The sequence below is a fragment of the Lolium rigidum genome, chromosome 1 (assembly GCF_022539505.1).
Source record: "Lolium rigidum isolate FL_2022 chromosome 1, APGP_CSIRO_Lrig_0.1, whole genome shotgun sequence".
NCBI classification, from domain to species: domain Eukaryota; kingdom Viridiplantae; phylum Streptophyta; class Magnoliopsida; order Poales; family Poaceae; genus Lolium; species Lolium rigidum.
Window position 1 is genome coordinate 278,675,812 of NC_061508.1, and position 100,942 is coordinate 278,776,753.

At 44.9% G+C, this 100,942-nt stretch overlaps 1 protein-coding gene and 1 long non-coding RNA gene across 11 annotated transcripts; both read right to left on the reverse strand.

Annotated features, from left to right (window-relative positions):
* Positions 1–18,712: 18,712 nt before the first annotated feature.
* On the reverse strand, positions 18,713–21,692 carry LOC124683756. Of its 6 annotated transcripts, none has more exons than XM_047218208.1 (4): positions 21,576–21,692; positions 21,408–21,450; positions 20,689–20,889; positions 18,713–18,992 (listed from the first exon to the last, which is right to left on the reverse strand). In XM_047218208.1, exons 1-4 carry the CDS (start codon positions 21,601–21,603, stop codon positions 18,932–18,934), a joined length of 333 nt encoding a protein of 110 aa, XP_047074164.1. In that variant the 5' UTR covers positions 21,604–21,692; the 3' UTR covers positions 18,713–18,931. The 6 variants fall into 6 exon arrangements, 2 of the variants coding, with proteins under 2 accessions (XP_047074164.1, XP_047074165.1); XM_047218209.1 differs by having other exon boundaries at positions 18,713–19,580; positions 21,561–21,692; XR_006996806.1 differs by having other exon boundaries at positions 18,713–20,889; positions 20,951–21,450.
* A 4,286-nt stretch (positions 21,693–25,978) lies between these two features.
* On the reverse strand, positions 25,979–64,350 carry LOC124694558. Of its 5 annotated transcripts, none has more exons than XR_007000479.1 (7): positions 63,528–64,350; positions 63,360–63,431; positions 63,216–63,275; positions 28,375–28,591; positions 27,986–28,158; positions 26,627–26,866; positions 25,981–26,483 (listed from the first exon to the last, which is right to left on the reverse strand). It is a non-coding gene; the product is annotated as an uncharacterized LOC124694558 (long non-coding RNA). The 5 variants fall into 5 exon arrangements; XR_007000482.1 differs by lacking the exon at positions 25,981–26,483 and having other exon boundaries at positions 26,551–26,866; positions 63,528–63,684; positions 64,091–64,350; XR_007000480.1 differs by lacking the exon at positions 26,627–26,866 and having other exon boundaries at positions 25,979–26,483.
* Positions 64,351–100,942: the final 36,592 nt, after the last annotated feature.

Consider the following 100,942-nt stretch of genomic DNA (forward strand, 5'->3'; position numbering starts at 1 on the left):
TCATTTTTTTGCAGCACTAGATTAATCTTGAAAAAAAGTTGGACTCCAAACAAAATTGTCAAATTTAATAATGTTTAACTTGTCCAAAAGTTAAATGTACACTTATTTGTTGATGGAGAGAGTAAATGTTAGTTCGGGCAATATATTCACGTTCCAAAATGTATGAAATACCGAAAACATAACTTAATGATATCTGACAGTAGAAATAGTGAAGCAAAAAAAGAAAAGTGTGAATCGTGCATGAAACAAAAACATTTCTCTCACCATCATGGCATGCTCTCACTTTGAACAAATATATTAACAATCACTGAGACTTTGAACGAATATATTGACAAATAACAATCGACTGAGACCTGACTAGCTAAAATAACTATCGACGGAGACCAGTCGTAGCTCCTAACAGCAACTTTGACAGAACTCTAGTATGTGTGAATGGTTCAAACTTGGGAGGTCGTCGAGGTGGTATACTGTATGTATGTAAGAAAGTCAGCGGCAACGTGCATTCCCAGTCAACAAAGGTTACTTTCTGGAGCCTCAGTCAACAAAGCTTTATATCTCAAGAAAATAAAACGTAGTTTACCGTGGGGCATATAAGGTGCAGGTGCTGAAGCATTGTACTCACCGGTACCAGTAGGCCAATTGTACCCGTCGCCACTCCGGAAAGATGCTACCCAACTGTCACCTCTTGCTTGCCCGTCTTCTTGCCATCCTCACATTGCTCCTCTTCGTCAGCGCCACCCTCGGTGGGGCAGCAAGGCTTCCACCTCCTGGCTCTCCACGTCGCTCTTGCTCCGGTCAACGTAAGCGTGCCCCCTTGCATTCCTCACGCGACTTGATCTACTCTTAAAATCTCTCCCTTTTTTACAGTCTTTTGGATTGTTCATGTCGTCATCATGTGTATAATGTAACTCTCACATCTTCACAGAAGACCCAATCGGCAAATGCTCACCTTTGCCCCCTCAAACCTGCAAAGGTTGTGGTCGGCGGTAAGCGCTCCAAACCGTTGAACTCTCAGGATGGCAAGGCTCATTCCGTGAAGCATATGTCAACGACGGTGGAGGTTTTACAAGTATCAAATGGGATGTACCAGTGCTGATTAACGTATGAGTAAATATATGTGTGCCACAATCATTTCATTAACTAGAATGTAAGGACTATAACTGTAGCTTAATAAGTCACAAGAATTTATCAATAAACTTGCATTGTAAATACAGTATTCTTCAATGGAACACCTAACACTGAAATAACTGGAGCACTAGTGCTCCTAACCAACTTGCATTCAGAATACAGTATTCTTCATTGGAACACGTAACACTCAAATCACTGGAGCACTACTAGTTCTAACCAACTGCTTTTGATAAAGAGCATATATTAATATTATGGAGATAATAATTATACTCAGCCTTTGCAACCACGCATTGCTCTAGCGGTATTACGGATGCACACATCCAAGAATAGAAAGATGAATATACAAAAAAAGTAGTCTCACTGCAGTGATCTATTCCTTGAAAACAGCGGTACTGACACCACCAAGACAGTACCAAAAGTCTAGCCTCTCCAAAAGCAACCCCTCCAAAAAGGAAATATTGCATGAGCGTTGTCGTCGACCGATCATTGATCTTAGGTTTTCACCATGAACAAAAGTCTTCACTCTCAAAACAATGCCTTCAACGAGAATGTTGGCACAACCAATTGATGCCAAACCTTAGATTTTCACCTTAAAAGGTAAGACGAACTTCTCCTGTGCAGTCGCCCCACTAGCATGCCACTGCTCCAAGTCACGAATCACCAAGCCAATTCGTTATCGCCGCCCAGACTCGAACCACCATTGCTAGTCCTCGGATCTCGGTTTCCATGACATTTGCCGCCACCACCATGGAATGAAAACCTGCCCCATGATATTGATAGCCGGTAGAGCTTCGAAGCGCTCCCTCTGATACCAAACGGACAAAGAAAAACACGAGTGTGCATGACCGAATCCCTTCCGAACCAGCAAACTCCGAGCATGATGCGCCTAGTGGAGCTCCTAGGCAGAGCCTTTCAGAACACGATAATTTAGCCAGATCAATGGGGACAGGCTTCCGGCCGATCTTCATCTTGGCGCCAGAAGGAACCTACGACCTCCACCTTTATCCAACCGAGCTACTAGAGGAGATATAGCCCTAAGAGTAGCTGCAGAACGTCACCGTTGTGGTCAAGCCACCACCAAATCCCCTGCATCGCATCATGGCTAAGCTCCTACGGCCCAGACCTAGGTCCAAAACCATATCGTGGCCAGAGGCCCAGCAACCCGTCGAGTGTAGCGCATCAACAGATCGTGTGCACCTCCCGGTTTATGTTGAGCCAGGGGCAACCAACTAGGATACCAACCGCACCTCTCCTTAACCCCCCTCCCCTGTGCCGCCTTAGGATGGCGAGCCTAGACGGGGTGCCTCGGGCCGCGATATGCCTCCACCACCGGCGATCCGTTCACCGCCTGAAGATCCAGGGAAGATGCAGCCACCGCCTGGGTAGGGATCATCATCCGTACCACCACCGATGACCAACTTCCTTGACGCCGCCCCAGCCGCCCGTTCGAAGAGAATCACCACGATCTCCACCCCTAGCACCTTAGGTACCGGGGGTCCAATCAGGGAGGAGGAGTTTGATAGCGCCTTCACCCTCCCCCCCCCCCCCCCCGGCGGTGTCCTGGGGAGGGCCACGGGAGGGAGGGTTAAGGGAGCATGGTCCTTATATGATGAGAAGAAAAGACAGATCCCATCGAAAACAAAACCTTCGCTTAGCTATAAATTGGTAAGTCAAATGCGTCCCATATAGCTCTCTCTCCGTAGATAATATGGGGTATTGAGCTTGTCTCATGACCTTAATGACTAAAGGTCCAAGGTTAGAGAAGTTCTGCCACTAGCACCGCTCCCTGTCATCTAGGGTGTATGCTTTGCTTTTGTTTAAGCCAAACCTTTTCAAATTTGACTAGCATTTTACCAAAATGTAGTAATATATGTGATATAAAATTAATAGATTATGAAACTAAATTTCAAGATTAATCTAGTGGTACTATTTTAATGTCATAAATATTGATACGTTCCCAAAAAAAATTGTCAAAATTAATAATGTTTAACTTGTCCAAAAGTTAAATATACACTTATTTGTGGATGGAGAGAGTAAATGTTATTTCGGGCAATATATTCACGTTCCAAAATGTATGAAATACCGAAAACATAACTTAATGATATCTGAGAGTAGAAATAGTGAAACAAAAAAAAAAAAAGTGTGAATCGTGCACGAAAGAAAAACATTTCTCTCGCCATCATGCCATGCTCTCACTTTGAACAAATATATTAACAGTCACTGAGACTTTGAACGAATATATTGACAAATAACAATCGACTGAGACCTTTTTTTTTTTGCAAGAAACTGATATTGATTAACTGCAGATCTTACAGATCAGTCCAGAACAAAGAAGAAAATTACAAGAAAGCCCTTCTGGACCTCGACGAAGGACGACGAACAAGACGCTGCGCCGGCGCGCCGCCGCACCACCTCCCCTCTGGCCTTGGAACAGGAGGCACCCCTGTACGGACGGGAAGTCGACGCTCCTCAGATCCGAAGATCCTCCACCTCGTGTCGCCAGAAGCATCGAAGCAGCAAACCACATCAGCTCGAAACTTCAACTGGGCCGGAACCACCGCTACTCGGTCGCCGGCAACGGGGAACTCGCACCACATCTCTGAAGATCTGCGGCCGAGAGACGAGCGAGCGGCCGGCGACGACGCCCCGCAGAGCATCACCACCGAAGAGGAGAGCCGCCGCTCCAAAAGTCCACTCCGACCGCGCCGCCATCTTCCCGACACCGCCGGCTGGAACCTGCACAATCCTACACTACAAACAGAAGAGAAAACGAGGCTCCCTCGCCCTCCCGCCGCCGGAGCGGCCGGCGGAGGACGAGGGACCCAGCGAAACGTCGGCGTTGAGGTGGATCGGCCGGTGGATTCCAGAAATCGCCCCTGCGGGTACTGTAGCGAGGGGAAAGGTCCAGGCTCCTATACAATCGACTGAGACCTGACTAGCTAAAATAACAATCGATGGAGACCAGTCGTAGCTCCTAACAACAACTTTGACAGAACTCTAGTATGTGTGAATGGTTCAAACTTGGGAGGTCGTCGAGGTGGTATACTGTATGTATGTAAGAAAGTCCGGGGCAACGTGCATTCCCAGTCAACAAAGGTTACTTTCGGGAGCCTCAGTCAATAAAGCTTTTTTTTATAATGGGCGTTTTATTACTCATTGAAAGCAATTACACCCGACCTCTGCATAACTAAGATGCACACAGCCGTTTAAAGAGTCTCAATATTCTGGAGAACTAAAAAAGGCGAATTACATATCAGACATGAGGAAATGTAAAACCCCTAAGGTAAAGGCGGAGACCCAATCCGTAGATTATGCTGTCACTCATGTAGGGAAAAAGTATCCCTCGCCGTGTCCTCCAACCGTGTACAGACCTCCGTAAACAGGTCGCGGTTCTCCACCTTCTGTAGCGCAGACCAGAAACGGAGAGTAGCGGTACATCTGTAGATAATCTGCAAAAGAGAATAATTCTTATCATTAAAACTTTGTCATTTCTACACAACCATAGCGACCATATAATGGCAAGCACCCCCACCCTAATAAACGTTCTAAATCTATGATCGATTCCGTGGAGCCAATTACCGAAGATGTTGGTTACACTAGTCGGGGGATACAGATCAGAAGCTACTTGGATGCATGACCATATAGATCTGGCAAAGCGACATTGGAAGAACAAGTGTTTAATCGTCTCATCGTGTTGACAAAAAACACACCTCGTACTCCCATGCCAGTTGCATTTCACAAGATTATCTTTGATTAGGATTACTCCTCGACGCAAATACCAGCCAAAATTTTTAATTTTGAGCGCTATCTTCATCTTCCAAATCTTCTTGTTTGTATTGACTGGTATTATCGGTTGGATAATGGCATTGTACAAAGAACTTACAGAAGAATTTTCCATTGGATTGTAAGTTCCAACGAAATTCATCTTGCCCTTCAGACAACTGGATGGATTCCAAACGCAATAGTAAGGCGTTCCATGCAAGAAGTCTCGGACCGATTAAATCTCGTCTAAACGTCACAGTCGGAGGTGAGGTTGTCATTACTAATGCAATGGTATCACTTTTGCGACGAACAATGTTGTATAACGCTGGATATTGTTCCGAGAGAGGCCTATTTCCTAGCCATGTATCCTCCTAAAACCGTATTTGCGATCCATCCTTAATAATGAAAGTACCATATTTGAAGAAAAATTTCTTCGCTGCCATTAGGCCAGCCCAAAAATTCGAATCCCCCGGTTTCCAAAGGATCTGGGATAGCGCTTTGTCGCCGATGTACTTTCTTCTAACCATGGTTTGTCATACGCCATCTTCGGTAAGTAGCTTAAAAAACCACTTACCTAATAAGGCTGAGTTCTTAACTTCAAGATCATGAACTCCTAGCCCACCCATATCTTTAGGTCGGCATACGACAGACCACTTGACCAGGCAATATTTCTTTTTTTCGCTATCCCCTTGCCAAAAAAATCTCGATCTATAATAATCGAGCTTATGTAATACACCTTTTGGCAATATGAAGACGGATATCATATACAACACCATATTGGTGAGTACTGAATTAATGAGAACCAATCTTCCCCCAAGGGATAGTATTTTACCTTTCCAACTACTAAGTCTCTTCTGAAGTCTTTGCTCGACTAGTTTTCAATCAGCCATCGTTAATCTCATTTATTCATCTGCAAGAAAAAGTCTCACTGCAGTGATCTATTACTACCACCACCAAGACAGTACCAAAAGTCTAGCTTCTCCAAAAGTGACGCCTCGAAGAACTGAATACTGCATGAGTGCTGTCGTCGACCGATCATAGATCTTAGGTTTTCACCCTGAAGAAAAGTATTCACTCTCAAAACAATGTCTTGAACGAGAATGTTGGCACAACCAATTAATGTCAAACCTTGGATTTTCACCTTAAAAGGTAAGACGAACTTCTCCTATGCAGTTGCCCCCACTAGCATGCCACTGCTCCAAGTCACGAATCACCAAGCCAATTCCTCATCGCCGCCAGACTCGAACCACCATTGATAGTCCTCGGATCTCGGCTTTCATGATATTCTCCGCCAGCACCTTGGAATGAGAACCTGCCCCATGATATTGATAGACAGTAGAGCTTTGAAGCGCTCCCTCTGAAACCAAACGGTCAGAGAAAAACACGGGTATGCATGACCGAATCCCTTCCGAACCAGCAAACTCCGAGCATGGTGCGCCTAGTGGAGCTCCCCGACAGAGCCTTCTAGAACACGATAATTCAGCCAGATCAATGGGGACAGGCTTCTGGCTGATCTTCATCTTGGCGCCAGACGGAACCTACGACCTCCACCTTTATCCAACCGAGCTACTAGAGGAGATATAGCCCTAAGAGCATCTCTAACAGAGCCCGTAAATCTCGTCGGAACCGAACTTTTACGGCGGATTTATGGGTTCGGGCCGAAACGCGTGCAGATCACCGCCCGAATACATGGGCCGGCCCGAATCGGAAGTTCATGGGCCCGAGAAACTCCCCGCATGGCCCCTATTAAAAGGGTTCTCGGAGGGGAGTTCAGTTCGCAAACCCTACTCCCCTCCGCCGCTCCTGTCCCTCCGCCGCCGTTAGTCGGCAATCTGCGACGAGTAATTGCCGCACAACCAGCCACCGATCCCCTCCCCCCCCCTCCCCCGCAGCCACGCTATGGCCTCCCGTGGAGGTTCCGAGGGCCGTGCAGCGGGATTGGGAGGCGGCGACTCGCCGCCGCGTGAGCCCGTCATCCGCACCGAGGCGTGATACGTCTCCGACGTATCGATAATTTCTTATGTTCCATGCCACATTATTGATGTTATCTACATGTTTTATGCACACTTTATGTCATATTCGTGCATTTTCTGGAACTAACCTATTAACAAGATGCCGAAGTGCCGATTGCTTGTTTCTACGCTGTTTTTGGTTTCAGAAATCCTAGTAAGGAAATATTCTCGGAATTGGACGAAATCAAAGCCCGGGGGCCTATTTTCTCACGAAGCTTCCGGAAGTCCGAAGGAGAGACGAAGAGGGGTCACGGAGGGGCCACACCATAGGGCGGCGCGGCCCCCCTTGGCCGCGCCGGCCTGTAGTGTGGGGCCCCCGTGCCGCCTCTTGACCTGCCCTTCCGCCTATAAAAGTCTCCGTGACGAAACCCCCGGTACCGAGAACCACGATACGGAAAACCTTCCGGAGACGCCGCCGCCGCCGATCCCATCTCGGGGGATCCGAGGAGATCGCCTCCGGCACCCTGCCGGAGAGGGGAATCATCTCCGGAGGACTCTACGCCGCCATGGTCGCCTCCGGTGTGATGTGTGAGTAGTCTACCCCTGGACTATGGGTCCATAGCAGTAGCTAGATGGTTGTCTTCTCCCCATTGTGCTATCATTGTCGGATCTTGTGAGCTGCCTAACATGATCAAGATCATCTATCCGTAATTCTATATGTTGCGTTTGTTGGGATCCGATGAATAGAGAATACTTGTTATGTTGATTATCAAAGTTATGTCTATGTGTTGTTTATGATCTTGCATGCTCTCCGTTATTAGTAGATGCTACGGCCAAGTTGATGCTAGTAACTCTAAGAGGGAGTATTTATGCTCGATAGTGGGTTCATGTCTCTGTGAATCTGGAGGAGTGACAAGAACCACTAAGGTTACGGATGTGCTGTTGCCAGTAGGGATAAAACATTGGTGCTATGTTCAAGGATGTAGTCACTGATTACATTACGCGCAATACTTAATGCAATTGTACGTTGTTAGCAACTTAATACTGGAGGGGTTCGGATGATAACTCTGAAGGTGGACTTTTTAGGCATAGATGCGGTTGGATGACGGTCTATGTACTTTGTCGTAATGCCCAATTAAATCTCACAATACTCATCATAATATGTATGTGCATGGTCATGCCCTCTTTATTTGTCAATTGCCCAAGCTGTAATTTGTTCACCCAACATGCTTGTTTATCTTATGGGAGAGACACCTCTAGTGAACTGTGGACCCCGGTCCAATTCTCTTTACTTGAAATACAATCTACTGCAATACTTGTTCTACTGTTTTACTGCAAACAATCATCTTCCACACAATACGGTTAACTCTTTGTTACAGCAAGCCGGTGAGATTGACAACCTCACTTGTTTCGTTGGGGCAAAGTACTTTGGTTGTGTTGTGCGGGTTCCACGTTGGCGCCGGAATCCCTGGTGTTGCGCCGCACTACATCCCGCCGCCATCAACCTTCAACGTGCTTCTTGGCTCCTCCTGGTTCGATAAACCTTGGTTTCTTTACGAGGGAAAACTTGCTGCTGTGCGCATCATACCTTCCTCTTGGGGTTGCCCAACGAACGTGTGAAATACACGCCATCAAGCTAAATTTACGGCGCCGTTGCCGGGAGATCAAGACACGCTTGCAAGGGGAGTCTCCACTTCTCAATCTCTTTACTTTGTTTTTGTCTTGCTTAGTTTTATTTACTACTTTGTTTGCTGCACTAAATCAAAATACAAAAAAATTAGTTGCTAGTTTTACTTTATTTGCTATCTTGTTTGCTATATCTAAAACACAAAAAAAATTAGTTTACTTACATTTACTTTATCTAGTTTGCTTTATTTACTGTTGCTAAAATGGCCAACGCTGAAAATACTAAGTTGTGTGACTTCACAACCACAAATAATAATGATTTCTTATGCACACCTATTGCTCCACCTGCTACTACAGCAGAATTCTTTGAAATTAAACACTGCTTTACTTGAATCTTGTTATGCGAGAGCAATTTTACGGTGTTAGTTCGATGATGCTTGCTGCCCATCTTAATAATTTTGTTGAACTATGTGAAATGCAAAAATATAAAGATGTAGATGGTGATATTATTAAACTAAAATTGTTCCCTTTCTCATTAAGAGGAAGAGCTAAAGATTGGTTGCTATCTATGCCTAAGAATAGTATTGATTCATGGACTAAATGCAAGGATGCTTTTATTGGTAGATATTATCCCCCTGCTAAAATTATATCTTTGAGGAGTAGCATAATGAATTTTAAACAATTAGATACTGAACATGTTGCTCAAGCTTGGGAAAGAATGAAATCTCTGGTTAAAAATTGCCCAACCCATGGATTGACTACTTGGATGATCATCCAAACCTTCTATGCGGGACTAAATTTTTCTTCACGGAATTTATTGGATTCAGGCTGCTGGAGGTACCTTTATGTCCATCACTCTTGGTGAAGCAACAAAGCTTCTTGATAATATGATGATCAACTACTCTGAATGGCACACGGAAAGGGCTCCACAAGGTAAGAAGGTAAATTCTGTCGAAGAAACCTCTTTCTTGAGTGATAAGATTGATGCTATTATGTCTATGCTTGTGAATGATAGGACTAATATTGATCCTAATAATGTTCCGTTAGCTTCATTGGTTGCACAAGAAGAACATGTTGACGTAAACTTCATTAAAAATAATAATTTCAACAACAATGCTTACCGGAACAATTCTAGTAACAACTATAGGCCATATCCTTATAATAATGGCAACGGCTATGGTAATTCTTATGGTAATTCTTACAACAATGATAGGAATTCACCCCCTGGACTTGAAGCCATGCTTAAAGAATTTATTAGTACACAAAGCTGCTTTTAACAAATGCTGTTGAAGAAAAGCTTGGGAAAATTGATATACTTGCTTCTAAAGTCGATAGTCTTGTGCTGCTGATGTTGATCTTTTGAAATAAAAAGTTTTGCCTAATGAGAATCATCATAATAAAATTACTACTACAGCAAATGCCATTCAAGTTAGAATTAATGAGAATATAAGATTAATGGCTGAACTGCGTGCTAGGTGGGATAGAGAAGAAAATGAAAAACTAGCTAAAGAAAAGAATATAGCTAAAGTTTGGACTATTACCACCACTAGTAATGCTAATGCTACACATGTTGCTGCACCTCCTACTAATACTAATAAAAGAATTGGTGTTAGCAATGTTTCCACTTCTAATGCAAAGCGCGAAAAACTGCACTGAAACTGCTAAAACTGCTGAAACTGCACTGTGATAAAGTCTGCTGAAATTTTTTCCAACATTGGGGATGATGATCCCATTGCTTTAGATTATAATGGTTTGAATTTTGATGATTGCCACATCTCTGAAGTTATAAAGTTCTTGCAAAAACTTGCTAAAAGTCCTAATGCTAGTGCTATAAATTTGGCTTTTACACATCATATTACAAATGCTCTTATAAAAGCTAGAGAAGAGAAACTAGAGCGTGAAGCCTCTATTCCTAAAAAGTTAGAGGATGGTTGGGAGCCCATCATTAAGATGAAGATTAAAGATTTTGATTGTAATGCTTTATGTGATCTTGGTGCAAGTATTTCGTTATGCCTAAGAAAATTTATAATATGCTTGACTTGCCACATCTGAAAAATTGTTATTTGGATGTTAATCTTGCTGATCATTCTACAAAGAAACCTTTGGGGAAAGTTGATAATGTTCGCATTACCGTTAACAATAACCTTGTTCCCGTTGATTTTGTTGTCTTGGATATTGAATGCAATGCATCTTGTCCCATTATATTGGGAAGACCTTTTCTTCGAACTTGTTGGTGCTGTTATTGATATGAAGGAAGGTAATATAAAATATCAATTTCCTCTCAAGAAAGGTATGGAACACTTCCCTAGAAAGAGAATGAAGGTACCTTTTGACTCTATTATGAGAACAAATTATGATGTTGACACTTCGTCTCTTGATAATACTTGATACACACTTTCTGCGCCTAGGCTGAAAGGCGTTAAAAAAGCGCTTATGGGAGACAACCCATGTTTTTACCTACAGTACTTTGTTTTTATCTTGTGTCTTGGAAGTTGTTTACTACTGTAGCAACCTCTCCTTATCTTAGTTTTGTGTTTTGTTGGGCCAAGTTAAGCCGTTGATAGAAAAGTAAGTACTAGATTTGGATTACTGCACAGTTCCAGATTTCTTTGCTGTCACGAATCTGGGTCCACCTCCCTGTAGGTAGATCAGAAAATTAAGCCAATTTACGTGCATGATCCTCAGATATGTACGCAACTTTCATTAAATTTGAGCATTTTCATTTGAGCAAGTCTGGTGCCATTTTAAAATTCGTGAATACGAACTGTTCTGTTTTGACAGATTCTGCCTTTTATTTCGCATTGCCTCTTTCGCTATGTTGGATGAATTTCTTTGATTCATTAATGTCCAGTAGCATTATGCAATGTCCAGAAGTGTTAAGAATGATTGTGTCACCTCTGAATATGTCAATTTATATTGTGCACTAACCCTCTAATGAGTTGTTTCGAGTTTGGTGTGGAGGAAGTTTTCAAGGATCAAGAGAGGAGTATGATGCAACATGATCAAGGAGAGTGAAAGCTCTAAGCTTGGGGATGCACCCGGTGGTTCACCCCTGCATATATCAAGAAGACTCAAGCGTCTAAGCTTGGGGATGCCCAAGGCATCCCCTTCTTCATCGACAACATTATCGGGTTCCTCCCCTGAAACTATATTTTTATTCCATCACATCTTATGTGCTTTTTCTTGGAGCGTCGGTTTGTTTTTGTTTTTTGTTTTGTTTGAATAAAATGGATCCTAGCATTCACTTTATGGGAGAGAGACACGCTCCGCTGTAGCATATGGACAAGTATGTCCTTGGTTTCTACTCATAGTATTCATGGCGAAGTTTCTCCTTCGTTAAATTGTTATATGGTTGGAATTGGAAAATGATACATGTAGTAATTGCTATAAATGTCTTGGGTAATGTGATACTTGGCAATTGTTGTGCTCATGTTTAAGCTCTTGCATCATATGCTTTGCACCCATTAATGAAGAAATACATAGAGCATGCTAAAATTTGGTTTGCATATTTGGTCTCTCTAAGGTCTAGATAATTTCTAGTATTGAGTTTGAACAACAAGGAAGACGGTGTAGAGTCTTATAATGTTTTCAATATGTCTTTTATGTGAGTTTTGCTGCACCGGTTCATCCTTGTGTTTGTTTCAAATAAGCCTTGCTAGCCTAAACCTTGTATCGAGAGGGAATACTTCTCATGCATCCAAATCCTTGAGCCAAACAACACTATGCCATTTGTGTCCACCATACCTACCTATACTACATGGTATTTTCCGCCATTCCAAAGTAAATTGCTTGAGTGCTACCTTTAAAATTCCATCATTCACCTTTGCAATATATAGCTCATGGGACAAATAGCTTAAAAACTATTGTGGTATTGAATATGTAATTATGCACTTTATCTCTTATTAAGTTGCTTGTTGTGCGATAACCATGTTCACTTGGGGACGCCATCAACTATTCATTGTTGAATTTCATGTGAGTTGCTATGCATGTCCGTCTTGTCTGAAGTAAGAGAGATCTACCACCATATGGTTAAGCATGCATATGTTAGAGAAGAACATCGGGCCGCTAACTAAAGCCATGCTCCATGGTGGAAGTTTCAGTTTTGGACAACAATCCTCAAATCTCAAATGAGAAAATTATTAATTGTTGTTATATGCTTATGCATAAAAGAGGAGTCCATTATCTGTTGTCTATGTTGTCCCGGTATGGATGTCTAAGTTGAAGAATAATCAATAGCGAGAAATCCAATGCGAGCTTTCTCCTTAGACCTTTGTACGAGGCGGCATAGAGGTACCCCTTTGTGACACTTGGTAAAAACAATGCATTGTGATGACCCGGTAGTCCAAGCTAATTAGGACAAGGTGCGGGCACTATTAGTACACTATGCATGAGGCTTGCAACTTATAAGATATAATTTACATGATGCATATGCTTTATTACTACCGTTGACAAAATTGTTTCATGTTTTCAAAATAAAAGCTCTAGCACAAATATAGCAATCGATGCTTTTCCTCTATGGAGGACTATTCTTTTACTTTCAATGTTGAGTCGGTTCACCTATCTCTCTCCACCTCAAGAAGCAAACACTTGTGTGAAGCTGTGCATTGATTCCTACATACTTGCTTATTGCACTTATTATATTACTCTATGTTGACAATATCCATGAGATATACATGTTACAAGTTGAAAGCAACCGCTGAAACTTAATCTTCTTTTGTGTTGCTTCAATATCTCTACTTTGAATTATTGCTTTATGAGTTAACTCTTATGCAAGACTTATTGATGCTTGTCTTGAAGTGCTATTCATGAAAAGTCTTTGCTATATGATTCACTTGTTTACTCATGTCATATACATTGTTTCGATCGCTGCATTCACTACATATGCTTTACAAATAGTATGATCAAGATTATGATGGCATGTCACTCAAGAAATTATACGTGTTATCGTTTTACCTGCTCGGGACGAGCAGAACTAAGCTTGGGGATGCTGATACGTCTCCGACGTATCGATAATTTCTTATGTTCCATGCCACATTATTGATGTTATCTACATGTTTTATGCACACTTTATGTCATATTCGTGCATTTTACGGAACTAACCTATTAACAAGATGCCGAAGTGCCGATTCTTTGTTTTCTGCTGTTTTTGGTTTCAGAAATCCTAGTAAGGAAATATTCTCGGAATTGGACGAAATCAAAGCCCAGGGGCCTATTTTCTCACGAAGCTTCCAGAAGTCCGAAGGAGAGACGAAGAGGGGTCACGGAGGGGCCACACCATAGGGCGGCGCGGCCCCCCCTTGGCCGCGCCGGCCTGTAGTGTGGGGCCCCCGTGCCGCCTCTTGACCTGCCCTTCCGCCTATAAAAAGTCTCCGTGACGAAACCCCCAGTACCGAGAACCACGATACGGAAAACCTTCCAGAGACGCCGCCGCCGCCGATCCCATCTCGGGGGATCCGAGGAGATCGCCTCCGGCACCCTGCCGGAGAGGGGAATCATCTCCCGGAGGACTCTACGCCGCCATGGTCGCCTCCGGTGTGATGTGTGAGTAGTCTACCCCTGGACTATGGGTCCATAGCAGTAGCTAGATGGTTGTCTTCTCCCCATTGTGCTATCATTGTCGGATCTTGTGAGCTGCCTAACATGATCAAGATCATCTATACGTAATTCTATATGTTGCGTTTGTTGGGATCCGATGAATAGAGAATACTTGTTATGTTGATTATCAAAGTTATGTCTATGTGTTGTTTATGATCTTGCATGCTCTCCGTTATTAGTAGATGCTGCTGGCCAAGTTGATGCTAGTAACTCCAAGAGGGAGTATTTATGCTCGATAGTGGGTTCATGTCTCGTGAATCTGGAGGAGTGACAAGAACCACTAAGGTTACGGATGTGCTTGTTGCCACTAGGGATAAAACATTGGTGCTATGTTCAAGGATGTAGTCACTGATTACATTACGCGCAATACTTAATGCAATTGTCCGTTGTTAGCAACTTAATGCTTGGAGGGGTTCGGATGATAACCTCGAAGGTGGACTTTTTAGGCATAGATGCAGTTGGATGACGGTCTATGTACTTTGTCGTAATGCCCAATTAAATCTCACAATACTCATCATAATATGTATGTGCATGGTCATGCCCTCTTTATTTGTCAATTGCCCAACTGTAATTTGTTCACCCAACATGTTGTTTATCTTATGGGAGAGACACCTCTAGTGAGCTGTGGACCCCGGTCCAATTCTCTTTACTGAAATACAATCTACTTGCAATACTTGTTCTACTTGTTTTCTACGCAAACAATCATCTTCCACACAATACGGTTAACTCTTTGTTACAGCAAGCCGGTGAGATTGACAACCTCACCTGTTTCGTTGGGGCAAAGTACTTTGGTTGTGTTGTGCGGGTTCCACGTTGGCGCCGGAATCCCTGGTGTTGCGCCGCACTACATCCCGCCGCCATCAACCTTCAACGTGCTTCTTGGCTCCTCCTGGTTCGATAAACCTTGGTTTCTTTCTGAGGGAAAACTTGCTGCTGTGCGCATCATACCTTCCTCTTGGGGTTGCCCAACGAACGTGTGAAATACACGCCATCAAGGCGGAGCGACGCAAGTGGAACAGAAGCGAGGGCGCGCGCAAGAGGAGCGCTCGCCGGTGGACGAACTGGGGGCTCACGCCCCCAGGGAAGCTCGCCCGCTTCGGCAACCAAGCCGAGGGCTCCTCCTCCAGGCAGTCTAGCCGCGCACCGCGGCTGCCCGTGGCGGCGATCAGCGATGAGGACTAACTCGTCCCCGCTCGTTCGCCTACCTTCTCCGCCGGGGACTACGTCCATGGTAGCGACGAGGAGGAGGCCGTCATGGCGCAGACCTTCACCATCAGCGCGGCGGAGGCGACTGGGCGCTTCCGCTGGGAGGAGGCCGACGCCGTCCGCCAGGTACGGGAGTACAAGGCGGCCCGCCGGGTTGCCCGCATCCGCAAGGTCAAGCTCGAAATAGTCGAGCTTGACAAGGAGGACGCGTGAAGACTTCACGCCGCCGACCATCTCCGCCAGCACCGGCACCACCGCGCGTGCCATAGCTCAAATTAGGCTGCATTTTGCTTATTGGCTAGGTTAGGTTGCCGGTGTACCAGTTGTAATGTCAATTGCACGCACTATGTAAGTATCGATGCTCAATCGGAGCAACTATTTCGTCTATAAACTATGATCATCGCCTAAAATTATCCGCGCCAATTCGAATTCCTGTTTTCAGTTCCATTTTACGGGTTCTATTCTGTGCCACTGCGAATTTTATCAGAACACGCGTTGTCGGTGAACTAAACTCGCGCTTTTCGGTTTGGGTTTTTCGGGCTCTACTAGAGATGCTCTAAGCATAGCACGGCTGTAGAATCTTTGGTAAAATGTATCATAAATGTATCAATGTATCATAGCTACTAGAGGAGATATATTAATAAAAGTTCGTCTTATCAATAAAATTTATCAATGTATCATAAAATGTATCATAGCTACTAGAGGAGATTTAGCCCTAAGCATAGCTGCAGAACCTACGACCTCCACCTTTATCCAACCGAGCTACATTTTTGGTAAATTATATTATGAAACTATATCTCAAAACCTCTCCCTTTTCTTAACGGTCTCTTGGATTGTTCATGCGTATAATGTAACTCTACATCTTCACACAAGACCTAGTCGGCTGCTCACCTTTGCCCGGTCAAAACTGCCCAGGCTGTAGTGGGCGCTAAGAGAATCCCCACTCGTCTCCCCGACTATACGAGGCCCCCGAGCGACGTATTTTTCCATGTGTATGGCGAAATTCGGTTCAGTCGCGCCCCCGGTTCCTCGTTTTCGTCCGGATTTAGCCCTTAATCCATCCGGCGAGCCCACGCCATCCCCGGCCCCTCGGGGAGCTATCGGGGACTCCGGACGAGTGAAAAGCGGGGAAGTGCCCGATCTGTCGGCGACTCGACACACGAACCGCACCACGACCTCGCTCAAAATCCCCCCACCCCTCGTATATCTCTCGCCGCCGGCACCACCCCGCCGGCTTGTTGCCCAGATTCCGCCGTCCCTCCTTCCCCACCTGCCTATATTCCGCCGTCTTTCGACGACGGCATATCTGCCTGCTCCTCCGCCTGCCTGTTTTCCGACGACGGCCTACTCCTCGTCGTTCGCGGCTCGGCTTGCCTCGACCATGCCCGTCATGTGTTCGTCCATTTGCCTCGCCGGCCATGGACTCGGACGAAGAGGAGGAGCAGATGTTCGTCGAGCTTATGCGAGAAGAGATGACAGCCGCCGCCCAAGACGGGGAGCACATGATGATCCTCGGTTGCTTATCAAGCATGTACGCCGGGGTGGCAACTGGTCGACGTGGTGGGTCGGCACTAGGTCGCCGGAAGTGCAAGCCGAGACAGCGAATGGAGGGCTACTGCATGTTGTACGCTGACTACTTCGCCGACAATCCATTGCACGGTGAGACTGTTTTCAGACGTCGTTTCAGGATGAGCAGAAAGCTATTTCTGCAAATTGTGTATGCCATCCGAGACTTTGACCCCTACTTCAGATGCAAGGCGGATTGCACTGGCTTGGTTGGATTTTCGTCACTGCAGAAGTGCATAGTGGCTATGAGGATGCTGGCGTATGGAGCTCCCGGTGATGGTGCAGATGACTATCTTCGGATGGCGGAGTCCACCGCCCTTGATTGTTTCTACCGGTTCTGCAGGGCCGTCATAGCAGTGTACGGGGACTTTTACTTGAGATCACCCACTGTCGAAGGCACTCAGAGGATCCTTGCAACAAATGAAGCTAGGGGTTTTCCAGGGATGCTTGGAAGCATTGACTGCATGCATTGGAAATGGAAGAATTGTCCGTTTGCGTGGCAGGGAATGTACAAGGATCCCAAAAACGGCTGCATTGTGATACTTGAAGCAGTGGCTACCCATGATCTCTGGATTTGGCACTCTTTCTTTGGTATGCCTGGTTCCAACAATGACATCAACGTCCTAAACTGCTCCCCAATCTTTTCCAAGCTTGTTGAGGGTCATGCTCCCCCGGTGAACTATGTGATCAATGGTCGGCACTACAACAAAGGATACTACCTTGCAGAAGGTATCTATCCAAAGTGGGCAACATTGTACTGATTTTCGCCGAATTTGTTTCAGCAATTTTCTGAATCTTGTTCGCCGAACTTGTTAAATTTTATGTCGAGTTTGTTTGAAATATGTCAAATGAGCGAGGTTGGGGGTGTCCTGCCGGGGGGGACGGCTGGAACTTCGGCACTCCCCAGGCCAAATTTTCCTCCAATCCGGACGAAAATTCCGTCGGATTTAGGCGTGGGGAGCGCCAACGAGTGGGGATGCTCTAAGCGCCTTCTAGAGAATGGGACGTGCATATATTCTCCAAACCTATGAACTCAGGATGGCCAAGGCTCTGTCCGAAGCATATGTTCAGGAGGTTTTCCAACTAACAAAGGGGATGTACCAGTGTTGCTCAACATCTTGTATGAGTAGATATATGTATGCCACAATCAATATTCAGTAATTGTAATGTAAGGACAATAATTGTAGCTGAATAAGACACAAGAATTTATAGACAGACTTGCATTCTGAATACAATATTCTTCACTGGAACACCTAACACTGCAATCTGGAGCCGCAGTACACTCCTAACCACCTACAACATGATCCTCATGTGATGAGAAGAGAAGACGGATCCCCATAAAAGAACGAAACCTTCGCCTAGCTATACATTGCTAAGTCACATGCGCCAGAATGCCATCTCCTCGGAAGCATTACTAACTCGATTACTTGATGCCCAATGGCCTTGATTAATCAACCATCAATTATGTAAAATCACAAATATGACCATCTTGTATTCTGGTGGAGAAACTGTTCTGTCCTGCTTTGTCCAATGGAGTCAGTGGGCTGCACATATGGCATCAGGTTCCTAAGTTAAGATTAGGCGATCTAATGGTTTCTAATGCATTGCTGTAATTTTTGTAATGTATTGGACCTCTCTGGTTCAACCGTCTGTAGCCATCGAACTTGCAATCACCAGAAAAGCAGTTGTGGTTTGAGTCTGATCTTGGACTTCAGAAAAAAAATAGCGGTCAAGGCTAGGCTAGTACGTCTATTCCTGCTTGGCAAATGGTACTTCTACTAGAAGGACCTGGTGCGCCTTGTCGCGCCGTTTTTTGTATTATCGTTTAATTTTTCATGTGTGATATTAGATAGATGGTGTAGGCATAAACTCAGTAATCGATTTATATTTATGTACAAATAAAACCTGTCCCATCGGCAAGTACTATACCCGCCAGAAATAGAGTGGAAACAAAATGGTGAATGTGTATACAAAACTAAACTCTGATAAAAGAAAATGCAAAGCAAACAATAGACCGACTCCTGAAAAGTCATATACATGAAGTTCCTAACAATAATTTGCTAAACACCAATAAGTATAGCATTCTCTCGTACTTTTTAAAAGGAATAATGGTGTGACGAACACGGCATCAAACAAGACCCAAGCAGTCCAAGTAACCTGTTGGATATAGGATGAGAATATCAGATATATCAGTGACGTGCTGTAATATTTGAACCGAGATATTAAGAAATTTTACAAAGCGACATGCTAGGCAGGCAAAATCCACATATTTATTCCAGTAGAAGGGGAAAATGATAACTACCTCATTTCTCACAGCTTCATATTTCAATGGAGCTCAGATCTCCTAGAAGATATCAGAATTCATTTCAGCACTGTATTGTCATTTATCAGCATGAATGTTTGCATGACTTCAGTCTTTGTATAACAATTGTTTTGCTCACCACGTATACCACATGGTATATGACTTCAGTCTAAGTTGCATTCGCATGTACTTGATACTAACCCAGTAAATAACCTACAATGTGACACACAAATTCTGCATCACATTCTTTATTGGGCGTAGCAACTGGTAAGCGTTTATCTCGGAAAAAAAAAACAGAATTCTAATATTGCTGTTGATGATTATACTGGAGATGAGCAAGCAAGGCATCTCTTTTGATATTGGTCTGAAGTACTCGATAATGTTTGCATGACATCAGTCTCAGTTGAATTCACATGTACCTGATACTATCCCCAGTAAATAACCTACAGTGTAACACAAAAATTCTGCATCACATTATGTATTGGGCCGCGCAACAGGTGAGCATTTATTTCGACCGAATATAATTCTAACATTGGTGTTGAACTGTTGATGGATTGTACTGTTGATGAGCCTGCAGTACTCGATTGACAGTTGTAGACGATAACTGAACATGCAGAGTGTTGTATATACCATAGAATACGCCGATGACTTATTAGTTGCGACTGTAGATTAAGAAAAGTTAACATGTACTTGTAACAAGAATATAGTTGCAGTGTGTAAAACCGCACTCCTGTGAGTAATTTCAGCTCAACTATAATATGATGCACTGACACACCAAATCTTTTATAATATGATCACCAACGTGCCAAATGTTTTAACATAATTGATAAATACAGCAACGGGTCGATTTAGGAAAGTGGACAGTCATCAGAGGAAGAAGAGTGAAGGAATTCTTTTCAGTGGTTGATAGTAAACAGTGAAGGAATTCTTTTCATTTGTCTAAACCAGCTAAGATGCAGAATAGGGCATACATTCACGAAAGAATATTACTCACAAAAGGATGGCAACTATGGAATGTTCTATTCAAGTAATTCAAGCTGATCAGTCTAAACTGAATTTTAGTAAGTATGATGAACGACTATTATATCGGGCAAATTAGATGGATCAAACCAGCAACAGTTTTTCAGTCTGTGTGTATTGTCAATGTGGTTCATCAAACCAGCAAGCGTTTTTCAAAATTGCGTTAGGGATGGTAATCTAATTATATAGACTTAAAACATTAACCAAAGAGACAAGATATTTTTTCAGAACATTTAGGATTGTGCACATATATCAGTATTTATGGCGAGACGGCTTTAATAATTCAGTCTGCGAACAGGTAAGCATGTATTTCAATAGGGGCAGAATTTTAACAACAGAAGCTTTGCAGTGTGGTTTACCAATAGCCTCCTAAACCCATGGTTTAAAATGATAGGAGCAGAATGGCATCGCAACCTCGTTAAAAGTGTTATCTAGAAGCAGAAGGATGGCGAAACAGAGAAACGGCTTTAACTGATTTCAGATATAATGGAAAACACAAAAGAACAAAAATCCTGGTAGGAAATTTATTACCCCTCGGGGGAAGATGTGCAAGCATCGCTTGGACCAGATGGCTGCAAAATTATTGGGATGGACTCCATCATATACCGCTGAATGTCGACAATCTGGAATGTCGTGGTTGCATCAACCAGGTTTGTCAGCATATAGGCTGGAGCTGCATTGTCGTTGCTTGACGAATCCATGTTCCCTCTCGGAACATGCCCGCGGCTCCTCCTGCATACTGAAGACGATTAGCTCTATTTCAAGGAGCATATAGTACTACCGGAATGCCTACCATAAGAGCAGACGGAAGCGTGTCAGACAGGGGTCCTCCATTGAAAGCAACGGAGTGAGCACAACATCCTTGAGGACCAGCTTTTAGTGTTCAGATTCGTTTCTACTGGGGTTAGGAGGCACCCCATGATCAACACATCACCTACAGAGCCAGCCGGTTTACCACAGCTGGAAATCACCAGACAATGACCCATGGCGCATGTAGGGAGGCACGGGCAAAATCAATCCCAATAAGGGGAGCCAAGCGAAGAGCCAATTTTGAAGGTTTGGAAAAGAAATCGGACAGGGCAGGAAAACCAGGAACGGGCTCTAATCCAGATCAATCCAACCCACCTAGGTATTAAACGAACGAGGCCTGACTGAAGCTGAGCATTAATAAGTTGTTAACTAACATTGAATAGTGCGAAGTTTAGAAAATTAGATTAACTGAAACACAAATTTTGTTTATTTATCCTCACCTATAGCCTGCTTGAAATTTCATCAACAACTCCGCAACAAAAACTGCAAAATTGCACAAATAGAACTTTCATCGGCATAGATTATTCAATCGATATCCGTGATGTACTTATGCAAGATCAAGTGGAAATAGCCTGTGTTACTGATGGTGTGACCTGAAGAATACCCACCACTGGTAGGGCAAGGGAGCCCTAGCATGACCTGTGTGTCAAGCACGATGGAGCAGGGGGCTCGGTGATGGGAGTTGCTGCAGGGCGGCGACCAACTCGGGAAGCACAATGGCGAAGCGAGCGTTCCGGACCATGCTCACCGGGGTAGGGAGGCGTAGCGGTAGGGGCGAGCTGCCGTATCTGCGGAGGCGCGTGAGGAAGAGCGAGGAGGATGGGGTGGCCGTCGATCTGGTAGCGTGGGAGGATGCGGTGGCCAGTCGCCGGAGAAGTCGCCGTCCCTGGAGAGGTGAGCGCGAGAGAGGGGTGGAGGCGTGGAGCTGCGAAGCGGCCGCGTCTGCCCGAGACTCCGAGGCGCACGGGGAGGCGGTGACGTGCTGGAGTAGGGGCCCTAGCCGCCCTACTGTGGTATGTATCTTGTACAAACGCCGACACGATCAACCAAAAATCGCTGGGACATGACCGTATCCTTCCCTGCTGTGGGGCCCGCGAAAGGGATGGGCAGATCAACCGGGAGTGCTCCGAACCCTGGGAGCTTAGAGCATCTCTAACAGAGCCTGTAAAAACTCGAACTGAAAACTCGGAGTTCAACTCGTGTTTACGGGTTGAAAAATCGCTGGTGCAGAACAGACCCCGTAAAGAAAAACTGTAAAATAGAATATTCCCCAAATATGCTATTAGGCCCACCCATCAGCTATTTTTTTCTTTTTTCCCTATTTTTCCTTCTTCTTTCCCAAGCTCCTCCCGAGCTGTCATGGCCGTCCCGCGTCGCCCTGCCCTGCGCCGCCCCGCGCCGCCGCTCGCCCGCCTGGCTCCGCGTCGACCCACGCCCGCACGGCCCCGCCTAGCCCCGCGCCGCCGCGTGCCCGCCGGGCACCGCGCCGCCGCGCGCCCTCCCGGCCCCGCGCCGTCGCGCGCCCGCCCGGCCCCGACCCGCACCGCCGTACCCTTCCGGTGCCACCCATGCCATGGCCGCTCGAGCCCCGCCAGGGCAGTCCCCCGTCGCGCGCGCGGCCACCGATTCTGGCGACCAGCAGCCAATTCCGGCGAGGATGTGCTTCTCTCTGGCGCCTATAGTTCATCTCCGACGGAAACTAGTCGAAATTTGGAGGAATTTGGTGAATTTGATAGTGGCCTGGCGGGCGGAAGGACGACAATGAAGAGCAACTGCCATGAACTTTCAGCGCGCGTAAAATGTTCGGTTTCGCTTCGGTTCGGCATTTCGCCCCCTACAAATAGGGGCCGAGTTGGGTTTTTCAGTTCGGACTGAACTTTTTTTTCGGTTTTGCCTCGTATTCAGGCTCTGTTCTGCGCCATTTTTCGCACCGAACCCGTAAACTGGCGGTTATTTTTCGGTTTTGGCCTATTTTCACGCTCTGTTAGAGATGCTCTTAGAGCTCTTAGGGATTCCTACTTGGTCTCGTGACATAAGGGCATCTCCAGCTGCTCGACGCAGCGTCCGTTTGTGTCTGGCGTGACCGGAAATGCGTCTGGCACTACCTCCAGCGGGGCGACGCATAGTGATCGGGTCGTCCGTGGAGACGCAAACCTGGCCCAAATATGCGCTAGGTTTGCGTCTCTGCGGATGCTGAGCGGACGCGCAAAGTGTCCGCTCGGTCGTCGCACGGCCTCCCTGGCAGGGACACAACTGCATCGTCTTCCGCGGCATTACTTGCGAGCGGCGCGCTGCAGCCTTTGCAGGGCCGCGTTAATAGCGCGCCTCGGCTTCCGCGAGCGTGCGCAGCAAGGCGGCATTGCAGTGGCAGGCCATAAGGCGAGATGGCGTCCGAACCTCTTAAAGGGACGCTGCCGGTGGCCCCGACCAAACCATTGCCACATCCCACGGTATCCACCCCACCAACGCCATGGGGAAGAAATGCTGGCCGTTCCGCAAGACCAGGAACGACCACGAGTCTAGCGGATCGCGGTCCGGCAAGAAGGCACGGGTCGGCCGGTACGTGCGCGTCGACTTCGCGCGGCAGCTATGGGAGGAAAACCGGCCGGTACCATGGCCGGACGCGAACTTGCCGGGAGGGGGCTAATACCTCAACTCGAGGCGTGTGCCGGTTCCCCCCGTGCCGCGCGAGGGGCGAGAGCGGTGGGACGAGGTGCGCCACCGCCGAGCGATCTTGCCGCCGGATCTGCGGGAGGATCCGGCGTACGCGCTGAACTCCTACAACTGGATTTCATTCGGGTCGTGGGAGTTCGACGCGCGCCGCCACGCTGGCTACCTCGCCGACGTAGACTACTTTGAGCGCGAGATCGCCGCAGAAGAAGAAGAGAACGACCAGGAGGACGCGGACGAGGACGGCGATGAGGACGAGGACGAGGACGTGACCATGGCACTGTACGACCACGACGACGGCGGGCTGGCGTGGGATTCGGAGACCCAGCCGCCGGACATTTCGAGGAGGAGGCCATTGCCATGGCACTGGCCAATAGCGAGCAGGACGAGCTCAACGAGCTCGCTTTGTGGGACGGGCTCGCAATCCAGCTCCGCGAGTCAGCGCTCGCGCAGGGGAGGCCGGCGACTCCTCCGGCCACGCCGACGCATTCCAACGACCGCTCTCCGCTTGCTGCTCCGGCGTGGGATCCCTGGCCACAGCCTCCTGCCCATGCGGCGGTACCTCCTCCGCCGCCGGCGTACGAGCTTCCATGGCCGACGCCGGAGTTGATTGACCTCGTCAGCGACGACGACCAGTAGGCAGCACCTACTTTTACCACGCCTTTATGGCTTTTTTATGTTTTTTATTAAATTATAAATTATGGCTTCATAAATGGAAAAAAAAAATTTATGCGACGTGCCGCTGGAGCCACCCCGACCCTAATCCCAAATCATTCAGCACAAATCTTAGCTAGTATCAGTGTTGTACTTTCTTATTGTTGTCAAATGGCTAGATGCTCCCACAGCGCAAACCTTTATATCGCCCCTGAACGTGACAGGTAGGCATTTACAAGTAAAGAAAAAGAACCTGAATAATTACAACTTTCTCAAAAATGAGAAGAAGAGTACAAGAATCATCATAAGTAGAAGCTTACTTCCGCCCCATGTTTGAGAATGTTATATGTCCGGGGGGTGATGTTTTGGAACATGGGAGCATATGCTCCCTTTAATTTAAAATGCATCTTACACATATTTTGAATTTTAAGAAAATTGAAACGAAAAATTCGCACGTACATCTTCACGTGCTACACGCTTACAACGTTGTTTCATAAAAAATCGACTTGTCATGTGACATGTGTAAAAAAGACAAAACTCAGTGCCAGAAATAATGTTTTTTGCAAGATAAAATTTCTCTTTTTTATATAGTCCATAAAAATGTTGGTTTTTCTTGAAACTTGACGAACGCACATATATTATGAAGATGTACATGTATAATTTTTTGTCAATTTTTTTGACACTCAGAAATAAGATTTTTTGGTAGAGGGAGCATACGCACCCGGAAGCCGAATTGAATTTCTGATATGTCCATGCATTCTGGTGGGAGATCTTCCACATAGGTAACTCAAATCTTCAGAACCGATCGATGAGCCTACTTCCGCCCCATTCCGGTTGATTACGGGTGGAGAGGCACACACATCTCGTCAGTTCAGCAATGGTGTACGTGCATACTATCTACTAGCAGGAATGGGCGCGGCGGCACGCCGCGCTGGTCTTAATAGTTTTAGGATCACATTTGAATTGGATAAAGTAATGAATATTTTGCTGTTTAAACAATGGGTTCTAAGGTGGTTCATAACGAATTTTGTAAAACATACATTAAACTTATGTGCATAAAAAGCTAATCCTAAGGAGTTTGTCGCTGCATCGGTGAGTGTGATAGTTAGGAGGGCAAGTCCACTTATAAGACAGAGGTTAGCCCGTCGTATTAATATATACTCAGAATTCGATTACATAGTTCATGTAATTGTCTTACACAAGTATCATGGATCGTAAGTTCAGTATACATGACAACACTTCTCTAGCGAGAAAAGGTAAGCAGAGATGGTAAAGTAGCACGGTAGGGTGGGTGGCGTCGGGAGTGCTCAGCGATGTCATCTTTAAGACGCCCACGGCAGCACACCACACCCATGATATGACATTGGTATTTGCAAGGCTTTTATAACATTATTGGTTTTGAACTTGGTTTGATTACATGTGTGTAATCACCTTACAGTAAAACTCCGCATGTGTCCTGAACTGTGTTACCAAGCACAATTTTCTAAGGGAAGCCGCCGGTGATGTGCTGACAGCGATGGAGCCTGGCCTCTGGTAAAAATCCACACAACGGACACCTGCCTATCTTTGTGGTACATGGTCTAGGACCCTTAGAGTCCTGCCCAGACTTGTTTTCCCCTTGCACTTGACTGAGCTGCTGATTGTTTTCTTGCAAGTTCTTCAACGGTGGAAGGCTGAAGCGCGACACAACCGTCAATTCAGCATTAAATTGCACAAAAGATATATCATAAGGAAAACAAAGCACAATATTTTTGAAGGGAAGGGAAGACTAACAGTAGATTTGAAATTAGAAAAAAACATAAGCACTCCTCTCTTATAATGTCATAGTAAGAGGGACCAACTCCAAAGATACTTACTACTGCAACGCTCGTCAAAGATTAAGTCAGTACTTCACTTCGCTGCACATATCCATGACCATGAGGGCCGTTGGTATTAGGCTGATAGGACCAACCTATAGAACTCCCTGTATGTACCAACTACACAGGCCACTAATTACACCACAACTTAACAGCGATGGCGCTCCTTCAGATGCATCAGCCATTACAACATGCCACATTGACACAGGGTGCGGAGACATCTAAGCATGGAAAACTATATCAAACATTTGACACAGGAGGCATTTCCATGTGTGGCTTATTGATGACATGACACGGCATATACTGCACAACGAACTCGCTTATTGACTGTATTACCTGTCAGAAGAGAATGTATGTATATTAACAAATCAAATACATAGATAATACAATGCGTAAAAACATAGGAGAGGCAATCAATAAACATTGCAATATAATTCAGTTAGCTGGTGTAGTACAATGGCCTCTGAAGCCATACACACCTAGCTTTTGATGCCAAAGAACCCAATTTATCGAACACCTAACCTGGAAGAACCAACAAAGATGCACCTATCCTCTTCTACTGTCCTCCAGAAGTTGTGGCTAATTACTAAAGCTTACATTGCAAGTTAACCAAAAAAAGAAGTGTCTGCTGCAGAAAAAATTGGTAGGCCAGTCCTAAAAATTTCCACAATGGAAGTGTGGAACACCAAAAAGAGGAAACCCAAACACATCTGACCACCCTGCATTGTTCAAAATAGCTAGATAAGTCAATTACTCAAAAAGGAAAAAAATTGTATTCCTTGAACCAGAGCAAAATTGTAGGTTCAGTTGCGAATGGTGGAGATCATTATGAATAAATAAACCAGAACGAAAAATGGATTCCTTAAACCAGAGCAAAATTGTAGGTTCAGTTCCGAACGGTTGATATCATTTCGAATAATAAACCAAAAAAAGAAAAATGGATTCCTTGAACCAGAGCAACATTGTAGGCTTATTTTCGAATGGTAGTGTTCATTCTGAATAAATGCAATAGTAAATAAGAAAACAGAATAGCATAAGACACATAAAGACTTTAATAACCATGAGTTGAGAGGCATCTAAAACACATAAAAGAGCTGACTGCTGTTTGAAATGTTTTCTAGCCAAGTAAATTTTACCTGATAAACGTATTTCAAGTTTACAACAAAGAAAACTGAAAACTGCACAACTGTTCACGAAACATATTTTGAAAGGCACTATCAGTTCGTTGAACGAAGTGGTATAATAAGACACTACTTGGTAATTATATTAGCTTCCCATTGATAATGTCGGAAGGACTGACTACATCTATACTCCTGAAAATCAATTGACTATGCTCCTAAAAAAAATTAATGATTTCAGGTTTTGAATACAACCCAAGAAATAATAACTTGGTGGGCTTAGAACTTCATTTGACCAGAAAATAGGGGAAATTACCACTTAATATTTGGTTAACCAATATTCTTTTATCCTGCTAATGCAATAGCTTTCTTTTTGACCCAAGAAAAGAGATGTACTGGGGGAAGGTCACATGGATGCTTATTATACCGGGGCTTCAAACGAAGTAAATTCAGAACTCTTTGTGACGTTAGCAGCACACTGGCTCTCTCGATTTTATATGAATTTCTCCCACACTGATCTCTAACATGGCTTCATGACTACTAATTTGTTACATGTTCCTTGGAGGGGAGCCCTAATAAGTTATGTTACTCACACTAATCAACTTAGCTCTTAAGCATACCAATTCAAAAAAATTATACACAAAAGCAATAGAAGCCTAAGAACCCAGGGAGAGGAAAGAGGCATCTGTCGAAGATCACCGTGGAGGAAAAAAAACTCACGCCTTATTGTGCCATTTGGTTCGGCCCAGACACACTCCAAAGCGGGTGGTAAGATGTCAGCGATGGACGCGGCTGATTTGGTCGAGCTGGAGGATATCCTGGGCCTGTATCATACTCCAGGAAGTTGGTCGCGCCTCCTCCCCGCAGCTTTCGATGCAATCTTGTCGTAAGCCCTGACCAAACACAAAACGAAGCAGGAATTATAAAAAACGATCACATAAATTAAGGATGAATGCATGATACAGGTCCGCAAGGAATTTACAGAAAGTGGGAGGAGATAGTGTATATGTTAATTTGCAGCGTACATGTTCGTGTCATTGAGGCCAAGATACACAAACCTCCAAAGATGAGCACAAAGGAGTTTTAATTAAAACTTGTTGTGTTCATACCTGTGGAAAGTTAACGCATTTTTCCCTGACGAATAAAGATTACTTCTTGGCTTCTTGCCCATGACCTAGCCTCCCACCTGCCACACTTGTACAGGGTGATGCCCCGGAACCTGGAGCTGCCCCAGATGAAGTCAGCGGCTGCTGCTGCAGCACCTGCACGAATGCCCCAGATGAAGCCAGCGGCTGCTGCTGCAGCACCTGCACGAACTACTCCTTGCTGAAGCCAGTGTCATGGCAGTCACACTAGTAGAAACAAGGCCTTTGGTTTTTTGCCCCAAATGTCATTTGCACCGGATTTGGCACGAACCGGTGCTAAAAGGGGTCATTAGCACCGGTTCGTGGGGAGCAGCCGGCCGAGGGACCTTTTGCACCAGTTCGTGTTACGAACCGGTGCAAATGATCTATCTTTTGCACCGGTTCGTAACACAAACCGGTGCTAAAGGTCCGTCGCCAGGCACGTGTCAGCCGAGGAACCTTTAGCACCGGTTCGTGTTACGAACCGGTGCAAAAGATAGACCATTTGCACCGGTTCGTAACACGAACCGGTGCTAAAGGTCCCCAGCCCTATTTCAGCTCAGCTACCCGGCCAAACAGCCCACTCACTTCATTTTTGCTAGGAGAAGGTGTGTGTGTTGAGTGCTAAGTTGCTTCTCTTTGGCATGCACATAAGGTGCTCGATGAAATGTGTGAGAGAGTGATGCCGCTTGATTTTACACCCAACAAAAATGAGATGAGGTGCCGGAGTGACACTTAAGCTTTCTCCTCTTTCTTTCCTCCTCGATCAAGGTTTAAGCAACAACTTAACCCTTTCATTTGTACGGTGCTAATTTCCACTATTTATAAATATTATGATGTTTTGTAATTGTTTATTGATAAACTTAATTAATTATTTGATGTAGATGAACCGGCGGCAATGGATGTACGTTGACCGACGTCTACCCGAGTTCAGATCGGGCCTGGAAGAATTTATCCGTGTGGCTCGGGAAAACCCACAGGCGGATGGTTTTATGTGTTGTCCATGTGTTGATTGCCATAACTTGAAGCAATACCCTGAATGGCAAGTCATTCACTCACACCTGCTTTGGAAAGGTTTCATGCCCAGCTATAATTGTTGGACCAAGCATGGAGAAAGAGGGGTTATGATGGAAGACGACGAAGAAGAAGAAGAGGATGATGATATGTACCCTAACTACGGTGATACTCGCAACAGGGCATGATGAAGATGAAGATGCAGGGAGGAGGTGATCAAGATGAAGAGGCATCGGATGAGCCCGTTGATGATGATCTTCGTCGGGCCATCGCCGATGCACACAGAGATGCGTAAACGAGAAAACGAGAAGCGAAAGTTAAAGGGCATGTTAGATGATCACAAAAAGAAGTTATACCCAAATTGCGAAGATGGCAACACAAAGCTCGGTGCCACCCTGGAGTTGCTGCAATGGAAGGCGAGAGGCTGGTATATGTGACAAGCCATTTGAGAAGTTACCGAAAATAATGAAGAGGAGGTTTCCAAAGAATAACGAATTGCCCGACAAGTACGTACGAAGCAAAGAAGGTTCTCTCGCCCTCTAGGATTAGAGGTGCTGAAGATACATGCATGCATTAATGACCGCATCCTCTACCGCGCTGAGTATGAAAATTTGGAAAAATGTCCGGTATGCACCGCACTTCGGTATAAGATCGAGGCGAGATGACCCCGGTGATGTTGAGGGCGAGCCCCCTAGGAAGAGGGTTCCTGCCAAGGTTATGTGGTATGCTCCTATAATACCACGGTTGAAACGTCCGTTCGGAAATAAAGAGCATGCCGGGTTGTTGCGATGGCACAAAGAAGACCGTAAGAAAGACGAGATGCTCGAGACACCCCGCCGATGGGTCGCAGTGGAGGACAATCGATAGAGAGTTCCCGGATTTTGCGGATGACGCGAGGAACTTAAGGTTTGGCCTAAGTACGGATGGAATGAATCCTTTTGGGGAGCAGAGCTGCAGTCATAGCACTTGGCCCGTAACTCTATGTATCTATAACCTTCCGCCTTGGTTGTGCATGAAGCGGAAGTTCATTATGATGCCGAGTGCTCATCCAAGGCCCAAAGCAACCCGGCAACGACATTGATGTGTACCTACAGCCATTATTTGAAGAACTCTTACAGCTTGTGGAGCAAACCAGGTGTACATGCATGGGATGAGTACAAACAGGAGTCATTTAACCTACGAGCGTTGCTTTTCGTGACCATCAATGATTGGCTCTGCTCTTAGTAACCTTTCGGGACGGACAAACAAGGGATACAATGCATGCACGCACTGTTTAGATGAGACCGAAGGTGCCTATTTGCATAAATGTAAGAAGGTTGTGTACCTGGGGCATCGTCGATTTCTTCCAAAGAGGCACCCCGTCAGAAAGAAAGGCAATCATTTCGGAGGTGAGGCAGATCGCCGGGTGAAGCCTGAACTCCGTACCGGTGATGCTTTACTTGATATGGTCAAGGACCTAAAAGTAATCTTTGGAAAGGGTCCTGGTGGCCAATCTGTTCCGAATGACGACGTTACCGGACACGCACCCATGTGGAAGAAAAAATCTATATTTTGGGATCTACCCTATTGGAAAGTCCTAGAGGTCCGCTCTTCAATCGACGTGATGCACGTGACGAAGAATCTTTGCGTGAACCTGCTAGGTTTCTTAGGCGTGTATGGGAAGACAAAAGATACACCGAAGCACGGGAGGACCAGTATCGTATGAAAGTCCCAAAAGACAAGCAAGAACAGGATTACAAGGATACAGGGAGTCGCTTAAGTCCCGCCAGCCTACGCTCTTACCAAAGCGAGAGAAGGATATCTTTTTTGAAGTCCTTTACGGTATCAAGGTCCCGTCCGGCTTCTCCTCCAATATAAAGGGAATTATAAATATGGAGAAGAAAACATTCCGAACCTCGAAGTCGCATGACTGCCACATTATTATGACGCAGCTTGCTTCCGGTTGCACCGAGGGGGCTTACTGGAAAATGTTCGAATACCCATTGTGAAGCTATGTGCATTCCTTAATGCGATATCTCGAAGGTAATCGATCCAGCTAGTCTTCCATGGTTACGGAAGGATGTGGTGCAATGTCTTGTTAGCTTTGAGTTGGTGTTTCCACCATCTTTCTTCAATATTATGACACATCTCCTGGTTCACCTTGTCGAAGAGATTGCCATCCTCGGTCCCGTCTTTCTACACAATATGTTCCCCTTCGAGAGGTTCATGGGGGTCTTAAAGAAATATGTTCATAACCGTGCTAGGCCGAAGGAAGCATCTCCAAGGGCTATGTAACGGAGGAGGTCTTCGAGTTCGCGTTGACTTCATTCCCGACCTTAAGTCGATTGGTGTTCCCGAATCGCGACATGAGGGGCGACTAAGTGGAAAAGGCACGCTAGGAAGGAAATCAATGATATGTAGGGACGGCATTTCTTTCACTCAAGCACACTACACAGTTCTACAAAGTTCCACCTTGGTGGCCCCGTATATCACCGATCACAAGAATATTGTGCGCTCGTAACATCCGGGGCAGTCCGAAGACCGGATTACGCATAAACATATGCGGACATTCGGCGGTTGGCTCCGAGAACATCTCATTAATAACAACAATATTGTAGATCAGTTGTACATGTTGGCTGGGTCACCATCTTCGACTATAGTGACTTTCCGGGGTACGAGATAAATGGAAATACCTTCTACACGTTCGCCCAAGATAAAAAGAGCACCAACCAAAACAAGTGGTGTCCGCATTGATGCAACAAACACTAGCAAGTGGCAAAAAGGACACATATTATGGTTACATAGAGGAGATATGGGAACTTGACTATGGACCTTCTTTTAAGGTCCCTTTATTTCGGTGCAAATGGTTCAAGCTCGGATGGAAAAGGGGTAAAGGTAGACCAGCATGTACGGAATGACAACAGTGGATACCAACAATCTTGGTTACGAGAGACGAACCATTCGTCCTAGCCAATGATGTGGCTCGGGTTTTCTATGTGAAGGACATGTCCTCTAGACCGAAGAAAAGAAAACATAAGGAAACGAGCTCATCCGATGAGCCAAAGCGTCACATAGTTCTTTCGGGGAAAAGAACCATCGTGGGAGTCGAGGACAAGACGGACATGTCAGAAGATTATAATAAGTTTGCTGAAATTCCGCCCTTCACAGTGAACATTGATCCAACCATCGCGTTAAATGCTGAAGATACTCCATGGTTACGGTCGAAGCGATCTCATAATGTACCTTGAGCTCATACTGTGAAGCGTTTGTTGTGATATGTATCAGTAACATTGGTCGTTTGAACTAAATGCAATTATCCAAGTTTATTATTTTTCTAGATACACATGTTTGCAAATTTATCCTCACCTACTGGTTGTTGGGTGTATAGTAGCAGCTTCCGAGCGGGACTTGCGGGAAGAGTTACTCGGGCGGCGCTTCCGAAGATGTCTAAGACGGCCGTCCATCTAAGACATCTTCGAGAAACTCCGCGCTGTGTGCCTCCAGATATATAGCGGTGTGTGCCTCCAGATAATCCCCTCCCCCCAGATGAAACCACCCCAGATAAGGCAAATAACAGATAAAAGGGGTATATAAACTAATCAACCGTCTTTAGCACCGGTTCCAGCCATTAACCGGGATAAAACGACAACGACTTTATTGAAATTTAACAAGATACGGTAACTAAACTTAAACTAAAATAACAACTTCTACTAGTTCTTCCGCGCATCCGCTGCTGCCCTCTTGGATGCCGCCTCCTGCCGCAGCTCCTCCTCACGACGACGCTTATGCATCTCCTCACTATCCAGATCCATCACACGCGGCCGCTTATGCAGTTCCTGGAGACTCTGCCTCTCAAATGCTTCTATGGTAGCCGCTAGCGCTGCCTCCTCCCACTCCTCTATCTCTCGCGAGCTGCGGGTCCACCTCATCCGCTGCTGCCCTCCTGGTTGCCGCCTCTTGCCGCAGCAGCTCCTCCCACTCCTCTATCTCCGCGAGCTGTGGGTCCACTTCCACCGGCGGCGGGTGCGGCTTTGGGGGCATTGTGCAATGGGCTAGGGTTTGGTGATGAGTGAAATGGGAGACACGGGGGCGTACTATTTATAGAGGGCGTTTAGGCGGGAAATCTCCGCGGCTGCGCGTCGTGGCGGGAAAATATCCCGCGCGGCGTCGTGGCGCAGAAAATGTCCCGCGCGGTGTCGTGGCGGGAACATATCCCGCGCGGCGTCGTGGCGGAAACCCGCGCAGCGTCGTGGCGGGAACTCGATCCCGCGCGAATCAGAGAAAAAAGGCGGGAAGAAAGCAAAAAATTTCAGCCGAAATTTGACCCTTTTGCACCGGTTCGTGGCTGGAACCGGTGCAAAAGGGTCTTTTGCACCGGTTCCAGCCACGAACCGGTGCAAAAGGGTCGCAGTATAACTGCCCCCGCGCGCCCCTTCTTCTCCATTTCGCGCGAGGACACAAATCAAGGTGAAACTCTGCCCAAATTTTCCGTCCCCGGCCTGCCGCCGCCGTCGGCCGCGCACCCACGCCGCCCGCGCCGTCGTCGACCGTGCCGCCCGCCTCTTCCTCCTCCGCGCCGTCGCCGCCGCCCGCCGCCCGCCCGCCTCTTCCTCCTCCGCGCCGTCGCCGCCCGTCGCCCGCCTCTTCCTCCTCCGCACCGTCGCCGGCCGCCCGCCCGCGCCGTCGCCGGCCGTCGCTGGCCGCCCGCCCGCGCCGTCGCCGGCCGTCGCCCGCACGCCGCCCGCGCGCCGCCGCCAGCCCGCCCGCGCCGCCCTGCTGCTCTTCCTCCTCCGCGCCGCCGCCGGCCCCACCACTCCGCGCGCCCGCCGCGCCGCCTCTCCGCGCCGCCCGCCGCCCGCGGCCGCCGCCTCCTCTCCGCTGCGCCGCCCTCCGCCGCGCGCGGCAAGGTGAGGCCGCACCCGGCCCTCCTTTTTTTCTTTTTTTAGTTAGATTTTAGTAGATTTTAATTACATTTTTGTTAGAATTAGTTAGATTTTGTTAGATTTTTGTTAGGTTTTGTTAGAATTAGTTAGATTTTAGTTTTGTTAGAATTAGTTAGATTTTGTTAGATTTTAGTAGATTTTGTTAGATTTTAGTAGATTTTGTTAGATTTTAGTACATTTTAGTTAGAATTAGTTAGATTTTAGTTACATTTTTGTTAGGTTTTATTAGAATATTTGTTAGGTTTTGTTAGATTTTAATTAGTTAGGTTTAAATTTGTTAGTTTTAGTTAGAAAATTTAGTTCGAGATTTTAGTTAGGTTATTTAGTTAGAAAATTTAGTTATTTAGTTAGAAAAAAGTAGTAAGTACTTTATTAGTATGTGTTAGAAAAAAGTAGTAAGTACTTTATTAGTATGTGTTAGACAAAATTTAGTTAGTTTCATTCATATTCATAAGTACTTTATTATTATATTTGTTAGTTTGCATACGATGCCGCGGCCTCCGCGTCCTGGAGCTAGGACAGTTTTAGAGGAGATGCAGCAGATGGGGAAGTCCGGGACCGGGCTCCGCCGGGGTGGCACTCGGGAGGTGTTATCTTCCGGGGCGCGCACCTTGGTGCAGAATCCGGGTCCCGTCGTCGACCCGGATATTCTCTGGTGGAGGTCTTATGGGCCACGTTCGTTTCGAGAGGAGCCGGCCCCGCCGGAGGAGGTAGCTCAGCGCATTGAAGCGGAGGACCAGCATGTTCGCCGTTACATGTATGCGTTAGACAACATGTATAGGACCGGATGGAGCGTTATGCAGGGATCTCATGTTAGCTATGCTCCCGTTGTTGTTCCGTGGCTTTGGGGGCACACCTGGCGCGGCTCGGGACCCGGTCGGCGCCCTCTAGGACCCGGTCTGCGCGGTTGAGTGTTTGTAGTAGTGATTGATGTATTATCGATCTATGTATGCATGTAATCTGCACTATCTGCTTTCAGCACTATTATTGATCATGTATTGAGCATTATTCTTAATTACTTGTAAGTCTTTGCAGAAACTTGTAAGTCTTTGCAGAATCTAGCTTCGTTGTGTTTATAGCATTAGAATAACTTTTAAGTCTTTGCAGAAACTATGGAAAGAGACCTAGAACAAGAATACCTCGTCGAGGAGATTATCCGTGATGATGACGATATCACCTCTCTTTACCTAAACCAATCCGGCGAGGGAGACGAGCGAACCCGAGGAGACGGCTCCGATGAGGAAGATGATCAAGACCACCGTGGAGACGGCTCCGGTGAGGGAGAAGGTGACGACTGCGAGGGAGAAGCTCACCACGTCGAGGTGTATATATATTAATTAACCAAGCCTACAGATATGTGCATATACATATATTAACGTTGTTTCTTCTTTTAGACCTCCCAATCAACACACTCTACTGGCAGAACTAAACGAGGCGCTGATACGTCCAATTTGCATCACTATTTTATATCATAATTTGCTGTTATTCATTGATATATTTCATATTGGGACATAATACTTATGTTATTTCATCTATTTTGCATGTTTCATCATTATTGGAGGATCGAACACCGGAGCCAGGATTCTGCTGGAAAAAGCACCGTCGAACGCAATATTTCGGAAGATCAACTCGGAAGGAAATTATACCAAAAATCCTATTTTTCAAGATGACGAAGGAAGCCGTAAGGAGGAGCCGGGAGGAGCCGGGGTGGGCCCACACCCTAGGGCGGCGCGGCCCAGTGCCCCGGCCGCGCCGGCCTATGGTCCGGGGGCCCACGACCCTTTTCGCCTCCTTTTCTTCGCCAAACCCTTCGTCCCGAAGACCTAAGCCACGAGAGGGTACCTCGCGAAGAGTTACGGCCGCCTCGCGGGGCGGAGAACACCGAGAGAGAAAGAGCTCTCCGGCGGGCGGGAATCCGCCGGGAAATTCCCTCCGGGAGGGGGAAATCGACGCCATCGACACCGTCATCGAGCTGGACATCATCGCCATCACCATCATCATCATCTCCACCATCATCACCGCCGTCATCACCGCTGGACACCGTCACCGACGTAGCAATTTGGGTTTGATCTTGATTGTTTGATAGGGGAAACTCTCCCGGTATCGATTCCTACTTGTTGTTGATGCTATTGAGTGAAACCATTGAACCAAGTTTATGTTCAGATTGTTATTCATCATCATATCACCTCTGATCATGTTCCGTATGATGTCTCGTGAGTAGTTCGTTTAGTTCTTGAGGACATGGGTGAAGTCTAAATGTTAGTAGTGAATTATGGTTGAGTAATATTCAATGGTGTGATATTTAAGTTGTGGTGTTATTCTTCTAGTGGTGTCATGTGAACGTCGACTACATGACACTTCACCATTTATGGGCCTAGGGGAATGCATCTTGTACTCGTTTGCCAATTGCGGGGTTGCCGGAGTGACGAAACCTAAACCCCCGTTGGTATATCGATGCGGGAGGGATCGCAGGATCTCGCAGTTTAAGGCTGTGGTTAGATTTAATTCTTAATTACTTTCTTGTAGTTGCGGATGCTTGCAAGGGGTATAATCACAAGTATGTATTAGTCCTAGGAAGGGCGGTACATTAGTATAGGTTCACCCACACAACACTTATCACAACAATGAAGATTATTTAGCCGTATGTAGCGAAAGCACTAGACTAAAATCCCGTGTGTCCTCGAGAACGTTTGGTCATTATAAGTAAACAAACCGGCTTGTCCTTTGTGCTAAAAAGGATTGGGCCACTCGCTGCAATTATTACTCTCGCACTTTACATACTCGTACTTTATTCAACCGTTACATCAAACCCCCCGAATACTTGTCCGTGAGCATTTACGAGTGAATCCTTCATCGAAACTGCTTGTCAACACCTTCTGCTCCTCGTTGGGATCGACATTCTTACTTATCGAAGATACTACGATACACCCCCTATACTTGTGGGTCATCAAGACTATTTTCCGGCGCCGTTGCCGGGGAGTGAAGCGCTATTGGTAAGTGGAATTGGTAAGGAAAACCTTACTCGTTGTGCTGATTTTATTTCTCGCTCGTTGCTATAAGTCATTATGGAGAGATCTTCTCTTCAATTTCTATTTGGGAAATCTACTACTACCGCAACGGTAGTGGATGAGGCGCCAGGTGAGGAAGTGATACCATATAAAATACCTATGAAAATTATTGAACGTGTTATGGATAACCGCTATGAAGGGGATGGAAGCTGTCCATCCCGGTGATCATTTACTGTTTTTGCATGAATTATGCGGGTTATTCAAATGTGCAGGTATTGCTATGGATGAAGTGAGGAAGAAACTATTCTCTTTGTCGCTGTCCGGTAAGGCGGCGCATTGGTATAAATTACTGGATAATGGGGATTCTCTTGAATGGAATGATATTGTGCCCCGGTTTTATTCTAAGTTCTATCCTCCATGTGAAATTCATAAGGATCGGAATCGCATATATAATTTTTGGCCTCATGATGGAGAGAGCATCGCCCAAGCTTGGGGGAGATTGAAGTCTTTAATGCTCAAATGCCCCATTCATGAGCTTCCTGGTAATGTTATTATTGATAATTTCTATGCAAGACTTTCTTTTCAAGACAAGACCTTGCTGGATACTTCTTGTTCTGGATCATTTACACGCAACAAAGAAGAGTTTAAAAGGGACCTTCTTGATCGGATCCAAGAAAATACTCGAAGGATGGGAGAACGACAAGGATAGAGAATCGGTATAATTTATGATTATAAATGCATTGAAGCTTTTATGGATACCGATAAATTTCGTAATATGAGTGCTATATATGGTCTTGATTCTCAAGTTGCTCGTAAATCTTTATAAAGCTTTTGCCTCTCATTATGAATTGCCAAAGAAGAGTTTTGATAAGTATCATGAACCGTATAAAGATAAAATTGATTCATCTATTAATAAATGCGTTGTAGTTGAAACTGCCGATCATGTTATTCCTGAAGTTTATATTGAAAAAACTCCTTTCCTCGCTAAAATGAAGGAGTACTCGTTATAAATAGTGCGGTTCATAAAAGTGAAAAGAAACTCGTAGAACCTGAAGAACAAATAAAAGTTGAACTCTGTCGTTGCAATAGTTAAAGATCTTGTGACCGAAAATGTGGAGGATGGTCATATTATTTTCTCGTGAAGATGCTTCTAATATTGTTTCACATCCTAATAAACCCAAACAAGCTAGTGTTCCTATGATATCTCGTTAAAATTGGTGATCATTGTTATTATGGATTATGTGATATTGGTGCAAGTGTTAGTGCTATTCCGTATGAGCTTTACACGGAGATTATGCACGAAATTGATTCTTGTGAACTTGAAGATATTGATGTGGTTATTCAGCTGGCTAATAGAGAAACTATTTCTCCAATTGGTATTGTTCGAGATGTGGAAGTTTTATGCGGTAAGATTAAATATCCAGCTGACTTTTTGGTACTTGGTTCTGCTGCTAGTGATTATTGTCCTATTATTTTTGGTAGACCTTTTCTAAATACTTGTGGAGCTATTATAGATTGCAAGAAAGAGAAAATTTTGACTAAATTCGCTGGTGAATCTTATGAGTTTAACTTCTCTAAATTTACTAAAACTCCTTATAAAGCTGATTTGCCTAGTAATGATTTTAAAATGGAGCAATGTGCATCTATTGTTCTTGTTCCTAATAATCCTTTGCAGCAACATTTGGAGGATAGCGAGAGCGAAATTTTTAGGAAAGAAAGAGATGAGCTTGAGGAAATTTTTCTTCGCCAACCTATTCTCAAGCATGATTTACCGGTGGAAGATTTGGGTACAACACCGCCACCAAAGGAAGATCCTGTTTTTGATTTAAAGCCTTTACCCGATAATCTTAAATATGCTCATATTGATGATAAGAAAATATATCCCGTTATTATTAGTTCTAAGCTTTCGAGAGATTGAGGAAGAAAGGTTATTGGAAATATTGAAGAAGCATCGAGGCGCTATTGGCTACACTCTTGATGATTTGAAGGGGATTTCTCCGTCTATATGCCAACATGCTATTAATATGGAAGATGATGCAAAGCTCGTTGTTGAACCTCAGCGTCGTCTAATTCCGAAGATGAAGGAAGTGGTAAGGAATGAGGTATTATGACTTCTTGAAGCTGGTATTATATATCCTATTGCTGATAGTAGATGGGTTAGTCCTGTGCATTGTGTTCCCAAGAAAGGAGGTATGACTGTTGTGCCTAATGATAATGATGAGCTCATTCCTCAAAGAGTAGTTGTAGGGTATAGAATGTGCATTGATTTTCGAAAAGTTAATAAAGTTACTAAGAAAGATCATTACCCTTTACCATTTATTGATCAAATGCTAGAAAGATTGTCTAAAAATACTCATTTTTGCTTTCTTGATGGTTATTCGGGTTTTCACAAATTGTCGTTAAAGCTAAAGATCAAGAGAAAACCACCTTTACTTGTCCTTATGGAACTTATGCTTATAGACGCATGCCTTTTGGTTTATGTAATGCTCTCGCTACTTTTCAAAGATGCATGTCTGCTATTTTTCATGGTTTTTGTGAAAGTATTGTAGAGGTATTCGTGGATGATTTTTCCGTCTATGGGAATTCTTTTGATAGTTGCTTGCGAAACCTTGATAAAGTTTTGCAGAGATGTGAAGAAACTAACCTTGTTCTTAATTGGGAGAAATGCCACTTTATGGTTAATGAAGGAATTGTATTGGGACATAAAATTTCCGAGAGAGGTATTGAAGTTGATAGAGCTAAAGTTGAAGCAATTGAGAAGATGCCCTATCCGAGGGATGTTAAAGGTATTCGTAGTGTTCTTGGTCATGCTTGGGTTTTATAGGAGATTTATTAAAGATTTCTCCAAGATTTCAAAGCCTCTTACTAATCTTCTTCAAAAAGATGTACCATTTGTTTTTGATGACGATTGTAAGGAAGCTTTTGAAACTCTTAAGAAAGCCTTAACAATCTGCTCCTATAGTTGAACCTCCCGATTGGAACTTACCCTTTGAAATTATGTGTGATGCTAGTGATTTTGCTTGTAGGCGCTGTTCTTGGACAGCGAGTAGATAAAAAACCGAATGTTATTCATTATGCTAGTAAAACTCTTGATGCTGCTCAAAGAAATTATGCTACAACTGAAAAGGAATTATTAGCCGTAGTCTTTGCTTGTGATAAATTTAGATCTTATATTGTTGATTCAAAAGTTACTATTCATACTGATCATGCTGCAATTAGATACCTAATGATAAAGAAAGATGCTAAGCCGAGGCTTATTAGATGGGTACTTCTTTTGCAAGAATTTGATCTACATATTGTAGATAGGAAAGGTGCTCGATAATCCCGTTGCCGATAATTTGTCTAGATTGGAAAATATTGCTTATGATCCCGTTCCCGTTAATGATAGTTTTCCAAATGAACAATTGGCTGTAATAAAGGTGAGCTTGCGAGACAGATCCTTGGTATGCTGATTATGCTAACTTTATTGTTTCCAAGTACTTGCCTCCAACCTTTTCAGCTCAAGCAAAGGAGGAAATTCTTTTATGACTTGAGGCATTATTTCGGGATGACCCACACTTATATAAAGAAGGAGTGGATGGTATTATGCGAAGATGTGTTCCTGAGTATGAACAACAAGAAATATTGAGTAAATGTCATGGTAGTGCTTATGGAGGACATCACGCTGGAGAAAGAACCGCGCAAAAGGTTTTACAATCAGGTTTTTATTGGCCAACTCTCTTCAAAGATGCGAGAAAGTTTATTTTATCTTGTGATGAATGCCAAAGGGTTGGTAATATCTCCAGACGCAATGAAATGCCTATGAATTATACTCTTGTTATTGAACCGTTTGATTGTTGGGGATTTGACTTCATGGGACCTTTTCCGTCTTCGGAAGGTAACACTCATATACTTGTTGCTGTTGATTATGTTACTAAATGGGTGGAAGCTATACCTACAAAAAGTGTTGATGGTGAGACCTCTTTAAGAATGCTCTTAGATATTATTTTTCCTAGATTTGGAGTACCTAGGTATATTATGACTGATGGAGGTTCTCATTTTATTCATGGAGGTTTTAGAAAAACTCTTGCTAAGTATGGTATTAATCATAGAATTGCTTCCGCTTATCATCCTCAAACTAGTGGTCAAGTAGAATTATCAAATAGAGAGATTAAATCTATTTTGGGAAAGACCGTTAATAAAACTAGAAAGAATTGGGCTAGTAAATTGAAGGATGCACTTTGGGCTTATAGAACTCGCGTATAAAAATCCCATGGGAATGTCACCTTATAAAATGGTTTATGGGAAAGCTTGTCATTTACCTCTAGAACTAGAGCACAAAGCTTATTGGGTCTGTTAGAGAATTAAATAAAGATCCTAAACTTGCCGGTGATAAGAGGTTGTTGCAATTGAGTTCTCTAGATGAATGGAGAAGTGAAGCATATGAAAATGCTAAACTCTTTAAAGAGAAAGTTAAAAAATGGCATGATAGGAGGATTATCAAAAGAGAATTTAATATTGGGGATAAAGTCCTATTGTATCGGTCTCGTCTCAGATTCTTTGCGGGAAATTACTCTCGAAATGGGAAGGACCATATGTTGTCGAGGAGGTGTATCGTTCAGGAGCAATCAAAATTAGCTCTCTCCAAGGCAATGCTACGCAAGTGGTGAATGGACAAAGACTCAAGCATTATATCTCGGGTGATTCTTATAATGTTGATGTTGATATTATTCAAGTGGAAACACCGGAGGCCTACATCAAAGGGCAAATTGACGAATCCGCCGTAACTCGACTTCGAATAGGTAACGATCTGGTAATGAAAAGTACGCAATTTACTTTCCGAACTATATTTTTGCTGTTTTTGGAAAATATGAGAAATTACGAGTTCGAAACGGAGTGGAAAGGACGCACGAGGGGTGCCACCATAGGGCGGCGCGGCCGACCCGGGCCCGCGCCGGCCTATGGTTTGGCCGCCTCGTCGCCCCTTTCCGACTGCGGTTCGATCCGGTACTTTCCGTTTGTCGTGAAAAAATTTTGCTATATAATCCCCGGACCCTCGGAGGTCCGTATATCGTTTTCTCGACGTGTTTTGTTTCGAGCTGTTTCGCCGGGATCTGTTTTTGGTTTAGAAGCACCATGGTCTCCAAGAACAAGGGCAAGGAGTTTCCGGATGAAGATGATCGAGATCTCGGGTGGAAAGAGGAAGACAAGGACGTCAAGGAAGAAGATGAAGAAGAGGTGGAGGAAGACTCGCGCGCACGCCCGCGTGCTACCATCGCAAGCATCAAGGTGGTGGACAACCCTTTTGTGCAAACAAGAGCGCAAGAATTCGCACCTGGAGGAGCAGTCCCACGTCATTACCTAGCTCCGAAAACATCTCCATCGAGCACTCATCACCCCTTCCACAATCTAATTTTCAATAATCAAATTGAAGGGACTCCCAAGGCAGCATTGCCTAGCCAATGGGATATAGATCGCTCTAACACTGCAGGAGAGAAGGAGCTCGAGGCTCGAAGAGTGGGGAAATAACTCCAAGAGCTGGGACTCGCCATCGTACGTGACTCTTTAACCACGTCGAGCACAATTCAGAGATGATTCGCAATCTCATATACAGGATTGACGAGCTTCAGGAGCTTATTGAGAAGCTTGTCAGGAATTCATCACCACCATCACCGAAGGAGTAATTCATCATCGGTATTGGCATCCCCTTGGTTTGTTCCAAGCTTGGGGGAGTGCCGCGGTATCACATTATCACTACCTTTTACTTTTATTGTCAAGTAGTATCATATCATGAGTAGGGAAGTTATCATATAAGATGGGTTGCGTTTGGAAGTATCTCTCCTTTAGTTGGTTGTCTATGTATCCCTTGGTGTGAGTTATCGTTATGGAATATTAATGAGAAGTCTTATCATTTACATATTGCACATCTTATTTTAGTTTGCAATCTCTACTATATGATTCACCTTGTTGTTAGTATTGGTATCACTTTGGGAGCATTGAATAAATCTATTTGGTTTTGGCAAACTTAGCATTGGTCAATAGCAACAACACTTTGAGGTTTAAATAGAAAAGAGAAATACATGTAGATGTTTCATTGTCTTTCTTGTTAGCTCATAGCTTATTATTCTGAAGTTAAAATTGTTTGTACTTACAAGGAAGATGCATGATTGTTTCTATCACATGTATATTTGTTTGTTTCCCTCGACTCTTATGCTTGCTAATTAACCTTGCTAGCCAAAGACCTGTACTGAGAGGGAATACTTCTCGTGCATCCAAACCTTAACCCAAACCTATGCCATTTGTGTCCACCATACCTACCTACTACATGGTATTTTCTGCCATTCTAAGTAAATACTTCATGTGCTACCTTTAAACAATTCAAAACTTAGTATCTCTTATTTGTGTCAATGTTTCATAGCTCATGAGGAAGTATGTGGTGTTTTATCTTTCAATCTTGTTGGGCAACTTCCACCAATGGACTAGTGGCTTCACCCGCTTATCCAATAATTTTGCAAAAAGAGTCGGCAATGGGATTCCCGAGTCCCAAATTGATTAAACTAAATAGACACTCCTCCATGGTATGTGATTGATGGACTGGCACCCGAAGGATTCGGTTAGCCATGGCTTGTGTAAGCAAAGGTTGGGGGGAGTGTCATCATCATAATAAAGCTAAAATAAAAAGGCACTCCTTCATGGTATGAGATTGTTGGCTGGCACCCGAGGATTCGGTTAGCCATGGTTTGTGAAAGAAAGGTTGGAAGGAGTGCCACACAAAATGAAGATAATATGGGAGCCGTTCTTAGGAGGTTGTTTGGCAAGGGGTTAGAGTACCCGCTACCGGTCGTTGACAACAACAAACACCTCTCAAAATGTTACTTTTATTCTCTTTATATGATTGCAAAAATTGAAAAAGCTCTAGCACATGATTTAATCCCTGCTTCCCTCTGCGAAGGGCCTCGTCTTTTACTTTATGTTGAGTCAGTAAACCTATTTCCCTCCATCTCAAGCAAGCATTTGAGTAGTTGTGATCAAACCATTATATTGTGATTTTCTACATCATGTCTTTTATTCTTCTTTGTTTAGTACAAGTTTTATCTGAATGAATATAGCTTTGCAAGTTATCAATGATCATGAGAAAACCATTATGATTGAGTATGCAAGTTGTGCCTTATAAACTTTAACATGGGAGCGCTGCTCAATGAGATATAATCTGTTAATTGTTCTCTGACCAAGAACGAAGTTTGCCATCACCAATTATGATTTCTTATGCACCTTTACTTGTGATTACCTTATACTTGTTTCAATATGAGTTATAAGAGATTGTTTACTATAATGTCCTGTGTGAATGAATATGATGCTTCTTGTCCGTATTTTATTCATCGACTCTTCACTCCATAAACATGTGGTCATGTCTATCGAGCTCAGTTTCGCTTGGGGACAAGCGAAGTCTAAGCTTGGGGGGAGTTGATACGTCCAATTTGCATCACTATTTTATATCATAATTTGCTGTTATTCATTGATATATTTCATATTGGGACATAATACTTATGTTATTTCATCTATTTTGCATGTTTCATCATTATTGGAGGATCGAACACCGGAGCCGAGATTCTCGCTGGAAAAAGCACCGTCGAACGCAATATTTCGGAAGATCAACTCCGGAAGGAAATTATACCAAAAATCCTATTTTTCAAGATGACGAAGGAAGCCGGAAGGAGGAGCCGGGAGGAGCCGGGGTGGGCCCACACCCTAGGGCGGCGCGGCCCGGTGCCCTGGCCGCGCCGGCCTATGGTCTGGGGGGCCCACGACCCTTTTCGCCTCCTTTTCTTCGCCAAACCCTTCGTCCCGAAGACCTAAGCCACAGAGGGTACCTCGCGAAGAGTTACAGCCGCCTCTGCGGGGCGGAGAACACCAGAGAGAAAAGAGCTCTCCGGCGGGCAGGAATCCGCCGGGAAATTCCCTCCGGGAGGGGAAATCGACGCCATCGACACCGTCATCGAGCTGGACATCATCGCCATCACCATCATCATCATCTCCACCATCATCACCGCCGTCATCACCGCTGGACACCGTCACCGCCGTAGCAATTTGGGTTTGATCTTGATTGTTTGATAGGGGAAACTCTCCCGGTATCGATTCCTACTTGTTGTTGATGCTATTGAGTGAAACCATTGAACCAAGTTTATGTTCAGATTGTTATTCATCATCATATCACCTCTGATCATGTTCCGTATGATGTCTCGTGAGTAGTTCGTTTAGTTCTTGAGGACATGGGTGAAGTCTAAATGTTAGTAGTGAATTATGGTTGAGTAATATTCAAAGGTGTGATATTTAAGTTGTGGTGTTATTCTTCTAGTGGTGTCATGTGAACGTCGACTACATGACACTTCACCATTTATGGGCCTAGGGGAATGCATCTTGTACTCGTTTGCCAATTGCGGGGTTGCCGGAGTGACAGAAACCTAAACCCCCGTTGGTATATCGATGCAGGAGGGATCGCAGGATCTCAGAGTTTAAGGCTGTGGTTAGATTTAATTCTTAATTACTTTCTTGTAGTTGCGGATGCTTGCAAGGGGTATAATCACAAGTATGTATTAGTCCTAGGAAGGGCGGTGACAAGGGATTGACTTGTCAATGCCTATGGATTATAGGCTAGGGTTTAGTTAGAAGTAGAGGGCAAGTAGATCTCGAAGGTTTCAGCTGAAAAGTACTCGACGACTATGAAAACTAGGGTTTGCAGACAATGATTCGATTGATTCTTCGTCCCTTGACTCCCCCTTTATATAGGAGGTGGAGTCGAAGGATTCGTGTTGTACAAGTTTACAGAGTTCGGGACGGTTTCTAACTCATCCCGCCAGATTACAACACTTCCTATTACAACTCTATTTCTTCCTTAAACGCATCTTGGGCTCCCGAATCTTCTTATTCTTCGGGTAGTGGGCCTTCAATAAACCCCGGGTACTATATTCGGCAGGCCCATTTGGGATGCCTATGTCAGTAGCCCCCGAGATTTTGCTTGAATTGTAAAGTCAGGGAAAATCTCCACTGTTTATTTTTACCCGAAAGCCTTAATCTTTCTATATTTCTTCTCATAAAATTCTATATTGTACAGGGATATTGGTAATTGGGGCTAGTTCATCTGACGGATCAGGTACTAGTTAACTGCTCTAGTGGCAATCCGCAAAAACCTACTTCAAAATCACGTCCCCGGACATGATCTCGGGATATCGGTGTAAACTTCGACAGGTGCCGCTTAAGGTCTTACCATTCCGTCGAGTCCCAGTCAAATTTATCGGGTACCTAACGCGTCCGTTAGGATTTTTCTTCGTATCCGTTGATACGGATAAAAGTAGCAGAGCGCAGTCTTTGGCGATGCCACGCCCAGCGGAATGGATTCGGGGTCTTACCTTCGCAAATTTGCGGCATTCGGAAATTGATCGCAACTTTGGCGTTCCGAGAATATATTGTCGAGTGCTTTTCCGGCTGTTGGAATGGCACATTTTATTGAGTCAAATATGACTTATATTGTTCTCCCGATGGGAGTATATGTAGAGTTAATTATAACTCGAAATATACTCTCTTGCTCTTCTATTTTTCCTTTGTTAATTTCATCGGGCACGCGAACAGCGTTCCCGATGGGAGTAGCCCCCGAGGCTACAGCCAAGAACTTGTGCTTGGTTGTAGGCTCAACATTTTATTCCACCTTGTCGCTATTTTGTCATTATTTCGCAATATGAACTCTTTCCTCTTCTTCTTCTTCTCTCTCTTTATTTTTATATTTCTCGGGTGCGCGAACAGCGCTCCCGATGGGAGTAGCCCCCGAGGCTACAGCCAAGAACTTGTGCTTGGTTGTAGGCTCAACATTTTCTATATTGTCATACTCGAAATTTTACTTTTTGTCGGAGTAGCCCCCGAGCATTTGGGCAAAAACTTGTATTTGATCAAAGGCTCCCGAAGTATTGAATATTTCATCCTCGTCGCCAATCTCTCGAATACTGCCTTGTCGACATTCTTCACTTAATCAAATTTACTTCATCCTTGACAAGTAGTCGTGAATTTTCTGTCCTGTGGGTCCATTGCTTCCACCACGTTGACACGTCGTGCAAGTGGGGGACACACGTCCTCCGCTTTTTCTGGCGCACGTACGGTAACGCCTATCTCAGTAAAAATACTTTGTTGCCCTTGTATCTAGAAGATCTATTCTCACCCCACGATTTTTTCATCCAACGGTGCACTGCTTCACCCGATTCTTATATAAACCCTTCTTCAACCTCCGTTCATCCCCTTGCTTGCGCCGCTCGTCTGTTCCTCTTTGCAAAACTTGTCCTGCGCCCAAATCTCTCCGAGCTTCCGCATTCACGAACATTGCTTTGCCCATTGCCGTTGATGCCACCGCGCACGCGACTCACTCGCCACAGCACTCCCGAATCCAAGATGGCCACCGAAGATCTTGAGTGGGAAAGATCCAAAATCTCCAACCAGGACATCAACACGCTGAAAAGGCTTGGCCTCATGAAGAAGGAGGACGCCATCCGTTTCCCCAGCGAAGAAAGCTACCCCAACCCTCCAATGGAGTATCGGGTTAGTTTTGTTGATCATCTCATCCGTGGCCTCTCTACCCCAATTCATGATTTTCTCCGCGGTCTTCTCTTTGTTTATGGGATTCAGCTGCACCAACTGACTCCCAATTCCATCCTCCACATTTCTATTTTTATCACCCTTTGCGAATGCTTCCTCGGAGTCCCTCCTAATTGGGCTCTGTGGAAGCGTATTTTCTGCCTCCGCCGCAATGGCTCTCACAACGTCACCTATAACATAGGTGGCGTTGTTATCTGTGTCCGCACTGATGTCGATTACTTCGACGTCAAGTTTCCTGACTCTGTCCAAGGATGGCGCAAGAGATGGCTCTACATTCACGAAGAAAGCGCTAATTCTGTGGAGCACAACATAGTTCCTTTTGACGGAAGTGCCAGGATTCAGCGTCGCCGTTCCTGGGATGCCGAAGCTTCGAAGCGAGAGAAAAGGCGACAGAGGCGCTCATGGCTCGTATCCATCATCTTCAAAACACTCGAGGCAAAGAGCTATCCGGTGTTCAAATTATCGCCTACTTCCTTAGGATTAGAGTGCAGCCTCTTCGGTGCTCGCAAAAATCCCCTTTGGACGTATTCCGGTGAAAATGACGCCAACGCAGTTTCCAGTGATCTTTCTGTAAAGGACCTGGAAAAATTGGTTCGAAGAATTTCTCGATTAGGCAAGAAGGATCCTATTCCCTCCTCCTGTCGAGTGGAACCATACAGTGCTTCCAATCCTCTTCCCGAGGTATTTTGTCTTCTCGAATTTCTATCTTGTTCTGAACTGTTCCTTGTATCTTATTGCAGTGGTATCTCACTTATTCTCTTTTGTCACTATTTCCTTGTAGAATCATCCTACTATGGCTTCCCTTCCTCCTCTTCCTGAGGATGGAGAGGTCGAAGAAAGAGCCGTTGTCGATGATGACAACCAGGAGACCCCCTCTTTTGTTAATGAACCCGCGATTCTCGAAAATCTGCGGGATCTACTGAGAAGGATGCTGCCTCTGAAGGTACAACATCAGCACAATCTCCTCCTCCTGTTGTTTCTCCGAAGAGCAAAAGGAAAAGGAGCAATGCCGAAGATTCCGGGACCTCGAAACCCGAAGAAACTGCTCCTTTACCTCGAAAAGCAGCTTATGATCCATACATCGAGAGTATCATCAGCTCGTAGGTTCCTTGCTCTTTTCCTTTTCTATTTGAAGAATTTTATTTTGCCTTGCTTTTTATGCTGCCACTATTTTGTCACGTTGATGATGAAGAAACACCAACTTTAGATGTGGCTGCTCGAACGAGCACGTCACATACTTTAGTTATTTCAGAAAAACCAGTTGAAGGGGAGGAATCGTCGCCTCCTCAACAAAATGTTGATACATCTACTCCTCCTTCGAGCCCCCGTGCCCCTTCACCAAAAAGGGCACGGGTTGAAAGGATTGTTGATCCTGCCCCTCAGTTGGGCAGTTCGTCGACTCTGCTCTTAGATGATGTAAGTTTGTCGGCATCTATATTTTCCTTATTTTGTTTTTTCACACCTTTTCTCTTTTTCATGCCGACGTTTCTTTTGATGTACTTACCTTTGAACAGCCAATGATCAAAGAGCTTCTTCGGATCGGGTCCCAATTTGTTGGGTACCGTGAATATGCCGCCAGAGCCGAAGGTAACGACTTTTATACTTGCTATTTTTCTTTGACTTTCTATTCCTGTTGCTTGTCGCTATTTTTTGATCTTTCTTTTCTTTCTTTTCCATATCTCGACAGAAAAACTTTCAGAGGCCAACGAACGTGTCGACGCACTTGCTCAAAAACTCGAGCAAAGTGAGGCGGCTCGCAAGAAAGCTGAACTTGCTGCTAGCAAAGCCAAGGCCGAGGTTGATGAAGCCAAGGTGAAAGCTGCTAGTGTCGAGGAGCTGCAGAGAAGGCTCAAAGATGCCGAATCTGCCTTAGATGAGCAGAAACTGCACAAGCCGTGCGTGAACAAGAGATCATCAAGCGTCCGAAGTCGCAAAGTCGACGTACGCTGAGTAATATCATCAACCCCTTCTATTGTACTTCCTGTTTCTTGGTTTTTGACTAATGGTTTGTCTCGTGTGGCAGCCCAAACAAACCAAGATTTTGATCTGGAGAATCCCGTCAATGACCCTCTCCTTGATGCACTTTCTTTTCTGGAGTTCCATGGGCGCGAAATTCGTGAAGGCGTGGCCAATGCCAGTGCAAGTTTGTCGGCGTTGTTCCCCTACTTCTTCCCGAAGAAAGAGGAACCTTCGACTTTCCTTGCCCTTGCCAAGCTTTTCAATTCGTCGGAAGACCCGGGATTGAAGATGCGTCGAGAGAATATGAAGGTTGTCGTCGAGAGTACCGTTGCCCCGGTTGCTGACAGCCAACAGACGCTTGATTGGATGAAGGTTGGCGACACCAGCCAGATAGAGCATTCGAGATGGAGGTCGCTGATCAAGGCAGCCAAGCCCAACACGAAGAAGATCTTGGCGTATCTGGGGATCAAGCCAGCTTCGACTCCTAGCTCCTCGAGGCCGGAGGTCTAGTTGCATGCCTCCTTGTTTCTTTTTCTGTTTCTTTTGCTTTTGTTGCCAAAGTAGTTGTTTTGGCGACCCTCATTTCTTTAGCTCTCATCGTAGTGCCCTTGTAATTATTCCAAGAAATTAATGAAAAACTCTATCTGTCATTTGATGTTGTCTTGTCTAAATTTCAGTTGATATTTGATAACTATACTCCAACTTCCGCTCCTTCCAATGTATCGCCTTCTTCTCGTGCGAGGAGAGCTTTTGCTGATACTGCACCTGTCGACGATACCTTGTCGCAAGAACTGGATGAACTTCGGCAGCAACTTCAGTATGCGAAGAAGCAAACACTTGTGATGATGGAGCAATCTCGTAAGTCATCTGAAGCCGAAAAAATTGCTCTTCAACAAGCTCACGAAGCCGTGGCTGCTAAGGAAATTGCTGCTTCCGAGGCTGAAAAGGCAACTACTCGAGAAAATTTCATGCTCGAATTAATGAATGAAGCCGGTGCGTATATGTCGGGTATGCCTGTTTCGTCCGCTGATATTCTTTATCTTCATGCTATTGTTTCTTAGAGGTTTCCACTTCTTTGTTTTGGTAGGTGCCTTTGTTGATGCTGCTGCCGAGGAAGAGAGGGTAAATGCTAGGACAACCCTCCTTGTTAATCTTTCCCTGGACCATGGTTCGTTGTTTTGGGCTACCCCAGAGAGGACCCGCCAAATTGTCAGATTTCAAGATCGCGCCTCTCAAACTCGCGATTTCCTTGACTTCGTACCAAGACCTTGTCCATGGTTTACAACTCCATGTTTCCTCGGAACGTCCAACCAAAAACTCTTCCCGAATTGATGGAAAGGTTCAAGGATTCTCGCAGTATCCATTATTTTGTCAAAGCTCAACTAGTAGCTGGCGCCAGATTTGCTCTTATCATGCTCCAAATCTGCCACTCGAAGCTTGACCTTACCCAGGTTGTCGAGAAGGTTCACCAAAAAGTAAAACGTCGGAGAGTTGGTGTTGACAGGATTAACACGAAGGTTACGCCTATAGCCGAAGAAATGATTGAAGACCTACTTCGGATGGATGCCGACTTTTTGCCGATGGCCATTATGCCGATTTTCTTGGTGCTCGCTCCTGAGGAAAACAGGGTTACTCTTGATGACATATTGAATCAAGACTAGTTAGTTTCTTCTTGTAGATATTTTTTCTTTGTAATCCATGACTATATTGTAAAGCAATCATTATATTTCTCTGTTTGTTTAGCCCCCGAGTGTTTCGGTGACTCTTTACTATATTTGTATACTTGCGAGGTTTTGAACCAAGGCATTTATATATTTAAGGCGAATATGAGCCCCCAAGCTTTTTATTGAGTACTATTTTGTATTTTTGTTGACTCACGAGGTATTTGAATACCAAGGCAAGTTTTTCCTTTTGTCGATGAACTATATTGAAATTCGTCGGAGCGAAGACTTTGGTCATGTCGATAAAGAAGAAAAGTTATATTGTCACTATCTTTATTATATTGCAGCACCGCGAGCCCGCCTCATTAAAAACCTTCTCCGGCCCCACTCGGTGCCCCGAAAAAGGAAAAGAGTGCGTCTGAAAACTCGCGGGCGTTTCAAGTACATTGAAGCTTTACAAAGACTATATTTTGACTCTAGGCGTAAAAACGCCTAAGTTGCGCCACGTTCCAGGGGTTTGGCTCCTCCACCCCCGTTCTTCTTGTCCTTTATTCTCGTATGCTCCTCCTCCAATTACTTCCGTGACAATGTAAGGGCCAAGCCATGGTGACTCGAGTTTTTCATGACTTCTTTGCGTGAGCCGAAGAACTAGGTCTCCCACCTGAAAAGATCTTGGCCGCAAACGTCGACCGTGGTAATTCTTCAAGTCCCGTTGATATTTGGTTACCCGAGATAATACTTCATCTCGAGCTTCATCAAGTGCGTCGACGTCGTCCTCTAGCACTCTTCTCGACGTTTCTTCATCATATTCAGCGACACGTGGAGAGTTGTGCTCTATCTCGATTGGTAGTACCGCCTCCGCTCCATGAACCAGGAAAACGGAGTTTCCTGCGTTGCCGTGTTTGGTGTTGTTCGGATGCTCCACAACACGCTTGGTAGTTCTTCCGGCCGGGTATGTCGAGCTTTTTCCGAGTGGTCCTAACAAGCGCTTCTTGATACCATTGCAGATGATGCCATTGGCTTTCTCGACTTGCCCATTGGTTTGAGGATGTGCAACTGACGCAAAGTTCAGCTTAATACCCACCTCTTCGCAATAATCTTTGAATTCATGGGATGTGAAGTTACTGCCGTTGTCTGTGACGATGCTGTGGGGCACTCCAAATCCGAAGACGAGGCCTTTACGAATTTTACTCGCGGATGCTCCATCCGGTGAATTTATCGGCTTCGCTTCTATCCACTTTGTAAACTTATCGACAGCCTACTAGCATGTACTCCTTTCCTCCCGGCCAGGATTTGTGTAACTTACCCACCATATCAAGTCCCCATTGAGCAAAGGGCCATGACAATGGTATTGGTGCTAGCTCGCTGCTGGGAGAGTGGGGTTTTGCGGCAAACCTTTGACACGCGTCGCAAGTTCTTACTATGTCCTTGGCGTCCTCGATTGCCGTCAACCAAGCAGAATCCTGCCCGAAAACCTTGGCTGCAATAGCTCGACTACTTGCGTGGTGGCCACATATTCCTTCGTGTACATCCTTCGAATTATTCTTCCTTCTTCGGGTGTGACGCACCTTTGCAAGACGCCCGAAATACTTCGCTTATACAATTCTCCCTTGACCACCGTGAAAGCTTTGGAGCGTCGAATTACTCGCCTTGCTTCAACTGGATCGTCAGGTATTTCTTTCCGAAGGATATATGATATGTACGGCTGCATCCACGGTATCTGTATCATCATGACCAAGTCCTGATCTTCTTCGTCCTCTTGCTTTTCTTTGGCAGCCCCCGAGGGTTTCTTCTCCTTCTTTTTGACTTTGTTGGCTTAGTGGATCTCTCTCGTTATCTCTTCCCGTAATACACCCGGCGGGACCGGGAAGGCACCGTGACCCGATGTTTGCAAGAACGTTGGCTTCGTCGTTGCTCAACCTCGCTAATATGATTTACTTCGCATCCATCGAATAACTTCTCAAGCTCGTTGTACACCTCCTTGTATGCCATCATGCTATCATTGATCGCATCACATTGGTTCATAACTTGCTGAGCCACCAACCGTGAGTCGCCAAAGATTTTTAATCGAGTTGCTCCGCAGTGCTTTTGCCATCTTCATCCCGTGTATGAGAGCCTCATATTCTCGCTTCATTGTTAGATGCGTTAAGGAACGTCATCCGGAGGATGTACTTCAATTTGTCGCCTTCAGTGTGATATGAGTACTACTCTCGCGCCAGCTCCTTTCTAGTCTCTTGGACCCATCAAAGTTCATGGTCCAAGTTCTCGATAAATCTGAGGTCCCGTATTTTGCAACTCCATCCATTCTCGCGATGAAGTCCGGCAGTATTTGCGATTTTATTGCTTTTCTTTTTTCATACGTGATGTCCCGAGGGGAAAGTTCTATTCCCCAAAGGGAGACACGACCCGTAGCTTCCGGGTTATTCAAGTATATTTGACAAGGGAGCTTCATTGACCACTATGATCGGTGTGCCGAAAAATAGTGGCGCAATTTTCGTGCTCGTCGTGAACACTCCATATGCTAGCTTTTGGTACCGAGGGTACCTTTGTTTTGAAGGTGACAAGACTTCGCTCACGAAGTATACTGGCCGCTGCACTCCATGGATTTTCCCTTCTTCCTCTCTTTCGACAACTAATACTGTGCTAACCACTTGGGGCGTGGCTGCAATATACGGTAGGAGAGGTTCCTTTTCCTTTGGAGCCACCAGGATTGGTGGTGTCGAGATTTTCGCTTCGGATCCTCGAAAGCTCTGTCGGCCTCTTCGTTCCACCGGAATTTATCTCCTTGTTTTATCGGCGCATAAAATGGTAACGCTTTTTCTCCTAACCTCGGCGACGAACCTGCTCAAAGTCGCGACTCGCCCAGCTAGTCTGTCTGTATTTCTTTCAACTTTGTTGGCTTTCTCATTGTTACTATGGCTTGTATTTTGTCGGGGTTTGCTTCAATCCCTCTTGCCGAAACTAGAAACCCCGTAGTTCTCCCGCTCGGGACGCCAAAAGAACACTTCGTCGGGTTCAGCTTGAGGCAGAATTTGTCGAGGTTGTCAAAAGTTTCTTTGAGATCCTCGATCAATGTTGTCCCCTTTTTTGATGTTATGACGACATCATCGATGTATACTTGCACGTTTTTCCCGATCCGTGTTGCTAAACACTTCGCATCATCCTCTGATATGTTGCTCCCGCATTTTTTAGACCAAAGGGCATTGTTTTGTAGCAAAACACGCCGTAAGGTGTAATAAACGCTGTCTTGGCTTCATCATCCTCTTTTAATCTGATCTGGTTATAACCAGAGTATGCATCCAAGAAGGAAAGACGTTCGCAACCTGCCGTGGAGTCGATAATTTGATCGATCCTTGGGAGGGGAAAGTGATCCTTAGGACAATGTTTATTGAGACACGTGAAGTCGACGCACATGCGAAGGACTGTCGTGTTTTTCTTCGGCACCATCACTGGGTTAGCTACCCATGTGGCTTCTGTAGATATTTCTCTGATAAAACCAGCTTCTTCGAGTCGATTTATTTCTGAAAGCATGGCTTTGCGGTTTGGTTCCGAAAAACGCCGCAAAGGTTGTCTGATTGGTTTTGCTGTTGGATCCAAATTTAGGTGGTGCTCGGCAAGTTCCCTGGGTACTCCTGGCATGTCAGCTGGACACCATGCAAAGATTTTCCAGTTCTCACGGAGGAACTTGACGAGCGCGCTTTCCTATGCGATATCCATATCGTTTGCGATAGATGTCGTCTTTTTGGATCCGTCGGGTGAATCTGCACCTCCTTAGAATTTTTCTCTGTGTTGAAAGTTGATTCTTTATTTGGCCTTCCAGCGTCTGGCAGTACGTCGTAATCAGTCATGCTTTTTGACGCCAAGTACTCGGCTTGCATCCCGAAAGTTTCTGCCAACCTGTGAAAATCCTTGTCGCACTTATCGGCTAAGGCAAAGCTTCCCTTGACTGTGATTGGTCCTCTTGGTCCGGCAACCTCCACAACAGGTATGTATAGTGTGGTACTGCCATAAATCTAGCATATGCTGGTCGTCCCAACGGAGCGTGGTATTGTGATGGAAAATCCACGACTTCAAATTCGAGCTTCTCGATTCTATAATTTTCTCGGGTCCCAAATTGAACATCGAGATTGATTTTTCCCAATGGATAACTTGGTTTCTCTGGTGTGATGCCGTGGAACCTTGTGTCTGTTGGTTTCAAGTTTGCTAAGGATATGTTCATCTTCCTCAATGTATCTCGCATACATCAGGTTCAAGCTGCCGCCGCCGTCTATGAACACTCGAGAGACATCAAATCCTCGCGATAACTGCCGGCAGAATAAGTGCCGACCGCCCCGGTCGAGGAACTTGCTGCGGATGATCTCGCTATTGTGAAGCCGATATCTTGTCCCGACCAATTAAGGTACTCAACTCGTTGGTGGAGGCATTTTCTCTGCCATAAACACCTGTCGTGAGATTACTTTTTGAGCTCTATTGGACGGCCTTCCCTTCTGAATCATCAACACTGCTCCGTTGGAGTTAGGATCAACATAGGGTGGTGGTGCAGGTGCTGCCGCTATTCTTAGCTGGTGTCGATTGTCCTCTGTAATCGCGGGAGGTGGCGGTAGATGAACCTCGCTCCTAGGCTCCCGAGGGTTTCTCTCGTGCTGCTCGAGCGTGAGCATTTTCTCGCGTATCCGAACATTGCCCGAAAATTTCGACAGTCTTTCCGCAGGTGCCCCGACTGTCTTTTCCCGTTGCTCGTCGAGGAAGAAGTGCATCCGGCACGGTCCGTTCAAGCATTTCCTCGGGGACACGAAAGGTCTTGGAAACCTCGGCCCACTATTTTGCCTCGTTGCGTGAATCATCCCTATTATCACCTCGCTGTTCACCGCTTCTCCGGTAATCATCTCCGTTGCCTCCCGTATTTGTCCGAAAACCCGCCGAAATTTGTCCCGGGGCGTCGTAGTTCTGGTACGTCCGAGGAAATCTTCGCCTCGGTTGATAGTTTCGACCACGGTCCTCCTCTGGCGACCTGTGTCGTTTGTTGTGGACAGCGTCTTCTCCATCTGCCCATTTATTTGCTATCTCCATCAACGCGGATACTGTCCTTGGATTGGTCCTTCCCAAATCCTCGACAAAGTCTCCACGCCTGACTCCCGCGACAAACGCATCTATTGCTCTCTCGTCGATATGTTTTCTCGCCGAGTTTTTGATGATATTCCACCTCCTGGATGTACTTTCTCATTGGCTCATCCGGCTTTTGTCGACACGCTCTCAACTCCTCTAACGATGCGGGTTTTTTGCACGTGGATCCGAAGTTCTTGACGAACACGTCCTCGAAACTTTCCCAGCTGTCGATGGATCTCGGAGCGAGTTTCTTTATCCATGATCGTGCGGCACCACTCGGGTGCACCTGGATGCTTTGCATGGCTGTTGCCCTAGTCCCTCCCGTCGCCTTCACCGTCTCCAGATAGTCGACTAGCCAATCCTCTGGATCTTGAAGGCCGTCGAATTTCTTGAAATTATCGGGTAACTTGAATCCTGAGGGGACTCGCGTTTTTCGGACTCTCCTTGTGAAGCATGGTAAGCCGCACATATCTTCGTCGTTAAGTTCTGGGGATTGCCGATGATCCCTTCTCGCTTTGCCGCGCTCTCGTCGACTCTTGCTTGTGCTGCTCGTGTCTCTTGCTCCACTTGGCCCTTCGAGTGCCGCCGTCGTTGCCGCTGCGGGTCGCGGACTATTTTGCCTTGCCACTCCTTCGGGAGGCGTTGATATAAACGCTGTCCCCATAGCTCCAACTCCCGCTACCGCCATATTGTACAGTGTTTCCCTTGGGTCACCCGGAGGTGGTTTAGATGCAAGGATAAAAGCATGTGTCGCCATATACCCAGCCTCTGGTGTCTTAGGGATGATGTTTCCTCTTGTATCTATCGACATAAAGGACATGTCGAGGTTTTGAACCAAGTGTTCTCTTTCTCGCCTCGGGTATGTGTTGCAGCCTTGATCTTGCTCTGTTCCGCGCCTCCCGATGGCTATCACCCGTAGTTCTAGATTGTCGACTTAAATCTGCCCTTCTCCTCGCTGGATGCGTAGCTGCCTCCTTTCTCCCGTTCAACTCAGTCGTCTCGTTTTTCCAATTCCCCGGCAGCTCGTGCGAGCCTATATTGATATGCTTGCAATTCTTCCGGTGTGGCTGTGGTAGCCATTGGTTCCAGTGCCGTTCATAGCTCTCGCAGCTCTGTCCCACGCTGCTTGTGAAAGTTGAACTCTATCTCGCGGCTCTGGCCCGACGTATTTGTTGCCCAAGCCTTGTCGCAGATTGGAGGGATCGACGTATGGATTTCCCAAACTGTCGAAAGCCTCAGATGTCTCCTCTTGACCTTCAATGGCGTAAATCTGATGATACCTTGTACTCAGATCTATGTTGGGTTTGGTGACATCATCGTTGAGATTGATGAAGACCTTGCCCACTGTGAGAGATTTGTCGATGAAGTCATGACTGTCGACATCGCTTGAGCCATCGCTTATATACGAGTCCGCAGATGACTCAAACGATATGTCGTTGAAGATCTTGGCGAGTTTCTCTCTTGCTCTGATACTGACGTAGCGTGTCGCCGAAGTTTCTTCTTCTCCTGACTCGTTTGACGATGCATAGCTTGAAAAATCGGAATCGGCCACCGACGATCCCGACGAAATCGGAATCTCGACACGATACGATCCTTCCTTCTCGACGCGAAAGTGGAACCTTCCGAACGTCATCTCCATGGGCTCCGCCGCATACGCATATGCATCCAAACGGGAGGGTGGGTGAGGAACAAAATCGACAAGACCAGTAGCGATCTGTTTACCTCGATCCATTGTGTTGCTTGCGGTTGACGATGTCGAAGATCTTGAGCGTGCCATCGAGATCAGCTCCTTGCGCCTCTAATTCCCACAGACGGCGCCAATTGACAAGGGATTGACTTGTCAATGCCTATGGATTATAGGCTAGGGTTTAGTTAGAAGTAGAGGGCAAGTAGATCTCGAAGGTTTCAGCTGAAAAGTACTCGACGACTATGAAAACTAGGGTTTGCAGACAATGATTCGATTGATTCTTCGTCCCTTGACTCCCCCTTTATATAGGAGGTGGAGTCGAAGGATTCGTGTTGTACAAGTTTACAGAGTTCGGGACGGTTTCTAACTCATCCCGCCAGATTACAACACTTCCTATTACAACTCTATTTCTTCCTTAAACGCATCTTGGGCTCCCGAATCTTCTTATTCTTCGGGTAGTGGGCCTTCAATAAACCCCGGGTACTATATTCGGCAGGCCCATTTGGGATGCCTATGTCAGGCGGTACATTAGTATAGGTTCACCCACACAACACTTATCACAACAATGAAGATTATTTAGCCGTATGTAGCGAAAGCACTAGACTAAAATCCCGTGTGTCCTCGAGAACGTTTGGTCATTATAAGTAAACAAACCGGCTTGTCCTTTGTGCTAAAAAGGATTGGGCCACTCGCTGCAATTATTACTCTCGCACTTTACATACTCGTACTTTATTCAACTGTTACATCAAACCCCCGAATACTTGTCTGTGAGCATTTACAGTGAATCCTTCATCGAAACTGCTTGTCAACACCTTCTGCTCCTCGTTGGGATCGACATTCTTACTTATCGAAGATACTACGATACACCCCCTATACTTGTGGGTCATCAGGCGTGGCCAGAAAGATGGAAGACCATGAAAGGTGCATCATCACGGAAATCGCTATAGACGGCGAACCGATTTCTCCCAAGGATCACGCAAAAAAGTTTGTAAGTCAATGCGGAGTTATTGTTAGGGACACCATCCCGATCACCACTCAAGAATGGAAGAAACCTGCAAAGGAGGACGAAGGAGTTACTTACGTCGATACGAGATCCAAAAATCTGATGTTTAGGAAACTCATGGTAAATTTCACATTTCCGGAGCCAGCTGACTTCGATAGTGATAATAAAAGGCCGGACCACCGAGGATCCCGAGCTGAATAGCATACAACGAAGAGTCAAGAAGTGGGCTCTTAAGAAGATGGCAACGCAGTTCAACGACTACAAGAAGAAATTGGACAACTCCTTTGTCAAGAAAAAGAAGACTCAGCATTTCAAGGGCCCCTATGAGAAGATAAAAGACCACTGGGAGGCATTTGTGAAGTACAAGACATCGGAGAGGGCAAAGACAAGGTCGGACACCAACAAGAAAAATGCTACTAATAAGATGTACTTCCATACCATGGGGCGAGGAGGCTACAAGGTCAGGCGGACCTAAGTGGGAGAAATGGGAGAATGACCTAATTAAGAACGAGGATCCGGCCGCAGGTACGGAAATGGAACCAGCGGTCAAGGGATTGGTTTTACGCGCATGGGGGCACGTTGAACGCACAAGGGTTCTGCATATATACACAAAGACATCGGGAAAACCCACTTCCCATCGAAGCCTTTAAAAATGCTGCAAAGGAAGTTGAAGAGGGGAAGTTCCGTCCCGAAAGAGAGAAGGACCAGCTCACACGCGCCCTTGGGAATCCTGAACACCCAGGACGAACACGAACCATACCAGGTGGCAAGCCGTGGTGTATTGGGTTTCTGCGAAACGAAGAAATATCCCGATAGAAGCCGTCGCGAGGCAAAAGGATGTGGTTCAAGAACGCGTTGCTAAGCTAGAGGAGCAAGTGAGGATGATAATGTCGGGCTCGATCACGAGTCACCCAACCTCAACCTAATCCGCGGATAGAAGAAGTTGCATTCGATGCTACCGGCCGGGGATCTCAGCGGAAGAGCAGCGTGGCTTCCACGGAGCTGCCCGGTGATGATGCGGATGTGGATCCGCAGATGGCTCCTCCCTCCCCGTGGATCCGCAGATGCCTTCTGATCTCTACCCCGTGGACTTTATCACGAGTCGACACCTTGTGAGCTACATTTCCAAACGATGGGCTACTTAACGCTCAAGGCGGCGATCGGCTATGTCTTACCGCCGGTACCGATCAAAGATATCACTTCAAGCCGGTTCCACCTGGATACGCTCGTTGCCGGGGTGGATCAAGTTATGGATGGGTATGGGCCGCCGAGGCTTGACCACCCTGCCGGTGAAGGGGATTTGCTAGAGCTGGGAGAGGCCAAGAACACTACAGTTCTATGGCGAAAGGAATTCATTGTGATTCCGGGTTGGAAGGCGCCAACAAGGTCTCCACCGAGCCAGCATTCTCCACCGATGCAGCCGTCTCCAGTGCGTGAGCCTTCCCCGCCGGCACGTGAGCCTTCCCCGCCGGCGCGTGAGCCATCTCCGCCGCCGCGTGAGCCTTCCCCGCCGGCGCGTGAGCCATCTCCGCCGCCGCGTGAGCCTTCTCCGCCGCCCAAGTATAAGAGGAAAATTAGGCGGGCCGCTACGACACAGCTGAGTCGTAACAAATCACCGAGACGCAAACAAGAGCCCCTCCCAAGAGTGCCTAAGGTTCCTCCCAAGAGACCTTATGACTATACAGTTGAGGAAAATGCCAAGATCGTAGCCGAACAAAGCACAAGCAACAAATGTTGAAACTTAAAAAGCCCCAGCTTGAGCCGGAGCCAGCTATATCTCTCGGAAAAGAAGTTGAAACTGCTGAAGAACCTTCATCAACCTGAGCCAAGTCTTTCATCGAACTATGACCGGTCTATTCGCAAGTCAAATGTGTTAGCAAAAGAGCGGTGGGAAAAAGTAAGGTAGATGGGAAACCAGTTCCCCGGCTTGGAGCCCGAAAAACTCGTGCCCCCGCTCCAAGTGTATCCCGATGTCCTAGCGTGCCTTGATCCAATGATGGTAAAACTATACAAAGATGAGGCGGATGCGGCCGGTATGAGTATTCCCGAGTACTTAAGCCGCATCGAATTCATGGCCACGGACGATGTCCAATTAGCATACCATTACACATACGGGGAACCTCTTGTCGAGCTGCGGAGTTGCCTAATCTATCAACACAGCTGCGAAGACTACATAATTGGTACTTGGATGCATGTAAGGACGGCCGGAACTGGATCATGGTGGCAATAAGAGATGAGCACTACGGGCGAACCGACGTGATGAACATCGAATTTTGTGAATTATTTCAGTTATTCAACCAAGACGCCCTCGACAAATCTCTCGCTGAGTGCATACTGTACTGTAAGTATTATTTATGTAATTAAGTCTCTACCGCGACTCGTCCATTATTGCTAGCATATAACCATACTCTCACCTGTATTATGCGGAATGAAGATTCGCGAATGCCGCAAGGGGCAAATCTATGATCTTGGGTTCGTTGACCCATATACCGTGAATGGGTATATCGTCGACAACTCTCCCAAGGACACGGAGAATAACTTGGTACATGTCTTAAGGAAAAACTCATACAAAAGGGCAATACTATTTCCTTACAACTTCGCGTGAGTGTTACTCTCTTCACACATTAAATCTTTTTCGCTTACTCCATGTGTTAAGTGTAATTGATGAGTTATGCATATATATATATGTGTGTGTCCGCAGGTTTCACTATATCCTGCTAGTCATTGAACCCGACACCGGGATAGTAGAAGTCATGGACTCGAAGAGTAAACCCCTTGAGGCGTGGGGGGACATGGCTGATATCCTCCACAAGGCTTGGAAACGGTTCACCAACAAAGCTCCGGGTTTAAAGAATAAAGATCTTCGAATAAAACATGTACCGGTAAGTACTAATAGCTAGGCCGCGCATCTCTTTGATTCTAGTTTCAATACAATTATTATCATCCTTGATTATATATATATTATTTTGATTGAACTTTGTTCTCGTAAAGTGCTTGAGGCAAGAGGACGGGAATAATTTATGCGGGTTCTACGTTTGCGAGTTCATCCGCCGAATACCCATCATGTGAGGGACATTTTGGAACAACTTGATGTAAGTAATTAAACAACATTCATGGCTTTATTTTATCGATCACCTTGTGTTTCATTCACATACACACATATATATATATCGACCATCGTACCTTCTTCAAATTATTAGATCGAACGGTTGCGGGACGGTCTTCTAGCAACGAGCGTGTACGAGCAATTCAAGAAGAACTGGCGGGGTTCTTACTTGAGCAAGTCATAGCTCCGGATGGAGAACACTATGTGGACAACCGCCAATATCAATGTTGATGTAGACATATATATATATGCATGAACGTGTGTCACTTTGATCGATATATGTAATACAATGGTTTCCTATATATATATATGTGAATTGTCCGCATTAATATTATACCGTATTTCGAATGGGGCAGAGTCTGCCGCGGCAGCGTTTTAGTGCAATTCCCTGCCGCGGCGGAGTCCGCCGCGGCGGGGAAGGGCACTAAAATGCTGCCGCGGCCCAACCCTTTTGCACCGGTTCGTATTACGAACCGGTGCAAAAGCTCCCCGCCGAGCGCCCCACAGCCGGCCACGTGGAGACCCCTTTAGCACCGGTTCGTAAGAGAACCGGTGCAAAAGGGGGGGGGCCTTTTGCACCGGATGGTTTGCACCGGTTGGCCATCCGGTGCATATGGGCCTTTTGAACCGGTGCAAAAGAGCAGTTTTCCACTAGTGTCATGAGAACCCAAACATTGCAACTAAGGAAGATGATGTGAATGGAGAACATAGATCTTGCAAATGGACATACAAAATCTGCTCACCTCCTGAAGTTGATGTCTGCGTCGATCCACGGGAATTTGAAGGCAGGCTAGTCGTGGGGACTGGAAGAAGTCAATAAAATTGGTTAGAGAATAAAATTCTCTTCTTCAGTATTCTTCTAAAAAGAAAATGGTGTGACGAAAAACCTATGTGTACGGTTTCATATCAGGCATTGTCGATTCACCACCTTGCAGCTGCCTGCGCCATGTAAGGTCCACCTGCACAGAAGAAAATGGAAGAAATGCATCACTTATTAGGCTTATCGAGTAAATTCAAGGCTTTATCAGAAGTTAAACTCTTACGTGTAACATTACCTAGTAACTTTAGGGCCTGATCAAGAGTGAGAACTCGCAAGTTTTTGACCTACATGTGGATAAGTAGTTTTTGATCTACATGTGCCTGATCAGACTGACTATCCACCTATGCAAATTTTCATCATCAACAGAATATGTGTTCCTCTGCGAAAATAATCTGTACGGTCATAATCAAAGTTATCATGGACCGTTGTCAATAGATAATAATATTTTGTACAAAATGTATGCTTTGCTGAGGCCAAACTATGTTAATCAAGACGAAACAAGATCAGACTCGACCTGAAATGAACTGTCTAGCAAACTATCTACAAAGTGCAGACATTGACCCGCAAAAAGAGTAGATAGAATCAAAAGTCAGAATTCCGCAACAAACCTACAACGATGTGCATATGTAGGGAAATAATCAAACCCTATAACTTGCAAGTTTCCTTAAAATCAGCCACGCAACACAAACCAGTTTAGCCAGAAAAACGCAGGTATCTATTTCCGAACATAATCAAGATAGGAACTAATTGCCACCACCTCAGCGATTTCCTGATTTAGATATAGGGGCAGAGGCATACCGGCAGAATATGGGAGAGTGGTTGTTCTCCTCCCCCTTCAGAAATTATCGCAGTAAAAGTTCAGTTCCAAACTACTAAGCAGTCATCTAGAGTCTGGAGTTCCGCTTCAGCAATGGCGATTTGATGGAGGTGAGAGGCAAGGCATAAGGATGGGGGCAAGGCAGAACGACGGCGGATGTCAGAGGCGTCTTGGTGGAGCCTCCAGCGATGCACTCGTCGGCGGCGGCCTCACGGAGCCGCGCACGACCCGCCTCCTTTCCGTTGCTCTCTCATCTCCTGTGGTGATTGATGCAGAGAGAGAAGGAAATGAGTGCTTAGGATGGAGCACGTGAAGGGATAAGGCAGAAGAGAGTAGGCTAAGCGGTGGGAGGCACGTGTGATGTTCTGAGTCATCCACATAGCCCACCAAACGTTTCCACTTATGTATCAGCTATGGCCACACCACTAAATACCCAAACGGTTTACTAAGCAAAGTGAACAGATAGGCCTCAAAATTCTAGGAAAAATTGAAGTCGTTGCACTTTAATATAGTAGTTATTGGGAGCCCTTTCGCATAGATATAACTTCAATCTACACAACCTTGCGAGTTTCTTCACGCTTATCGACTTCCGAGTTATGACGTCGAAGAAGTTACAGAGCCCAGTCAGCGTTGCACGGACATGGTCATCCATTATACCTCGGATTGCAACCGGAATAATCTGCGTCATCATCACGTGACACTCACGAGACTTCATGCCGCTGAAGTTCCGTTTCTTGGGATCCATGTATCTGCTTATTAGCCTAAGTAACCGAAGGGCACTCTAACTCCTAGAAGGCAATTGAAAAATTGATCGACCTCAGCCGGACTAAAAGTGAAGCAGGAGGGGGCAGTAATAGTCTTGCTGCTTAATCCTTTTGCGCTTCTGATTGCCGTCTGTCTCCTCCTCCGACTCTCAGTCTTGGGTTGGCGGGATCTGAAGCTCTTCCCTGATACCAAAATTTTCAGGTCGTGTCTTGCTTTCGGCCCATCTTTGATCCGGTCCGGCATGTTGAGAAGAGTGTCAAGCAAGCTCTCGCACATGTTATTTGTGATATGCATGACATCAAGACAATGAGGAGTATCGAAAATTTTCCGGTATGGCTAGTCCCAAAACACAGACCTCCTTTTCCATACACCCATGAGCGGCGCCGTTGCCTTTTTCTTCTTCTCTCCAGACTTTTGACGAATCTTTCCCAGCGCGGGGCACTCCTTCCAACCTTTCAGTAATGTATCGATCTCTTCGCCGCTCCTCTTACGTGAAGGTCCTCGGGCTCATCTGTACCATCGAACAGATCTCCACGCTTTCTCCACGGGTCAGTCTTGTGTAGCCACCTTTGATGCCCCATGTAAATAGTTTTTGAAGAGCCGGGATCCTTACCAGGCTGCAAAAACACTGTCTCTTCCATGCACCTGACACATGTCTTGTGTCCATGGCACACCTGGCATGTAATATAACCGTATCCGAGGTAGTCCTGCACCGTCGTGATAAACGCGGCTCTCAAAGGGAAATATTCTTCCGCGACGGCGTCCCACGTATCTACCCCTTCCTCCGTCCACAAAGTTTCAAGCTCCCCCTTTAATAGTTCGAGATACATGTTGATATCGTTTCTTGGCTGTGTCAGCCCTTGAATTAGCATACTCATCTATATGTACTTCCTCTTCATGCACAGCCAGGGGGAGAGGTTGTAGATCCATACAAACATGGGCCATGTGCTATGTGTGTTGCTCTGGTTTCCGAACGGATTGAATCCGTCCGTGCTCGCACCCAACCTGATGTTTCTGGGATCTCCCCCGAAACTTCCGAATTCAATGTCTAATTCTTTCCACTGGCTTGCATCCGAAGGGTGTGTCATGTTTAATCCTCTCCACATCATTCAGCATTGCCTCCTTTCTTTCAGCGTGCCAGCGCATGAGCTTTGCTTCCTTGCGGTCCGCGAAGAACCGTTGCAGCTGGGGGGCGAACGGGAAGTACCACACAACTTTCCGAGGAGCTTTCTTCTTCCCTTTCTTGTACCGTTCAGCGTCACACAACAGACACTTGGTCTTTTCCATGTGCTCCTTGCGATAAATGATACAATAGTTGATTCAGGCGTGATATTTTTTCTGGGGTAAGTCGAGAGGGCACATGATTCTCTTGGCCTCGGCTAGACTAGCAGGACACGTTTTCCCGGCAGGAAGGTGGTCTTTCAAGTATTCCAGAATGTTGTTGACGCTTGTGTCTGTCCATCCGTGTTTCACCTTCATCTGCAGCACATCGAGCGCTACTCTCAAGTGGGACTCCTCCAACCCACGACCTGAGTCGTACAACGGAGTATTCGAGTCTGTCTCCAGTTGCTCAAGCTTTGATTTCCGCTCGCGCCTTTCGTCTTTTCGAGAAGCGGATCTTGAAGATGAGGGTCCCGCACGACTGAAGCTAGCGGCACCTCTTCGTCATCGTCAAGGTTATTGTCCGCGTCTTCAACATTTTGTTCATCATGATACTGATTTGCATTGCCCTGTGCGACAAACTCTTCATCGTCATCAATATCATTATGCCATCCTTCTTCCCGGCCATTACCATCTGCTGTCGTCGCTGCATTGACCTCCACGCCATCATCACTCATCTATTGAGTGTGTCCATGCATGAAACCATTAGTGAGCAGGTGTCCCTGCACTTTGCCTGGGTAGGGGTCAAACAATTTCCCTAGTTTGCATTTTCTATACGGAGACAATACCTCCGTGAGGTTATTTTCATACATGTCAGCGATCGCGTGTTTTAGATATCTCATCACGACTCTTTCCCTCATCTTGATGACCATTATCGCCTGCACGGCAAGATATATAATTGATTAGAACCATGCATCCGTTGGTAGTTTTCACGGAAAATTTCGGCATGACCTTCCTACACAGTAGGACATAGGAGCGCCAGAAATGTGCTGAAACAGAAACTTAACTAATCAACATTTCAGCGCAACGTTGGCAACTCATTTTCAACGCCGACACACAAGCACAAACACAACATATATATGCCACACACGATCTTTGCTTCAAATTTCCAATATACAACGATTTCATTCCTCAATTTGTTCATTAATCACTTATTTGGTTGATATATAGTAGACGAGATCGAGACGTCACGCCACGACCACGACGTATGGATTCCGACTTTCTAGATCTAGATCTAGATTGAGCGGCCAATGCGGGATAGATCTAGATCTACATATAGGGATGTGGGAGATGCATGTACGAAGGAAAGATTTACTCAAAAAATATTATTTTCTTTGGTCAAATTGGTCAAATTTGGGGTATAAATGGGCAAAAACTGGCATGGTTGGGAGAAAGGTCGGGTAGTGTGGGAGGAGTGTAGTGGGGTGAGTGTGGCTGGTTGGCAGATATAACTTCCCAGGTTACTATCGGCGCACCAGGGTGTGGGTGCGCCGGCAGTATATAGCCCACCCGGCTGTATCTGGTGCGGGCCAGGCCCAGGAATTACTGCCGGCGCACCAGGCCAGGGGCGTGCCGGCAATTGGGAGTTAGCGTCGGCGCACCCCTGGCCTGGTGCGCCGGCAGTAATTTCTGGGCCTGGCCCGGATCGGCCGAGCCTAGGCCAGCATTTATCCCCGGCGCGTTTGCGTGGTAGGTGCGCCGGCAGTAGTCCTACATCGCCGGCGCGGTGACACTTGGGTGCGCCGGCACTAGTTTCCACCGGCGCAAGATTTTGTTGGTTCGTCGGCAATACAAATTCCACCTATAGGCCTTTTCCTAATAGTCATTGGGCCTTGGCGAGAGCGGTATGCGTCTCCGTTCACTTGTCGCACATCTCATTCCGGGCGAAAACATGGATGAACTTGAATTCAACGTCATCGTTGTCCTTGCGGTAGGCGGCGATCATGGCGTGCATCTGAATGGCCGACGAATGTAGTATAAGATAAACGTCCCCAAATGTGACCGACAACGCACAATGAAGCTTACTTGGTCATCGAAGTTGGTCCCTGTTACATGCACACGGTGAACCTCCTCCGCGACGTGGTGCCATTTGTTGCAGGCGTGCTGGATCATGTGCCAATGGTGCAATATGGCCGAGTCGTTGCGATCATGGCGCAAGTTCTTGAAGTATGGATCCAAAAGGTGCGCTCGTCGAACGCAGCCTTCACCCTCTTCCAATAGCACTCCGAATTCCGGTTACGCCAGTGAAAGGGTCGATGCTCAGGTTTTCCATGCTTCGGCTAGGCACTCGTCCTCCCCGAGCTCCACTTCGATCCATGGCCACCGGCTTTCTTCTTCGGCACCACAACCCTCATTGAGGTCGACCACGATCACAGGCACTTCCTCCACCTCTTCATAGGTGGTCACCTCGGCATAGGTGTTCGCGTCGTTCTTCCATGGTTCATCGCCGTCTTCCTCTTCTTCGTGTACACCTCGGCTTCCTTCCGCATGAAGGAGGGCTGCACCAAACCACCGTTGATGATGTTGGCCATGATGGAGTAGGTTGCCATTCCACCTGTTGAAGTGTATAAGTAGATTGCCTAGCCCTTTCCATCAGTTCAGACTTTTGGTTCAAGTGGCTAGTGCATGAACCTTAACATGGTATCAGAGCCCCAGGTCTCGAGTTCAAATCCTGGATTTCACAATTTATTCTAAATTCCCTGCAGCCTGATGACGCGTGAAGCACACGTCCGTTGGGAACCCTAAGAGGAAGGTGTGATGCGTACAGCAGCAAGTTTCCCTCAGTAAGAAACCAAGGTTTATCGAACCAGTAGGAGATGAAGGCCACGTGAAGGTTGTTGGTGAAGGAGTGTAGTGCGGCGCAACACCAGGGATTCCGGCGCCAACGTGGAACCTGCACAACACAATCAAGATACTTTGCCCCAACTTAACAGTGAGGTTGTCAATCTCACCGGCTTGTTGTAAACAAAGGATTAAACGTATGGTGTGGAGAATAATGTTTGTTTGCAAAGAACAACACAGAACAATGATTGCAGTAGATTGTATTTCAGATGTAAAAGAATGGACCGGGGTCCACAGTTCACTAGTGGTGTCTCTCCAATAAGATAAATAGCATGTTGGGTGAACAAATTACAGTTGGGCAATTGACAAATAGAGAGGGCATAACAATGCACATACATATCATGATGACTAATATGAGATTTACTTAGGGCATTACGACAAAGAACATAGACCGCTATCCAGCATGCATCTATGCCTAAAAAGTCCACCTTCGGGTTAGCATCCGCACCCCTTCCAGTATTGAGTTGCAAACAACGAGACAATTGCATTAAGTATCGTGCGTAATGTAAACAATACAAATATCCTTAGACAAAGCATTGATGTTTTATCCCTAGTGGCAACAGCACATCCACAACCTTAGAACTTTCTGTCACTGTCCCAGATTCAATGGAGGCATGAACCCACTATCGAGCATAAATACCCCTCTTGGAGTCACAAGTATCAACTTGGCCAGAGCCTCTACTAGCAACGGAGAGCATGCAAGATCATAAACAACACATATATGATAGATCAATAATCAACTTGACATAGTATTCCATATTCATCGGATCCCAACAAACACAACATGTAGCATTACAAATAGGTGATCTTGATCATGATAGGCAGCTCACAAGATCTAAACATGATGGCACAAGAGGAGAAGATAACCATCTAGCTACTGCTATGGACCCATAGTCCAAGGATGAACTACTCACGCATCAGTCCGGAGGCGGGCATGGTGATGTAGAGCCCTCCGGTGATGATTCCCCTCTCCGGCAGGGTGCCGGAGGCGATCTCATGAATCCCCCGAGATGGGATTGGCGGCGGTGGCGTCTCATTATGTTTTCTCGTATCGTGGCTCTCGGTACTAGGGTTTTCGCGACGGAGAGATTAAATAGGCGAAGGGGCTGAGTCGGGGGATGCTCGAGGGGCCCACCCCATAGGGCGGCGCGTCCAGGGGTGGGGCCACGCCCCCCTAGGGTGTGGCCGCCTCGTCGCCCCTCTTCGTCTCCTCTTCGGACTTCTGGAAGGCTCCGTGGAAAATAAGACCGTGGGCTTTTGTTTCGTCCAATTCCGAGAATATTTCCTATGTAGGATTTCTGAAACCAAAAACAGCAGAAAACAGGAACTGTCGCTTCGGCATCTTGTTAATAGGTTAGTGCCGGAAAATGCATCAAAATTATATAAAGTGTATATACAACATGTGAGTATTGTCATAAAACTAGCATGGAACATAAGAAATTATAGATACGTTTGAGACGTATCAAGCATCCCCAAGCTTAGTTCCTACTCGCCCTCGAGTAGGTAAACGATAACAAGGATAATTTACGAAGTGACATGCTACTATCATAATCTTGATCAATACTATTGTAAAGCATATGAGATGAATGAAGTGATTCAAAGCAATGGTAAAGATAATGACTAAACAACTGAATCATATAGCAAAGACTTTTCATGAATAGTACTTTCGAGACAAGCATCAACAAGTCTTGCATAAGAGTTAACTCATAAAGCAATAAATTATTAATAGAAGGTTTTGAAGCAACACAAAGGAAGATATAAGTTTCAGCTGTTGCTTTCAACTTCAACATGTATATCTCATGGATAATTGTCAACACAAAGTAATATGATGAGTGCGAATAAGCAAGTATGTAGGAATCAATGCACACAGTTGACACAAGTGTTTGCTTCTGAGATGGAAAGAAGTAGGTAAACTGACTCAACATAAAGTAAAAGAAAGGCCCTTCGCGAGAGGAAGCGAGGGATTACTCATGTGCTAGAGCTTTTTATTTTGAAAACATGGAAACAATTTTGTCAACGGTAGTAATAATTCATATGTGTTATGCATAAAACATCCTATAAGTTGCAAGCCTCATGCATCGAATACCAATAGTGCTCGGATTTCCATGGATTATCATTGCATTACATATGTTTCAACCAAGTGTCACAAAGGGGTACCTCTATGCCACCTGTACAATGGTCCAAGCAGATAAATCGCATTTGATTTCTCGATTTTGATAGATCTCAACTTGAGGACGTCCATACCGGGACAACATAGAAAACAGATAATGGACTCCTCTTTAATGCTTAAGCATTCAACAACAGATAATATTCTCATAAGAGATTGAGGATTAATGTCCAAGCTGAAACTTCCACCATGATACATGGCTTTGGTTAGCGGCCCAATGTTCTTCTCTAACAATATGCATACTCAAACCATTTAGTCATGACAAATCACCCTTACTTCAGACAAGGCGAACATGCATAGCAACTCACATGATATTCAACAAAAGTGTAACAGTTGATGGCGTCCCCAGAAACATGGTTACCGCTCAACAAGCAACTTATAAGAAATAAGATACATAAGCGACATATTCTTTACCACAATAGTTTTTAAGCTACTTTCCCATGAGCTATATATTGCAAAGACAAGGAATGAAATTTTAAAGGTAGCACGCAAGCAATTTACTTGGAATGGCAGAGAAATGCCACATAGTAGGTAGTTATGGTGGACACAAATGGCATAAGTTTTGGCTCAAGGTTTTGGATGCACGAGAAGCATTCCCTCTCAGTACAAGGCTTTGGCTAGCAAGGTTGTTTGAAGCAAACACAAGTATGAACCGGTACAACAAAACTTACATAAGAACATATTGCAAGCATTATAAGACTCTACACTTGTCTTCCTTGTTGTTCAAACACCTTTACCAGAAAATATCTAGACTTTAGAGAGACCAATCATGCAAACCAAATTTCAACAAGCTCTACAGTAATTCTCCACTAATAGGTTCAAACTACATGATTCAAGAGCTTAAACATGATCTATTTGAGAGCTCAAAACAATTGCCAAGTATCAAATTATTCAAGATAATATACCAATTACCACATGAAGCATTTTCTGTTTTCAACCAAATAGCAATAAACGAAGCGGTTTTCAACCTTCACCATGAACATTAAAAGTAAAGCTAAGAACACCAGTGTTCAATATGAAAAAGCGGAGCATGTCTTTCTCCCACACAATGAATGCTAGGATCCGAATTTATTCAAACAAAAACAAAAATAAAAACATACAGACGCTCCAAGTAAAGCACATAAGATGTGACGGAATAAAAATATAGTTTCACTAGAGGTGACCTGATAAGTTGTTGATGAAGAAGGGGATGCCTTGGGCATCCCCAAGCTTAGATGCTTGAGTCTTCTTGAAGTATGCAGGGATGAACCACGGGGGCATCCCCAAGCTTAGACTTTTCACTCTTCTTGATCGTATTATATCATCCTCCTCTCTTGATCCTTGAAAATTTTCTCCACACCAAACTCAAAACAATCTCATTAGAGGGTTAGTGCATAATCAAAAATTCACATGTTCAGAGAGGACACAATCATTCCCAACACTTCTGGACATTACCCAAAGCTACCGAAATTTAATGAAGCAAAGAAATCCACTCAACACAGTAAAAGAGGCAATGTGAAATAAAAGGCAGAATCTGTCAAAACAGAACAGTCCGTAAAGACGAATTTTTTCGATGCACTTCACATGCTCAGATGAAGAAGTTCAAATTGAATGAAAGTGGCGTACATATCTGAGGATCACCCATGAATTTTCGCAGATTTTTCTGAGTTTCCTACAGAGAGATCTACTCAAATTCGTGACAGCTAGAAATCTGTTTCTGCGCAGAAATCCAAATCTAGTATCAACCTTACTATCAAAGACTTTACTTGGCACAACAATGAAATAAAGTAAAGATACAAAGGTATTGCTACAGTAGTAACAAGCACCTTGACTCAAATATAAAACAAAAATTCCAGAAATAAAATAATGGGTTGTCTCCCATAAGCGCTTTTCTTTAACGCCTTTCAGCTTGGCGCAGAGGATTATAATGATGCTCACATGAAAATAGAAAATGAAGCAAAAGAAGCAAAAGAAGCATCAAGAAGCAAATTCGAAACACATTTAAGTCTAACCCACTTCGTATGCATAGGAATCTTGTACACAAATAAATTCACGAAGAACAAAGTGACAAGCATAGGAAGATAAAACACGAGTAACTTAAAAATTTCAGCATGTAGAGATGTGTTTTAGTACCATGAAAATTTCTACAACCATATTGTCCTCTCTCATAATAATTTCCAGTAGCATCATGAACAAACTCAACAATATAACTATCACATACAGCATGCTTTTCATGATCTACAAACACATAATTTTTACCAAGCTCAAAAATAGTGGGATCAAAACTTTCAAACCCACTTTTTTAAAATCTATAACAAGATGATTGATCATTCTCAAGTGATATGGGACTCCTAGATAAAGTCAAGAGCTCTCCAATCCCATTTTCATTAGTAGTACAATTAATATTATCAAGTAACATAGGACCATCATCTAGAGCTTTATCATAAACATTTGCTAAGCAAAACTCTTTAGTATCATGCATTTCGATATCAGGTACAAACAAAGCATTATCATAAGATTTATCAAAATAGCATGGATTATCATAGATAACAGTAGCATAATTATTCTCACAAGTTTTACTCATATGGAATATTTCAAGAGAATCCACAGGAACATAACATTCATCCTCCTTTGGTAAGCATGGAGGACAATCAAATAGTGTAAGAGATAAAGAGTTACTCTCATTAGAAGGTTGGCATGGGTAGCTAATCCATTATTCCTCCTTTTTTTCATCTCTCTCCTCCTCTTTTTCATCCAATGAGCTTTCAGGTTCATCAATTTCTTCTTTCACAGGTTCCTGCAAATTGTGAGTGCATTCTTGTGCATGAATGAGTCTCTCTTTATAATCAATGATATAATGATTATTGCTCTAATGTTCTATGCAATAATCAAGGATAGAAGAGACATAATCTTTAAGGTCCTTACAAGCAATACAAGATTCATAATTTTGAGCCATGAAGGATTCTATCTCAGAGGCTCCCATAAATAAAACAAATTGTTCTACTTCTTCGAACCCAAGATGAATATAGTTATTCCAATGATAGTTCACAATTAAAACTTCTTCACTAAAACCACATTGGAATTTAAGATGTTTAGTATCCTGTTTAGAGCAACAGTTTATATCATGGCGTTTAAGCAAGATTTTAGCGATTGTATTCAATTTTTCTACCACGGCACTCATGACTTTACCGTTTCTTCATTTTCTATAATTTATATATAATTCTATAAGCTCCATACAGGTTGTGGGTTCTTCCATAACAACAGTTTTTAATTTTTCGGTTTTTCAAATTTTCATGGATTTTTTGGTATATAAGAATAATAAAACAAGACAAAAACAAACTAGACAAAAGTAAACTAAGCAAAATAAAATAAAAACAGAGAGAGAGGTAGAGTGTACTCCACAGGTGACAGAGTAACAGGTACAGGACTAGACATGATAGCAAAATAAATTAAATGCAAGTAACTAATTTTTTGTGTTTTTGATACAAAGAAAGCAAACAAGACAGAAAATAAAATAAAGTAAAGCAAGACAATAAACAAAGTAAAGAGATTGGATGTGAGAGACCCCCCTTGCAGCGTGTCTTGATCTCCCCGGCAACGGCGCCAGAAATTAGCTTGATGACGCGTGAAGCACACGTCCGTTGGGAACCCCAAGAGGAAGGTGTGATGCGTACAACAGCAAGTTTCCCTCAGTAAGAAACCAAGGTTTATCGAACCAGTAGGAGATGAAGGCCACGTGAAGGTTGTTGGTGAAGGAGTGTAGTGCGGCGCAACACCAGGGATTCCGGCGCCAACGTGGAACCTGCACAACACAATCAAGATACTTTGCCCCAACTTAACAGTGAGGTTGTCAATCTCACCGGCTTGTTGTAAACAAAGGATTAAACGTATGGTGTGGAGAATAATGTTTGTTTACAAAGAACAATAGAGAACAATGATTGTAGTAGATTGTATTTCAGATGTAAAAGAATGGACCGGGGTCCACAGTTCACTAGTGGTATCTCTCCAATAAGATAAATAGCATGTTGCGTGAACAAATTACATTTGGGCAATTGACAAATAGAGAGGGCATAACAATGCACATACATATCATGATGACTAATATGAGATTTACTTAGGACATTACGACAAAGAACATAGACCGCTATCCAGCATGCATCTATGCCTAAAAAGTCCACCTTCGGGTTAGCATCCGCACCCCTTCCAGTATTAAGTTGCAAACAACAGACAATTGCATTAAGTACTGTGCGTAATGTAAACAATACAAATATCCTTAGACAAAGCATTGATGTTTTATCCCTAGTGGCAACAGCACATCCACAACCTTAGAACTTTCTGTCACTGTCTCAGATTCAATGGAGGCATGAAGCCACTATCGAGCATAAATACCCCCTCTTGGAGTCACAAGTATCAACTTGGCCAGAGCCTCTACTAGCAACGGAGAGCATGCAAGATCATAAACAACACATATATGATAGATCAATAATCAACTTGACATAGTATTCCATATTCATCGGATCCCAACAAACACAACATGTAGCATTACAAATAGGTGATCTTGATCATGATAGGCAGCTCACAAGATCTAAACATGATGGTACAAGAGGAGAAGACAACCATCTAGCTACTGCTATGGACCCATAGTCCAAGGATGAAATACTCACGCATCAGTCCGGAGGCGGGCATGGTGATGTAGAGCCCTCCGGTGATGATTCCCCTCTCCGGCAGGGTGCCGGAGGCGATCTCCTGAATCCCCCGAGATGGGATTGGCGGCGGTGGCGTCTCAGTATGTTTTCTCGTATCGTGGCTCTCGGTACTAGGGTTTTCGCGACGGAGAGATTAAATAGGCGAAGGGGCAGAGTCGGGGGATGCTCGAGGGGCCCACCCCATAGGGCGGCGCGGCCAGGGGTGGGGCCGCGCCCCCCTAGGGTGTGTCCGCCTCGTCGCCCCTCTTTGTCTCCTCTTCGGACTTCTGGAAGGCTCCGTGGAAAATAAGACCGTGGGCTTTTGTTTCGTCCAATTCCGAGAATATTTCCTGTGTAGGATTTCTGAAACCAAAAACAGCGAGAAAACATGAACCGGCGCTTCGGCATCTTGTTAATAGGTTAGTGCCGGAAAATGCATCAAAATGATATAAAGTGTATATAAAACATGTGAGTATTGTCATAAAACTAGCATGGAACATAAGAAATTATAGATACGTTTGAGACGTATCACAGCCTCCTGCCGCGCCCGGCCTCCCGCTGCCTCTTTGCCTCTCTACACATGTTGACTTGTCTTCTCGTCTTCCCGTCACACGTGAGAGGGGGTTTTGAAGTGTATAAGTAGATTGCCTAGCCCGTGTGCGCCCTGGCTGCTGCTACCCACGAAACTGTTGGAAGCCAGATTGAGGAGGACGGGCACCGCTGTTGAAGTGAGCTCGGCGGAGCTCAGGCGATCCACCGAAGATGGCGTTGAGGTTGTTGGGGCTGAGGATGTTCGGGTTGAAACCACCTAGAAGGTCGAAACCCTGGCCCGACGAGAACCGAGAGAGGTGTGGCATGTTGTTACCTTGGCTTTCTTCGAGCACTGGCCCTGCTGACAGCGACGCGCTTGACAGCGAGGGCTACCAGACACTGCCTTGGCTCCCCCACGTGGGGATAGGGTACTAAGGCGGCAGGGGCGGCGCCATCCCTCCATGTAGGTTGCTATTTCCTTTATAGTTGCCTTCATCGCCTCTGCCGCTAGAGCCTTCCGCTCCCTCGCATTTTGCTCCCTCTGTCGGTGACTGGCGCGCTCCACCTTTCGGCATTGCAGGTGGAATTCCCACTCGGCGTTGGACATCCCCTCCGATCGTTCCTTCTCTGCCCTCTCCTTCTACTTTAAGGCCGCATTCACTGTCCTGGGAGCTTGGTACTTTCTCGGGGCCATGGCCTCGCAGCGGGATCTAGGCTCGGCAGGGGAAATGGCGGGAGTGGGCGGCGACGCGGGAGTGGATATGTGTGTTGTGGAGGGGAAATGGAGGGGAATACAATGATTTTAGAGGGGATTTTGCTATTATCACGCTGACAAGGTTGACCCGCTCACATTTTTCACTCCCGTTGGTGCCCCCGCTAGCCTCCCTCTGTATTGGTTTCGGCCTGCAGGAGGGAGACATCAGATGAATACTGCCCGAGCACCGGCACTAAAAGTTTTTTGGGGATGCGGCTAGGCGCAATTTTTAGGGGGCAAGAGGACATGCTCTGAGACATACTGTTTTCTAAACAAAGGCAAAAAAAAACCTTATCAATCTATATCTCCTGTAAAGTAAAACCTCACTATATGGTTATTTAATTTGTCTATCTTTACATGCAAAGCATCCATGTCATTAGTTAACCACAACAGTCTGATTTTCATCTCGAGCCCTTCATTATAATATCTCATCATGACAATGCCAGGCAAAACATACAAGGCTATCATGTACTCCCCTCCACCCCCTCTGCCACAATGTGGTAAGTACTTTACGTGTTTGATCGTGATGGTTCTTTAGTCATTATTTTGGATAGTTATTTGGTGCTCTTTTGCGCCATTAATTATCTTGATGTGAATTCGCAAAAAGTTGGTTTTAACAATCTATTTGGTCGCTACCATCTCATTCCGGCTATTGACACTTGTGTGTATCCATATATGGTTGGTCGTATACCCCTTCATTAGCTACTACCTGTTTCTCCAGTCTCCTATTGACGCACTATTTGTATGATAGTTGTATGTGCATTTCGAAACTGGTTGTTGTTATACCAAGTTATTATATTATAGCTATTTTTTATGAATGTTGTTGTCGAACAACGTGTATATTTATGTTTGTGTGCATGTTCTTATTATGCAAGACTAACTTGTCAATATTATTTTTCCAACCGATCCATCATGTGAACCACTATTAGAACCTCCAAAATTAATAGCAGAATTCATAGTTGGTGATCACCTCCAAGTGCAGGGATCACCGTAGTATAATTCGATAAGTATTTGAGTGTCGACCCCACGAGAAGTTGAAGGTAAACTATCTATTCTCTAAAGCCATATAACCCACTTATATGGCTTCTATGCAAAGCTAGGAGATATGATGTGTGTGTGTGTGGAAGTTTTACTAGAATCTATAAGTGCTGAAATTAAAAATGCAAGAAGTAAAATGCAAGACAAGTAAAGTGAAATAAAGAAAAATTCAATGAGATGAAATGAAGTGAAGTGGAGTAACTCATGAGAGAAAGTGATCATGCAAATTGCTATTTCATTTGTGTGGTTGTCATAATTAGTGAAGTTCATTGAAGTCTTTTTAGTGCTTCTTCTAGGTTAGAGCCATAGATAGGTGTAGCCACATACATGTGCAAGTATACCCCTATTGATTGGTCCTAAGGCTATTTTCATGAGCAAGCAAAGGAATCATTAAGAGATGCATATAAGAATGTCCAACCACCACTGTAAGTTTAAAGGTCCCCATTATTGGTCCCCCCGTTAACATGCATATAAGAATCAGGACCAGGTTTCTAGCACTCCTACTATCCGTCATCCTGTCAACGTCCAACGGTTATAACCTTAGGCATCCCCTTGACATATGTGTGCACTCATATATCAATACATAAGACCATCATAGAAGATAATAAACACTTGTATGCAACCAATAACAAACTATATAACATTTGCTATGAACAATTCACTACTCAAACATCAACATAGAGATATAATAGATCATGGGAAAACAATATATTGCATCATACATCATGTTTGGCAAGAGATTACATAGGGGGTGATGAAGAGTTGATGTAGATGTTGATGAAGATGTGCAACCCGTGGAGGAGATGTCGGTGAACATCCACGTGGTGGCGGCCACGGGAGATGGCGGCGCCCCGATGGCGGTAGGAGGACGAAGCCGGTAGCAGGAGGGCGGTGGCTGCCCTTGGGGGCAGCGGCCCCTTTCCCCTTCTTCTTCATTGGACTTGGTGTTGGTATGGAGGAGGTTTTCCCCCTCCTTGGCGGCTGACGAGGAGGAGGATTTTCATCACAATAGATGGGGGCCTCCAAAACAAGGGTTTCCCATCAATATATATTATGAGACCATAAAGTCGTGGCTTGGCCAAATCTATCAAAGATGGCAAGAGTTTATGTCAATCACGTCACCAATTTTTGGATTTTCGAAACTGCCTCTGTAACCTTCGGTAATATCGCGACCATAGGAGCATCCGGACTCCGATTGAGACGTTCTTCCTATCAAATTAAAGATATGGAAATTCCCCAAAACTTTTTCAATTGATACTTTTCATTTGACACTATATTCAGGGATCCTCAGGGACATCTTTGAAATCAGTACTGCAGGAACAAATTTCAGGAAACTTCATGTTGCACCATAATGATCAGTTTCCTTCCATATTTGCCTATTTTCTACACAATAAATTTTAAACAATAAATTGTGAAATTTTGTAACTATTAATAGGTTAGTCTCAATAAATATAATAAATTTGCAATATAATAAGAATTTTAGCGCAATAAACTACAAGGTTCATGTATGCATTTTACATGCATCAACATCCCCAAGCTTTACCTATGCTCGTCCTCGAGCATAAAGATGATAAAACTAACATGGAATTTGGAGTTTATTGCATATCATCTATGTAATCATGCAAAGTCTTACAAGATTCAATCAATAAGGAATAACAATAAGTAATATGAACTCATCAAGTGATAACTCTTACATTTCATAAGAATGCATAATAGTAAATAACATTGTAAGAAACATGAATTATAAATAGTATGAATCATAAAGAATGCTTAGTAGAATCCTATAGAATTGTTGGAAAACTTTTTGTCCTCTCTTTTCATGAATTTTTTTAACTCTTCAACACAAGAAAGTAAGCAGGAAATGTATGTGCTAAATCTCCAACAAAAGAAAAAGTAAAGAGCATAAAACATGGTTTTGAGCTATGCAATTCATGTAAACAATAAACTAATAAGGATGGGGTACCAAGTATCTCATGAATGAAGATATCTATGTGTCATGAGTTTGACGTCTTATGAGTAAATGTTGCCTCACTTTCTTGAATGCTAAGGACTACACCTCTTGCTAGTTAATTATGGGTCACCAAGACCTTTCGACATACTTGTTTTAACCAAGTGTCGCAATGAGGTACCTTCATGCCACATATACAAAGAACAAAAGGAGATGTGTATCTCAACTATAGGCCATCCATACCGAGACAACATGAACAACAGACGTTGAGCATCCTCTCTAACTCTCTCTCACTTTTTTATACTCTTTTTGTTTATTTTCTCATACTCCTTTTTCACACAACTTTTTTCATTTTTTCACAACTCTTTATTTTAACACAAAAAAATTCACTCTTACTATTGAGGATGCTCGTTGTTAAAACTTCCACCATGATTAAGCATGGCTTCGGTTAGCAGCCCATTGTTCTTCCCTAACAATGTATGCTTACTTGCTTAAATAATCTCTACTTATTTCACAAGAGATAGTCATCAACAAAACAAATTAAATGATGATGAACGCAGGGTGCAATATCCCGAAAGTGCAATGTTGAAAGACTTCCCCAGTAAACATGGTTACGGTCTAGCTCATCACTCATAATCAGTCAAACCAACAACATGCATAGTGGTATTTCCTACCAAACCTTACTTTCTTATGAGCTTTAAATTAAAGAAAACTGAAATTTTGAAAAGGTTAGAGGCAAAAAACACACATTATACTTGGAATATCAAGTGCTATATAGGTAGGTATAATAGACATTGGATTTCAGTTAACCTTGGAAGCAAGTCTATGTTGTGTAAGAATTCAATTCTTTTGGCTAGCAAGAGGTCTAAAAGCAAGCAATAGTATACATAGACTATTCATTTATGATCACACAATCATACTTAAAATTAAATATATATGTATACTATCAAGAAGTAGCACTGAATAAGGCACATAACAAATCATTACTCAATAGAGCATGTAAAACTAATAGTACTATGTGACAAGGTATTAACTTGTCAATGCCTACGAGTAGTAGACTAGGGTTTCGTTGGATGTAGAGGGCAAGTAGATCTCGAAGGTTTCAGCCGAAAAGTACTCGACAATGCAAAAGCTAGGGTTTGAGAAAACAACGATTCGATCCTTTCTTTGTCCCTCGACTCCCCCTTATATAGGAGGCGTAGCCGAGGGATTCGTGGTACACAAGTTTACAAAGTCCGGGAGGGTTTCTGACCCGTTCCGCAAGATTACAAATTACACTTCCTATTACAACTCTAGCTTTCCATAATAACATCTTGGGCTTCCGAATCTTCTTATTCTTCGATACGTGGGCCTTCAGTAACCCCGGGTACTATCTTCGGCAGGCCCATTGGGGATGCCTATGTCAGTAGCCCCCGAGATTTTGTTTGAGTCGTAGAGTCAAGGAAAATCTCCACTTTTATATTTATTCGATATCTTTGATCTTTACCACATATCTTTGCATACGAATTTCTATATTGTACAGGGATAATGCTAGTTGGGGCTAGTTCATCTGACGGATCAGGTACTAGTTAACTGCTCTAGTGGCAATCCGCAAAAACCTACTTCAAGATCACGTCCCTGGACATGATCTCAGGATACTGGTGTGAACTTCGACAGGCGCCGCTTAAGGTCTTACCATTCTGTCGAGTCCCAGTCATATTTATCGGGTACCTAACGCGTCCGTTAGGATTTTTCTTCGTATCTGTTGATACGAAAAAAGTAGCAAACCGACGTCAGAGACGGCGCCACGCCACGCAGAACGGATCTGGGGTCTTACCTTCGCAAAGTTTTGCGGCATTCAGAAATTATTCGCAACTTTGGCGTTCTGAGAATATATTGTCGAGTGCTTATTCGGCTGCTGGAATAGCACATTTTATTGAGTCAACGGATGACTTATATTGTTCTCCCGATGGGAGTATATGTAGAGTTATTTACATAACTCGAAATATGCTCCCTTTTTCTTCTTCTTTTTCTCTCTCTTTTTATAATTTCATCGGGCACGCGAACAGCGTTCCCGATGGGAGTAGCCCCCGAGGCTACGGCCAAGGACTAGTGCTTGGTTGTAGGCTCAACACCTTAATGCGTCGTGTCGCTATATTGTCATTCTTTCTCGAACTTTTATATCTATCGGGTGCGCGAACAGCGCTCCCGATGGGAGTAGCCCCCGAGGCTACAGCCAAGGACTTGGACTTGGTTGTAGGCTCCACACTTTATGCCGCTATATTGTCGTTCCTTCTCGAGCTTTTATATCTATCGGGTGCGCGAACAGCGCTCCCGATGGGAGTAGCCCCCGAGGCTACAGCTAAGGACTTGGACTTGGTTGTAGGCTCCACACTTTATGCCGCTATATTGTCGTTCCTTCTCGAGTTTTTATATCTATCGGGTGCGCGAACAGCGCTCCCGATGGGAGTAGCCCCCGAGGCTATGAACAAATGCTTGCGTTTGATCATAGGCTCCCGCAATTTCTATATTGTCATATTTGAATTTTACTTTTTTCCAAAGTAGCCCCCGAGCATTTGGGCAAAAACTTGTATTTGATCAAAGGCTTCCGAAGTAATAATTTTTCTTGCCGCCGATCTTCTTATTTCATACTTGTCGAGATTTTCCCCTTGGTCAAAGTGACCTTAATGCTGACGATAGCCACGATCTTTGTATCCGAGAAACTCGAGTACTGCTATCCCTGCCTTGTGGGTCCAAAGTTCCTACCATGTTGACACGTCGTGCAAGTGGGGGACACACGTCCTCCGCTTTTCCTGGCACACGTACTGTAGCGCCTGTTCTGTTCCATTGAAGTAAAAATACCATTTTACCCTTTAATTTATGAGCTCCTTGTCCACCGCACGATTTCTTCATCCGACGGTGCGTCGATTCAGCACACCTTTATTTAAGGTCATCGTCTTCCTCCTTCCACACTTTCGCTCGCGCCGCTCCTCTGCTTCCCTTTGCGAAAATCTTCCCTTGCGCCCATAGTTCTTTGAGCTCCGCCTCGCTCGCCCTGTGCTACTCCGCCATTGTTGATGCCACCGCGCAAGCTCACCAGGCACACCATCCCAGAATCCGCAATGGCTACCGCGGATCTTGGAAGCGCGGAGTGGGAGAGATCCAAAATCACCTCCCAAGACATCAACCTGCTGAAGAAACTGGGGATCAACAGGAAGCCAGACGCGCTGCGCTTTCCCAGCGAGGAAAGCTACCCAACCCCTCGAATGGAGTATCGGGTTAGTTTTGTTGATCATCTTATCCGCGGCCTCTCTGCCCCTATTCACAATTTCCTTCGAGGGTTGCTTTTCATGTATGGATTGCAACTCCATCATCTCACTCCCAACTCCATACTCCACATCTCAATCTTTATCACCCTCTGCGAGTCCTTCCTTGGAGTCCAGCCTAACTGGGCTTTATGGAAGCGTCTCTTCTTTTGTCGCCACAATGGCTCTGCCAACGTCGCCTATAACATAGGTGGCGTCGTTATCTGCAGCCGCCCTGATGTCGAGTATTTCGATGTCAAATTCCCTGATTCAGTTCAAGGGTGGCGCAAAAAATGGCTATACATCCATGAGGAAAACCACGGGTCGGTTGAAGACAATATTCCTCCTTTTGATGGTGCCGAAAGAATCTGTCGCCGACGTTCCTGGGATGCAGAGGCTACCGCCGAAGAAAAAGCGGCGACAGAGGCACTGATGACTCGCATCCACGAGCTTCAGAATACCCGTGGCCAAGAGTTATCGGGTATCCAAATCACGGCGTATTTCCTTAGGATTAGAGTGCAGCCTCTGCAAGCTCGCAAAAATCCCCTCTGGAAGTATGCTGGCGACGAAGATGTGGATCGCTTGTCAGTGGATTTGCCGGTCAAGGACTTAGAAAAACTTGTCCGAAAAATCTCCTCCCTCAACAAGAAAGATCCTGTCCCCTTGGCTTGCCACGTAAAGCCGTATAGCACCACCAACCCTCTCCCTGAGGTAATTTCTCGTGTGAACTTTCTTGTCAACTACTTTTTTTATCGACTACTTTTTTGTTTTTGTTGACATCCTTTGCATGACTTTCTTGTCGACATTCTTCTATTTTGTAGAACCATCCGGATCTTGTTTCTCTTCCTCCCCTTCCCGAAGGTGGGGAAGTCGAAGAACGGGCCGTTGTCACCGACGACAACCAGGGTACTTCTCGCCGTGAGAGTGAAGCCGCATTTTCCCGAAAATCTGCGGTATCCTCTGAAAAAGAGACTGAATCTGAAGGCACTGCCTCAGTACCTTCTCCTCCTCCTGCTGTTTCTCCAAAGAGCAAAAGGAAGAGGAATGAAGTCGAAGATTCCGGCACCTCCAAAGCCGAAGAAGCTGGTCCTTCCGAAGGGAAGAAAGCTTTCGACCCTTTTTTAGATGCCCTCATCAGCTCGTAAGTCACTATCCTTTGTTGTTCATCTTGCAAAATTCTTGTCATCGTTTTGCTTATATTGTCGACGTTTTATTGCAGTGACGACGAGGAAGAAAATCCGCCTATTGACGTGGCTGCTCGAACGAGCACGTCACGTACCTTAGTTGTGTCGGATGCTCAGCCTGACGTGGAGGAAACTTCGCCTCCTCAACATAACGTCGAGCATCCGACTCCACCTGCAAGCCCCCGAGCCCCTTCACCGAAGAGGGCCAGAATTGAACCAGTCGAAGAACCCACCCAATTAAGTGGTGGTTTCACGACTTCTTCACTGAATGACGTAAGTTTTATCCATTACTCTTTTGTTTGTTGCCTCTTTTTCCTTATTGCCGCTGAATTTTTCCTGCACTATATTTTTGACTTTTCTTTCTTTGGGTTCCTCTAGCCTTTGATGAAGGAATTTTTCCGTCTCGGTACCCAATTCATCGGGTACCGTGATCTTTCAAACCAACTGAAAGGTACTATCTTGCTATCTTTTTCTCAATTGCATTTCCTTCCTCTTAATTCTTGTCGCCATAGTCAATATTGTCGACTGCTCTTTCAGCCGATCTTGCGGAAGCTAAAAATCGTGCTGACACACTTGCTCGCAAACTGGAGCAAAGTGAAAAAGCTCGCAAGGAGGCTGAAGCAGATGCCAAAAAGGCTAAGGCAGAGGCCGCCACCGTCGAGGACCTTCGAAAGAGACTTCATGAGGCGGAAAACTCTCTAAGCGAGCGCATTTCTGAACAATCTGCTCGCGAGGAGGCGATTATCAAGCGCCTGGCGTCGCAAAGTCGTCGTTTCATCAGTAAGTGCCACTTTGTTGAATTTGCTCCCACTACAACTAATAAAATTGATTATGCTTATGTGGAGAGTAATAATTTTATGCATGAGACTCATGATAAGAATGCTTTGTGTGATAGTTACATTGTTGAGTTTGCTCATGATGCTACTGAAAGTTATTATGAGAGAGGAAAATATGGTTGTAGAAATTTTCATGTTACTAAAATACCTCTCTATGTGCTGAAATTTTTGAAGCTACACTTGTTTTATCTTCCTATGCTTGTTACTTTGCTCTTCATGAACTTGTTTATTTACAAGATTCCTATGCATAGGAAGCATGTTAGACTTAAATGTGTTTTGAATTTGCCTCTTGATGCTCTCTTTTGCTTCAAATACTATTTCTTGCGAGTGCATCATTAAAACTGCTGAGCCTATCTTAATGGCTATAAAGAAAAGAACTTCTTGGGAGATAACCCATGTGTTATTTTGCTACAGTACTTTGTCTTATATTTGTGTCTTGGAAGTTGTTTACTACTGTAGCAACCTCTCCTTATCTTAGTTTTGTGTTTTGTTGTGCCAAGTAAAGTCTCTAATCGAAGGTTGATACTAGATTTGGATTTCTGCGCAGAAACAGATTTCTATCTGTCACGAATCTGGGCTGTTTTCTCTGTAGAAAAATCAGAAAAATATGCCAATTTACGTGCGTGTTCCTCAGATATGTACGCAACTTTCATTAGTTTTGAGTTTTCTGATCTGAGCAACGGAAGTATTTATTAAAAATTCGTCTTTACGGACTGTTCTGTTTTGACAGATTCTGCCTTTTATTTCGCATTGCCTCTTTTGCTATGTGGGATGGATTTCTTTGTTCCATTAAACTCCAGTAGCTTTGAGCAATGTCCAGAAGTGTTAAGAATGATTGTGTCACCTCTGAACATGTGAGTTTTTGATTATGTACTAACCCCTATAATGAAGTTTATGAGAAGTTTGGTGTGAAGGAAGTTTTCAAGGGTCAAGAGAGGAGGATGATATACTATGATCAAGAAGAGTGAAAGCTCTAAGCTTGGGGATGCCCCGGTGGTTCACCCCTGCATATATCAAGAAGACTCAAGCGTCTAAGCTTGGGGATGCCCAAGGCATCCCCTTCTTCATCGACAACTTATCAGGTTCCTCCCCTGAAACTATATTTTTATTCCGTCACATCTTATGTGCTTTGCTTGGAGCGTCTGTGTGCTTTTGTTTTTGTTTTTGTTTGAATAAATGCTTGTGTGGGAGAGAGACATGCTCCGCTGGTTCATATGAACACATGTGTTCTTAGCTTTTAGTATTCATGGCGAAGTTTCTTCTTCGTTAAATTGTTATATAGTTGGAATTGGAAAATGATACATGTAGTAATTGCTATAATGTCTTGGGTAATGTGATACTTGGCAATTGTTGTGCTCATGTTTAAGCTCTTGCATCATATGCTTTGCACCCATTAATGAAGAAATACATACTTGGCAATTGGGTTTGCATATTTGGTTTCTCTAAGGTCTAGATAATTTCTAGTATTGAGTTTGAACAACAAGGAAGACGGTGTAGAGTCTTATAATGTTTACAATATGTCTTTTATGTGAGTTTTGCTACACCGGTTCATCCTTGTGTTTGTTTCAAATAAGCCTTGCTAGCCTAAACCTTGTATCGAGAGGGAATACTTCTCATGCATCCAAATACTTGAGCCAACCACTATGCCATTTGTGTCCACCATACCTACCTACTACATGGTATTTCTCCGCCATTCCAAAGTAAATTGCTTGAGTGCTACCTTTAAACAATTCAAAATTTATTACCTCTGATTTGTGTCAATGTTTTATAGCTCATGAGGAAGTATGTGGTGTTTATCTTTCAATCTTGTTGGGCAACTTTCACCAATGGACTAGTGGCTTCATCCGCTTATCCAATAATTTTGCAAAAAGAGCTGGCAATGGAAAAGGAAAAGGGATGTTGGAAAAATTGATGATTATGTAACCCCTGTAGCAGAAGATATGATGGATGAACTTCTTCGGATGGATTCTGAATTCTTCGTGAAAGGCAGCTATGCTGAACACAGTACTCGTACTTCAAATCGGATGACCATAGACAATATACTAGGCCATAATTGATTTTTCTTTTTCTCTTGTCACGTTGAATTTTTGTCGAGAGTTGTCTCTTGTATGCTGTGAACATGTTCTATATTGTAAAGCCAATAAATGTTTTTATTTTTCCTCATCAAGCCCCCGAGTGTCTTGGTGGCGATTTTCTTTATTGTATGTGCGAGGTTTTGAACCAAGGCAACTAAATTATATTGAATATGCTATATTTGCGGGTATGAGCCCCCGTGCCTTGTTGTTGATTGCTATCTTGTATCTTTGTTTATTTTGCGAGGTGTTTGTGCACCAAGGCGAAGTATTTTTCGGAAATATATATTGCAAGTCTTAAGCACAAGCCCCCGGGCCTGTCGAAGAAATATATATCTCAACTATCTTTATTATATTGCAGCCCCGCGAGCCCGCCTCATTAAAAACCTTTCCCGGCCCCACTCGGTGCCCCGAAGAAGGAAAAGAGTGCGTCTGAAAACTCGCGGGTGTGTCAGTACATTGTATTTTTACAAGGAGGACTATATTTCGACACTAAGTGTAAAAATGCCTTAGCTGTGCCACGTTCCAGGGGTTTTTCTCGGGAGCCCCTGACTTCTTGTCCTTGATTCTGTATGCTCCTCCTTCGATGACTTCTGTGACGATATAAGGACCAAGCCATGGTGACTCGAGTTTTTCAGTACCCTGTTGGTTGAGTCGTAGAACTAGATCTCCCACCTGAAAGGACCTTGGTCTCAAGCGTCGACTATGATAATTTTTCAAGTCTTACTGATATTTCGTGACCCTTGATAGTACTTTATCTCGAGCTTCATCTAGTGCATCGACATCATCCTCCAATGCTCTTCTTGAAGTTTCCTCGTCATATTCTGTGACTCTCGGGGAATCATGCTCTATTTCGATTGGCAGCACTGCCTCAGCTCCATGGACCAGAAAAAAAGGAGTTTCCTGTGTCGCTGTATTTGGTGTTGTTCGGATACTCCATAATACACTCGGCACCTCCTCCGGCCAGGTGTGTCGAGCTTTTTCCAGTGGTCCTAACAAGCGCTTCTTGATACCGTTGCAGATGATCCCATTGGCTTTTTCGACTTGGCCATTGGTTTGCGGGTGCGCAACTGATGCGAAATGTAGTTTGATGCCTACCTCTGCACAATATGCCTTGAATTCCTTGGATGTGAAGTTGCTACCATTGTCCGTGACGATGCTATTAGGCACTCCAAACCTGAAAACGATGCTTTTTACAAACTTGATGGCAGATGCTTCGTCTGGTGAATTTATCGGCTTGGCTTCTATCCATTTTGTGAATTTGTCGACAGCGACGAGCATATACTTGTATCCTCCTGGCGAAGCTTTATGTAACTTCCCCACCATATCGAGGCCCCATTGAGCAAAGGGCCAAGACAATGGTATTGGCATCAGTTCTGCTGCCGGAGAATGAGGTTTCGAGGCGAATCTCTGGCACGCGTCACAAGTTCGTACTATCTCCTTTGCATCCTCTATTGCTGTCAACCAGTAGAATCCGGCTCTGAAAACCTTGGCTGCAATAGCTCGACTGCTTGCGTGATGGCCGCAGATTCCTTCGTGCACATCCTTCAAGATCATCCTTCCTTCTTCGGGTGTAACGCATCTTTGTAGTACTCCCGAAATACTTCGTTTGTATAACTCCCCTTTAACCACAGTAAAGGCCTTCGATCGCCTAATAACTCGCCTTGCTTCCACTGGATCGTCGGGTATCTCTTGCTTTAGGATGTATGATATATAGACCTGCATCCAAGGTATCTGCACCATCATCACCAAGTCCTGTTCCTCTTCTTCTTCTTCCTCTGGTGCTTCTTTGGTAGCCCCCGAGGGTTTCTTGTCTTTCTCCTTCTTTTTTGGTTTTGTCGACTTCGTAGATCTCTCTGCTATCTCTTCCTAGAATACGCCTGGTGGAATTGCGAGGCATTGTGACCCGATGTTTGCGAGAACGTCGGCTTCATCATTGCTCAGCCTGCTGATGTGGTTTACTTCGCATCCATCAAACAACTTCTCAAGCTCATTGTACACTTCCTTGTATGCTATCATACTGTCATTGACTGCATCACATTGGTTCATGACTTGCTGAGCCACCAACTGCGAGTCGCCAAAGATTTTTAGTCGAGTTGTGCCACAAGCTTTCGCCATCTTCATCCCGTGTATGAGAGCTTCGTATTCTGCCTCATTGTTAGATGCGTTTGGGAACGTCATCCTCAAGACATACTTCAGCTTGTCGCCCTCAGGTGATATTAGTATCACGCCTGCTCCAGCTCCTTCTAATCTCTTGGACCCGTCGAAGTTCATAGTCCAAGTTCTCGATAAATCCGGTGGTCCTGTATTTTGTAACTCCATCCACTCTGCGATGAAGTCTGGTAGAATCTGCGACTTTATTGCCTTTCTTTTTTCATACGTGATGTCCCGAGGGGAAAGTTCTATTCCCCAAAGGGAGACACGACCCGTAGCTTCTGGATTGTTGAGTATATTGGACAAGGGCGCCTCATTGACCACTATTATCGGGTGTGCCGAAAAATAGTGCCGCAATTTTCTTGCGGTTGTAAACACTCCATATGCTAGCTTTTGATACTGAGGATACCTCTGTTTTGAAGGCGATAAAACTTCGCTGACGAAGTATACAAGCCTCTGTACTCCATGAAGTTTTCCTTCTTCCTCTCTTTCAACGACAAGTACTGTGCTTACCACCTGAGGTGTGGCCGCAATGTATAACAACAGAGGTTCCTTCTCTTTCGGCGCCACCAAGATTGGTGGTGTCGAGATTTTGCGTTTGAGATCCTCAAAGGCTCTGTCTGCTTCTTCGTTCCATTGGAACTTCTCTCCCTGCTTGATCAAGGCATAAAACGGTAACGCCTTTTCCCCCAACCTAGCGACGAATCTGCTTAAAGCTGCGACTCGCCCGGTTAGCTGATGTATTTCTTTTAACTTTGTTGGCTTTCTCATTGTTACGATGGCCTGGTTTTATCGGGATTTGCTTCAATCCCTCTTGCTGAAACTAAGAACCCGAGAAGTTCTCCTGCAGGAACGCCAAAAGAACACTTTGTCGGGTTCAGCTTGAGGCAGAATTTATCGAGGTTGTCGAAAGTTTCCTTCAAGTCCTCGATTAGCGTGTCCCCCTTTTTTGACGTTATGACGACGTCGTCGATGTATACTTGTATGTTTTTCCCGATCTGTGTTGCTAGGCACTTTTGCATCATCCGCTGATATGTTGCTCCCGCGTTATCAAACCAAAGGGCATTGTTCGATAGCAAAACACGCCGTAAGGTGTGATGAACGCTGTTTTGACTTCATCTTCTTCTTTTAATCTGATCTGGTTATAACCAGAATAAGCATCCAGGAAGGAAAGACGTTCACATCCTGCCGTGGAATCGATAATTTGATCGATCCTCGGGAGGGGAAAGTGATCCTTCGGACAATGTTTATTGAGACACGTGAAGTCGACGCACATGCGAAGGACTTTCGTGTTTTTCTTCGGCACCAGCACTGGGTTAGCTACCCATGTGGCTTCTGTATGTAATTCCTTGATGAAACCAGCTTCTCTAAGTCTGTCAATTTCCGATAGCATAGCCTTGCGGTTTGGTTCCGAAAAACGCCGCAAAGGTTGTTTGATTGGTCTCGCTATTGGATCCAAGTTTAGGTGGTGCTCGGCAAGTTCCCTGGGTACTCCTGGCATGTCAGCTGGACACCATGCGAAGATTTTCCAGTGCTCACGGAGGAACTTGATGAGCGCGCTTTCCTATGCGAGGTCCATATTTGTTGCGATGGACGTCATCTTCTTCGGATCTGTCGGGTGAATCTGTACTTCCTTTGAGTCCTTTGCAGTATTAAAGGTTGATTCCTTATTAGGCCTCCCTACATCTGGCAGTACATCGTAATCTGTCGTAAGCCTTGACTCCATGTATTCTGCTTGCATCCCGAAAGTTTCTGAGAGTCGATGAAAATCCTTGTCACATTTATCGGCTAGCGCGAAGCTTCCTTTCACTGTGATTGGCCCCTTAGGTCCAGGCATCCTCCACAACAAGTATGTGTAATGTGGTACCGCCATAAATCTGGCATATGCTGGGCGCCCCAACAAAGCGTGGTACTGTGACGGGAAATCCACGACTTCAAACTCCAGCCTCTCTATCCTGTAGTTTTCTCGAGTGCCAAACTGAACGTCGAGATTGATCTTCCCCAATGGGTAACTTGGTTTTTCTGGTGTGATGCCGTGGAAACGTGTGTCCGTTGGCTTCAGGTTTGCCAAGGATATGTTCATCTTCCTTAATCTGCGTACATAAGGTTTAGACTACTGCCTCCATCAATGAATACTCGAGATACATCGAATCCTGCAATTACTGCTGGTAAGATAAGTGTTGACTGCCCTGGTCGATGAACTTGCTGCGGGTGATCCGCAATTGTGAAGCCAATATCCTGTCCCGACCAATTGAGGTACTCGACTGTTGGTGGAGGCATCTTCTCTGCCATGAACACCTGTCGCGAAATCACCTTCTGCGCTCTGTTGGATGGCATGCCTTTCTGAATCATCGAGACCACTCCATGGGAGTTGGGATCAACGTAAGGTGGTGGTGCTGGTGCTGCCGCAATTCTTAGCTGATGTCGATTTTCGTCCGTAATTGCGGGAGGAGGTGGTAGGTGGATCTCACTCCTAGGTCCCTGAGGGTTTCGACTTGCTGCCTAAGTGTTGGCTTGTCCGGCGAATCTCAACATTGCTTGAAAGTTCCGGCAATCCTTCTGCAAATGCCCCGACTGCCTCTTCCCGTTACTGTCGACATAGAAATGCATCTGGCACGGGCCGTTCATCATATCCTCAGGGGATACGAAGGGTCTCTGAAACCTAGGCCCATTGTTTGGCCTGTTGTTTCGGGAATCGTCTCTATTGTCGCCTCGCTGCTCGTTGTTCCTTTGATACTCATCTCTATTGTTTCCTCCAGCGCTTGCTCGAAACCCAGCCAAAATTTGGCCAGGTGCATCATAACCCGAAAATTGTCGAGAAAATCATCGTCTATTTTGAAAATTTCGACTGCGGTCCTCCTCTGGTGACCTGTGTCGTTTATTATGCACATCATCCTCGCCATCTGCCCATCTTTTTGCTATTTCCATTAATGCTGATACTGTCTTTCGGTTAGTTCTTCCCAAGTCCTCCACAAAATCTCCTCGTCGAACTCCTGCAACAAACGCGTCTATCGCTCTCTCGTCAGATATATTTTCTGCCGAGTTTTTGATGATGTTCCACCTTTGGATGTACTTCCTCATTGATTCATCATGCTTCTGTCGACATGCCTCGAGTGTCGCAGGCTTTTTGCAAGTTGATCGGAAGTTCTTGACAAACACATCCTCAAAACTGTCCCAGCTGTCGATGGAACCTGGGGGAAGTTTCTTTATCCAAGACCTCGCAGCTCCACTCAAGTGTACTTGGATGCTTTGCATGGCTGTTGCTCTGGTTCCTCCTATCAGCTTCACCGTCTCGAGGTAATCGATTAACCAATCCTCTGGATCTTGAAGGCCGTCAAACTTTTTGAAGTTATTGGGTAACTTGAATCCTGATGGGACTCGAGTTTTTCGGACCCGTCGCGTAAAACATGGGAGTCCACACATATCTTCTTCGGCGAGTTCTGGTGAACGTCGATGTTCTCTTCTCTCTTGTCGCGCTCTACCTACCCTGGCCTGGGCCGCCGTATCTCTGACGCCACTTGCTCCTGGTGGATCTTGAAATGCTGCAGTAGGTCTCGGGCTATTTTGTCTTGCAGGTTCTTCGGGGGGTGTGGCTGCGAATGCTGCTCCCATGGCTCCACATCCTGCCATGGCCATGTTGTACAACGCCTCTCTTGGATCTCTGGGAGGTGGCCTAGACGCGAGGATAAAGGCTTGTGTCGCCATATACCCAGCTTCTGGTGTTTTGGGAATAATGTTCCCTCTCGTATATATCGACATAAAAGACATGTCGAGGTTTTGAACTAAAGTCTCTCTTTCATCTTCAGGTATATTTTGCAGCCGAGATCTTGCTCTCCTTCGAGCTTCCCTGTGACTATCTCCCGAAGTTCCTGATTGTCGACTCAACTCCGCTCTTCGCCTGCTTGATGCTGAAGCTGCCTCCCTTCTCCTGTTTAAAGCCGCTGTCTATTTTTCTAACTCTCTTGCAGCTCGAGCGAGCCTATATTGGTAAGCTTGCAATTCTTCAGTCGTAGCAGTTGTCGCCATTGGTTCTGAACCATCCATAGCTCTTGCAGCTCTATCCCATGCTGATTGTGGGAGTTGAATCCTGATTCGTGGTGTAGGCCCGACATATTTAGTGCCCAAACCTCGCCTTAAGTTAGAGGGATCGACGTATGGATTTCCCAAATCATCGAAAGCCTCCGACGTTTCCTCCTTATCGCGACTTGCTTCGCCAATGGCGTAGATTTGATGATATTTTGGATTCTGCACCTTGCTGGTTTTGGTGACACCATCATAGAGATTGGTGAAGACCTTTCCAACAGTGATGGACTTGTCGATGAAGTCGAAGCTGTCGATGCTACTCGAGTCATCGCTTATATAGGAGTCCGCGGATGACTCGAAGGACATGTCATTGAAGATCTTGGCGAGTTTTTCGCTTGCTCTGGTGCTGATGAAGCGTGGCGATGAAATCTCTTCATCGCCTGACTCGATGGATGATGCTGAGCTTGAAAAATCGGGATCGACCACCGATAATCCCGACGAAATCGGAACTTCGAGACGGTACGCTCCTTCTTTCTCGACGCGGAAGTGAAACCTTCCGAACGTCATCTCCATGGGCTCCTCCAGATACGCACATGCATCCAAACGGGAGGGCGGGTGAGGAACAAAATCAACGAGACCAGTTTCGATCTGTTTACCTCTGTCCATGATGTTGCTTGCTATCGATGAAGTCGACGATCTTGAACGTGCCATCGAGATCAGCTCCTTGTCGCCTCTAAATCCCACAGACGGCACCAATTGACAAGGTATTAACTTGTCAATGCCTACGAGTAGTAGACTAGGGTTTCGTTGGATGTAGAGGGCAAGTAGATCTCGAAGGTTTCAGCCGAAAAGTACTCGACAATGCAAAAGCTAGGGTTTGAGAAAACAACGATTCGATCCTTTCTTTCACTACAAGAAAAGTTGCCATGGCCGACGAAGTTGAAGTCGCGCCGTGGTTGCTGGTGTACCATGGCCGACGATTTTGGGTCCCTCCGTGGTGCATGTCAAAACTTTTTTTTTCTCGTTTTTGAGGCCACCTAGCCCGACGAAAGCGGCCAAAACGTCGCGTATGGTGGCCCGGGATGTGGTGCATCTCGAAATCTCGGGTTCGCCGGCCGAGTCAACGCAAATCCGCACCGCCGAGGGATGTAGGGCCCGGATGGCAGCCTCTCTGGCATTGTTTTTTTTCTAGATCGCGCCATCTCGTTCAACGTTCTCCGATCGAGCCGTTTACGATGCAAGATCATGGGTCCCGCATGTCATCCTCTATGAACCAAAATTCTTTCTATTCTTGGATTTTTTTGACCCCCTGAATTCTGGCTACTTCCTTTTTCTTTTGATCCCTTGCCGCCTTGGAAACGTTGAGACCGCCGTCGCTAAATGGGACCCGCATGTCATCCTCTATGTGCAATCAACTTTCTTTTCTTGGAGTTTTTTTGGCACCTCATATTTGGTCACTTGCCTTTTTTTTCGATCCCCCGCCGCCTCTCAAACGGTGATACCGCTGCTGCTAAATGGGACCCGCATGTCATCCTCTATGTACTATAAAACTTTCTTTTCTTGGATTTTTTTGGCACCTCATATTTGGTCACTTGCCTTTTTCTTTCGATCCCCTGCCGCCTCTCAAACGGTGATACCGCCGCTGCTAAATGGGACCCGCATGTCATCCTCTATGTACTATAAAACTTTCTTTTCTTGAATTATTTTTGGCTCCTCATATTTGGTCACTTGCCTTTTTCTTTCGATCTCATGCCACGTTTGAAACGTTGAGGAACCTGCTGGCTCATGGGACCCGCATGTCATCCTCTATGTACTATAAAAGTTCATTTTCTTTGTTTTTTTTCACCCTCTCGATTTTTGGCTATTTCCTTTTTCTTTTGATCCCCTGCCGCCTTGGAAACGTTGAGTAAGCTCGCTAGCTCATGGGACCCGCATGTCATCCTCTATGTCCATCAACTTTATTTTCTTGGATTTTTTTGACCCCCTAATTTCTGGCTACTTTCTTTTTCTTTGATCTCAAGCCGCATTTGAAACGTTGGGACCGCTGCTGGAACATGGGACCCGCATGTCATCCTCTATGTAAATAAAGTTTATTTTCTTGGATTATCTTGGGCTCCTGATATTTTGTCACTTGCCTTTTTCTTTCGATCTCATGCCGCCTTTGAAACATTAAGTAAGCTGCTGGCTCATGGGTTCCGCATGTCATCCTCTACGAACAATAAAAGTTTCCTTTCTTTGAGTTATTTTTTACCCCTAATTTTTGGCTATTTGCCTTTTTCTTTTGATCTCATGCCCCCTTTGAAACGATGAGGACGCTGTTGGTAGGTCGGTCCCACATGTCATCCTCTATGAACAATAAAACTTTCCTTTGATGGATTTATTTTGAACCCCTAATTAATTTCTGGCTATTTCCTTTTTTTTTTTGATCCCCTGCAGCCTAGGAAACGTTGAGGATGCTGCTGCCTCATCGGTCCCGCATGTCATCCTCTCAGAACGATAAATGTTTTATTTTCTTGGATTTTTTTACCAACTGATATTTGGTTTATTTTTATTTTCGATCCCCTGCCGCCTTTGAAACGTTGACGACGCTACTGGCTCATGGGTCCCTGATGTCAGCCTCCCCGTACAAGAAACATGTGATATCTTGATTATTTTGCAGACAATAAACAGTGTATTTCGCTCTGAGCTATTGCAAACGGATAAATTAAATCTTTATTTTTGCAACTTATATCTTGAATCTCCTTGTTTTTTGTTTTGGCAAAGCATAGGACTTTCCTGTTTTTTTTTGAGAAAAATCCAAACTTTCATGTTCTGGAGTGGGCTGAAATTGTACGAGTCAAAAGGCCCAGAAGGATAGTTCGAAGGCCCAGATGTCCAGATGCAGCCCAATTGAAATCTTTCTTTTCTTGGATTTTTTTCACCCCCTGATTTCTGGCTACTTCATTTTTCTTTTGGTCCTGTGCCGCCTCGGAAACGTTGAGACCGCTGCTGCAAAATGGGACCCGCATGTCATCCTCTATGTACAATAAAAGTTTGATTTCTTGGATTTTTTTCACCCTCTGATTTTTGGCTATTTCCTTTTTCTTTTGATCCCCTGCCGCCTTTGAAACGTTTAGTAAGCTGCTGGCTCATAGGTCCCACATGTCAGCCTGTATGAACGATAAAGCTTTCCTTTCTTGGAGTTTTTTTTTGACCCCCTAATTTCTGGCTACTTTCATTTTCTTTTGATCTCAAGCCGCATTTGAAACGTTGGGACCACTGCCGCACAATGGGACCCGCATGTCATCCTCTATGTACAATCAAGTTTCTTTTCTTGGATTATTTTTGGCTCCTGATATTTGGTCACTTGCCTTTTTCTTTCGATCTCATGCCACGTTTGAAACATTGAGGAACCTGCTGGCTCATGGGACCCGCATGTCATCCTCTATGTACTACAAAAGTTTATTTTCTAGGGTTTTTTTTTCACTCTCTGATTTTTGGCTATTTCCTTTTTATTTTGATCCCCTGCTGCCTTGGAAACGTTGAGTAAGCTGCTAACTCGTGGGACCCGCATGTCATCCTCTATGTACAATCAATTTTCTTTTCTTGGAGTTTTTTTACCCCTAATTTCTCGGCTACTTTCTTTTTCTTTTGATCTCAAGCCGCATTTGAAACGTTGGGACAGCATGTCATTCTCTATGTACAATAAAAGTTTCTTTTCTTGGATTATTTTTCACCCTCTGATTTTTGGTCACTTGCCTTTTTCTTTCGATCTCATGCCGCCCTTGAAAACGTTGAGGAACCCGCTGGCCCATGGGACCCGCATGTCATCCTCTATGTACTACAAAAGTTTCTTTTCTTGGATTTTTTTCACCCTCTGATCTTTGGCTATTTCCATTTTCTTTTGATCCCCTGCCGCCTTGGAAACGTTGAGTAAGCTGCTGACTGATGGGACCCGCATGTCATCCTCTATGTACAATCAAGTCTCTTTTCTTGGATTTTTTTTACCCTCTTATTTTTGGTCACTTGCCTTTTTCTTTCGATCTCATGCAGCCTCTGAAACGTTGAGGAAGCTGCTGGCTCATGGGACCCACATGTCATCCTCTATACTATAAAAGTTTCTTTTCTTGGATTTTTTTCACCCTCTTATTTTTGGCTATTTCCTTTTTCTTTTGATCCCCTGCCGCCTTGGAAACGTTGATTAAGCTGCCGACACAAGGGCCCCGCATGTCATCCTCTATGTACAATCAACTTGCAAGATCTTGGAGCGAAAGAGCTTGTATAAGTGGGACCCATATGTCATCCTCTATGTACAATAAAAGTTTCTTTTCTTGGATTATTTTTTGCTCCTGATATTTGGTCAGTTTCCTTTTTCTTTTGATCTCATGCCGCCTCTGAAACGTTGAGTAAGGTGCTGGCTCATGGGACCCGCATGTCATCCTCTATGTACAATAAAGTTTCTTTTCTTAGATTTTTTTTACCCCCTGATTTTTGCTAACTTGCCTTTTTCTTTTCGATCATATGCCGCCTTTGAAATTAAGGTCGCCGCCGGCTCATGGGTCCCACATGTCAGCCTCTATGAACAACAAACCTTTCCTTTGTTGGATTTATTTTTTACCCCTAATTTCTGGCTATTTGCCTTTTTTTCTTTTGATCCCTTGCGGCCTTTGAAACGATGAGGACGCTGCTGGCAGGTCGGTCCCACATGTCATCCTCTATGAAGAATAAAAGTTTCCTTTTTGGATTTATTTTTGACCCCTAATTTCTGGCTATTTGCCTTTTTCTTCTGATCCCCGCCGACTTCGAAATGATGAGGATGCAGCTGGCAGATCGGTTCCACATGTCAGCCTCTATGAACTATAAATGTTTCCTTTGTAGGATTTATTTTTTACCCCTATTTTCGGGCTACTTGCCTTTTTCTTTGAAACGTTGAGGACGCTACTGTCTCATGGGTCCCACATGGCATCCTCTCTGAATGATAAACCTTCATTTCTTGTTAACGACAGGTTTATCAGTATTATTTTCGCAGACTAATACAAGCTCTTTCGCTCCAAGATCTTGCAAGTTAATAGAATAAATCATGGAATTATTAGGATATGTTTTAAATTTCAAATCCACTTTATGAATTTTTGAAAATACCGTGATCTTTGTGGGTATGGAGCGATCAAGGATTTTCATATTGGCCATGAGCAGTTTCAAAAATTGCAACCCAATAATTCAAAATAAATACAAACAACTTTTATGTAGAATCTCCGTGTTTTCGTTTTTTGCCAATCATAGGATCTGTAGTTCTTTAGAAAAGGGCCAACATTGCATGAGCAGAAAGGCCCATTTGTAGTTATTGGGCTTCGACAACCGGAGCAAGTAGGCCTATAGCAAATACCTTGTAGATGGCCGTTGGAACCCAAAAGTATTTGTTGCCTAGACTTAGATGCCAAACTCAGCCTTATTGACATGAACCTTGCTATGCACACGACAATTTCAGTCCGATCCGTGTACGAAACACAAGATCCAACCCTTCGTGTGAGGAAGTGATGGCGTGTATTTCACACGTTCGTTGGGCAACCCCAAGAGGAAGGTATGATGCGCACAGCAGCAAGTTTTCCCTCAGAAAGAAACCAAGATTTATCGAACCAGGAGGAGCCAAGAAGCACGTTGAAGGTTGATGGCGGCGGGATGTAGTGCGGCACAACACCGGGGATTCCGGCGCCAACGTGGAACCCGCACAACACAACCAAAGTACTTTGCCCCAGCGAAACGAGTGAGGTTGTCAATCTCACCGGCTTGCTGTAACAAAGAGTTAACCGTATTGTGTGGAAGATGATTGTTTGCAGAAAACAAGTAGAACAAGTATTGCGATGAGATTGTATTTCGAGTAAAGAGAATTGGACCGGGGTCCACAGCTCACTAGAGGTGTCTCTCCCATAAGACGAACAAGCATGTTGGGTGAACAAATTACAGTTGGGCAATTGACAAATAAAGAGAGCATGACCATGCACATACATATCATGATGAGTATAGTGAGATTTAATTGGGCATTACGACAAAGTACATAGACCGTCATCCAACCGCATCTATGCCTAAAAGCCCACCTTCGAGGTTATCATCCGAACCCCTCCGAGTATTAAGTTGCAAACAACAGACAATTGCATTAAGTATGGTGCGTAATGTAACTAGTGACTACATCCTTGAACATAGCACTAATGTTTTATCCCTAGTGGCAACAACGACAACACAACCTTAGAACTTTCGTCACTCGTCCCGAGTGTCAATGCGGGCATGAACCCACTATCGAGCATAAGTACTCCCTCTTGGAGTTACAAGCATCTACTTGGCCGAGCATCTACTAGTAACGGAAAGCATGCAAGATCATAAACAACACATAGCATAACTTTGATAATCAACATAACAAGTATTCTCTATTCATCGGATCCCAACAAACGCAACATATAGAATTACAGATAGATGATCTTGATCATGTTAGGCAGCTCACAAGATCCGACAATGATAGCACAATGGGGAGAAGACAACCATCTAGGTACTGCTATGGACCCATAGTCCAGGGGTAGACTACTCACACATCACACCGGAGGCGACCATGGCGGCGTAGAGTCCTCCGGGAGATGATTCCCCTCTCCGGCGTGGTGCCGGAGGCGATCTCCTGGATCCCCCGAGATGGGAGCGGCGGCGGCGGCGTCTCTGGAAGGTTTTCCGTATCGTGGTTCTCGGTACTGGGGGTTTCGTCACGGAGACTTTTTATAGGCGGAAGGGCAGGTCAAGAGGCGGCACGGGGGCCCCACACTCACAGGCCGGCGCGGCCAAGGGGGCCGCGCCGCCCTATGGTGTGGCCCCTCCGTGGCCCCTCTTCGTCTCTCCTTCGGACTTCCGGAAGCTTCGTGAGAAAATAGGCCCCCGGGCTTTGATTTCGTCCAATTCCGAGAATATTTCCTTACTAGGATTTCTGAAACCAAAAACAGCAGTAAAACAAAGCAATCGGCACTTCGGCATCTTGTTAATAGGTTAGTTCCGGAAAATGCACGAATATGACATAAAGTGTGCATAAAACATGTAGATAACATCAATAATGTGGCATGGAACATAAGAAATTATCGATACGTCGGAGACGTATCAGCATCCCCAAGCTTAGTTCTGCTCGTCCCGAGCGGGTAAAACGATAACACAGATAATTTCCGGAGTGACATGCCATCATAATCTTGATCATACTATTTGTAAAGCATATGTAGTGAATGCAGCGATCGAAACAATGTATATGACATGAGTAAACAAGTGAATCATATAGCAAAGACTTTTCATGAATAGCACTTCAAGACAAGCATCAATAAGTCTTGCATAAGAGTTAACTCATAAAGCAATAATTCAAAGTAAAGATATTGAAGCAACACAAAAGAAGATTAAGTTTCAGCGTTGCTTT

Coding starts and splice junctions, on each gene's coding strand:
- LOC124683756 (XM_047218208.1), bottom strand. CDS start 21,603: ATGCTAGGGCTCCCTTGCCCTACCAGTG. Junction 20,890..21,407: donor AAATTTCAAGCAGGCTATAG/GTGAGGATAAAT, acceptor TTCAGTATGCAG/GAGGAGCCGCGGGCATGTTC. Junction 18,993..20,688: donor TGCACATCTTCCCCCGAGGG/GTAATAAATTTC, acceptor TATATCCAACAG/GTTACTTGGACTGCTTGGGT.